A 127,456-nucleotide genomic window follows, 5' to 3' on the forward strand; every position below is an offset into this window, starting at 1 on the left:
TAAACGCACATACACAAGCTTCGCACTTCCTTATTACCTTTTGTTTTCCTTTGTTTTGTCTTAAGTGCCAGTTTCCAAAGGCTTCCATCAAAGCTCCCGCAGTAAAAGCGGGTTGCTGAAATGTTTGAATAACAGCCTTGAGTGAAGCATACTTGATCCCTCTTACATGTAATATTACCAAAATACATGACATGCGTTTCTCTTAAGATTTTATTTCCAAATTGACTTCCCTTTTTGTGTGCTTTTAATGAGGATGAGGAATGGATAGGTTTAGATAATGAGCAGGCGGTGACAGGGCCAACAGGTGTTGCTTTGGCTTCCTTGTCCGTTTCGCCTCCCCCACACCCGTCCCTTTATTCCGTAATGTTTTATTGGCTTATGTTTAAGTTTTTATAGCTGTTCATTTTTGTCTAGGCTGTTAATCATAAGATTGTATGTAGTCCTGGGTTCGGTTAGACTTTCATCCCTAGGTGTTTGTTTTCTTGGAGCGTAACGGCACCATTTACTTTAGTATGCAGAGCTTTGTTTGTCTAATGCAGGCTCGCTCACCGTGACCCAGTCAGGCTAGCCACTGAACTCCCTCTGCACCCGCCCAATGAAAGGAGTGCACCTGGCATCATAGAGTTCACTTCAATTAATCCCTCCGAATTACAGTCCCTGAGCCAATTAAGCACCTCTCATCTTACACAGTCCCTCCCCAGCACGAGGCTCTGTCCATTGCTGCCATCAACCGTTCAGCCCTATTGAGAGAGGGGTTGGGCGTAAAACACCTTTGCTCTCTTCTCCGCATAGCCCATGCAAATTTTGGCCCGATTTGGCAGATTTTATAGATTGCCTGATTCCTCAAACTCTCCCTAAAATGGCGGAAATGAAACACTGGGACCTTTTCGGCGTTTCCCAGCGGTGACCGCAACTCTAGATAATGAGTGTCAACAATGTTTCAGAGAACACCTGTTAGCTAACTTCTCAGAAATTATTGATCTGCATTTCAGCGCATTTGTAGCACATTTTAGTGTATCTGCGTAGCACTTCAAATACTAAGCCATGTGGAGCATTTCCCATGTTGCGTTGGCATGTATACATAGCCTCCCACTCGTGCCCAGAATCCTGGCACAGGCGATTCATTACAAACTTTTTGCTCCGCCGAGCGATTTCATTCACAGTATAGCACTATATCTGGCAGCTTTCCCTTACCTTGTACACACACACACACACACACACACACACACAGACGCAGCAGCTGTGTGTGACAAGTTCTCTAATGGTAAGGAAGATTGAGCAGAGCAGTACCGTGGCCTGAGGTTAAGATTCCAAGTGCCTTGCTGTTGATCTTTTAGTCCTGTTTCCTTTAGTAATCTAAAAACGCACGTCCTGACAGCCATCAAATGTTTATCTTGTTTTCTGGCATGCTTCCTCTTTGTCAAAACAGTGACATCATTAATTAAGCACAGTTTCAAGCTCTTCAAGGCCTGGCAGATTCCAGTTCCTTTGAGCAGCACACAGACTTCATTGTGTTGTATTTTAGTCGAAACTAGTGTGTTGATTTTAGAGTCAGTGATATATAGGAGTGAAACATAAAAACAAACAAACAATAAGTAAATAATCTTTTCAAAACCTAGTCCAAAACACACGTGCCAAGGTCCTTAATATTGGTTTCGTGTGGTTTTGAAAAGATGGTGCAAACATCATGTAAATAAAGTAATAAAACATTTTCCTTACACCTGGAATATGTGTGAGTATACACAATTCTAATCATTATTTAAAAAAAAAAAGGTTTATTATTTTTACTTTATGACAGTTTTAAAAAATAGACCAAATTGCTGAACTATGTTTTTCTTTTCAAGAATTCCAATATTTTAATTTTTTTTCTTCACTATATATTATCAAGACAATGTAATATATAGTAAATTTATTAAGACACCTTCAACAGTTCATTAGCAATTAAAGAAAAAACACTTAAGCAGTACATGGTCAGATCAAAGTGTCTAAATCATTTTTGGTCTCAAATTTGTATCGGTATAATGGCAGTCCACTGTATGAAGGTGTTTTTTGTATAATAGGTCACAGTTTACTTTATTTTGCTATCCTCGCTTACATAAACAAACTATAGTGTCCTGCACCCACTAGTAAAAAAATATAAAAAATTAAATCTGGTGTCTAAATAATTTTGGTGTTTATGAGATATATTGCTTTGTGTTAATTATAAGGCAATATTTAGCTTTCACATACACACATTCTCTGGGTATATGAAAACTTTATAACATACATAAAACCCTCATAGTAAAATTTCTATGTACAGGTGTTAATATCTATTTGATGATTTTTATGTAATATTATATGTAGCACCTATATATGTGAACAATATATATTTTATTTATACATGCAACTTTATTAAAACAACATATACATTAACAAAAATCAGTATGTTTATGTTTTTGTAATACATTATTTAAATACATGACTGTCTTTTATATTTAATTATATAATATCAACATTTTTTTTTTACTTTATATGACTATATTTTATAAATAAAAATGTAATATATTTGCATATAGTCTCTTATATTTTGCATTCAAGTAATCATATGCATTAATTGTTTTTACATAGGACAAAAATAAACCATGTCACTGACTCTTTATTATATAAAGATTTATTGGCTCTTCAGTATCGAAACATCTATCAGGTTCTTATCAGCTAGGTTCTAGTAGGTCACCACCGGAGTGTCGCAACAGCAACTGTGTGCACTGCTGGAAAACAGAGCCAAAAACCGTTTGCTTGCTGCACTCTGAACAATACATTGTGGACTCAAGCGTGTTCTCTTTTTTTGTTGCCATTTTGTACCCGTTTTTAAGCTCAACCTCCTAATGAACAAAGTCTCAGTTGCAGAGTGAGAACACAGACATGTGGCCTTTCTTTAAACATGCTTAATGCTCAGTGCTTTTCTGCCTCTTTTACCTCTCTTAATCCACCCGGCCTCCTCCCCTAGCGAGAGATGATGGACGGGAGTTTATCCCTTCCACTCGCAACAGTGAATGGGCCCTGTCGTAGCAGTTTGATGTGTTTGCACTGAAAAGGTCTCTGTGTTACTCCACCATGCCAAAGATAACTTTCTGGGTGTGATACTGATTTGTCTGTACTCGACACTTACTTGTTGGCATGTTCCTCAAGTCTGCATTACTCACGGCTCGTTTTCTGGCCCATACGCCGAGCCCTGGGAGACCTTTGGTTATTGCAGGAGGTGTGTGTGTGTGTGTGTGTTGGATGCGAGAGTTTGAGGGGGGGGGGGGTTTCCATGTATCTTTGAGTCTCTCATTCTGCAGGTAATTACACAGCAATGTAAATTACAGCGAGGCAGCAAAGAGCCATGGCCCCTGCCGGCACTAGGCTGGCCTTGCGTTTGTCCCTCCTGCCTGACCCTGCAGCTAACAGCTTAACACAACAAGCCACATCTTAGCGTGGGCCCCTGTCCATGGCTGCCCTCGGATAAATCATTAGCAGATGATGCTTTCTTTTGAATTTCTTTTTCTCTTTCACTTTCCGTCTCTACCTAACCCTGCCATACAGTATATGTAGTTCAAAAGGAATCATATCTGGTTAATATTTAGCTGCCAGGTCCCCGGGTAAAGGGGTGGAGACTGTAGCTTCGGAAAGCTGAAACTCGTAGGCATGCATACTGAAGATATGTTTCTGTCCACAGAGGAATGTGGCTTCTCTTCCAGGATCTGACCTTTGACCCTGTTCTGACACATGACTGAGATTCTTTAAGCTGTACTAACAGCTTTCTCTCCCTCCTTTTCTGCCTCTCTTTCAGGTCTGTCTGTTATTACGCACACATTGATCTGTCACCAGCAGTTAGAGCTCCATGCTCCGGTCTCTTCCTCGCCCTTTAGACGTAAATCCTAAAAACATGACCACAGAGTGACTGGAGATCAGCGTCTTTCCTACTCCTCTCTCTCTTTCACCTTTTCTTTCCTCCTTCCTCTTTCTGGCCCAGCTGGGCTCCAGATGTAATCTGCATTTCATGTGGCGCAGTGCAGGGAGGCAGGCCATGTGAGCGGAGCGGCGCTGGGCTGAGACTGGGCCGGGCTTTGGGTCTGCCGCTCAGCGGTTCAGCTAGATGTTGCGGTTAGCGTGATGTGAACTTTGACAGTCTGTGTCATGCTTAATGCCTCACTTCCCAAACACAGCTCAGTGAGGCTGATTTATATCTAACAGGTGCTGCATTCAGAGCAGCAGTGGGGCTGATGGGATGGGGGACAGCTTGTGGCCGCCTCATTAAAGAGAGGAGGAGATAGAAAGCTGTTTCTCGGTCTGACGTCCACACCCGCCGGCAACAAACCTAAATGCGAGAGTAGATGGAACTTGCAAACTATTCTTCTTCCTATCTCACGTGCTTTGGATTTCCTCTGGCCCTGCTTGGGCTTTTAGGCGCGGTGGGCTCTCTGACCTCTGCTGAGTGCACAGTGGCTTAAGCCCTGGCAGACACCACAATGCCAGGATTGTCTGGGAGTGTTGACATGCCAGCAAACTTTGACGGGCTTATGTTAGTGGCGCGGTGTCGGTTTTCCCCCTGCCGCCCCTGTGAAGGCAGTCCTTAGCCTCCTCTCTCTTCTTCCTTTCATCTTTCTGTCTGTTTCTCTCTTTCACCTTCTCTCTGATAGCAGTCCTTACCAGTTTGGACCTGGATCCATTTTAAATCCTGATAATTATCTCAGGGTTTGCAGGTATCCTTTAGGCCTTTCCTGTAAGTCTTTGTTTTTGTGAGTGATGAGAAATCTTCTGTTTTCTAATGGGTGTGGCAAGACTATGACTGAAATGGTCATAAAACAAAGACAATCATTTCAAACATGCTGTGACATCCTATTCACAAACCAATGATTCTTTGTAACCAGTCTGAAAGATTCACAAATTACGGTTAGCAGTTAGTAGTTTGAGTCAGACTCAATCAAAGAATCATTCAGGCACAAAAACAACCAGAATCACCATTGGTAACAGTATTAAATGAGTGCAGAATCACTTATGAATAAATTACTGATTTGTAAGTCATTTGGCTCTTTTCATTTTAGGATTTTAAGGTGTGGCCACCTTGTTGGCTGAGCACTTTTTTCCGCTCCAGGTAGGACATCCGTGGAATGCCCTTCATGTAATCAAATTAGTTCTCAGTTTGTAAACCCGACCTTCAAGCTGAGCTCAGCTTTTTGTCGCCCCTCCCCTGCTGAATGAAACATTCGTTGTGTGCCTCGACAAGTCAGAGGAAGACCATTAAATGTTTTCGATGTTCCTCTTCGCCCAGAGCGTCGGCATCTTTCAACACCGGCCTCGAGGCCACCTTGTTACACACTTAACTACTTGTATTCTCATAGTGTTTTTCTCTTTCTCTTCCTCTGTTGAGAGTTATTCATTTCATCACAGCTGAGGAAGAATGCACGTCACTTCGCTTGCTTTGCCTTGGCCCTTTTTCTCGTAAATACTGCGGGCTAGGTCTGTACAATGCGATAAACCGCAGGCGTCTGTAGTTATGGTTATGATTTATTGGCAGTGTCTACATACCACAAAGCGATACACTTAGATAATGAAAGTTGTTACTGATCGAACCATCTGCAGGTGGATTGGCACTGTGTAGTTTAGAAAATAATAGTGTGAACATTAACAATTTGGTTGTTGTGCGTAAAACGAAGCTTTCAACATCATTACAGCTGTCAGCTCCCCTTTTGTTTATGTTTCTGCTGAAAGTGAGCCTGCTAAGCTTCCGTAGCAGCCGTAAAAATAGATTGTCAGTAGGTAAGAGCATGGGTACCTAATTGGAGATGTATTTTGCTGTTGTTCGAGAATAGCTGGGCTTTAAAAGTCAGTGCCATCAGTAGGAATTGTTTTTAATTCGCCCTGGCAGTCCCTCAAACTCCCACCTGTAGGTTATGCTATGAGAGCAGCCTGGAAAAAAAAGTTTAACTGTAATTTGTTCGCTCTCCCTCATTCTCTTTTTTTTAAACGCCCGGATGTTCAACACCAACAACACTCCGGCTTTGCTTCCCTCTGTTTCTCCAAAGAACACATTATTCCTTGTACTTTATTAACACTCCATAATTCTTTAAAGGGGGTCGGGGCGGGTGGGGAGTGCAGTAGAAAGCCATCCTCCCTTGAGGTTTATTGCTTAAAGCAAGCACGGCTCTTTCCCAGGATAAGAGATTTAACTAAGCAGAGAGGAATTTGGGCCAGAACTCATAAAAGAAGTATTTGTGTACCAGAGAAGAAGTTCGTACTTTCTTTCCAAATCTTTGTCATTAATGACTTTAGCAAATGTGAAGTGGAGAGTGAATGGAGATGCAGTGTAGGGTCTTCAAAGAAAGCCTCTAATTATTTATCCAGGATATCCCGCTGAAGAATTAGAGCGAAGAAATCACTTCCACAGAATGGTTTCACTGGGACGCCCTTTAATCCCTCTTGTTTGTGCGAGCGTGCTTGCCTTTGCGCCGGTATTAGATCCTCGGTCGCTATTTGAATACCCACGGCCGGGGCAGGACGTGTAGTAGATTGCGTCTTCTCCTCCCCGTTACTGCTTTTCTGACTCCTGAACTCAGAACAGCTGTCGCCCTCTTTGCTCAAGTTTCCTCCGTAGTCTGCCCTCCCATGCCATCCAGAGGGATCGTATCGCACTCCTCGGGTTTAAACGTTTAACAAAACACCAGGCCTCGCCGTGACTCCTCTGCCTGGCAGCCTTGAAACCTCTCAGTGTTTCTGTGGCACCTTTGCTAGCCTGTAACCTTTAGTGCCCTGGCATGCAAGTTATTGGACCGTTTGTGAGTTTTACACTTGTTGACACAGAGCGTTAAGCCCAAGAGTGAGCCTGTCGCTTCTTGCGTTATGATTCTCGTCACTTTCAGGACACCCGATAGCTTGGATTTGTTTCAGCGGAGCACTAAAAGGGCGTCTGCGCCTTTAAGAATGCCCTACTTGGGTTATTTGGCTAATTCCAGGTGCTGTCTCTCCCGTCGCTCTGTTTTACCAGGTGCAGGACTGGGTCATTACTGAGGTATTTGTTTTCCAGATTAGTTAAAAAGGCCTTGGATTAGAGGCGGGTTATCCAAGATCTATTCAGCTTGCCTGATGCTGATTCCTGAGTTGAAGCTCAGGTGCTCAACATGTCGTTGAAGAGCATATTGTGGCATTACTCACCAATAATCCTTCATGACTTCCCCGCAGGGTGGAAAAATACAACTCAGAGGCCCTGGAAATCAAATCCAGTGTCCCAGTGCTAGGTGAAGCCGAAGTCCCTCTCTCAAGCATTTACATGAAGCTTCAGCGATTATGATAATGAACAGTTTTATCATCGGCCTTACAATCAATAATGCGGCTTTTTAAGGTTTAATATTTCAATGGTATTGATCATCTTAACAACCGTGTTTGCGGTCGACTTGCCTTAACTGCAGCCTCAGTTAGAGGAGAGATGAAACAGTAAGGGTATTCATGAGGGGAGGGGGGGAGATGTTTGGACATCAGGAAGTTGATTGAGGGAGGGGGGCTAGGGAGTGGGCCAAACTCCTTATAGCAGATGAACTGTAATATTTCTTATATGTATAATAAATCAGTGGTGTCATGAGGGAGTCACGGGGAAGCATAGGGGATGGTGGTCTCATTATTTAGATGTTGACAGAGCTCAATCTCTCTATCTGACCCAGTCAACCATCCGCTTTTGCACAAGATAGATAAGCGTGGTGCTTGAAAAAGAAAAAGAAAAACTCTGTAGTTTGCATATTTCTCTTCTAACCTTCCATGTTTGCTTTTATGTTTTCTCTATCTGTCTGTCTCTCTCGTTCTGTCTCACTCCCTCACGAGAGAGGAGAGAGCCGCTTCCTTGAGCTATTAATAGAGGAGATTTGATAATTAATGAAAATGAAAGCCTTTGGGCCTGGCTGCCTTTGACACACACACACACACACACACACACACACACACACACATGTTTACCTAGCTATCTAAATGGGGACTTATCCTTGACTTCTATGGTTTTTAAATTACTCATCTCTTACTAATCCTAGGGTTAAATATAGTATTAAACTACTATATACTAACCCTGTCCAATTACAAAGTAAGGATAAAAGTAAACCCTTATATTTAAATTGCTTTATTTATCCTAAAATTCTAATTATTATTTTTTAATATCTAAAAAATGTATATGCATTTAGTATATTGTTTTCTGTAAATTTATCTAAATGAATAATGCTTTTTTTAAACCTAAGTTTACAACTGGTTTGGGGTAGGATATAATAATTTAATACTATATTTTTAATTCTAAGATTAGTAAGAAGTGAGTAATTTCAAAACCATCAAGATATATGTGACCCTGGACTATAAAACCAGTCATAAGAGTACATTGTTTAAAATTGAGATTTATACATCAGCTGAAAGCTATAGTTATAGCCATGCATATTACTAATCAAAAATTACATTTTCATGTATTTACAGTAGGAAATTTACAAAATTTCTCCACGGGACACAATTTTTTTTACGTAATATCCTAATGATTTTTGGCATAAAAGAAAAATTGATAATTTTGACCTATACAATGTATTGCTGGCTATTGCTACAAATATACCCTTGCTACTCATGACTGGTTTTGTGGTCCAGGGTCACATATAGTCTACATTTAATTTATTTGAATCTGTATTTCTGTACAGATTTTGCATATGTGAGAATGTGTTTGTATGTGTTTTCATAGATTTAGCAATAACAAATATTTTTCAATAAATCTGTTAGTTACACATAGTCAGACATACCCACGTAACCTTTTATAGGAGATGAAAAATCATAAATATTCTTATGGTTTGTAAGTTTTTCTTGTCAGACCAACTATCGCTGTACTTTTAAACATGCAAGTTTCAAACCAGAATGCTGTGTTCTATTGTTTTTTTGGATATTGTTTTGTTTCAAATACTCATCTGTTGGGTTCGCAGTGAACACATCTTAAACACGTCTTCAGTATGCGTGTGGAGAAAATATCTTGTAATTAATTGTTTGTTCGAATTGATCTAGTTCGCAAATGCAAAGTGTACAGGCAGGCACATGAAGACACAACATTCTTCACGAGAGGTAAACAGGCAAATGCACTCTCTCTCTCTCTCTCTCTCTCTCTCTCTCTCTCTCTCTCTTTTTGAGAAGTAAGTAGGCTCTCTCCACTCCTCCCTCCTGTGTTGTGGAGCATGCTGTGCGCACTCAATGTGCCTGGGGGTGAATGGAGGGCTTTTTGCAGCACGAACATGATCACCCATCTCTGATTATACATCAATACCTTTATCCCTGGGATAATTTATGCACTTACAAAACACAAAGCTTTATCTGAACCAACCACTGGGGAAGGTGGAGGCAAATAATGTGCTATTACTTTACTGTAAGATTTGTTAAGAAAAGAGAGAAAAAAGACAGCATGCAGGGGCCAAAACAAGAACTGTTTTACTCTTCTAGAAACGACATCTTCCTCTTATTTCATCTTTTTATTGTTATTATTTTTGGTTTGTATTTTGTAGGTATATTTATAATTTGATGAATATTCCTACACTATAGTACACCTGTAATGTAATAAGGTCGTATTGGATTTTCTAGTAAAAAGTCTTTTAGTCTTTTCATGCGATGTTAAGAAGAAACGAGTGGCTGTTGGGCAAATGGAAGCGCTTACCAAAAACAACAGTGAGCGGAGAATCTCCAACAGTATGCATTTTTAATAGGGGAATGTGGATACGTTGAGTGTGGTATTAGCTCTGTGGCTGCGAGTGGGCTGGTGTGAAGCTCATTTGTACTCGCGGCCCTGTTCCTCCGCCAGCCCCCCATGCTGCCTGCTAATTGGCAGGAGACTGGGAGCTTCCTGCTGCGTGTTCGCCACTTTCCCCTCGCTCTACCACCCCACCAGCTCTTTTTTGCCAGCTTTCCCCTCCGAACTGAGTAATTAACCCACAGCTAATTAACCACTTCTAATTACACCGAGGAGCCTGTTTCTTTCGCACTCACCAAAAGTGATGAGACACTTTGCCAGCACGCGGAGTCCCCTTCAGCTGCCTTTGAACCCGCTCCAGATTTCGCCAGCTGAGTAAATGGCGCTAAAAGCGGCCTGACGTTGCATCACACGCTCTGTCAGGAAAACATTTTCATGCTCCCTTTGTTTTGCTACATTGATTGCGTTTACAGATCTTATGCTGTTACCCGAGAGCGAAAATTATCACCAAGATTCAGTTTCAGCCCCTAGAACAGAGAACGCTATTGATACCTCGGAATCAATTCGTTTGTGTTCAGGCCAGAGACCAATTAGTAACAGATGAGTTTGCAGATGTTTACTGTTACATAAAGTCACAGAGGAGTACCTCCCATTTCCACAACAAACATAATCTATTAACTAGTGTCAGCGTGCAGGTAGAGCGCTCGGGCCTCGCTCGCTAATGGCTGTGGCTCTGGGAGCGGTGCATGCTGGGAACCGGCGTTTAGTCCCGTTTTCAGCACAGTTCTGGCAGTGGAGCTGTGCGCAGGAGCAGCAGATAGCTGTGCTCTCTCATCCCTTACCCACAGCCACGCTGCACTGATCTCTCTCTTTCTCTCTCTATCGCTTTTCCTCCCTCTCTCCACAGCCTCAGTCTCATCACAGCCGCTGCTATTTCTGTTGCACAGACTGATAGCTTGAACTAAAGATCATTGATTTTACGGGAAGCAGTGTTTACAGCCAGAGTGCCATCGACCTGAGGTGACTTTTTGCCTTCTGACACAGCAACTCCTCTGAAGTGTCGCTGTGTCTACATTAAACGTTCAGGACGAGGAAAAAGGAGGTGGAGGAATTTTTCAGCCCTTTCTGTTTACCTTTGCTCGCTAATAAAGCTGAAATTGAATAAATGGTGCTGACTCAAAATACCCAGTGTGGAACTTCTGCAGAAGTGCTTTTGAATTATATAAGAGTCATGATGTTCTGTCACTGATGTCATTAATCATTTAGCAAATTAGACTTTTTTATATATAATAATTATTATTATAAAAAGAAGTTTATATATTATATTATATGTGACCCTGCACCACAAAACCAGTCTTAAGTAGCACGGGTATATTTGTAGCAATAGCCAAAAGTACATGTATGGGTCAAATGATCAATTTTTCTTTTATGCCAAAAATCTTTATGATATTAAGTAAAGATCATGTTTCATAAAGATATTTTGTGGCAAGATATTTCCTACCGTAAATATATCTAAAAGTTGTTTTTTGATTAGTAATATGCATTGCTAAGAACTTTATTTGGACAACTTTAAAAGTGATTTTTCTCAGTATTTTGATTTTTTTTGCACCCTCAGATTTACCAGATTTTCATATCTCGGCCAAATATTGCCCTATCCTAACAAACCATACATTAATGGAATGCTTATTTATTCAACTTTCAGATGATTTGAAAATGTCAATTTCAAAATAATATCCAGGGTCACATATGAGCAACAATTAACATGTTATTTGGAAAATATTTTTTTAGATTTTTATAATTATTTTTATGAAGTTTATAGGTATTATTTACAATTTATTGAATAACTATAATTGCTATTGGATTCTTATGAATAAAGAGCACTGCTGCAGAAATCTTTCTCATTGTCCTTTCATATGTACTATATGCATTTTGCACTATACTCAGCTCAACAAACTGACATAAATATTCTGTCAGCTGCAGCGTATTTAAGTTGTAGTTTGTTTCATTTTTAACTAAGGAAAACTCAGGCATTTTTAGCATTAAGATTGATAATGCAGTAGTGGGGTAAGATGTTTCTCTACATATGTTTGCGATTCAATTGGCCATGCTTCAATGATGAAACCTTCTCACCCAGCTTCAGTGAATACATCCCCTTGTGCAATATCAGGAGGCCCTCCCTGCTTTATCAATAGGAACCTTCCCTTCCCACATCTTCCTGTAACTTGCCTAGCATTTATGCCATTGATTTTTCAATAAGCGCCCTAACCCTGTAGTGGCCAGCCCGTGTGATGGCTAGATCTGGCGGGAGATGGGAAAAGAAAAGCAGGGCCTGCTGCAGACCACAGGGAGGTGATGATGAAGCTTTTTTCTTCCTTTGATAGTCTCTGGAAGGATACGTTCTTCACGTATTGAGGGGTGCTGAGGGTGTGGCGTGGGGGTCAGGCTGCACCCCGTGGCAGTTCTCAGCTGGGGCCGGGCAGGAGTTAATTCCCCAGGAGAGGGTCGGGAGCGCTGGGCCTCTGGAGGCCTGGCCCCTGGGCAGGTGATTGTGCGTGCTTATAATCAGATGGGTCCTTAGCCTTTAATTCCCTCCTTGCTCAGCCAGTAAATCCCACCAAATGAAAAGGCCCATAAATAAAAACTTATCTCATTTTCTATCCCCTCTAAATGACATCCAGACCCAGCTTCTGACAGTGTTCATTATGTACTGCGCTCTTTTTTTAATCGTTAAAAACCTTATCTACTTTGTTTGGCAGGTTAAGAGGGAATGTTTTCTATTCTGCTTAATTTGAGTTGAGACGAGTTTCTGTGTCCCTCTAAGAAACACTTAAATTCCTGCTTCACAGCTTCATGGTGTGGATTGTTTAATGAAGACGAGGCCTTGATGACAGATCAGTGAGGATATAAAGGAAACGATGTTTTAAAGGTTTGACTGGCTGAAGGCTCTTATACACAATGAGAGAAATGCCTAATATGCATTTCCTGTGAGCGTCTGCTTTCTCTGTCTGAGCTTCGTTAGTATAAGAGAGAGATTAAAGATTCCCTTCTTTAAACAGGTGTCGCTTCGGAAGCAGACCTTGAGCGGACAAACTACATTATATCTGCCCGCCCATCTGCGACTGGCAGACTCCAGACAATCCTATTGCACATCAGTAACCACTGCAGGTTATTGAATTAGACCATCTCCATTTTAAAGGGCAATCCTGTTTTCTGTAAGCAGCAGACGCGCCCAGACAGCTTGGGCCGCCACTCTCTAGCACTGTTTAATTCTTTAAAGGAAGCCATCTCATTTGCTTTAAATGAAAAGCGTATTGTGGCAGATTTTCAGGAATGACCATTTGTGATTGCCTGAGTCATAATCTTTAAGCTGTTTATGTTTAACAATTTAAGTAGTTCTCTGCTCCGTCTATTACATACAATCCCATAATGCTGCTGCAGCGCTGAGGGGGCCATTATAGAAACATGTTACCGGAATGTTATTTTTATACTTATTTCAGTTGTTGAATTTAAACATATTGTTGTGGATTGACTTTCTAATAGTGCAGCACTTAATTATTTTGTATTGGAATGATAGAGAAGCACTTTAACCATTTACAGCTTTCAGTGTACTTAATCTTCATGTTTTAATAGTCAATAATAACCTCATTATTTATGGTGTGTCTGTTTAATTAGACAAGGTACACATTATTAGTACTGTAATTCTGGAGTTAATTTTGTAGAAATGTAAGTAGAATTATACAAAACCAACACAATTAGCAAATTAGCGAAATGCACAATAGCAGCAAAAACAAACAAACAAAAAAGGTCATTGATTGACATGGGTGGGGGAGGGAGCGGGTGACTTTGTGGGTTGGACTTGAGGGGTGTCAAATTTTCATCAGACATTCATGAAGAGGGAGACAAACATTATCAATCTCCCCAGCCAAACACTCTCATGTTAATACATTTGGTGGGGGTGGGGCTGCAGACACAGTGTCTGATCACTGCCGAAATTTGCATCCCTAAGTAAATAAGTAAATAAATCAAGTAGAGGCAGTGAATGTGCTAATCAGGCAGGACGCGGTGGTTAGCGTGCTGCCGGGAAACTTTGCTCATGTAATATTCAGCAATGGAGGGTGAAAGGGCAGGCCAGAGTTATTGGTTTCAGTCCGGTTGCCCCCTTTAATCAATGCTGCCTGCATCCCTTTATTAAAATTATTAGCTCAGCAGTATCTCTCGCTATAATTTTATCTCCTTTATCGCCTGCTTGAAATTGTGGCCTGCTCATGGCTCTTTCGTTGCTCGGGGCAGCACTCCCCTTTAGAAAGTTCGGCTCTCATTTATTATTTCAGAGGCAGAGGAGTGTTTAAAACCAGGTTAGGCATTCTGGTTATTGGATGCTAGATCTATACACAGCATTTGGAGTACCAACATTGCTGTTGTATTTCAAGCTTAAAAAATAATATAAACAAATCCTTCTTTCTATGTTGTGTGTATTTGTATGCATAAATATAAATGCTTGCTGTAAAAAGCATACACGCATACACTTATGGGCATGATCTATTCGTGCAGTTTGTTCTGTGTGTGGGATCTCTCTATAATGGAGGTCCTAGAACAGCGTGGCTAATATATTTTTGTAACCTTCAGTTCTTTCTTTGGGTGTGAGATGGATCATGTGCTGATGGCGGGTTTCACTGTGTCTAATTAGCAGCACAATGGAGCTTTTTTTTATCCATTAAGTTATTCTGTTACTGTGTTTCTCAGACTCAACGTTAATTAAAAAAAAAATGTATGCAGGATTTGGAACATAGCAGACTCCGGGTGTTGTGTGGAAGGTCTAGATAAAAGATGGTAACTGGCTGATATGACAGGATGAGGCATCTGAGCTGCCTTATTAGTGCTTGTCTGAGGTATTGTGTTTAAGTACCTAATCTAACCTAATGAGCACTGAGTCATTTTCCACCATTATATCTCACACTTTTGTTTCTCATCTAATCTACTATACATTAAGCTGCTCCCCACTCATTATACATGTACATAGTGTCACCATTTATCAAGATTCTTTGTATGTCTGGTTCAGTGTTGAACATTGTAAAACTGAAAATTAGCTTGAATAGAAACAATGAAAAGAAAACGTTAAAGATGTCTATTATGTATTTTTTTCTGAGACATTACACATTTCAAGCAGTAGCTTATACCTGTCTCTTTCTCTCTTTTTTTCTCATCAGGCCTGGATGCGATGAACGCCTCATGTAGGCATCAGCATGGAAAGCTGTGAGTCTCCCGTGGTTTCTGGGACAGACGATGGGCTTGGCTCCTCCGCCACCTCCCAGCAGCAGCACCATCCACAACCCTGGAACGATCACCCTAACGCACAGGTCCCACCTTGCAACCAGCCCCCTTCCTTGGAGCCCCTGTCTCTCTCTGCACCCCACTCAGCCCAGCTCCAGAATCCCAGCACACCCTGCGAGGCTGTGAGAGAACAGCATCAGCAAACACTATCACAGACTCCCAGCGATAGTTCCACTACCAGACGGCTGCACCCCAAAAGAGAGGGGTTAGAGGAGGAGGAGCAGGAGGAAGTGAGCTGTGGAGAAGAGGACGAAGACTTGGAAGAATTGGACGATATGGAGATTGACAGCTGTTTCCCTAGTCTGCAGCCCTTCCCTGGTGTACCTATGGTGCCGAGTGGAGGGGGCATGCCCATGCTCATGCGGCAACAGCCCTCCCATCGGAGGGGAGCCACAGAGAGTGGGAGCGAAGATGGAGAGGAAGAGGAGGAAGAGGAGAGTAGTGATGTGGAAAACCTGGCTGGAGAGATAGTCTACCAGCCTGATGGCTCTGCCTACATTGTGGAGAGTCTCAGCCAGCTGATCCAAAGTGATGGGAGCGTGGAACCAGGCCTGCTCCCCTCAAACTCTCTCCCCAGCGGGGGAAAATCAGGGGAACCTGCGGGGACCTCTTCTTCGGTGTACCCTCAGATCATCAACACGTTTCATATAGCCTCATCTTTTGGAAAATGGTTCGGCTCCTCAGACCAAGGTTTCCCCAATACCTCAACCCTGGCAGGCCTCAGTCCTGTCCTGCACAGTTTCCGCGTCTTTGATGTGCGGCACAAAAGCAACAAGGATTACCTGAACAGCGACGGGTCTGCCAAGAAGTCCTGCGTATCCAAAGATGTTCCCAACAACGTGGATTTCTCCAAATTTGACGGCCTAGCCCTTTATGGCAAAGGCAAGCCCATCCTCATGTGTTTCCTCTGCAAGTTGTCTTTCGGCTACGCACGCTCCTTTGTCACTCATGCAGTCCATGACCATCGCATGACCCTGTGTGAGGACGAGCGCCGGCTCTTAGGCGACAAGCACGCGTCGGCGATTATACAGGGCATTGGGAAAGACAAAGAACCACTCATTAGCTTCCTAGAACCAAAAAATAAAAACTCTCCTCCACCGCCTACCCTGGTACCCATGAACTCAGGCCAGAGCTTCTATGGCACGTTCAGCGGGGTTCATTTAGAAGGGGGCAGTAATAGTGAGGGAGGTGAGAGCCTCCTCAACAAAGACTCTGACTCGGGTCTCCAGCAACAAGCCCTCCTCGCGTTGGGGGGTCTTGGCAGCCCCAAACCTTCCCTTACCTCAACCCCAGGCCCAGCCAAAGACTCCAACACTCTGTCTAAGCAGGGTAGGAGAACAGAGGGGTCTGTGGGGAAAGAGGGGACTCATAGAGGGGAGGATGGGGATGCAGAAACCTGTGAAAGAAAGGCTCTCCTTCATGCTGAGGAGATGGCCTCAGAGGAAGAGGATGAGCTTCTTTTAGAAGAAGAGGATGAAGAAGTGGAGGACGAAGGCACTGCGGTGGCCTGTAGTGGAAGTAGCAGCAGCGGTGGCGGATTTGTGGGGGAACCGGCTGTCTCAAACCAAAGCATCTCCAAATCTCCTTTATTAATGCCTAGTAGCGCTCTCCAGCCTTCTGCTTGTCTCTCTGCAGCCAGCCCCGCACTCAGCAGCAAAGCCTCTGCTTCCATGTCCTCCTCTTCTATCAGAGGGTCAGAGGACGGGATGGCTGCAGACGGTGGAGGGAGGGCTTCAGATCTCTCTATGAGCTTTAACTGCCAGGGGTCTACAGTCCCCGCGGCAATGGCGGCAGCCGCCGGTAGAGGGGGCGATGAGGATGGGGCCGCATGTTCCTCTGCGAGCACGTCCTCCCCTCTTGCGTCCAATGCTGCTGCTGAGGAAAGTGCCAATCGAGATAGTGCCACAGCTCCTGAACCAAATGAATGCCCAGCAGAGGGAGATGAGGACAACGTTGCCCTCCTCCACCACCACCACCACCTTCACCACCATCACCACCACCCACACCCTTCGCCTAATGCTCACACGCACCTCCATCACACAGCTGCTTGTGACATGTCAGGAATGAGTGAATGCACCCAGAACCATGGGGCTGGGGGCAGTGGAGGGAGTGGGGTGGAGTGCCCCAAGTGCGATACTGTCCTAGGCTCCTCTCGCTCATTGGGTGGCCATATGACCATGATGCACTCGCGGAATTCGTGCAAGACACTGAAGTGTCCCAAGTGCAACTGGCACTACAAATACCAGCAGACCTTGGAGGCCCACATGAAGGAGAAGCATCCTGACTCTGGAAGCTCCTGTGTGTACTGCAGCAGTGGACAGAGTCACCCTCGCCTTGCCCGTGGGGAGAGCTACACTTGTGGCTACAAGCCCTTCCGCTGTGAGGTCTGCAACTATTCCACTACCACCAAAGGCAACCTAAGCATTCATATGCAGTCTGACAAGCATCTTAACAACATGCAGACATTACAAAATGGAGGAACTATTCCAACCGCTGGTGAACCGGTGTTTGGGCATGCGCCTGGAGGGGTGGTGCCTGTTTCTTCTGCTACCCAGGCCAGCAGCCATCATCCTAGTCACCACCATCATCCAGCCCAGTCCTCCACCCACATGGCAGGGCCCTGTGGGGCCCCTTCACCTACCAAGCCAAAAAGCAAGCCCACCTGGCGGTGTGAGGTGTGCGACTATGAGACCAATGTAGCACGTAACCTGCGCATCCACATGACGAGCGAGAAACACATGCACAACATGATGCTGCTTCAGCAGAACATGACCCAAATGCAGCATGGCCGGCTTGGTCTAGGCGCCATGCCTTCACCTTCAGAAGCTGAGCTGTACCAATACTACTTGACCCAAAACATGAGCCTGCCACCGGGCCTTAAGATTGATCCATCAGGAGCTGATGCCCAGTTCTTGCTTGGAGGATTTCATCTGGACCCCAACATGGCGGCTCTGGCCCCAGCACTAGGTGAGTTTAGTGAGTTACAGTTAACCCATTTTTCAGTTAATGCAAGTTTTCTCAATTTTTAACAAATAATGTGTAATTTCTTAAAGACAGATAAGAGCCTTCCTTTATATGGGTGATATATTTTTGTTTCTGTTTTTCCCCCCACATGTAGGATTTGTAAACTCACACTTGCCCGCATTATAATCTACACCCATACTAACACATGGCTACAAACACTTTATTTCCCCACGCTTACAGCTCTGTCTGTGCCTGTAGCGTTCAGGCACACCTTCCTTATTTAACATTCACTGACTCTCTTAAACAAATTAGGTGTGTGAAGGAGAGAGAAATAAAGAATAGGCATATATAAGGCTGAAATGTATTTGAAGGGAAGCGAGTGTCAGTATGGAGAGAGATAAGAGCCACTAAGCCAAGTGTGTAGAAAACAAAATTTGTGGAGTGGGGGAGTCATCATGCTTTATGAAAGGTGCACCCTTCAGTCTTGAATTGACTTGAGTGACAGATATTTAATCTGATTTACAGTGTAATGAAAAAAATCTGTGGCAACATGTTCAGCATGTAACGTTCTTGAAATAAAGACATAATTCTTTAATGCAGACATCATGCTTGGTTTAATGCCTGAAACATGAAAAATAGTTTGTTTATGTGTGTTTGGGTAAAGTCTGACACATTAGAAAAAAATAAGCATAGCTGGTACATTAGATTTATGAGGATGTGGTTTTAGCGTATTCAAGTAGTGCTTACTAGTCTTGCAGATTTCAGCTTCCACAACTCAGACACAGGCGCACAGAGAAAAAGAGGGAGTGAGCGAGTGGGAAAGACAGGCACACACATCTTCTTAACACTCAGGCTTCGGTTTATTTTTCGCATCCTCTATGTGTCATTCTATCTGGGTCACTTTGGCTGGGAAATTCCCCTTTTTGCTGCCCCTGTGTTTCTCGTGAAAGATAGTGTGACGGAGTAGGCTGGGGCCAGGGGAGTGTTCCACATGACCCTGTTCTCTAGGCTCATACTAAACATCGCTGTTTTCATGTCAATACTATGCAACTACCACTGCATACCGGCTTGTCCTTTTTTCCTGCTTTTGTAATTGCAGCTATATACTTTACCATAGTCAAAAAAGGAAGGAAAAGGGGCCTAGTGAGGGTAATTCAACAGCATAGTAGAGAATTTGGCATGCCAGCTACAAGCCCACAATTTGCACAGACTTGTTTCTAACTGTTGCCAGTTCAAAGACACAAACAGGAATTGATTGCTGTGACTAATTTTTTTTCCTCCCTCTTATAGTCCATTTGGTTGGTTTTCCGGTGAAGGAATGTTTAATAAACATATTACAGGGAAGAAATGACAGGACATAACACTTATAAAGAACAGTGTTGTCATTATACAAACAATCTCTCTGGTCATCATAATATAAATTCTTATTTATTTATTTATGTTTTTATAAAGTATAACTTCTAAATCCTTTCAGAATAATGCTGTCAGTGTTTTTTTAATAATAAACATCTTTCCTGCTCTTCTTTAACACTGATATCAACTGACACAAGCAAAATATTCAAAATATTTTTTTTTTACAAGACATGCTTAAGAGGTTAAGATTACTAAACATAACTGACAGAATTACAAGTATTTACATGAAAGGTTTATGAAAAGAAAAGCAAATGTCTTGTTAATCGATGCCCATTGTAAGAGTACTAAAAAGGAGAGGTTTAACAAACCTCAAAAGACAAGGGCAATAAAAAAAACTTAAAACTGCTAAAAAAAAAAGAGAGCGAGAGAGAGAAAAGGAAATTTTAAAAGTAAGGAATTAACAAACTAAGAGAAAGCATTATAAATAGAAATAGCCTTCTTCAGAGAGGTGGATCTGACAATGATTTGAAGGAGATTGCCAGAGGTCTCTGCGTCCCTGCACTAAAAGCTGAAGGTAATGGTGAAATGAGCAGGCCGCATGCTGCCCCAATAAATAAAAGGAGCTGCTGGAATTAATTTAGTGTAAAGCCATACTGGTTCAGCGGGTGCTCTCAATCTGGGCAGTGACAGATTGAAGATCAGCGAACTGAGGCAACAGCCTCTATGCATCCCTTGTCTCCAAATCTCAGCCTCTAGCGTCTTCCCCAAGCTGTTCTTAGATGCCTTGTGCTTTTGTTGTTGAATATATAGTTTCTTTTGTCCCTACACCTTCTTTTCATTCCTTAAAAATACATAAATACAAGAAAACACAAACACTTCAAGCAAGAAGGTTTTTGCATTGATGTGTTCCCAATCAGAGGCGAAAGAACCAGACTTCAACAAGGAACATCTAATTGTTTTATATTATTGTTTTGTAAAAAGATGCCTGTAGTTGATTTACAGTAATGTGTGCTTGGTAGCTCTTTAGATCTCCAGTAATGATTGAATAACTTTATTTTTGCACCTCTGCTCACAGCCTCTGCAGTTGATTTAATGGCAGGGCATTGAAAGTCCAGGACTGTGTAAATCCACACCTCCACTCGCTCTCTCTCTCTTCTTACTCCTTTTCTGAGCTCAAAGGAAAGGATAATCTTGATTTAATAAAATTATGTAGATAAATACACACATGCACATTATCCTGGAGAGCAAATCCACTTTGACTGCACAGACAAACATGACTCTTTGTTAAAAGGCTGAACTATGCACTTTTTCCCTGTTTCCCAGGACATTCTTGTAACTTGAGGAAGTTTAAATGAGGGAGGGAAAATCAGCACAGATGAAATGCCCAGCCCTCACTGTTACATTGTATTGGACCATGTGTCCATATGTCCCTTATTGCCACAGATGAAAATTAATGAATAAGTGTTGCTAAATGCTGTATTTTAAAAGAAACAGTGTGCTTGTGAAAGGCCATTATTCTGTCTGACCAATCATTGATGACTTTTTGTGTCTTCTGCTCTCAGTTGGAGGGGACATTGCAATGGATGTACGCCTGGGTGGGGGACAGCTGGTCTCAGAGGAGCTGATGACCTTGGGTGAAAGCCTATCCCAGACCAGCGACCCCTCCCTCAAACTCTTCCAGTGCGCTGTGTGCAACCGCTTCACTACCGACAACCTGGACGTGCTGGGCCTGCACATGAGCGCCGAGCGCTCACTCCCAGAGGAGGAGTGGAGAGCGGTGGTAGGCGACTCACACCAGTGCAAGCTGTGCCACTACACCACGCAGCTCAAGGCCAACTTTCAGCTGCACTGTAAGACTGACAAACATGTGCAGAAGTATCAGCTGGTGGCACACATCAAGGAGGGCGGCAAGGGCAATGAGTGGCGCCTCAAGTGCGTGGCCATTGGCAACCCTGTGCACCTCAAATGCAATGCCTGCGACTACTATACCAACAGCCTGGAAAAACTGAGGATGCACACAGTCAACTCCCGCCATGAGGCCAGTCTCAAGCTGTACAAGGTGAGTGATTCTGATAGTCCTACTCTAACCAAGTGCCATACGACAAGTAATCCAGCCTCAAATAATTGTTCTGCCTATTTCAGAACAAAAACAAATGCGTCATAGCTTGTCAAGGGAGGGCAGGATAGAAACTTTGTTAAACTTGGAGGAAATGGCACACAGTGTTACACTTTCTACAGGGTTTAAACACACCTCCAGCCTACTGTACAACTGAATCGACCAGCACTTTCCGTCTCTACTGCCGACTATGAGTGATGGCCCGGTGCAGTATATTAAGGTCTAATGCGCATGCAATGGAGAGGGGAGAACAGGGGCACTTAGAGGGAGGGAGGAACATGGCAGGTCAGCAGGGTGGGGAGAAGGGCAGCTGATGAAATTGCTGGAAGAGAGGATGAAGAAGTGTGAAGAGACAGAGGTTTGGTGCTAATACCGTTCGGAGTGGGAAGGGCAGAATCGCTCTCGACAGCCGTATTGATTTTCGCCGGACTTGGAGCTTCACCTTCTACTCTAATCATTCCATAATAGCCAATGGATGAACACTCTCTGAACAAATGGCCATAAATCTAACAGGCCTGATTCCATTTAGGCACCTATCCTGTGTGTCTGCGAGCCTAGCTCGGGCTGTGTTTAACCTAGACTGGCACGACTGCACACAGGGACTTCTCTCCTTAATTCTCCCTTTCTTTCTCTCCATTGCTTGTTCTCTCATGCTCAATGAGAAACTGACTCACATACCACCCATTTGAGCTGTACATCACTGCCAATGCTTAGTTGACCTTTATTTAAACTCCTTTCTCAAGTGTTAAACCTTTGAGAGAGAACAAAAGTATACATTTTACTGCATCTTATTCAGAGAACATCTATAAAGACAACATGCATTTGCAACCTGCTTTAACATACTTCAGAGTGAATAAAAAATGCTAGGGTGAGACATCATTGGCTATTAACCTTACCAAACGTAGCCTAAGACAATGGCTTAATAGCTATTTGGCTTTTAGTTAACATTACTTGTCCTGTCTGCACCAACTAAGTGAGGGCAGCTGGAAAGGAAAGTGATTTCAGAGGCAGAGCTATGTTGTTAAAGTCCAGTACACCTTTGACTTCATTGCAGGTTTCCCATTTGTGAACCCTCTACATTCAAAGATATTCTAGTATTGTCAAGGTTTGTCATTACCTTGCCCTGAGCTGAGAGACTCTTGGTCAGCTGTTTCCCTGATGAACTAGTTTGTAATGGTAATTAGGGGAAGACCATAAACCAGCTTCCTCGGCATTTCATGATAAAAGCAGACAAGCCTGAGCCGAGATTGTATGCCATATTCAAGCTTGAACACGCAATGAGCGTATTTACAAATACCACAATGATTCAAATATGTAACACAAGACTCTTGGTGTGCTTGGCTGACCTGTGGAGGCATTGCTGTAGTCATGGGCCTTGTGTAGCTTCAGGCAGGGTTTGAGACCCGGGGAACCAGGAGTTTAGGCAAGAAATGGCAAAGATATATCTTATCTAGCCACCAACTGCAGTTTATTGTGTTGTATGGAGCTCCAAATTCCAGCATCCACCTCATACTTGCATTAATGAACCAAAATGTTTTAGAAACACTATGATATTTCTTCCGTTGCCAACATTCCCTTTAAAGAAAGAGAGCCAGCAGAAAAGAGACTAGTCCACCTAACTGCGAATGTTCAGTACTCTGTGGCAGATTAGAAATGTTCAACACATCCAAGCATGATAATTTGTACGCTTTAAGCTGCTTAAAATGGTTCCTCAGCCCTAAAAGCCCCACAGATCTGAACAGAGGAAGAGAGAGCAGAGTTGACTGACAACGGCATCAGCCTTGTAAGCAAGCAGCTTCCATCAGTGGCGACAGGCCTACCCACAAACTAAGACATTCACAGTTTGAGTTATAGCTGTATTTCATGACATACAAATGTGATTAGAGGACGATAAGCACATGCTGCTGCTGAGGTCTTGCTGTAGCATGGGTTTCTAACCCCACAATGACACAGGCTTCACTTTGCAGTGAATTTATAGCCCTGATAGACATACTGACTGGCTGACACCAACAGTATGATTTGCTAGCTCAGCTAAGCTGACTGTACAAGTGATAAAACAGGAAAGGAAAATGAAAAACACACTATTTATCCCCTCCGAATGAAATCTGATACAAAATGCAAAATTCTTCGACCTCCTGCTGGGAGAAAATAAATCATCAAGTCAGCATAAACAGGCCCTAAGATGTGGTAGATCCTTGGGACACTTCGCCCAAATCAAACTGGTTTGCATTAAACAGGCCCTTTGTGTGCACAGCTCCGTAAATTGGAGCCTGTAATTACTGGAATTAAAAAGGAAGGTTTAAACTGAAGGCTAAGCTGGATGGGATAATTTGAGAGTCTGTGGTATGCGGCACATATTAGGGCTTTCTAAAAATACACCTTCCCCCACCACCCCACGGATTGGAATGTTCCGAAAGCCTTTGGAGAGCTTGAGAGAATTGTCCTAACCGCACAGACCACTGCACAGCAGGGGTGATGCTTCCCGACTTTGGTATCTGGGGTACAGGACTGAGTTCCTCTCTGGTTTCAGACACACCCATCAGTCAGTCTTGCACTCATCTCAGATGAACTTTTACCTTCCACTGCACCCTCCGAGTTCCCGCTCTATGGCTGCTTTGTAGTGGCGAGAATGATGTCATGATGGTCACCCATAAGCACTTGCAGATGGGCCGCACAACAATACCCAGGTCATGACAAAGCTTAGGTTTCTCAAGTTCTATACTGTTGGTGGAACCTTCAATCTGCAGAGTCAGAGAAAGTTGCCACATAGTATGCGTGTGAAAGGGAACATGAAATCGAGAACAACCCTAATTGCTTTCGTAATACAAATTCTAGATTTCATTGTGCACATTATTCTAATTAAAAATGTCTTTGTAGTCTTTCATCAAAATGTAATAACTTGTTCACAGCTTTCCTTTTTGGACGACATTACCAATCCCTCTTATTTTTTAACCCCACTCCTCCAACCACCTGTCATAAAGAGACTTTTCACAATACTGTCAGATAATTTACTTACATAAAATGAGTTGCAAATGCATTTTGAGGATGATTTTAAGTATCCGTAAACTGCATGATTCCTTCAGTTGTCTCTTGCACCACTCTTATATACACCACCACATTTTCAAGGAGACATTCACTTGATCTTTGAGTTCTCGTTCTTGCTGAGTAAGCATGTCTCAGGTGCTGGGCTGCACTCATGCCAGCCTTGAGTCTGAGACTTGGTTCTCCGCTCCAGACAGGATGGAGAGAGGCAGGTCTTCCAGGCAGGCCTTTCAAGCTAAGAGGAGGAGCTTCGGGCTGGCTACCTTCCTTGTCTCAGGGGCCGGTACAATCTGGGGTAATTGAGATTGATTGGATGTTATTTTTCCTCTTGCAAATGTAGTCCATTAGCTTGGCACATGCATAATCAGTTTAGAGCACAGTTAACTGAATGTAATCATGTTCTTCGGTGTCTGCTCGCACAAAATCCACTCCAGATGCCGCTTGGCCGTGGAAAGAGAGAAAGAAAGTGCCGTCTCTATCACATGGGGAATCTTTACCCAAGAAAGACCTCATAACATTCACCCCCGCACCACCAGCACCAGTGTGCTGGTCTCGCTCCATTAAACACACAAACTATACAAACTGTGTGCTGCACACATTTACACACTCCCCGTACATGTACAAATACACACACACACACACACACATGCTCACACATTCTGTCATCTGTTCACTGCTGCCCGAAAACTCCTGCAAACAGAACCCCGTAGCACATGTTGATGTGTCTCATCTATGCTAACAGTGCTTTGACTGCACTCCAAGCGCGGCCTGGGATCCAGCGCAAAGCGTCTGGATTTTGGACTCTTTCTACTTATTTTTCCCTCCAGTGCAATCCAACCGGATCAGCTGGGGCGTGAGGAAGGAAAATGTCTACACTCTGGAGAAAACAAAGAAAAAACACAGTAAAACAAAACAGACAGTAATGCGTAGAAGGGGATTAGCCGTAGCGGCTGTACTGAAAGGTATTAATGTGCTTCTCAGATATCGTTCAGAATCCTGATCAATGATGCAGACCCCCTCCGTTAATAATGATGATTTTTATCATGACTTATCCTCATCATAATAACAGACTCCAATCATCAAAAACAAATAGACTGAGAATGCCCCGGCTCCAGCAAGATTGTGTTTGTTTTTTATTATCAAATAAAAGTGCAGAGTAATTTCGAGTTAAAGTCGCAAGGGAGTATTTTACCACTATTGGTACGGCTCGTGGTTATATCTTTCATCTGTGGACAGTGAAGCTCAACCTCTATGCCAGAGAGAGCACCACACCCAAACTCCATAAGTCCCTCCAGACATCAGTTAGAGAAGAGACGGAGAGAAAGATGATGGGAGGGAGGGGGGGAAGCAGGTCTGAGAGCGATAGAGAGAGAGAGGCGCTCGTTTAGATGGAGATACTCTGCTAATTATCATGGCTGGCCTGTGATTGTTCAGTAATAGTGCTCAGTGGGGAAAAAAGGTTTGCTGCTGTTCCAGGAAGGGCTGAGCTTTGATTTACCGGTAGTACCACGCTAATAAAGTGCCCATTCCATATCCACAGAGCTGCTACTGAGACATCCTGCCTCCCTTCAGACAAAGATAAAGGCCATATAACATATAGGAGCCCAGGTTTAGACTTATAAGGCTTTTTTGGATTTGTATGCATCAGATTTATATGATGTAGATCCATGTCAGCACAAGGTTATCCATATGGTGCTGAACTCTGGCTCACAGAAGCCAAACAGAGGCTCTGCTCCCTTTAAGACAAGGGGCGGAGGGCTTTTCCCCAGAAGAGGAGTCGAGTTTTGCTGAGAGAGCTGTCAGTTAGCGTGGGAGGGGCGTTGTGCAGCGCGACATTGGTTTGTAGAGTAGTGGGCGGGCTTAAAGCTGTGTCTGGAAGTCTGCAGGAATTTCACAACTCCTTCAGCCCCCACCTCAGTAAGGCCAGGCGCTGACCCGTTGCACAGCTGCAGCTGATGATTACGCATGCATATGCCCCTCTAAGTGTGTGTGAGAGTGTGCATTAAATGAGGGACCAGCAGCCAACCAGATACAAGTGGTAGGCCATGCACAGTTTTCATATGTTGTCCTGTATTACAAAAGTTGAAAGAGAGGGATGGGGATATGGAATCGAGCGTATCTCTTTGTGCAGAGGCTGAGGAGCAGATATTATTGTGTTGTAATAGCTGTTTGTTTTGATTTCTCCCCCTCTCTTTCTTTTTGGGCAGCCAGACAAGAGCAACTAAGCAATGCTCCTGCCACTGCTGAAGGAAGCTGTTGATCCTATTATCTGCTGCCTGATCAGCACAAACAGGGGATTGGAGACTGATGAGGGACTGGGGTGTACACAGGGATCAGAGAGTATGTTACGCCACCGTAGGAAGGTGCAAGAGTGCGGTAGTTTGTAAGGTATGTGTAGACATAGGCGGAAATATAAACAAACCCTAACTATTTGAAGCGTTGGAGCGTAACTGCTTCCGCAACGTTTTGACTACGGACATAACTGATACCACAAATTGTGTGGCTTGTTGAGAAGAGGTATATTAAGTCATATTTAAGGGACCAGAATATCAGATCAACAGATTCAGGAGTGGACTATTTTGACTTGAGCCTTCAAGATACCACCCAAAACACCTTGGAAACTAAAATCACTCACACCATCCTAGCATGTTTTTTGTCAGTCTTTGAAAGACTTTGTCATTTGTCATTTGTGTGGTAAAACCATATACCTTTGTCTTATATTTGTGGCTCACTCCATCACTGCATGTGTCTCACTCATTCCTCTTGCACGTCTTTCTCCACTCTCTGTCTCCTTTAAATTAATAAACAAAGCAAATACCCATCATGCACAAAACAAACCAGCATGGGTCACAAGCTGGTGGGTGGTCCCTCTCCGCTGCTCTCTTCTTAAGGTTAAATAGCTTTAATCCAACCAGCCTGGAAAACTAAACATTTCTCCAGCCAAATCTTCTTTCTTCCCCCTTGTTTTCTCTCGATGTTTGCAACCTTTCCTTCTGTAATTCTCTTTTTAGTACACTGAATATCTGTCTTATAAAACACCTTATAAAGAGTAAACAATGGAAGTTATAAAGATATAACAAACAGGCAAAAGTTCTTCAAACCTTCAAAAGCTAATCTATTTTAAATTGATGAGTTATCTGGAGTGCAATTACACTGCCTCGCATTAAAAGGTGCAGGACTGACCTGACTTCTTTTTATGTAGTTATTTGACATTTAGTAGATGCTTTGAAGCGATTTAAAAGTTCACTTACTACAGGCACAATCCCCCTGGAGTTAAGTGGCTTGCTCAAGGGCACAATGTTGATAGGTCTCAGCATTTCTAGCATTCATGGATTACACCCCAGGTTTGAACCTCTTGACTTTTACATTCCCAGCCCAGATTTTTAGCAACTTTGCCTTTTTATAACATGCCTTAATCAATGTTTTATCTTAGCAGTCCCAGCCTCAGTCTTGTAAAAGATATTATAGTTGTATAATTTATATTGCACTCTCAGCCCACACCCTTCCAATCAGAAGCTCCTCAACTCCTCCACCTCTGGCATAGTGAGAAGACTACGTTTGCTCGGTTTTCCAAAATACCCTTTAATAGCCTAATTTGATCAGCTTGATGTATGTTTTTTTTTGTACATTTACATGTGTTTGTTAGTAAAATGCGAGTCAAATTAGTTCAAACAAAGCCTTGAATCGTGTCGTAGCCCCTGGATGAGTAAGGCCGAGCCTTCCCACACACAGAACATGACCACAGTACCAAGGCAGGTACGTGGTACGTTTTCTTTGGGACAGACACTGGTTGAGCCTTAACAAGAATGAGAGAGGGTGTTTGGGAGAAAGACAGTGGGTGGTAAAGAGAGCAACAGGCAGGCTTACTGGTTCACCAGCGTCAATACATCAGTGACTTAGCAACCAGATTAATGGCCTGTGAGTGGCCCAGGCCACAAGGCTGCTCTCGGCGCTTAGTGGAAGGCAGAGCGCTGGAAAACACACTGTGTTTAGCTTTGGGCTGCTGAAGAGAGTCTTGGGACAAATAAATCCACACATGAAATGAGGCTTTGGACCTCACTGTTTTTCACTCACCCCTCATCACAGACAATGTCTCTCTTCTGAATATCCACAATGAAGTTCTGCTGAAATTAGGAAATCCACATCCTTCTTGTGGTGGACACCCAGGAGTGTGCGATCAAGGTCCACTCCACAGCAAGCTAGTTAAGTGCTGGACTAGAGCTTCCATTGTGGAATGGCTGAATGCTGAGCTAAGTATTTAGACCCTGCTGAAATTACAGGCTGGTCCAGACTGGTTTATGATCTGTAGATACTGGTCAAATTGATAGCCATGTTTTTTACCAGCAGCAATCAGCATGGTTTTGATCCAGAATTGGAATTAGTTGACCAAGATGATCTTGCTGATTGAGCTAGTTAAGAATCCTCAACAGCATCAACTTTCAGACCTTACTTGAGACCAAGCTTTGAGTATGGCTAAAACTGTAGCACAGGGTTTAAAAAAACAGTCAAGCCTGACTTCCCCCCACTGAGATGGACATTCATTGAGGCGTCTTATGCATGGCCTAATTGCCATGCACTGGAGTCCAAGGTTAGGACTGGGAGCTGTAAATCTATTAGTGTTATGGGGGCAATGTTCTCACCAGATGCAGACTACAGATTTTCATCCCTTTGTAATTAAGCAGTTCAGCCTGAGGTGTCATATGGTTTTTATTGAGGCCCCTCTGGAAAAAAATCATTTCACACCTTGTTTTCTCATCATGTGCTTTTATGCATGTAAAAAGGGGGAAAACCAAGAGAAACTAAATTAAAAAAAAGTGGGAAATGAGGGATAAAGGTTCTACAGTAATATATGGAGATGATGGCTTGTTGCATTGAAAAGCAGAGATGTGAAGTCATCAGGAAGTGACTCAATTAGTTTAGTACGTTATCCCTAAATGCTCTTTCTTTCTCTCTCTCTTTCTTTCTTACTTTCAAGCAGTGTTCTAATAAAAAGATGTTAGTTGGGAGACAGAGCAGAGAATGAGAGAGAACAGAAACAGCATGGTCAAGGAGTAGCACTAAATTTTTCAAGGTCAAACTTTCACTGCAAGTTTACAATCCTTGCATTCTCTGCTTTCAGACTCTAGTTGCCCATACAGGACACCTAGTGTTTAAGACACAAGCATTCACAGATATGTATCCCAGCATTCTCTTTGAGGCTTTCTCTTTATGAAACCCCTCCCACTGATGAGGTGAATTCAGAGGTCAGCCTCTCAGAGGTGCCTTATTTTACTAGCTGCAGCTGCTGAAAGTAGGGGAAACACTTTTGTTCTGTTGTTAAGTGGTTTCACACATTTGTGTATCATGAAGCATTTTTCAAACAGCACTGCTGATTTATGAAGTGGAGATCTTGGCATTGTGGGTTCAGAGATGGAACACAGAGACAGCGGAGGAAGTCTTCAACACAGCCGCCACATTCCTCCACCCACTCCCCACAGGATCAACCAAACTCTCTCTCTCTCTTTCTTCATCCCCACAGCATCACCACATTCAATCAACACCAGGCCTAAAATTAGGCTGCCGCAGACTTGATCGTTCATTTGAAAGGGTTATCTCTGTCACTGCGAAGGAATTTCCTTAATTTATACTCGTTAGGTTGGAATGGTCTTGTTCTGCTAATTTGAACCAGAAAGCTTGTCTTTGCTACTGAATAAACGAGGTCTCAGGGAGACGTTATATTTTCGCCACTAGAGAAGATTACAAGATCTTGGTATGCAAATGATTATTCAAATTATTGTTATATTAAATTAAGCACTGAGAGAAGAGAGGGAGTGCCATATTAATGAGTTATATGAAGCAGGCTTTATTAAATATTTGTTGATGTTGCAAAGGGAGCGGCATGTGTGTATTAATTCAGCACTGGCTGGTCCCAGTGGGTTCCTGTACACACACACATGCACATACATACACACTCTCTCAAAACTGCATTTTTGTTCTGTGTTTAGTCTGAGCAGATTTCTAGATTTTTAAAATCGCCCTCTATTAGAGCGTCACATTCAGAGTTATGAGATCCCTGGCTCTTGGTTGACCCCCAGCACTTTTTAATATGGATCTTGTTACCCACATCCTAGTGCATAGTTTAATAGCTGTCTCCTTAGAAATTCTATGAATGGGAAAAACACTTCTCCTCTACATTTACATCAGAAATATAGCCTTTTCTCTGGAATTCTAATCTGATTGGTTCCTTCGTTTTATGGCTTGAGGAATCTTTCAAAACTTGATGAACTGTAAAAACAGCTGAAGTTTATTGAAAGTCAGGTGAATAAGGTATGGTGTATGGGAGTGTTAGCCAACCTATTTCATATCTCACTAGATATTATTTGTCTCGCCCTCATATTCAGTTCATATTTTTTAAATCACAAAAGCACAAAAATGTCTTATCATTCCATTTCCATCCAACTGTTTTCACTAGCTGCTCTTTCAATAAAGAACAATGTGACAGACAAGGCCTTTGAATTACTGAGTGAGTAGATGATGTTCTGTACTTAGTATTGTTTTCACTCGTAGAATGAAACTTAAAGCAGGTTGTTTTAAATTGTGAAAATGTCAAATCAGTGCTCCTATTTACTGAGAAGTCTAATGGTTTGTACAAAAGCTAAAGCTTCACCTCAGTGCCTGGGTGGAGAGGAATTCCCAGTATTCAACTTAACTTTTAAATGATTTAACATGATGAAGCCATCTCCAAAAAGTCAGGGCTTTATATACAAAAATCAAACGCAATCTGCCATCTCTGATCAGAAGCAACAGCCATCAGAGCGAGGTTACGAAGGCAGAACAGGAAAAGCCATTAACTGCCAATCACAGCATCGATCGACAAGCCAGTCCACCACTACCATCACCACCGCCCCCCTTTTACTCACTTGCACTTTCAAACACTCCAGCACACATGCAGTGTTGCATATTTGTGTCCACATTGCATGTTGTCATCAAGCTTAACAAGGCAAAAGTCCAATAATTTCTTAAAAATGTTAGCTGTCTTTATCCATTCTTTAAAAGCATGATTTTCCATCCTGCTCCATCCAAACCAATACAAAGCCGCACATTTTTCAAGCAACTGGACGTGATGCAAACAGCTTTGCATCAAACCAAGATCGTGCAGACCGCAGCTGCACCCTCTCCTCATCAGCACCGGCCTTTGGGTTTTTGGATCCCGACATCAGATAAAATAGGAAAACTAATAGAGTTGGCGAAGGACAAAAGAAAAAAAGGGCGATTGATTTTTTTTCCCCCTCCATTTTCAGTAATGCCGTTAGTACGTAGGGTCTTTAGGAGAATATTTACCTACTTCCTAGCTTAATAGAGATGCTGTATATCAGAGGGTGATCAGGAGCAGAGGTCAGGACTGGGGGGAGCAATTAAAGCCTGTGCATCTGCCAGAGCGGGCAATCCCATTGTGTGCACTGCAGGCTGAAACAGATAGGTGTGCAGGGAGCGAGCAAAAAGGCAATAGTTATCGAGCACCATCTCGTGTTATTTATTGACCTTTACTGTAGGTGATTCAGACCTCACCTTGCCTAGACCAAACCCACACTGAGCTGTAGCGGATTGCAAAAAATCGGACCCACCTGTCAACTTTTTGTGTGAGCTTTTCAGATATGCTCTTCTTTATCTCCTGGATATCAAGATTTCCTCTGCCCTCCCCTGGAGTGCCTTTGACCCGCGCTCCATGACCAGCCAATAAAGCCGGACAACGTAGTCATGATAGATGTGGCCTGGGGCCTGTGCTCTCTCACCCCACCACTGTGGAGTCCTCGTCGACACATGAGCCGGGGGGAGGAGGAGTGGAGAGAGTGGGATGAGGCAGCAAGGAAGAATAGAAGGCCAGGGATATAAACCAGACCAGCCATTTTCTCCCATCCAGCTCATAAATATTTGCATGGCTGATTTATAAACAGGCCATACTAAGACAAGATCAAAGTTAACTGTATCGGTTATAGAAAAGTCTGGCTTCTCGCAACGCCGCCCCGCACACCACGCTTATACCTATTAGAGCTCAAGGCCATACATCAACAGACGTATTGGCAGGGTTTCAGATTGGCCAGCTCTCGCTGAAAGGCTAATGGTGCCCCTGCTGAGGCTGTTTGGGGCTCCGGCCACAGCGCGAGAGACACATGGATTAGTTTAATACCGTGTCTTTGTGCTAATGAAACTGCATAGCCCTGTCGAGCAGCACAGGTTGAGTGGCAGAATGCAGGTGGTGGTCAGGTTTCGAAGTATGCAGTGTGATGTTATGTATAGCCCCGTTCGGAAGCAGGAGCGTGGACGCCAGAAACAGTGTGTCCGAGAAGAGGACAGCAGACAGCTGCACGTGCTTCTCTAGCCAGCCAGCCAGGCGGCCTACACAAAGGCCAAGGTGGGGGTAGGCGATTAAGGGTCACTACTGGCGTGGGACTGCTAATGCCAGACCACATGGTAAAGCTGTGACACGTAAACATATGTTTGTACAGATGCACGCATGCGCACCGCGGCCTTGGCGGACGGGGGTGTCCAGGCCCGGGCCGCTCAACACATTAATAAGTGCACAGGCCGGCAGATGCGGTCGGCTTGGGGAGGAGGGCTGTTTGTTGACCCCTGTGGGAGGGTTAGCGAACTCCGTAATGGTAGAGAAAGAGAACCATTCTCCATGGAGATCTACTCCTTTTGTCCTAAAAATAGCTGAATAAACAGGGAATCCATCACCAGGACAGGGTGTGCCCCGGGTACGAGCGCAGGGAGAGCCACTGCTAAACAGGCTGTCTGAAGACATCTGTCTGACTCGAATATAAAACCAGAGTGACACACAGACAGCAAGCTGGATATATATCTACACGACCCCCCTTACGTAACATTCGAGGTATTTTAAGTAACGTTGCTTCTCTCCAGGGCTGTCTCGTGTACTGTAACAGTACTGCTCACTGTTTGCTTTTACCACAACATCATTTTGACAAATTAGCCTCAGTCTCGACAAACTGGTTTCTAAAAACCTGCTGTCTCAAAAAGCCTAATAGAAATTGCCGAACATCTGTCGGGCGTCGTGGTGCACACATTAGAGGATGTGCAGCTACGTTTTTGTCTGCATTCGGCTCCATTAGTACCAAGCTGCAATGTTTTTCTGGCCTGGCCAGTGGTTGTGCTCTAATCTACAGGTAGAGCCACGCGCAGAGCACTGAGAGTTTGTTATGCACCAACTTCAAAGATCTCCCACCGCATCAGAGAGCTGCCGCTGAGCAGGCAGACACGGCTTTGGTCTGGGAAGGGTTACTGAATTATTACTGATGCTTTGGGGGGTAACTGTCCGACCGCAGGTCTGGGGAATATTAATCATTTATTTGATTGTCCGTATGTGCTGATTAATCAATTTGAGGGAGATCTTCAGGATTAACTACCCTATTATTCCCTTGTAAGAACAGATAAGAGATAAGACTTTAAAATATCATGTACCATTTATCATGTATTTTTAGTCCTCTGCAGATGAAGGCGGGCGAAATAAAAACTGAGGTGAGATTAGGCAGAACAGCAACAGAGGGAAAGAGGAGGAGGGAGGAAAAGAGAGAGAGAATGATTCTTTAGATCCAACCAGGACAGAGCACAACAGATTTAACTGCTGTACTTCACAAGAGGTGCAGGATGAGGAGTGAGAACAGCTCATGTACTAGGCTTACATAACCAGACAGAGCCTTACTTTTCAAAAAGCAGCATGCGAGGAGAAATCAGCAAGTGGTGGAACAACAGGAAGTAGAGCACAATAGCACTCTGCACCTGTAACCACCTGACTGAGAGCAAGGCAGCGAAAGGTGGGGGTTGGCGCCAATGAACCAGTGAACTCGGAACCTGTCATAGGTGAGTGAGTTGTACTTGCTTGTGGCTGTGCATGATCAAACAATGGCATAGTTCCTGGGCGCACCACCCATGTTCGAATCCGCCCTATAAATTCTCTATCCGCTGGCTGCTTGATGTGTTATGTCATGTGGTAATGCCTTTGATTTCGACATACCTCCGTTTGTAAATACATGAGCCTCTTAAAGAGCTGTGGTTACTTTTACAAGCATGGCGCTCCCGGCGCTTTGGTGGAGAATGCAGGGGAGGGAGAAGGCGAGAGCTAGAGACACGGAGCCGGTTTAGAAACTGTATACACTTCTCTCATAGCGCCATTGCCAAGTGCACTTATGCCTCCAGCCGCTCATCGCACATGCAGTGCAAAGTGAAGTGACACAGAAACTTGAGTCGGAGGAGGAGTGAGGGCCTCTCTGTTAGCGGCATGCTCAGGCCCTGTTATGCGCTTTCCAGCAGTCTCTACCTGTTAACGCTTTGCGCACTGTGCTGCTGTCACCCTGCACCTGCATGCTCAGTGAGTTCAGAATCAGAACGGCCATCTTGCCATATTTGATCACATTTAAGAACCTCTGCTCTTCCTTTGACACTTCAGTGAGTCAGAGCTATTTATTTTTGCTAGCACCTAAACTGGCTGCAAATCTCATAAGGAGGGCACTCTTCCACAACATTTAATACATTAAAGGAGTCACGTTAGTGGCTTAGTGCGATCCTATAACTAACGTTCAATTTGCATTAAGAGCGATACAAAGCTTTGCTCTGCTGACACAGTAGCAGCGCCCAAAATTAAATGCCTCCAAATGGGCAGCCGTTGTCGCAACCTCTACAGTGACACAGGGACTGATGGTGTGAGCAGGTTATTTTGGGACTCGCATGTAGAGGTCCTTCAGAGGGCCCTGTACTGGATTTGTACAGCGACACTAAACCATTGCTTCCAATTAGACCTGCACCTTTTTTGATTTTAGTGATAACGACCATATCTCAGCTGTAATTATGCTGGACTTGGAATGATGAGGGCTTAGGTTATCGATCCACTATTGATCATTCTGATCAATGAGCACTTTGTTTCTTTTTTATGGAAAGTGAAGTTGTATTTCTTCTTTCCTTTGCGAGCTAATGAGTTAGCGCTGATGACGGGTCCCATAAAGCGCACTATGTTTACACCCTTCTTAAAGAAAGAAGAGCGAGATTATGGGATGGACAGGTGAGCTTCCCCTGAAGAGCTCCACTGCTTTTCAACACAAGTGCTCAGGCTCCTCTCGGCATGGGTAGGGGCTAGAGTTTAAAAAGTGCTTGTTTCAAATTCATGTCTTGCTGAAGGGCAAAACATACACCGCTTCAGGGGAGTAATATTTTAATGTATTTATTTTTTATTTTTTTTTATTTTTTTGAGATGCTACACATCCTGATAATATAGACAGTTTATACTTGTGTAAACCTGCATAGTATGTGGTATATTTAAAATTGGAGTAAAACTGAAACAACAGTAATATAACATATTAATGTAATGTGCACTCTGTACTTTATGAACAGCAGATTGCACACCATGTGTTTCTCACAATATAGAGACGCTGTATGTTTAGATTAATGACACTAATTAACAAGTTAATTTAAGTTAAGAGACAAGTACAATACAGCTCCCTGTCCTAGGCTGCTGGGACTCTAAAGCTCTTTATGTAGTTAGTAGAAGTCAAAGCAATTGAGTAAAGGCAAACTAAGTGTATCTTTAGAAACAGAGAGAGAGCCACTAGAAATGGATAGGTGCTCAAAGTTTGTGTTACCACTACATTGCCCTCAGACACTCAGAATGCGTATGTGCTATGCAAATAAGCTTCCCAAAGTAACCACCCCCAGCCCGCCCCCGCTTACTCATTTGCATGTTAAGAAGGTGAGAACTCTTAGGGCCTGTTGCGCCATTGTAGGCCCAACGCAGCTAATAAAAGCCAGGCCCTTTAAACTGAGCTTAAATATTTACTCTGGCACAGGGCCACGATCAGGCCCTCTCATTACGCCAGTCCTGTGGGTGAAGGTGAAGCCGGGCAGATGAGAGGGGGGCAGAGCCTGGCAACTCAAACATTTCCTCATCGGAGACCAGTTCAAACACACCACGCCGCCGACTCCAGACTGCCCTTTGTGAATTTTAGAAAGGAGAACAAGGAAAAAGGGAGCATTCTTACCGCCTCATAACCTAGCCTGAAGCATCAACCAATTATGTGGTAATGAAATATTCACGCAGACTAACAAGGAACGCTGGAGGTGAAAGCTAGATAATACAAACCTGAGGAGTTAATACTGTGGGGTAGAGCTGCACGATTCTGAATAAAATGAGAATCACGATTTTTTTTTTTGCTCAGAATAAAGATCACGATTCTCTTACGATTCTGGAGAACTTTTTTATTTTAAAGATTTACCCCTGAACATTAGATTATCAAACAACAGTAAAATAGCAGTGAAATAAGACAAAATAAACATTGCTTTAAATTTTAACATTAAAAAAATAAACATACAAAGGTATTATGTCAGAGTAAAGCAATTTAAAGATTCTTATCTAGAAACACTAGCCTATCAACATTTTATAGCTGTCACCGTCCACTCTGTGGGATGCCCAAGTTTACTTTACCATTTTACAAATAAATCCTAATCTAATCATGGCAAACTATATATCGTTGGAAAGGTCTAAGGCTCTTAAATAGATATTTGATTTTATTTTTTTTGTTACAAATTATGTAGGAAAATAATTTATGACAAGAGTCACACAAAATAATTAAAGATTATCTCTTGAACTTCCATTTACCTTTTTATAAAAATGTAAGTATTACATTAGGACCATGTGCTATTGTTTTATCTTGCCTAAATGTCAAAACTGTTGGCCTACAATAATAGCTACATCTTGAATATATCTTTAGTAAAATCCTAATACTGATTTTTTTTTTTTTTTTTTTTTTTTTTTTTTGCATTATCATGGGTCATGTTTTGTCCTTAGGAAAATTAACCATGCTTTAATTAGGCCTATGGTAAAAGTATAGTAGTAACCGTGTTTTTTGTTTTTTTGTTTTTTTTGGGGGCATTTTGATTACAATGTGTATAACCAAATACCATTTACTGCAAATACCAAGTGTAGCAAAACCTTTGTTAATTTGTGGTTACCAGAAACAATGTTTTTTGGTTTTTAGTGAAAACATGGTTAATTTTTGTAAGGGTTGTATTGTTGTTAGCCTTAGCTCCCTCTAAACGTGTTATAAAACAATGTGAATATTTGTCTGCTAAGTTCCTACTCTTTACAAGTTATGCCATTTTGTTATTTTTTCAGCAAACGGACTGCTATTGATAATATTTGCAAGCAGTTTAATGCTTAACTAAGTAAACAAAACTACAATAGTCTATTTACAGATGTATCTGACCTGTAAATGATGTCCTGAACAGGACAGTTTCGACTCTCTGCTCCACCTGGGCGCTCCATTCTCGAGTCTTGCATTCTTTTGGCGGACGCGCGGATGGGCGGAGAGTGCGCGTGGCGAATTGCGTTGTCAGTCAAGACGAACCGGATTACGATTTATTAGAGTATTATTATTGAATGGCGAATTTGGAAATAATCACTTTAGTACATTCGGCAATGTACTACAGAAACAATAACAACAATATATATGAAAATAAAATATAAATTAAAAAAAATGGCAGCGGGCCAAATTGGCTGCCAGGCCACCGGGAATTGTCCCGGTTCTCCCGATGGCCAGTCCGTCCCTGGGCTGAATCGTATAAATGCTGGATTAAGATCGTGAGGGGGGTCGAATCGAGATCGCGATCTTTTATTCGATTTATTTCTTTTATTCTTTTTATTTCGATTAATTGTGCAGCTCTACTGTGGGGTGTCCTTTTCATCCCGTCTATGGCTTTTTTAGTAAAAGGGATTGTTCACTTGGGTTGGGTAACTTGTGGGTTATTGGTAAGGGTTTGCCCTTATTATTGACCAAGATGTTGATGATCATCATTCAGAATCCTTCTATACTTTAGTTTTAGTGCCCTGGCTTCTGGGAAGCATTATCTGTTACGGAAGTAGGTGGACGAAGAGTTTGATGTTTGTTGTTTTAAACAAAAGTGCAGTAATTCAGTCCCTCATCCCTCATAATTCAGCCCCAGACTCATTTTTCACCCAGCCACTTCTAACAAACTCCAGAGAGTTTTTGTAATAGTAGCTATAATGTTAAGTTACACTTGCTGTACTCAGAACTACAAGATGACTCATTCTGTATCTCCAGCAGAGTTTTCTTTTTCGTATTTGTCTTTGTGAAAGAGACGCAGTAATTTCTTTTGCAGGTATGTTTTTTTTTCTTCTTACAAATCATTCTATTCTTGCTAGATCACCAGAACAAGTCATGTGTTTTCAGCTAATATAACAAATAAGACAGCATTGAACGGTCTAAGTACCTCTGAATGTCTCTCGATTGATCGTGTCTGTCTCCTGTCTGCATGCCCCGAGACATACACAGAATTCTTTCACTGTCCCGTCCTAATAATTAGCGATACCGTCTCTTACCAAAATGGAGGGTTAGTTATGGGAAGCGTGCTGGAGGTTGCGGGGGTAGGAGGATCCGTACAGGTCCTAAGCTGCCCTCCTAAATTTCCAGATGGCACCAGGCGGCCGCAGATGTCTAGGGACAGTTGGAACAGCTGTGTGTGTTGCCCCTAGAGCTCTACACAGCTGTCGCCTCCTGCAGGCAGAGTTATTGTACTACGGGGCTGGATGCGGCTTGGCGCTACAGGGCTTGCATTCATAAAAACAACGGGAGGCTAAGCTGTTAATTAGCTCTTCATGGTGGAAGGCGACGTCTAGCGATTAATATAGTTTTGCAACTCTTTTCTTTTACCCAACCCTGGATTAAACTTAATTTCCTGCTTGATCTCTGAGTCACTTACGGTAAAATGCGCTCGGGCTCATTGTACGGGTAAAATGTGTTTATTTTGACTTAAAATACTCCATTATGTGTGTATTCTTGCTCTTATTCAAAAAGGCTTTGGAGGGCAACGCCACTGCCGTATTATCACCTATCTGGGTATTGATATCTCCGCCACCACAATCCCTTCTATAGAGTTCCCTTGCTCTCTTCCTCCTTCACCTAGACCGATTCACCCAATGAATTATGTGGACACATTGATCAGCTGATTGAGAACCATTGTTTGGAAATGCAGGGGCATTACTGGAGGAAGGATTACCCTATGCTTGTTTTGCGCCGGTGTATGCGAGAGGGTATTATTTAACTGCTTGTCACTACACCCTCCCTCTAACCGCTATTGCTTTTTACTCAAAGACACAAAGAAACATACACAAACGAGCGTACGCATAATCAACACAAGCTAAATGACTGCAGGCATTGATTGCCTTCTTTCTACAATTATGTTCCTATTGTTTACTTTCTAGCTGCTTATTTATTCCAAAGGAATTCAATAATTATTGCTTTATTTACTGTTAAAGTGCACTGGGGTGGTATAAGCTGCTGGAGAGGATTGTTTTTTAAGGCCCCCATTTCTCTGTTTTTCACTCTTGTTCTTTCTCAATGCAAATGTACAGTATTCCATCCACAGCAGTCTAATCTATGACAGAGAACTGAATCACAGATTCAGCATAGCCGTTTGTACCGAACTTGTTTAAATCACTTTGTCACGTCTGGAACACGACTTGTAATAACTTGGTAAACTTTAGGAAAGATAAATCACAAACAAGATTGCTTTAATGTCTCAATTGTGTCTCCTAGACAGATTAAATGGAGATTGACTTTTCTCCTCAGTCAATGTGAGAACAATGTCACAAATTGTTCTCAGATTGGCCAAGATAGCAAAGTCTTTCATTTAAGAGCCAGAGATTTCAATGCGATCTCAATTAAAATCATCAAAGATCTCAATTTCTAATCAAATTCTTCCAAATTATCTGAAGTTTGCTATCTACATAATTCATTTTATTTCATTATAGACCTATACTCTCACGTTGCCAACAGTTCTCTCATTTGCGTCTGTTTCTCCTTTTTAGGAGAAACATCAGAAACAAAGTTGATTCTTGAATAAAACATTACACAGAACTCCATTAACTCCTGAGCTATGAAAGAGCAACATCTGAGCAATAAAATGTTCCTCTGGGAAGCGGTAGAATGGCTATTCCAGGAGAACAGAGCAAGGCGACCCTGAAAACATAGCAGAAAGTGAGAGAGGTACAGGAAGTGGTAGGTATGCAGTTAAGGGGTGGGTACGTGCCGTCTCTTCAGCCACAGCACAGCGTCTGGGCATGTCGCCGCTCGCAGTGGCTAATTTGAACCAGCCGCTGAACTTGGCATCCAGCGCAGCTTCTGTGGTCGCTTTTCTGCTACTCCTTCCACTACTGTTGCAAAGTCAGAAACGAGATAAAGCAAAAGAGAATTAGAGAAGTGAAGGAAGTAAATCAAAGGACAAACTCATGCACTCTGGTGCAGCACACTGTTAAAACACTACATGCTAAACATCTATATGATTTTTTTAATCATATATACGTACATATACTGTGTTTTTTTTTTCATTAATAAGGTTTTGTTCGATGTTGCTAAGTTTTTCGGGACAGTTTTATACAGCTAAGTAAACCTACTCAAATGTACACACACACACATACACAGAGAGTGAGATATGAGAAAGGGTGCAGCTTCCCGTCTCATCTCTGCTTGGGTTTTTCTGCCCATTAGGCAAATCCCTTTGTCTCTTCTCAGGATGCAGAGCAGTGATCTCATTGGCTATTATTTAACCAGTGACATCATTAGGCCAGTTACAAAGGTGTCAACGCAGTTGACTGTATCCATCAAGATGACATATGGCTGAATCCAGTTTAGTTTGCTGCCCTTAAGGCACTGATGTGACCCCATAGCATCATGATATCAGTGAATATATAGCCTGGCATTAAGTAGCCATTGGTTTAAGCATTTTGGCTTAGATTGTGCTTAAGTCCAGTTTCTGTAATTTCCCTGTCTCTGGTATCAGTATCAGACAAGTATGCGTGTGCGTGTCAGGTTTTACCTGCTATGTGGGGACTAAATGTTTCCACAAGGACAGTAAATCCTAAAATCATCTGTATTGTGGGGACCAACCGCACATTTCCCTATGAGGAAACATAATGAAAATGCAAAATGGTTTGTGTTGAGGGTTGAGGTAGGTCTAAAAAATAAATTAGCTCAGTACTAAAACAATAGAAGTGAATGGAAAGTCCCCACCATGATACACTATGAAAAGCAGACATATGTATGTGTGTGAGCGAGTATGAGTGGAAATCACCAGGCCTCGCCACTAAGTGCCGAGAATCATTGGGATAATTACAAAGCAATACACATTCAGACACTCTCTGGCTCACTCACAGTGGGAATTCGTCAGCTCTGGGAGAAATTGATAGCTATTTAGCCACTGGATAGTCATCTGTTTTAATGCATTAATTTTGTATTAAGAGCACTGCCAAATTTAATAGTAGAAATAGGGGTTGGATCAAAAGGGGGTCTTGTATGTGTGTGTGGCTGTGCACACACCACATGCACATTTGTGTATGGCTTTAGGCCAGAAAAAAATACTTTACTTTACGTGAATGCTTGGCCAATGAATGCGTGCTGTCCAGTTGTATATACAAAACGCATAACAAACCACTCCAGCAAACAATAAAGTTACCATCAAAAGTCATGGTGGCATCATGCTAGTTTAATGTCAAATAAATTGCATTCAAATTCACCATTCTGAACTGACTAATGAAGATGTTTCATCAGTGATAATATCATATTTATAAAACCTTTTTATAAAAAAAAAAAAGCAGTCATAAATGTGTGATGAGAGGGAGTAAGAAGAATATAATATAAGTCCAGTTAAATAATTAAATCAATAATGTCAGAAATAAGTAAATTGTTTAATTATGTAGTTTAACACTGAACTTTCTTTTCAGCAAATATTTAGTTGATGACTAAAATTAGACATTGTTTTAGTTTGACTGAAATAAATAAATATGACTAAATTATTTTATTTTTTTTCATCAGAAAACAAATCTGTGTGTAAAAAAGTGGCACGAATAGCTTGCATAGCTAGATTTGTGTCCATGTGCTTGTGTAAAGTATGTTGTGAAACTTAGAGCTGCCTTTACCACGATTCCGCTGTGGGCCTGGGCATTTGTGGAGGTATGCTGAGTGCCTGCCCTGTATTCAGCTCTCTGGCAGTTAAAGTGGCGATAGGTGTGAAAGGTGTGTGTTTTTTCAGCCCACATAAGTGGATGCTTTTTTAGATCCATGCACAGGAGCAGGTAGGTGTTGAAAGTGATAGCTCTGCGTGATGGGAGCAAAGCAGGCAGAGACGCAGTGTTGAGTTGCAGCAGGGTGGGTAAGGTGGGTTGCCCTTGCTTTTTCCTCACCTACACGAGTACAGGGGACTGATTCATCCTCCACTTGGGTCGTTATGTGCATGTGTGTGAAAGAGAGTAATCAAAACTCCTGTCCGGTAAAGATGGGCTGCACTTGCTGCGCACACGTGCACTCTCTGTCTCTCTCTCTCATACACACACACACAAGCACACACTTACTCCCTCCAGCCCACTCAGGTTTCGCTCCACTGCACTTCCCCACAGCTCATGTGCTCTCCTGTAAGTCTGCCATTAACTTCCAGCCAATTAAATGAATTTTGAGTAGTAATGTAAGCCATGCTGACTCTGTGGCCTTCTCTGGCTCCAGGGGCCTGTATGCGGCTGTTCTGGGGCCCCTGCGGAGGGGAGACTTCTCAACAGCACCCTGACCGGCCCCTCCCTGCTCAGTGAACATGACTTTTTCATTAAGCCGCTGAATTCCTGCACTTCAGTTGGAGGTGATTTATCAGCATGGAGCTTCATCTCAGGATCATAGGAAACAGACACGCCGCACACAAGCACTCTCTCATGCGTTATTGTGTTTCACGTTCAGACCCAGGGGTGTGCATGTGTGTGTGTGTGTTGGGTGGGAGATTAGGTGTAGAGAGCATCTCAGGGGTCCCTCGTGTGGATGTTTCAGATCTGGAAATATCTGTGGGTTTGTAAGAAAGAGACGTAGATCCTTGGATGAGTCTGTTTGGCCCTCTGGTGTCAGACCTTGAGAGTCAATATATGTATCTCTGCGACATGGAAATTATAAGTATAAATGAATATTATCTCTTATAGAGTGTTGGAGAGCCTTGAACCTTCTAATCTCCCTTACATAAAGTATCATTGCAATGCCATGTTGGTAAAACCATGGTAATTGCAATGGTGTAACGTATGGCTAACATATTTAGCATCAGTTGTGTGGTAGACTGGCTTTAGTTTGGGTAAAGAAGTGATATATTGCTCTGGGTTGAGCCAGAGAAAGTTCACCCGTGTAAATCCTGCCCTTTTTATGGGCTCTGTAAAACTCCCCACATTTTTTTTTAAAGATCTTTGAAGTTTAGTTCAGGTGTCCTCTTTTGCACTGCACTTACTTCCACAAAGACGGCTGAAGTAAAGACATACATTTCAGTTCATATATTCTCCTCCTCCTCGTTTGTGAAGAAAGAAGAAACTGTGCCATCTCGAAGCACGCAGTGGATTGATTTGGTGTTTTATGTGAGCAAATCTGTGACAGATCAATGTACCTGAGCTCTGATACACTGCATATGTTTTAGGGAGGGTGAGGTGGAGAAGCGCAACTCAAGCAAAGCCCAAAACATCCAGCAGCACCTACTCAATGACATCATACCCCCACTTCAAACAGGAAAGGGAGAGAAGGAGAGCGTGAGGAGAAAGACAGAGCCTTTTACGATCACCTAATAACTCCATTACATGGAGCTGAGGGGCACACACAAAAAGCAAAAACCCATTCCTGGAAGTCAGTGGCCCTAATGCACATCTTAGGTATACCAGGGTGACATATGATACCAGCACCACAATTGCCTTGAAAAAAAAATCCCTTATAGCAATGTTACCCGAAAATTAAATATTACCAGAGAAGGAGAACATTTCAGGGAACATAATATTTTTTTCCCTCTCTCACTGTTGTCAACACCTGATGTGGCCTTAATTGGGTTAAAAATCTAATGTTACTCTGGCTTTGTGCATCCGAAGCCGATGGAAACGCATCTCATCTCTGTGCTGCAGGGCAAAGCCAACTCAGCCGCGTCTTAATGAATCAATTTGTTTTCCCCGACCTTTGTCAGGGTTTGGGGGTGGTCTGTGCAGGAGATTAAGAGCTTCTCCAGAAGAGAGAAAATACATGTTTCGCCAGGCAAAAAAGCAGAGAGATATTTTTACAGATTTGCATCATCTCCTTCATGGTGCAGTTTAGTTGCTTTTTCGTGACTCACGTAACAAAAGGAAGGTAACAGTGAATATGGAGTAAAAAGACCTAGGGAAGATACAGCTATTTATTCACATTATCGAAATTGGCCTTTTTATTTATAGTCTAACAGTAGAAAGCGGACAGGAAATTATGAGCAGAAATGATTGGAAAAGATACAAGCCCCTTAAAGCACCAGAGCTCAATGCGATGAGGAACTTGCACTAGCTCCTGGTCGTGGCTCCAGTCATCTTACGTTTTTTGAATATTAAAGTTACCATGACCTTCATGCACCTTTGTCATATAATTTCAAAGATGTATTGTGCCGTTCTTAGTTCGAACCCAGAAAGGTTATGCTTCCTTTGTTTTACATAGAGTGTGGACAGTAAGTGTGTATTGTCTGACATATATAAATTGCTATAAATCTATCACTCTACATACACAAACATAATTCACCAAAGAGATGATGGCCCTGAAGAATGAATAAGGGGAAAATTGCCATTGATTAATACCGGCAGTATTCACAAAAGTTCATTGGTAGCTTTCGTGAAGCTTATAAAACAATCATGACTTGAAAGAAGACATGAATCAAGGTTAGTCAAGATGTATTAGTAAGTGCTCTCAGCAAACATGCACAGGTGATAACTAGGGATGAGCAGAGAGATCTATAGACCTGCAATGCCTGTATTGTGTTGGTCTTGTCTCATTGATTAGGTGTGGTGTGCTCAATGAACAGAGACTCAGCTTGGGATTGTTGTGTTACCGTTGGGTGTGCGGTGTGGTTGGCTTGTTTTGGGTTTGTGGATCGTAGCACATATCTCTGGTCCCCCCAAGGATCCCTAGACCCTCTTCTGGATATGGTCAGAGCGTCCCACCGCCGCCCCGTCTCTCTCGCTTTGCCTCACTCTCAAAGAAGCAGGATTTGACTCACTGGTGATCAATATTTAGCATCCCATGCATGAAACAGGCAGATGTTTGGAGTTTCCTTTTCAGAGACGAAAGACTTCTCTTGAGTGAAAGGGATCAATGCACTTTCCTCCGTGTGTCCCTGCTCAAGCTCTTCCTGTAGATGCTGACATGCTCCTCTCATCTACCTCACCAGCCCCGGGGACGCCAGCGTCCCTCCTCTGTCTTGTTAGCACACTGAGACTCACGCTCATGCTAAGGTCCAGAGACCAACGTAGTGTTGATGAATGACGTTGACTTTGTGTTAGACAACAGAGTCTTGATTGATAATTGATTTATTCATTTGTAAATGGCATTAGGTATCCCATTCATTAAAAACCCCAAGCTAACTCTCTCGTTTATTCTCTCGCTACAGCATTTGCAGCAGCACGAGAACGCTGTGGAGGGCGAGTCGTGCTACTACCACTGTGTCCTGTGTAACTACTCAACCAAGGCCAAGTTGAACCTCATCCAACACGTCCGTTCCATGAAGCACCAGCGCAGCGAAAGCCTGCGGAAGCTGCAGCGGCTGCAGAAGGGCCTGCCTGAGGAAGAAGAGGAGTTGAGCGCCATCTTCACCATTCGCAAATGTCCGTCTGCCGACACAGGTAAGAAATGTGTATGCTCATCTGATCTTTCTTTAGTAGTTGTGGCGTTCCCCTCTTCTGAAACTGAGAGTGGAAAATTCCCACTCCATTCATAATTCAGACTTGATAATTGATGGACATTGCATTGTAAATAGGCTACAATGTTCATTGTAATGCGGTTTCAGATCCGGTTACCAATAGAGCAGGTTCTTATAATGCCAACGCAGTCACCTGGTTCTTCAGACCTGGTCATGCGGCGTCAGGCGCACTGGAGTTAGTGAGATGTTTCTAAGTGAAAGAGCACAGCACATCTGCCTATGACATCACTGCCGTGGCTCCATGCTCCACTGATGACTGATAAGGCGAGAGGATATCTTAAGGACAATGGCGATCTGGCACAGCACGTTCATTAATACGAGTACAGTCCCCGTGCTGTTCTGCCATTAAACAAACAATCATAGATGCCATTAAACTCCGAAAGGCGAGGGGAGGGGGCGCCAAAAACAAAAGGCGGGGGCCGAGGCCTTAGTCAGGCCATACGTTAGTTAGCCATTAAGATGACAGAGCCGTAGTCAATTAACACACTGTTTCAGCATGGATTTGGTTTTCTAATCATTTTGACTCTTGTGCCCTGACAAAAGACTTTCATTGTGCATTGCTCCCCTCCCTCGCGTGAGCCAGGCGGCCCGAACGGCTCTTAGTGTTGTGTCGTTGGGGGGAGAGAGAGAGAAAACGAAAGACGGCGGGGGGAGTTGGCCTCTAAAGACGCTTTGTTCCGAGGAGGCAGGGATAATGAAGCCAGCGGCCGGGAAATTGCGCAAAAGGCAGTCACAGATCTGAGGAGAATCATTAGAGAACATATTTAGCCGAGCAATTAAGGACAATTAAGCTTTCTGCTCGCTGCACTCCAAATATGTTAATGACTATAGTACAGTGGACAAGTGAACATGCAAAGGCAATAGGAAGGCCCACTTAGGTTAAAAGGGTGGGGGTGCGGGAGATTTAGAGTGTGTTTCTGGGTAGGTGGAGGTAAAGAGTTCACAAACAAGTCTGGTTTTCTCTCTCTCCCTCGTGCTCTCTCTCTTTTTTGGTTGATGTAGCATTTATTTATATATTTTCTTGGCTAACCTTTGATGTGCGTTAATGGATTCCCTTGTTTGTGAGGCTGGTTGGAGGTTAGGTAATGACTCCTGCAGTAGGGATGTGTGGGCAGAGCAGCATGCAGTCGCTACACACACACATATGCAACCCTCTGCCATCTTTTTTTTTCTAGTTGCAGCAATCCAATCGTACCCCCTTGACGTCAAATGAGCCAACAACTCACAAACAACACATTATGTCTGCCGTGCGGCGCAACTTTTCCAAACTCTTCCAGGATTAGTCAGATGAGATGTTCTTTGTAGTGAGAAATTGCTGCATTCTTTGATGATGGCTGATTGCGTGGCCATGCAAGCTTTTTGATGTATTTAATTACTGGCTTTTTCTAGACTAGATATTATTGAATTTCTGTACCTTCAGGAGAGAATATGTAGGTGATTAAGGTTGAGGTCTAGCCCAGTGCTGACTGGGAAATGCTGGTGAAGGACAAGGTGAGTGTAAATCGACCAGCAGCTCAAAAGGGAACCAGCCTGCCTCTTATTATCAGCTATTGTTTCCTACGCGGACGGAATAAGCGAGAGAGAGAGAGAGAGGGGTCCCAGCATCCCTGTCCTTTGATAGCTGATACCTGCCAACTGACGTCAGGATCGGGACTGCGAGTGCTCTGTTAGGGAGACTGGGTCTTCAGAGAGGAACCGCTGTCCTAATAGCCTTTGACGCTCTGTTTACCAAACGGAGCGGGCTGCAGACGGAGCGTTGAACAGCTGATTGATTGCCCTACAGATGCAGGATCAAACTCAAGCTCCTGTCGGCCAAGCCGTGGCCCACTGCTCAGCTTGAAAACAAGTCCCGTCCATTTAAATAGCGGGGCCAAAGTTGACTGACTCTTTTCAACTCTTGTATGTATAAATAAGTATATATATTTAAAGGTCAGTTAAACGAAATGAGGTGTGTAATAAAGAATGTCGGACTTCTTCGCCTGTTCCAGCTCCCTGCTTCGGCATCTTGTTCGAATTACGCTGATAATGAACATACTTCTTCATCAGCGCATACGAAATATTGCTAATTCCTCACTGCCGTCCACCGCGCTTTTGAACCCGCCCTCTCCCAGACTACCTTTACACTTCTTAATGTCCTACCTCCCTTACCCAACTGAAACCATTCCCTGATGGTGTAATATTTAATTTCCTCCCCACTAGCTCTTCTGAGGCACTGGGCTCTTTCTTGTGGTTGAGGCACAGTTGCTAAAGTGGTAGAAGGCTCCCCTGCTTGTTAAAACAAAGCTGGCCCTGGATTTCTGGGTCAGCTAGGCAGCAATTCCCTTGGCTGCTGCCGTGCGGTGTGCAGCTCTGTTGGTGTTAGGTGCTGGGCTTCTTCCCCAAGCAGAGCTCGACTTTCCTACTCCCTACTTTTCTCACCCTGGCATTTCCGATGACCCTGGGCAACAACAATGTAGACTGAGAAGTTTTTAGAAACCCCTAACTCTAAGTATTAAACTAGTACTACATCCTACACCATTTTGTTCTATGGACATGAAATATACCTCAAATCATGTAACTTGTTGAGGAGAGTTGTGTATTCTAAGCAACTAAAACATCTAGCTTTTAATTGGTCTAGAATTCACTGAGTTCAGAACGTAGTACACAGACAGTCACATGAACTAGGATATGCGACGGCAACCTAAAAATCTCTATGCCGAATGATTAGTGTGGAGGCTTATGAATTAAGAGCCCCCAGTAACGTACTTTAACCAACAGATACAGCACTTTAATAGTTCCCAAATTAAGGCTGCACAGCCACCCCTGAGGGAGGTCTTCCGCGTCTCTCTGTAGAACTGTCACATTCCATTTTCTGGTCATTTGTTAACAATATCAATGAGGATCATTTTTAAAAAAAGATCCATACCACTAATTCAGAGAAAGTGTGCCATAGCAGATGCTGTTGATGAAAACAATTGATTGTGGAAATATTGATTAGCGTTGTTTTCAGTACTGATCCATACTGTATGGTGTTATGATATTGTTTTCTCTCAGAACTAACCAAGTTCAGGCTTGATTAAAGTAACCAATCACCTGTGAATACATGCCAGCTAAGCATTATTAGACCCATAACGAACACAATACAAGATATTCAGATATGGCATTACATGCACAAATATGTTAAATCTGCATGGTGATGGTGGTGGTGTCTGGGCACGAGTGCAGATGGTGTAGTCTGGGTTTCTGTGCCATATTATTTTTTGCCCTCTGATTTGCCCACTGAGTGCCAAGGCGGCAGAGTTTCCCATCCAATTAGAGCAGTGCATGGATAAAAGGCAGGCATTGTTTTAATTCCTGCCCCCGCATTGAAAATGTGCTGCTCAAGCATGCCATTCTCTTACTGGTTGTCCATTTGTCGTTCTTAACCCTTTCGCTCGCTACAACACAAAGGAGCTCTCTCTGCAAGAAGGGTTTCCCAAAATTATAAACCTCAGGCGCCCAAGACAACACACACTAACACATGCTTACACGGACACAGTCAGCTTCCCGAGTGTGTGCGTGCGTGAGTGTGTCTGAGTTTGATGTGTGGGAAGAGACACTACAGCAGCAGATGACAGGTTTTATGAGTGATGTTCACCAGGGCATATAGCTGGATGACACATTGGGGTCTCTCATTTCAGTAGACTTAATGGACTGAAGTTTTTTTGAACATTGCAGACTGACAGATACAGAGAGTAAGAAAAGAGGTAAGTCGAATTGAAAGATGGTTAGTTGGCTTTTTGATGGCGCTACAGGCCTTTGGGTGGCATTGCTTACAGCCCAGCCTGGAAGATTTGTGTATGTTTGTAGGAGAGAGGAGAGAAAGCTGTTTTGGAGTGCGCACACATTGCACTGGCACTGTGGATTAGCTGCTGATGTAAATCTTTTTCAGTCGCAGATGGCAGCGCAGTGATCGCTGAGCTATGACGTGCTGCAGGAAATCCCTGTCTGTAGACACGGGAACAGCGGCCTGCTTGGCTTCTTGTGCCAACTGCAGCCCTCCCCTCTCAGTGCCCAAGCGGGAGAGGGAAGTGCACTGAGACTATAAACTAGACTTTGACTGATCCAAGGGTCAATGACATGACTATTTTTATGTAGAGAATAAAATTCATACTTGCGAGAATTTCCCCCTTTTTTAGTTGTCGATGTTATGTATTACTGGCTCCTCAACCTGGTTTGCATTTTTAAAAATGCAATCGCAAGCATGCCGCTTTAGCTTGTTTTTGATCTCTCATCTTTCAGCTCTTTCATCGTGAGTCATGTTTTTCACGAGATTTGTACCCAAGGATTCCACATCCTAAGTCCAATTCCGTGTCAGCTGAGTTACCGATTTTTGTCATGAGATCAGATAAAACAGAGTCACAGTTTCTTCCTGTTCCAGCACGCATTGTTCTCTCCCTACAACCTGCCAGCAGCCTTGTGAATAGTATCAGCTACTATGCAAGACTACATTGCATGCACAGATTAATGCATTATTAAAGCAAACGCTGGATGTTTGCTGGGCTCTTTGCTTTACTTACTAAAGCCCTTGGACGACGGACAGGAAATGTCAAGTGAGAGGAGAGTTGAGCGGTGTTAAAAAGTCCTTACCTTTATTTTTACTGAACTGGAATGGCACCCTAAGCTCAGAGAGATGTGTATGTGTATGTGTGTGCACATTTGTTTGTATCTGTTTCTTATTGACTGGGGCCACATGTCTGCATGAATCACATAAAGCATGTGCATTCCGCAGGGGAAGAGGCGCTATGAAGGCTGGCTAGGGCTATCCAGGGCAAGGCTCGTGTCTGGACCCAGGGCCTCGTATAGCCCTGCAGACAGCAGCCGGGCCTGGAATGTCCTATCCTTTTTACATGCTTGTTAAAATGCAAAGAAAACCTTCCCAGAAACAGGATATTATAGCCGCTAACCACGACCCCCACGCCCCAACCATGCCATGGTACATCTGAATAAAGACAGGGCAACTCATGCAACAAACATCATTGAGGCTTCTTTTAATAAAGTCTGGTATTGCTGGGATGCTGCTGGAGATGAAGGGAAGCGATCCGATTGGCAAGGGCCCCACCGAGGGCCTGGAGGGCCTCGGGTCGGCTCCTCTCGGACGTCTGTCCCCTAATCCGCAGCTGAAGGGCACAGCCTAGCAGAGGAAATTGTTTTTAGTCCGCTGAGCGTGCCACGAATTTCATAAATGCATTACCTTTCATTTTGAAAAATATTAAAATGAAACTGGCCCTTTTATTAAAGAGCCTAAGTGATGGCTTTATGGATTTTCCACTCAGCGCAACGTTGGGCAGGGCTCATATGTCCGCGCCAAGCTCACACAAGGAAGTCTTTTCTTTGTCGGTTGGTTTATAGACAGCCGCTGTATAAATTCCTTCCCTGGCTCATCCTGCTACTGCAAATTGACCAAGAAGCGGTATTGCTATTCTGGGATTGTCTGTGAATCAAAGCGGATTGCGTGGCGATTTCTGCCGTTTTACTGTCCGAACCCGGACAGCTCTGACCACTGGCTCCCCTAACAGGGAGGTGAGAGGGGCATGGGTCAAACGGAGGGCCTCGAAGCAATACATGTGTGTTTATGTGTGTACGTCAAGTGTGCATGTTCAAAACAGAGCCTGTTTCTCCGCTCCATTTCGATCTGGAGATGATAAGAGGGTGTAAATTGTACAAGTGCAGCAGATTTGTATTGTATACAGGCTCACATGTTCACAGACACCCAATTAACACGCATGTGGGTGTTCACACACCCACAGTGGGATCCTGCGTGTGGGTGAGAGAGGCCTCCTCTGTCATCAAGCCCACTTCAGGGCCCTCCATTTCAGGCCGTTGTGAGGTGTGCTGCCCGGAGTGAGCGCAGAGAGCATTATAATATTAGTTTCGCTCCCCCTCTTTCATTCCCTTCACCCGTCATTACGAGACACTCTCCCTGAAAGCTGATCCAAAAGATAGACAGTCCATCAGGAGGCAGTCATCTCATTTGTACTTACCAAACGTGCTAATGAGTTCTATTCCGGGGCCTGGAGGCTGCGGTGGGGAGCGCGAGCGGGGCGCGAGGGTTTCGGGTGGCAGGCTGAAGGCTCGCGCTCGTCCTGTGTCAGTCAGGGCACTAAGACCGCAGAGGACAGGAACTGTCAGTCATGTGTCCAAGCCGACTGCAGCTAAGCAGAAATGTGCGGCTGGAGGAGAAACAGCAGATGACATGGAGAGAGTTGAAAAGGTCTTTAGTAGTGAAAGACCGATATATGATGTTCTTTTCTGTACGAATTGTTGACCACTTTGAGATTATTATTGTCACCCACTGACTGTAATTTAAGCATCCAAAATTGTGTATTTCTGTACTTTTTGTTATATATTACAATATAATATAATATAACATATCCTTTTGATATGCATGTATAAATGTAGTCTCTAAATGTGGAGCTCTTCTCCAAGTATTCTGAAGTGATCTTTGGAATGTCAGATGTTAAGAAATCACTGGCTGTACATTCATATAGATTTTTCTTTTAGTTATGGATGTCAGTTACACTTGAGACTGAAGCCAATGGGTTTCTGGCTGCTTTCAGATTTGGCATTTGATGCCACGCTGCTACTTCAGTGAGACGGCTGATTTTTCCCTCAGTTAGAGTTTCATCAGTTTGGTGTGACCACAGGCTATAAAAAACACAGAGGGATCGAGAAAGATGGAGTTTTCCCATCGTCGATCAGAGACAGTGAAAGTTTTAGATTTTTGTCTTTTTTTAATAAGCTGATTTGTCCCCTCTAGAGAGGAAGCGAAAGATCAAAAGCTATGATCTTTGGTTGTGGATGAGCTGCCTGTGTCTTCAACATACAGTTCTGACAGCAGAATGCCCTCTCTCTCCGACTGCGGCTTCTCAGGGCAACTAGCACATGAAACAATCGCTCGCTGATGGGAAGATGCACGTTTCATCGCAGACATGCTGTCTGTTGTTTTGCGGCTAGAGCGCAGAGGATCGGGCTCTTACACACACATAAATACTGAAGAGAGCCATCTTGTCCCTCTGACCTGTCAATTAGAGGCAGCCAAGCAGATGGCACTGATGAGAGAAGCAGGAATAATTCAATATTCCACCCTGCTAACCTTTACCTGTGGAGCCGCACGGCAGCCATTGATTCAGCCCTCGCTTGATTATTCACACACAGCCCAGAGGAGAGAAGGAGCGAGCGACAGAAGTGGGGACGGAGGGATGTTAGGAAAGGCAAGACGGCTGATCAATGTGACATTAGTGTATTCTGACAGGGGTCTTTGAGGGGAGCGAAGGCAGGATTCTTACACGAAGATGCCATCATGTTCGCTCCTTGTATGTGCCCGGCAAAACTTCACAGGCAAGAAACAGCGATTCTCACGCTGTAGGCTGGCGCAGGGCTTATCGATTAGCCACACTGTAACATGTGGTTAGCGTTGTTGATGAAGACTTCTGATTAGTCTGCATACTGCTGCAGAGGCCTTCTGGGGCAATACGATGCCCCTTCAAGGCCTTGTTTGTCCAAAATGGGCTCGTCCGGATTCCTGACAGAGCGCGAGGTCTGTTTGACCAGATGTGAGGGCTCCTTTGCCCAGCAATGGTCAGAGACAAGCTGCTATTTGTTTTTGACAAACTGGGACATTCCTGGAGTTTGACTGGGCCAGATTTATGACGTCTCAAGCTTTCACACTATCTCTTTGTCTGCTTGGACTCTGTCTCTGTCATTTCTGTTTTATTAGCTGCTCACAGACACTTTCTCACTGCAGCCCGTTCAGATGGGTCTGAGCCCACTGATTGATGATATTTAGACAAAGACGTTCAGTGCAAAGTGAATGTTGTGTATTTATTCTAGCACTTTGCGTCTTGTCGAACCACAACCGGATAAAGTACGAACAAAGTCACAATAGCTGCCACGGCATATCAAAGGCTGAGTTCTCGTGAAAAGAATCAAAGCCATTTTTGCAAGTCTTGGTGTCAATTTATGGCCATTTGGCAGTGATCGCACCTTTATTTTAGCCGTTTTTTTACCAGCCCTACGTAAAGACAGCGGAACAATAGCACTACTGAGCCTGAATTTCCCTCTTTCTTTGTTTTACGCGTTGCCTGTTAAACGCTTACTGCATATGCAATCATTGTCTGTTGATTTCCAATCCTTGCTGCAGTTTACAAGCTTTTTTGCCCTTTTTATTGCGCTGGGATTCTTGGCATGGTCATTCGCAGAGGTCTTGGAGTGCATTTTTTTTTTCGGCTAGAAATGAGTTTTAAAGACACAGAGAAGGGAAGGGAAGAAGGCAAATATGTCAGAAGGTTCCAGCTCAAGCCACCCTGACCAATTGAAAGCATTAAAGATGAATAATCCACAGTTCAGAAAGCAAGCAAAGGTCAATTTTCATGCTAACTGCTCAGTCACCGTACAGGAGTGCTCTGTGTATCGAGTCAATTCAGCTGTGCCGTACAGTCAAGAGGGAAAGACACGCAATTCCAGCCCCACTTTAGAGCCGTGTGGCACTGCATTAGAGCAAGTGCCGCTATTAAAAGCTGCCCTCTCTTTTCTCCGCTCATTCTCTATGGTCAATGACTCTACACACCTGTTTTGAAGACTTCCTTAGAGTTCCTCTCACTCTGAAGGCCTAACAATCAGCTCATACGCCCTTAAAACTTTGCAGCTCTTTAGAAATGGAGTTTTTATCACTAGATATTAAGTTTTATAATGTTCATATGTTTCGTAACTCTCAAGCAAGCGGTTAGCATGCCAGAAACACACTTGTGAGGGCCTTGTTTTCTCTCTCTCTCTCCATATTTGCCCTCCGTCTTTACTGTTGCCCATATGTAGGGGGTGCAGATGGAGCCCAATGTAGGACTTAAATCAGAATAAAGGGATTTAATTTGTGTGTCTCTGGTCCCTGCTTATCTGAATATTCAAACAGGCACTAATAGTGTCTCAGAAGGGTGGTTGAGCAGACAGGGACGGAAATTAGCATGAACTTACCAGAATCACTCCGCTCTGTGTCCTTAATGAGCCAATGCTGTGGAGCAGCCATAGAGATGACAAGCCAACCCGTGCCTATTAAAGAAAACATACTGTACACACACACACACACACACACACACACAATTGCTCGCTTCACATCTACTAGTCCTAAAAATTTCAAATCCATTCCCATGGTGTCAGTCATTTAAACCAGCGCAAACCAGACACATCAACAAACGATGAATAATACAGCGAACCTCTGTTTATCGCTGAGCACAGCCTAGAGACTCAAACGATTATTAGTAGAGTGTAATATATTAATAGTACATACCATTTCTCAGACCACAGTCAAAAAGAAGTGAGAGGAAATTTTTTTAAATGTGTCTTTTGCGTGGATTTGCCAAATATCACAAACAGTTGTAAAGGAGGTGGAGAAGCTTATAGAGTGGGAGGGGAGGGTTCATGGTCGGGATGGAGCCACGGTGTAGGTGTCCGAAATGACCATGCAGGTCGCTGTCAATCACGCCATGCCTGGCGCTAATCTGCTCCTGGTTTAGTATCCAAGTTGCCTGTGTCAGTGGCAGGGAGGAATTAGGCCAAAATGGACCCTTTTTTTGTAATGTAAAACGGGTAAGAAAATCTAATTGGGAAGGGAGGAAAGAGCGATGTCTCCTTTGTTTAAGGGTCTTCCGCAGTCACTTTGCCGGCCCTATTGTGCGCAAACTCACAATAGCATTAATTTGTGCTCCTGGTCTGGGTTCTTCCTTTCTCAGCTTGGCTGTGCAGTCAGCTCCTGTCCGTTCCACTCTGTCTCCATGCTTCACCTCCACGCCCCAACAGAGCCCAAAAAAAGAGTGGCTGAGAAACAGAAGTCCCCATGTCAAAATCCTATATACGCACCCTTTTTTCTTATTCGGACCCATTAAATGAAGGCAAATTCTTTCGGGCTTTGTCTGCTCAACAATTCCCACCTCCAGGAAAGTTTTTTTTTTTCCCAGAGAAATCCATTTCTCGGACGAAGCCCGAGTCTCTCCCCAAATGTTATCTGATTTCAGGCGTTCAGGATTTTAATGAGAAATGATTGAGTTTTGATTGCTCAAAGAGTTAAGTGCCGCTCTCACCATCAATACCGAGCGAGTTCCCGGCCACAAGAGATTTCGCTTCCGAAGTCTAAAACCGCTCGACTCCCATCCAGAGAACGTGAGGGGGAAGGACTATGACTAGTAATAACTGATGAGCAGATAATTAAAAGCACTTCACTGCTGATTTTATTATTCTTTAAGATAAAAAAAGTTCAACCCAAACACTTTCAAGTGTATCCGTCTGACAGAGGAAACCCTCAGAAGGCGTAGGACGCCTTGTTTGTCCTAATGGCCGAGCTCCAAGTCATTTTGAGTCCTAACTGTATCTGACCGATCAGCCGAATGATAGTGCGACATTGTACTTGATCATAAACAGACTCTGCTCTGAGAGTGATTCCTCTCAAGTGCGACAGCTGCTCCAGTCGTCTTTTATCTGAAGATAGGAGCCATCTTTAAATTAGCTCTTGAACATTGCTACAAAAGAAGTGCTCTTAAAGCATATGAGATCCTCTTACAAATGCTACATGTAAATGTGGTGTGACTTAGCACCCTGCCTTTTACTCTGAGTAAGCAGGAATTGAAGAAATGTGACACTTGAGATATGAAGCTATTGAAATATTATGAAAATCATTGCAATGAATGGCTGCAAAATAAGATTCCTGGTTAGTCCACTCATTCTGGTCCACATTGAATGACAGATGGATGTTCAAAGAATGACATCCCCCATCTCTCTCGCAGATTTGCCCCTTGCCCTCTTCTTTTGTGCTAATTGAATAATGACTAACCTTGTCATATTTAGTGCACTATTAACGGCCCCGTGCCTTGTGCAGGTGTAATCATGCGTGATAAAAAATGGGCCAAAGTTACTCAGCTACATGTAGTCTTGTGCACATTAAAGTGTCCTTTTTTTGTCGGAAAGGTCATTCATAACTTGGTTGCGCCGTTGATGTACAGTGAGAGATATTGATTGATTAATGCATAAGTGCTCGGAATCCATTTGGCTCAGTGAAAGGGAATGGAGGGAGGACCTCTCTCTCTCACTCTCTCTCTCTCCCTGTCTCTCACTCTTTATATTTTCACCTCTCCCCCCATTGTTCGAAGGGCATCATTTTTCGCTGGCTGGGTTTAAGGGACAAAAGGCCTGTTTCTGCCAAGTAATGCATTCAAAGGAGCATTGATTCTCATCAGTGTCAGTTGAATTACTCTCAAAGCCTTGACAAGGATTGCTCTTATTTTAACCTCCTGTTTTTTTTTCTGCCTGAAGAGAATTTCCTGCCCCAAACTCCCCCTCTGTGTCCAAAGGAAGGGGCCTTTTTCAACCATAGGTGTCCACCTTACATGAATAAATATAGATTGCGATGGATGAGAGTATAAAATGCAGGTCCTATGATTGAATTGTGTATGGACCCACACGCATTCAGCGCTTTCTGGACCTGTGTGTTCATTTATGATGCAATCGGCTGTTACTATAGACTGTCGTGGGGCGTTAAACCATGCCACCGCTGTGCGTTCATTGTCTGTCTGCAGATTAATTCTGCAAAGACATGGATGTGCTCCCCAACAAACGCTGGGAGTCCCCCCCAGTCTGGCCAGGAGGGTTTTTTTGGGTAGGGTCAAGGGGTCAGTACCTTTGCGCAACATGACAAGGCAGGAAAGAGCTTCATCAGCCTGCTCCTCAGCGGGAAGCTCTGTGAACCGAGCTCCTGAAAAGCTGCTCGCCTGCCTGAGAAGCTGAGAGAGACCCCAGGCCTGTGAACCCACTCAGCCCTGCGGCTTTCATCTCCTCTGGGGAAACCTCCATTACATGCCCTCTCCCTCCGGACTGATTACGGCTACTGATAATGCCCGTATACACACACACACATACTCTGTGATATCCTGCTGGAGTTTGCCCAAAGTGAGTAGCAAAAACTAATGATTTGAAGGCAATAGCTGCGGAATATGTATGCAATTAAAAGGAAGAAAATGCAAGTTGTGTTTGATAATGTCGTTTCAGATTAGTTTTCATCAAATGCGATCTTTTAGGAAAAGATAGCTGCATTACGGCACGGCTTGAATGCGGTGCAGCGAATACCGTAATCACCCTACTGTTGAAAGGTAATTCTGTGGAATATATGGAGAGTCGCCGCGTGGCCATTTGTGCGTCCGGTTTAGCGCAATGAGAAACAACATATTAATGACAACGGCCATTCAACAGCGGAGGCAGTGGGCAATATCTGAATTAGCCCTCTTACGCTCGTGGTGAAATTGCATTAATGCCGCTCGCAGCTGTCATTCTCAGAAAAGCCCATCTTTAAGAACTTTGCTTTGGGGGAATGAAAAACAATCATATAATGGTATAGTAATTTATGCGGGCCAATGTTTTTCAAATGTTGTAGTAATTATGAGAAATTCTCTTACTTTCTCCTGCACAGGCGTGGAGAGTGAAATCTCATTTCCGAGGGAAAAGCGGGGAAAAGGAACACCCTGAATAATCATTGTGTTTAATGCTCTAGTCATAATCCCAGGTTTTATGATGGTTTTCTAATGATTTTCTAATGATGTTAAATATTAGTAGAGAGTGCAGCTATAATTTGAACGCAGCGGTCGTTTTTGCAACGCTCTATCAGCGCACCCGATTGCAACAGCAATGAATATTGCGGCGGGGAATAAGATTTAGGGTCCATTCCTTTTGGTGTTTTATTTTTCCATCTCCCTGTCCTCCATAAATCCTCATCAGGTCCCTTTCCCTATTCCTCCTGCCTAAGCCGCCGCCACCTTAACCCGCGCTTCCCAGGTGGGAACGCAATTAGGTGCCGGGGCCATTTCATTCAGTGCCACTGTCTGTCTGCTCGCTCTCTGCAGTCATTTGTACTGAAAAAAATGCCCCTCTCAAATGAGTTGCACCAGCCCTGGTGGAGCAAGCACCTCAGTGGTCCCCTGGGAAATAACAGCATAAAAAAAGAGGGGAAGGGAGGAGGTGGGAGAGGTAAAGGGGATTGGAGGGGGGAAATGGAATGGACCGAGAAGGGGGAAAAAAATGCTCTGAATGGCTATCAAACGAATGCCGGCAAGAGCGTGGTCCCTGATGACTGGCAACGCACAGCAAAATATGTATTGGAGACAAAGCCTTTGTCTTCTTCCTGGGCCCCTACAATGAATTACACCCCCCCCCCCACACACCCCAACACACCACCACCACCACCCAGCTTTTTAATTAAATGGCTGCTGTTCCATCTCTCTATCCGTAGCTCCCCATTACAGAGGCTAGATAAGGGATTGCTATCTGTAGCATGTTAAGAAAGGCTGCTGGGCAGCCAAGCCTCATGAAATTTGTCACAAGATCTCATTTTCCTCATTGCCAGACGTGATGCTTATAATTGATGTGGAGGCAGTAGTAATTTATTGGCCGTCTGCAATTATCATCCCCTACGAGCTGGGGGTTGTGACTGCAATTTAGATGGTGTGGTGGGGTGGAATGGGGGGGGGGGCAGCGAGAAACAAGACGGGAGGGGGTGCGTTGCATGCATCAATGCAGGATCCTTTTGTAATTCTTTTCTTTCAAAGCCATGATCACCTGAGGATGCAAAGTAACATCCCGATGCTTTGAATGAACGAGGCATGAAGTCTAGATTTAAATGGCACCATATTCTCACAGGAAGCAGCCATTTGACAGGTAAAGTGACCAAACGTGATCTCTTTTAATGTGCCCTAGCTCCCTGAGATAGTGTAAAGTCAGCAAATCAGAAGGGAGCTTGTCGTTTTCTAAAAGCTCTTGCAACTTTTTTGTGCAATATGCATCAGACAGGCTTCCATCACTACCTTTTCCTTGCGGTCCGTCCTAACACGATTCTTTCCCCAATTCCCTCATCACTCCTGGGAGCATTTCTAATGCAGTCATTTGAATACTGAAGAGGATCAGGGACTTGCACTCTATCATTGCGAAATGCAATCAAGCATTTATTATTATATTTTAATCAATTCTTGAATTTATTTTCCTTATTACCTTTTACTGGCAGATCTAATTGGGAAGAGAAGAGAAAAGAAACAACAACCAAGGGCAAGTAGACACTGTATACCATGAAGGAAATGTATCCATTCAGTGTGAAATAGCCAGAAATCAATCTCTTTTTTTTTTCTTGTTTAATGTTCACTCGCACTGTTTTGATTTTCATCTGTGTCTCAAGTTCATTAATTTCCCTTTTCTGGTCATAACATTAAACAATCGATAAATAAATCCTCCAATTGCCAGTATGAGCCGAGCAGCTGCTGCTTTAAAAACAGGCAGTCATTAACACAGAAATATCATTAGTGATTTTAGACTGAAATGAGTGTTTGGGGCATGTGAACTGTCTGGGAAAGGGTTTGTGTGTTCATTAGCAGTGCCCGCTGTGCGTGGGTTGGTATGTAGTGTTTATCTTTTGCCACGTCCTTATTTACACCCGTCACTCTGAGCGGCTCACAACATTAAAGGGCGACTCTTTGAAAATCACCTTTATATTGATGCTAATTTTTACGACTCAATCCAGACACGCACGTGCGTATTTAGCAGTTTTTGAAACCCCCAAGATGCGTTTTTGATGCCTCTGTTTTATTGTCACTTTGCAGCCAGACGATACCACAAGAGTGCAGTTAGCTTCGAGCCTCTAGTCTCGGCTACACTTTGATGTGCATCTCGTACGTGGGATATTGCGGAGAGGTTGATCAGAATCAGCGGTTAGCACAGTTTCTGCCGTCGCAAGCTGTCACGCAGACGGCCTCCAGTGGCAGAGGATGATGGGTCTGTCACCACCCCTCCGCACAGAGCATGCTCAGTGCATCACAGGAACTGAGGCGGTTTGTTTTGTACAACCTGTACGCCTGTTGTGTTGCGGCCAAATTAGACTTTCAAATCACCCGAAGCCAGTGGGAGACTGAGAATCTCATCTTTTTTTCCCCGTTTTTTCACATCCTTTAATAATCATACCTGTTTACTCTTCAGGGAGTCCTTTCTATATTTTTCTTAAATGTGCTGTCTGAGTGTAGAGCATCTGTAATGAAGCCAGCAGGCAGCACGCTCAGGACTCAATGAATGGGGAAAGTGCATCACACGGGACTGCAGGATTGGAGGCGGTCGGGAATTATGGGTAGGGATTGGAAGGGGTGGGTTGGTGGGGGGGTCTAGACTGTGAGGGGGGAACATGGCGCACTTCATGCTATTATCTTTATGGTATAGAAAAGCATGCTTCAGGCAATCGGCATGAAATTGTTAATTGCTCAGCCCACTTACGTGTCGCCCAGGGGACGGAGTCTGGGGGAGCTGCCTGAAGGACATGGATTGTGCGAGTGACTGGGTGCCCCGCCGAAGCGCCTGTGCGCATATGCTTTCATAGGCAAACTAGTCTGAATCCAGCCTTTTCCTTTGCATCACTCGTTCCTCTGACCTTGATCTTCCTTTCGCAGTCGCTTCCTCTGCTAATGTGCACATCTGAGCCGCCTCGGCTTCTTCGACAGTGCCCTTGTCTAATGTCAAAATGTCTCTGGAAGCTTGGCTGCGTGTGAGTGCAACTAACCTTTATTCAAGATTAAAATATGCTTTTCAGGAATGTTGTTTGCAGTCTCTGATATGTGTAGTCTGAGTTAAAGGGAAGGAAGCATATTGGGAAGATGCCTCTGGGACGGTGTGCTCTGGGTCGGGCTGTCATGGCTGCGCAAAGAAATGTGCCAGTTGAGTCATTTAGAAGTGAATGAGCTGCTCGGGCAGATGAACTCCAGCAACACGAGTCTCGCTTTTAATAGGACTCTAGGGGAGTTTGGATTCCCCATCTTCTCAGGACAACCTCATTTGATGCACAACATTTGACCAGTGTTCCACATATACTTCAAATGGCTTTGAAAAAGAAATGGAAGGAAATTGCAAAACAATTACCCCTCAAAAATGCAATATATAATATAATATGTCCTGGCCTTAAATATCCTGGCTTTTTCTGTTAACAATTTTCAAATCGTCTCCAAGGTGTCATGTGCCAGCCGAGCAGCTGCCATTGCAGTACCAGCAAGGTTTTGTCCTGAGAAAGGTCCTTTGCAGGTGAAATAACGCTCTGCGTTCTGCCACCCAAATGATTTGTTATTAGGCAAATGAAGTGCTGCACACCTGCCATTAAATCCCTCCATTTTGTCGTGAAGCATGTCTGTCTATCATTGGCTGTTTTTCCTTTGTCCTCTACTCTTGTTTTTCTCCAAGAACATTGTGTTTTAGCTCAACATGCTGCTGTAATATTTAACATCTGCATTCCCTGTAGAACCCTCGGTGATAGAGAGAGGATTTTAAGTGCTAATCAATGTGTCTTAAAAAGCAGCATTGATCTCAATTAGAAAAAGAAAGAGGGAAGTTTGGAAAGGAGCAGCTCTAGGACTGAATGTAGCACATGTTTAACAGCAGTAAGGATGATCTTGCTCAGATGTGCCTCTTGACATTGTAAAGGTTATAGGTAATCCTACTGAACATTCCAACAAGTCTTGAAATAGTGGTTTGAATTTCCCATTGCTATTTCCGTTTTTAGTGCCGTCTGTCTGCCCAGATGTCGCCGTGTCTGTGTGTCTTTTCTAGAAGCACTGCAGTGGTGGCAGAAAATTAATCATCAGACTTTGAAAATATTCATTAATTTAAAAAAAAAAAAGTCAGCAGGGAAAATAATAAATTAAAAAAGGACTAAATTTTCACCCCTATTGTGCAAGTCTTCTTGACTGTCTGTTTTTGGCACTAAAATTAAATTAGACTGACTTGTGGAATAATACTAGTCTGAAGTGGCTAACTTGCTTTTTTTTATTTACCTATTTATATCCACCTGCGCGTGTCCTATATCTCTCAGCTTCTGCTTCCTGTCTAGGCCAAGCAGCCAGCACTTCCTCTTAAGCAGAAATGAAGGAATCTATCGGTTAATTCCTGCATGACATCAGGCTGTTGTCTGGCCTGTCCGAAGGAATGATGGGGATGAGAGGGAGCGAGTGCCGGGCCCAGGGAGGGAGGAATGGCAGCTGCTCGGCAGGAATTGATTGCATTAATTGATATGCCAATATGTAAGCTTGTTACATCCACCATTGCTTAGGATGATGGCTAACAAGTCCTGCTGATCAATGGAACCAATAAAGGCTTCATCCATTAATGAGCAATGTGGTAATTAATGTTAGCCCTAAACCAATTAGAGCAGCTACTGCATTTGCTGGTAAGAACAGAAAGAGGTCCTGTCCATTTTATCTCTTTTCCTGTTGCCCTCTGCCCTGTTCTCAGCCGACTCACAGATCACCCTTATAAAAAGTTTTGTGGCGGTATCATTATGGAAGCAATGGTGTCAGATGGCTTACGTTCTTACTGTAATATAAACCATTGTACTGTATAACTACCACATTAACAATAGTATTTTATTTGTTACATGCATGCATCATTAAAGGCAAACCTTTAGGGGTAAGTCCCTAAAAGTTATATATTATTACTTAGAGTTTTAATGTACTAATATGAACCTTTTAGGGGTAAATAAGGTACAAAGATGTCCCCTTAAGGGTCCTGCCAGAGTAACAAGCTGTTCTGCTCCAAAGGTACAATTTTTAGACTTTTTTTCTTTCCCTAATGTTAAATCAGCTAATTCAGCTGGCTCATAAGAGTCATTTGTTTGTGAAACTGTTTCACTTTTTTGGCATGCAGCCAGTAAAGACAAAGCAATATTGTCTATTTATTGTCTTTGTATTGTTTTGCAGTACACAAACCAATTTATCACGTCACATTCTGTTCAGACATATTTTTTTGCCGTGGTACTGTAGATTCAGGAGCAGTGCAGGAAACACTTTTAGATCCATGGTGCCTAAAAAATAACCACGACATTACTAATCTAAAGATATGACCACATACATATGATACATCAAAATTGTGAAGTTGTATACTCACTTCTGCACAATTAGCAAGTTTAAAACAAGTCCTACAACTACACGCATGATCAATGTCATGTGATGACACATTGCTGAAGTCTGATATCAGCCCTAGTAAATGTTCACATTGCAGCGCTCTGCTTTTAAAAGAGACGTGCGTTTCTTGTGCACAGATATCGGGTTACAGAGCTAAACGCGAATCTCGTTCCACTCCTATGACATCATAGCTCACCTGCCTATTGTGGAGGTATTTTGCCAGCAACCTCTCTTTCCACCTCTCTTTTTTTTCACCGCAGCTGTGTAGACAGAGTGACAATCCCAAGCACTCAATCAAAGGGCCTCTGATAGACACCCGGTCTGTACAGGAAACACAACACGCTTATAAATCAATACTATTGTTTTCACATTGAAGAGCAGGACCAGTCCTGCCTGGAATCCATTACCTCACTTATCAGGCTACACCATTTTAACAAAGGACATTTTTACCTACCCTCCCCCCTGCCCTTCTTGACTGATGTAGCAAAAGTAAGTTTTTTTTTTCTTCTTCTTTTTCTTCTTTTAATCCAAGAAAAGGTTATTACCACAGGAATAGATATTGTAGATAAGGTGGGACATTGTAAATCTCACCAAGAAAAAGGGACAGGAAAGGAGACTGAATTTGGAAGGAAAGGACAGCTCACAGAAATGATGGTAATCTTGGTTTATTTGCCATTATGGTTCTGCCTCCCAAGGGCTTGTAATGAATTTATGCACTTTAAGTGAATGTGAGAGCTGGCACGGTGACGGCTTGTGTGTATGTCTCATTGTGTTTCATAAATTATGGAGGTCATCCTTAATTATGTATTTGTTTTTGCGTGAGAGATTATGCGAGGGGTGTAAAACGTGTTATGCTTTGCATGTTTTCTGTAGTGTCAGGGGACAGGAAGTGGGGACTCTTGCCAGGCTGCGGCAGATCACAAAGATACAGTATGAAATGGTACATTTACTAATACATCTCAAAGCATACGCAGGGAATTAGGATGTGTAAACATCCCAGAGGACAGTTTTATTGCTCAGAGGTTGCTCTTTCATGGCTCAAGAGACCTAATGGATTTCTTAGTGCTCTTCAACTCCCAAAAATCCTTACAGGAAACAATATTGTTGCTATTATGAGACGTATTTGAGGAAACTCAGTTGTGTTTTCATCCAGAGGTCCTCCGCAAAATTCCAAGTGGGCTACAAGATGAGTTTTAAAATCAACATATTATTATTAATGTAATAAAATAAAAACAAATATGTCAAAAAGAAACAAAAAAGATTCTGTGGTTTTCAACCAGGGGGCCGAGGCCCACTAGGGGGCCTCAGCAAAATTCCAAGGGAGCTGCAAAATGACTTAAAATAGTATTTATTTTAATTAATGAATTATTACAAGTATAATGAAACTTAAAATGCCCAAAAAATATAAAAACACCCAAAACTATTGTTTTTATTGAATAAAAACTCTGAAATCACAAAATGAATGATGAATAATTTAATATATTATATTATAATTAACCATATTGTTTAATTCAACATATCAAAACAGTTTGAAAACAAGCAGCTTGTGTTGGACAACACGGTCCTTCCGGTCAAAAAGTTTGAAAACCACTGATGTGCAGTGAACTCGAGCAAACATCTCCATTTGCTCTCTATTTATTCTCATTATTGTCCAAGACAAACTATTCAGATCTTAAAGAGATTTGATTTTCCTATGGGATTGACTGAAAAAAGTAAAAAAAGCAGCATTCGAAAGGAAGCAGGAGAGATAGGAACAAGAGAGGCGGGCGCTCCATCCATCTCTTAGACTGAAACCTATACTCCTAATTGGTGCTTACAGCGGGGCAGACCAAATAAACAGTAAGTAAGGTGTCTCGGTGGTGGAGGAATGTCAATTCTTGCAACTTGCTCAAGCCTGCACTCTGAATGGTTGTGTATTGACCCTAGCAGACCCCCGGAGGATACTCTAATTGAAAATTAATATTGAATCAATGCCGCAGGCCATTTGCATATTGATTATAAACATCCAGGAAGGCACCAAGTATGCGCAGGATCAATAGGGCCCTTCTGCAGCTGGGTGAGCACACTACATCACATGGCAGCTGCCTGCTCCGGAGGTTAATGACTGGCGCTTGTAGAGCCGCTCTTGTCAGGTGGAATCCAACCAAGGATTTGGCTTCCAAACCTAGAACAGGCCGCTACAGACAGATGGCGAGAAAAAAGGAGGTATGAGAGACGTGTCAGCCATTCTTGAGGCCAAACTTTTGAGGCCATTGCCAGAATTTTTTAAGATTTCAGTATGATTTAGTATCAGTCTTTGTTAGTTGCTAATTCTATGGAAAAGTGAAAGAAATGTTTAAAAATTGCAAATGGTGTTTCAAATTGACTTTCGAAGGAACGGACTGTCTTTGTTGCTTTATTTAAGGTGTTAACAGTTGTTATGGCCCCAAAACCCAGCTGAACAGCACTGAGTGTTGTTTTAGGAGGACACATTGACCTTGTTTTCTGCCCTGCAGTTGAACCGTGAACCTACAGAAAGCAAATTATGAGTGCATGTGCGATAGCTTGGTAACCTTGACTTCCTCTCCCTTTTGAGAACTCGAGCATGATATGAGACGGATCAAACGGGCCTCGTTTTAATTTTGGTAGAACATTCACAGCATTACGAGACAAAGGAAAACAGAATCCAGCACTTTAAGGTCCAGATTATGATTCAACACATGCATTCCTCTCCCCGACTCCCTGTAATGCTTTCCACATGTTGGACGGGGACAGAGCAGTAGAGGTTGAGAGGGGAGAGGGCAAATAAATGAGAAAGGGAGAGGGTGAGAGTTAGCTGTGAAAAGAAGAAAGAGAAAGTTTGGCTGGATATAGTTTCTTCTCTAAACCTTTCTAACACAACACACTGCCACAGGTGATGGCCCTGCTATCAATCCAAGGTGCAGTTTAGCCGCGAAGACACTTATCACCATTACTGTTGCTCGTACGCAGAGCGCGTAACTCATGCCATTACTTTTGTAAATGATAATGATTTTTGCCTAGTGGAGTTTCAAATGGATATAAGTTTTTATATTAAATGAGGGACCTGAGCCACAGCTAGAATCCACAAGGCTCTTTACACCTGAACAACACTTGCAATCTTTACTACCTCGGAGAGGCCGGATCTTGCTCTCGTGGTCGTTATAAAGCTGTAGACGGTCAGTGCGAGCATCAACTCCCCCCGCTGGACGGCCTGGCTTGCTCGGGAAGCCTGGAGCCGAGGCCGGGGCCCTGGGAGCCAGGCTGCATCTGATTGCTTCATTACAAGCCCTTTCATTGACTTGGCTGCACTGAACTGATGAACTGAAGCAGTGGACAAGAGCACATAATTGGGAGAAATGAATTCTTATCACAGCTTTCTCATGAGGCCGCCAGTCCTGGCTGGAGCCATGCGAGGCTGTTTTTACTGGAGCTCAGACAGAGAGGGAAAAGAAAAAAGCACACAAAAAAGAGGATCTGGGATGAGGCTTCCGCTTGTATCTGGTCCTGGATAAAGGGAAGCAGAATGAATGTGCAATTTGGGCTTAATTTGAAAGCAGAGGCAGGCTAAGCCTAAGTCGACCCGCCGCGAAACTCGCGCTTAGGCAACTGTCCCGTTCTAATACCTCATTGCTCCTGGTGGTATTAGAAGCGGCGTTGTTTTGTTTCAACTAAAAAAGTGCAAAGGATTCTTCAGCGTCTAATGCACTCTGTTTATTTTCCTCCCAGCAGCCCCCGGGGGAGAGGCCTGTATTAGTTAGTGGCTTCACCCAGCTCATCTTTTCAGTCCACTCATCAGGCATGGCCGCCCCAATGTTTACCTGTGGGATGAATAATTAATGTGAGCTACCTGCTCCCTCATTTCAATGAGACAGACCTCTGGCTAATTAGAGAGAGAAGTCTTCCGCTCCAAGCCTCCACAGCAGGGACGACATCAACAGCAACAATAAAAACAGCAATAACAGGAGCTCTGTAAATAAAAGCAGGAAGTTGCAGCGCTGGCCAGCGATTGCAGAATTTGGTGGAGGGATTGGTGGAAAACCTTGGAACCAATTTAGGTGCAACTGTGGTCTCAAAGGAGCAGAATAATAGTTAATCCCATGCTTGCCCAAGAGAGACCAGTGACAAGCGGGCTCTCTCTCTCTCTCTCTCTCTCTCTCTCTCTCTCTCTCTCTCTCTCTCTCTCTCTCTCTCTCTTTCTCTCTTGCTCTGCAAAGTCAGCACAAAGAAGACACAGACACACACACACACACACACACACACACACACAGGCTAACCTTTCATTCTACAAAATGCTGCTGAGTTGATCCTGAGACCATTAGCCTTACAGTTTCCACTGAAAGTTGGAAAGTAATACTAATTGCATGGCCAAGCATTCCTCTCACACTGCATAAATTAATAAGAATATTTAGCTCGCCTGGCTGATGAGCCCATCAGCCACTGTTTTTTCATTGGTTCTCTTTAGCCACGTAAACCACACATACTTGAAATTTACATCAGCAGCTTATTTTTGGCCCACATTTGGCCAATCTTAAATCTAAAATGTGTTTTTACATTTAGCAGGCATTTTTTTTACTGTCCATTTTTGTCAGATGTGGGCAAAAAGTTTACAAATAATGCTTTTTAAAGAACAAAAATTAACAACCTGTTACTTGCATGGCATTTGAAGAAAATTAGTAATTACAAATAATAAATATGTGAATGTTCATATTTATAGAATTTGACTATGCCAAAAAGCAGACTTTTCATCTTTAGACACGTCATTTTCAAGAATTATGCTTTTAGTTCAATATTTGAATACGTTCATATTCTTAATTCTGAATCTAAAGCATATTTTCATGATAATAAGTTTAATGATATGAAAATGTACCTATTATTATATAAAATATAAGTTATTAATAAATGTTATTATATTTGTAGAAATTAATTCGGTTTAAACGACATGTAAACAGCAGGTAGCTGTTGATTTTATATATAATAAGTAAATAAAACACGGTTAAGAGGGTGTTTTTACTCCTCGTTATTTTAAGGCAGCTGATGCATGTTCGAGCAAGGTTAGTGCGATCATTCACAGAAAACTCTAGTCTTTTCCTTCTCTTTTCCTGAGCCAAAGATAACTCGCTGAGTCCGTTCAAACTGACTCGTGACGTGTCAGATGAAGCTGAAATCTCATGGCTAGCTAAAATCATGTTCTGAATGAAGCCAAGTAATATGTACGTTCAGGGGTGAAGGGCTGCACTTTTCAGCTATGGGAGGAAGTGGCCTTGGAGGGCCGGAAGGCAAAACAGAGACACTCCGGGAGAAAATTACAACTGTGAATATCTGTAAAAGCACGGACAGTCCCAGGGCTCGACTTAAAGTGAAGTCCCGGGTGCCGTGCGGCTGTTGTTAAAAGCGTAAACGGTGTGCGAGAGAAAATCGAAAAGAAATGAAGTGTGCTCACTTGATATATGTGACCCACACTAGTGGAGCTGAATACAACCAAACTGGCCGTGGAACTGTTGCCTCTGCCCGTCATTAGGGCTGAAGTAAAGATAGATAGAGTGAGGGAAGAGTGCAAAGGAAAGGAAATGGTGGAAAAGTCACAAATGGCACCAAATCTTTTTCAAAGAATGTTTTGGAGTCCTTTCTTTCCAGTGAGCCAGTCGCCATACAGCAAATTGGTAAACTGATTAGACTGAGATTAGAGGCTGCTGATAAGAGATTGGATGGATATACTCTCGAGATTAAATGGATAACTAGATCGACTGATAGCTGAGTCGGTGCGTCGCCTCTCTTCCTCGACCTCCCCAGTTTCTATTGTAATTAAGGCTTTAAGGTGTGCGCGTAATCAAATAAATAAATAATGCCTGAATTATGCGATAATGAATTAATACATTACAGGAGGAGAATAAATAAGCCCTGGCTAATTGCATAAGATGAGTCTTTTTTCATTAGCTTTTTGAGGGGAAATCTCATTATATGCATCACAAACTATAATCCTCCTTTAGAAATATGTAAATTTGCAATCACAGAAATAATAAATAAATAAACTGACAAGAGGAAGGAGAGATACTTTTGAACAGCGTTATGTCATGTTCGCATTCCGCTTCCTTGGGCACCTCATTTGTCTCAACGTGACAAAAATTATCTTCGCCCACCAGTACAATTGATGAATTTTGACTGCCGTGTGTATTGAAATCAAAACAATCGCCTGGCTAATGATACTGCAGTATTTCTACTGTTTTATTTCATATTTGATTGGTTTTGTTTATTTATTTAGTATTTTCAAAATGTGGTCCCTTTAAGGACCCTGGGCTGGCCTAACGTTTGCCTGGCGCAGCTCGCTATTTTTAACATACACATTGTTTCTGTTATGGAAAGAGTCCTAGTTTCTCTTAAGCACTGTAAATTTTCATTTTGCTATTTACACTTTTCACCACATCATTTCCTAGATGAAAATGTGCTCTGCAACCCTGTAATGAAAATGTAGTGCGACTTTAATTATGAAAAAATTCATTTGGCAAGAGCTCTGAAGTAGAGCGTTTTAGTTGGGCTGTCAGAATGCATACGTATACTAGGGCATATACTCATGCAAAAAACACACACGCAAATATTAATTGTCAGCCGGATAAACATATCTATAGTAATTACATCAGAAAATGGAGATGGGGCCGATCATGTTGTGCATAATTACTGCAGAAAAACAATGCATGTCTATTAAGCGTCATTATGGAGCTTTCACGGATAGCAATCCAATTACCACTAGTTTGTTTCTCACTGTAAATAGGCACATTCGAGACAGTGCAGCCCCGCAGTGTCTGGGCGTCTCGTGGCACGAAAAGAGCCGCAGCTCATCGCTGATCCGAGATCTGCTGGCTTCATTAAAGGTCCCCTATTAGATATGTGACCATCAGCTGATCTGAGATCAGAGGCCAGGCTGGTGGTTGCGTCTGAGGGTTGCTGAATTATTTATCCCGGCTGCAGGACGCTAGGCGCAGAGATCCAGACCCCAGTATGGCGACAATGGTCCTCGCTAGTGGCCATTAGATACCGTCTTGTAGCTACTACAGAGGCAGGCTGCGTGTGCGGAGGAGGGCGAAGAACGCGGGTTTGGGATGATCCCCCTGCTCAATTACTTCACGCTGGGTCGACCCGAACGCCTCTTTGTCACTAAAGACAGTGAGCAAGGCGAGATTCTCCAGATCAAAGTGCAGAACTTTTTAATTAAGAAAGAGAAAAGGCTTTATTTGTAACGAAAAAAGAAAGATAGAAACAACCAGACATTTTCCTATTAAGGAGAAATGTCAAGCGCAGTGGTGAAGCGATAGTCTGCGCGCTTTCCTTTGTTGTCCCTCCTGACATTGCGGGCTAATTTTTCATGGTTATTTGAACTGGAAAATGAAAGAGAGGTTTGCGATTATTTCCTATAAATGACAACACAATCGCATTACGCTTCAGTACAAACACAGAGAGGATATTGCCTTTTCATATTTCATGTGAACGTAATGGATGGGTTATGCAAAGAGGCCCAGAAAGAAAGACAAATGGAGGAAGGGAGCAGCAAGTGTTTGATTTGTATTAGAAAATGGCCCGAAAGTGGGACGGATGAACCGTATTTCCTTTTTTTTTTTTCAATAACTGGTGGCGGTACTGAGCTTGTTTTAAGTGCCTGCACGAAGTAGCGATTGGATTTCTGTAGCGGATTGCTATTAGCTGCCACCGGGGGTGGAACTGCAGCGATCCGGTGTGTGTGTGCAGGGGGAAGCTTTTCTGTGTGTCCACACCGCTGCCTCTGCCTGGCTGTGCTCCGAATGAAATACTGGTGTACTGTTTACCGCATGCTGCACAGTATTCCGCCTACTGTTTTTCAAAAATAGTATGTGGGAAAAGTGGAATGTGGCAGTGTTATCACATGACATTTCATTTATTTTTTAATTCATTTTATTTCTGTGTAAAAATAAGTATACAAAAGACAACTTGTATATCTGATACAATAGTCAAGAAGGAGTAAAAGAAGTTATGGTGGATATTGCTTCCAGTTCATTTGTCTGGAAGTGAATGGTTAGATAAGAGGATACAGTATTTTGCTCTGTATGAACTGTTGCTTATTTTGGCAGACAATGCCCATGGTTTTCAATAGTCAAAATTACTATATTTGTAGTATAGATGTAGCATACTACATCTGTGTGTATACTGCTGTACACTTTACGATGCCATAGAAGAACCTTTTTTGTTTAAATGGTTCCATAAAGTACCTTTAACATCTAAAGAACCTTTCTGTTTCACAAAGTGAAGGTTCTTCAGATTATAAAAAGATAAGAAAGATATGTTTTTTAAAGAACCTTTGACTGAATGGTTCTTTGTGGAACCAGAAATGGTTCTTCTATGGCATTGCTGTGAAAAACCTTTTAAAGCACCTTTATTTTTTAGTACTGCTTACTATTTTTTTCAAATAGTATTTAAAACAGTGATGCTACCATATTGTCACTGGACTAATAATAAAAAAAAATGTGTACAAAAACCAACTTGACCGTCTGGTTGAGTAACTAGTCAAGAAGGAGTGAAAAAAATCATGGTGGATATTCCTTCTAGTTCATATAAACTATTGCATTTTTTATCAATTAACAACCATGGTATTAACATAGCATACCATCTGCCGAACACATAATGCATACTGCAGAACAGGTAAAAGTAACATGCTAGTATGCTATTCCAAACACAACCCTACCTAACTTATGAACGCTACACACGGGAAGTTCCTCTCCTTATAATAATACCCGGCAACTCGCTTCACTTCAGAACGTGCGTATGCATGCGTACTAAGTGATTCACCATCGTGGTTTGCAAAGGCAAAAACAGCATTGAAATCACACCTCTCACAGCTGCAAGGGTGCAGTGGATTCCCAGGGCTCAAACACATCAATATGAACCCCGCTCTTATATTTCTTAAATAAAATTGATTAAGTCATCTGGTATTCATAAGCCTTAAAAATTCTGTTTTATCTTCTGGTTCGCTGACATAAACAAGCGGGTGGTGCTACACAGGGTCTTCAATTGCAGGACACACGTTTCCTACCGAATGCCTACGGAGCCCACCTATGGCGGGATGCTGCCCCGTTTGAGTTTGTGTTTTCTTAATGTCTGTTTTTTTGAAACACACAGGCTCGTGTTGCATTATCCACACAGGAGCCGTGAGCGGCAACATGCGTACGCCGTAACGACCGTGCACCAAGGTGGGCGCTACATACATACGTGCGTACGTACGTTCAGACCGCATTGATTTTCTGAGCTAATACCTCTACAGAGTGATCCACAGGCAGATGGATGCACTACAAAGATATGCAAATGCCACGCTCGATATATCGACAGGCGGAGATCTTTCTCAGACGTCCCACTGTACCAGGCAGAGCAGTCTAAAGAGAGACGTAAACAGATAAGTAGCTGTTAATGGACAGGCTCTGGCTTACACAAACATTGGACAAACCTTCCTGGACCTCCGCAAGTCCACGGCCAAACTTTTCCTGGTAGGAAGCCGAGCGTGGTGGTTGATGCGTAGCTTTCCCCTTAATAGGGAACATTTGCATGGAATATGAAAAGCAGCGAGTGTATTGTGTTCTCACAATGGGGAAATGTGATATAATGACATCTGAATTGTGTTTGAGAGAAATTGCTGTTTGTAGATTACCACTGTGTTCACATTCAAACATGCATTTCCATATTAAATATGATTGATCAAGTCGAATATCACATTTAATGCCATTATAAATGTGGTGCATCTGTGTGTGTTTCTCCACCTGGTAATTAAATGGCGTTTGTGGCCAGGGCCGTACATGAGGAGAGATGAGCTATGAACAGAAGAGCTGTGACAGTTTCAGGTTATATGATTTTTATGTCCCTTTTTACCAAATGAAAAATCAATACCTTTTTTTCCGGGTTATACATATTCAGAGCGCCGTCAAGCCCCTGCCCTTAATGGGAGGGGGGTATCCGCTCGCCTGTCACAACTGTACCATCACATTTTCCGAGCCGCTGGTGAATATATCAGACTGTATGCGATTGCCCTTTTGTGACTTTGCTCCTCCTTTTTCTCCTGTCTCAAAATAACAGAAACCAGTGTAGTTTGAGATAAAGATGAAGAGGGAAAAGGTAGCTGATGTTAGAATGAGAGCAGTAGGCCAGTAGTGTGCGCTGTGGCCATTGAGGGACGCTCTGACAGCCTTTGTGCAGGAAAATGTCTCCAGGCGCAAGAGAGCAACGTCCATGCGGCCCTTTCAACCTCACAGAGTGCAGGGCAGAAAAAAGCACAGCGCACTGCTCTGCTATTAATGTGTTTTGTGTTTGAGAGACCGCTGTCAAACACTGCCTAATGGCTCCTGTGTGTGTTTGTGTGCACAAATGTCCCCACAAGGATAGTAAAACCTGAAATCACATACATTGTGGAGACCAACGATTCCCGTGGTGGTATTATTTGATGCCATGACTGTACCATGGCATTGCCACAATAGTTTTTGTAAATATATAACAGCTCAGAGCTTGAACAATTATAAATGTTTTGATTGTATAGTATCATTCTACATATTTATAACTGGTTATTTTATTTTTTTTATCTTTAAAATCAGATTTCAAATAGTCATGAAAAAACTGTTAATAAAATGTTAATAAAATGTTCATTAGTTAACATTAGTAAACTACATTAGTTAACATGAACTAAGATTGAACAATACTTCTACAGCATTTATTAATCTTAGTTAATGTTAATTAATTAATTAAGTCATTCATAAACTAATGGTACCATTAGTTAATGAACTGTAAACTAACATGAGCAACGAATGACTGTATTTTTCATGACTAACATGATTGTTAGTTCATGTTAGCTCATGTCCTTTAAATAATATTAACAGATACAACTTTTGATTTTAATAATGTATTAGTAAATGTTGAAATTAGCATTAAATAAGATTAATACATGCTGTAGAAGTTTTTTTTTGTCATTTGTTAGTTAACTAATGAAGTTAACTAATGTTAATGAATTATATTATATTATATTATATTATATTATATTATATTATATTATATTATATTATATTATATTATATTATATTATATTATATTATATTATATTATATTATATTATATTATATTATATTATATTATATTATTAAGCAATAGGCAAGTTTGATTGTGAGTGATTAGTTCTTTTAAGTTAGTTCTTTTAAATGAATTGGTCAAACCTGCACATAAAATGGTCTGAATGATTAAATATTCAATCTGCATCCAAATGATTTTTAAAAGTTATTTTCCAGTTATAAACATAACCGGACAGGTCATGGAAATGTATTGGATAACAAAATATGAATCCTGATAGGTGTTCCACTGACACATGTACATAGACAAGCAATTAAAAAAATGCCTTGGACATAATGCAGACACGTGTCCTGTGTGTGAACAGTTTCTAACACGACAAACCTGCCTTCTGTTTATTTATGTATTTCACTGAAATTTGTGCGAGCAGTGTGATGTGTGTCACTTTCAAGTCACTTCCTCGTGATGACAGGCGCAGATCAGAAGCTATTGGAAATGTCATGCTTGTGATGCGATGTCACATCAGGTATTGAAACGAAATGATGTCTGTTTAGAAGAGGAGGATTTGACAGTGCCGGTGTAAATTCGATTTCCCCTGATTAGCCATCTCCTTCCGCCGCGGACCGCGTCAGTAGGTGAGCCGTCCACTGAAATGGCCAGTGATTTTGAAAGGCTTGGGGGATCAAATTAAGTGTTGCGCAGAGGGCGTGTGGGGTCGACTTGGAGGGTGTATGGAGAGCCGGGTGCAAGACGGAGCGAGACGGGGGAGGGGTGACGTGAAGCTCTTGTTCTAAGGCAGTGTGAGCTTTCCCTTCTGTTTGTGATCAACTTGCTGTTTAAAGTTTGCTAGCTGTTAGCTAGCCCACCCTCCTCCTCTTCCTCCTCCTCCTCCTGCGCCTCCCCCCTTTGGCGCACAGCCCCATGGAGACACAAAGTATTCATTCACATTTAGATTTGGGGGTCACGACAGGGCCAGTGCTGAGCGAACGCCATGGCTTCTGGAAGGCAGGTCAGGAATCTAGCACATAACTCAACCCCGCTCCGATACAGAGCCACGGCCCTTTAAACCAAAGAGGTACTTAGCTTTTCTTTTTTCATGCTGGAGGTGAGTGAGTGAGTGTGTTTGTTTGAGAGTGATAAAGATGAGGTTGTCCTGTTTTCGTCCTGGTGTTTTGGGGTGTGTGAGAGAGGGGAGGGTGTTGCTGTTGTTTGGGAGTGTGGTCACCATGCGCACTATGTCGGTCTCGCTGACGTTTGCCTGACTCACGCTCTGTGTTTATGGTGACGGAGGGGTTTACCCAGCGTGCATTGTTTTGAGTGGGTGAACTGTTTTGATTCAAAAGCAGTTTGGGAGAATAGCTTAAATATTTTGTTAGGAAATTGTTTTGTGATTATATGGTTGTTTTCCCACAGCATTTATTTTCTAAAAAATAATGCAGAGCAATGTAGTGGCTGAGACTGGAAGGTATTTTTGAGTGTTTACTTAGCTTATTCCTGATTCTAATTGGTTTACAGACATTCCAAGGTGTTGATCAGTTTTCTGTAACTTAATACACTAAATAGTTTTTATTCTTGACCGCATTCGTTTCACATTCACTCAGCAACTTTCTTTCTGAACTACATTGCTAAAAATAAAAATCTTTATTGGAATTTATGCTTTCATTAAGAACTTTTAACCATGAATCAACCATGAAGAACTTTTCAATTAGTTATTATTTAATAGTGGAAAAAGTTTTTTCAATAAAAAGGTTCTTTGCTTATCATTATTTCTCAGATTGTAGTAAAGGTGTCTTGGCATGTTTAAAACATGATTCTTCAGAAATTATTCAAATCAAGACTATTTAAGCATATATCGGCACCTCATTTAGACATAAGATGTGGTAACTGTGGTTTAAGCCGATTTGATTCTGGACCACCACGTTGAAGTGCTTTTAATTTTTTTAAAATTCAGTGGATCAATTATTCCTTACACATTATAGTGCATTTGGTGGACAGTGGCAGGAAGGTTTTGCCTATCCAGTGATGGTGTCTACAGATTGCGGCTGGTCTGGGATGAAGGCAGTGTTTTTTTGTGTGTTGTGGTTTAGAGGGGGGTCCTGTTTGGGGTGGGAGGGGCACGGACGGGGCCGGAGAAGTGCTGATATGAGGAACGGACAAAGCGTGAAAGCCCCCAGCATGGAGCCTATGTCCCATTGTCCCGTCGAACCCTTCTGTCACTTTCATTTTACACCGCGCGCTCCGAAGTCAGGATAGCTTTGATATAGGGAAGGGGTGCGGGAGCGGATGGCGGGGGGCCAGAGGGGGATCTCGTAAAAAAAAAAAAAAAAACAGGACAAGCAAGGGAGAGAGAGATAGAGTCCGTGAGGTGTGAAATAAGATTGCTTTTTTATCCAACAGTGCAGCGTTAAAGACAAGGAAGCTGTCTGTTGTGGGGCAAAAATAGGGGGAGAAAGAGGTAGACAGGGGGGAAAAAGAAGAGGGGGAAATGTGGCCCCACAGATTTACAGTGATGTGCGCTGTGACACCTGGTTAAAATGATAACCAGTGCTTCGGTAATCCTAATGAGAGTAATGAGAAAGAGCAGCCGCTCACAGAGAGACCGACTCACACCGCTCCACTGCGCTCTGGCTGGAGGAAGGGTGAGGCGAGGCAGGCCAGAGACTCGCCTCACGAGCCAATGCTAAACCTACAGAGGATCCCAAGAGCTTCTCAGGTACGGTTCCTCAGCCTGAATGTGTTTTCGAGAGCGCCCGATATCCGTTGAGTTAGATCCTGGGTTTGTGTTGTTGACGCGTACGCCGGCCCTTCGGTCTGGGTAGGAGAGGCTGGATGGAGCAGTGGTTACCATGTATTATTTATTTGGCGGTTTGTGCCTGTCAGTATGATTAGTATGTGTGTAATCACCGTTCTTCTGGGGAAACGGGGGAAGGCAGCTCGGCCTCATCTGAAGGTAATCGCGCTGTCTTCTGAGTCTCATCGCTTGGCGCGGACTTCCTGTCTAGCATCTGCTTTTGTCATCTCCACATATTTCTCTGTCCGCGTTCTGTATATATTTGTCTGTGCCTTTCTAACCTCTCTGCCTTCATCTGCTCTGTGTGTGTGTCTTGCCAATTTCTCTTCCTTGCTTGTATAGGGTGACACCTATAGGTCAGTGTGAGATACTGCACGCTGAGAGGGACTGTGTGTTTGCCGGGCATGCGGTTTGAACGTTTCATCTGCAGTTCTCTCACACATTATTGTGCATTTCCCAGCTCGGCGAGACGGCCTGCGTACAAAATTGAAAGTCCATTTTCTGTATCCCTCCATGTCTGGCTTTGTTGAAATGTTGTGGGATTGTGTTTCCTCAGAGAACAGACGTGCTTTGTAATTTCAGGCACTGCGGTGGGCTTATTCGCTTGACGTGATTAGATTAAGGCAAAAGTTTAATATCACTGTACGAGGACGGGTTAATGAGGACGATTAATTAGAAAGCCTAACCTTCAGGGTATTGTCCTTTACATTTTTAGGATTTGGGTTAGCAAATGGCCTCTCGCCATAGCTGCGAGTGCTTCCTCTTAATCTATTTCCAGGCCAGATCTATGACTACATTTGGGTGGGTCCTTTCATTTGCAGCCTACTCTAAGGCCACTTGTGACCTTTCATTAATTATGGCTGGCCCGGGTTTAATCATTGTGTACTGCGGTGGTGGCGGAGATGAGGAATAGGCACATTCATTTGCCTCTTAGACACACGGCCATGGGTGGAATTAAATGTCTACCTATCTGCGTGCTACCGGGGGGGAGGGTGGCCGGCGTACAGTGGAGGAGCGAGATGTTGATGAGAAAAGGGTGAGAGATGATTTTAGGGTGGCAGCTGTTGTGTGAAGCGACTCTCCATTAAGAGAAGGAAGTGTGCAAGAGCAGGAATTAGACACAGTGGCGGCTCTTCTAGAGGTGTAAAATCTACTTGGGGATTATTTTGTAATCTGGCTGCTTCTGACTCCATATCATATAGTAATTCCCAGCCTGGTGAAGGTGGATTTATCTAGACGGCAGTGCATGTTGCTTTCATTTTTTGTGTGTGTGTGTGCCTTCCCAGCCTTATTTCTCAGCCCAACGCTGCTGGTTAATGTTGGGTTATGGAGAACGGAAATTGCTCGTTGCCTGGGGAACATAACAGAAACAGGCACATTTGTGAAAGAATGAAATTTTGTATATGTATATATAGCCGGTTATTCCATTTATGCACCGTCATTTAAACACTGAATCAGTGTGGGCTCTGGGTAATGTGGCCTAACTGCATAATCCATACTGCGATCAAGGTGCTTCATCCACACAGGTGCAAATGCAAAAAGCACTGAGCAAATCACAGTTTTTTCTTGCTTTGCAAAGCTTTCGTGATTGTTTTTAGAAAAAAAACAAGGCTGGGATGAAATTAACAACAGTTTTGTTTGTCTACCTCCTCCTTCAAATCTGCACTCCTGTTATTATTTAATAATTTGCCTGTTTTTGCATTTGTTCCTCTGACGTGTTATTGCCGTTATGCTGAAAAACAACTCTTGCGAATTAGCACACGTAGTTTTATAACCTTGCAGTGTACGGAAGACTCTGTATACTAGTGTTTTCTTGTGTAATTACTTTCTCCCAGAATGCCACAGCGGAAACCACAGCGATTGTAGGCTTTGGCAAACGGTCTGCCCCAGTCGTGTTTCCTCTCGGTGCATCAATAATTAAAACAGTGCAACAAAATGCAGAATTACACATAGCAATCCACACAAGACCATCAGATGTAAATGGCTTTAACTGCTCTAGATACACACACACACTCACACACAAATGGTTTCTTGTAGCACATTAAGTCAAGGAGATGGAAATGTTTAGAGATGTTGATGTATTACTCGCAGCGAGAGAGTTATGGCGGAGGCGTTTATTAAATACGCCGCTCCGTGTTCATGCAGAGACCAAAAAAGCGTTTTTGAAGAATGATGGATTGAGGTTGTACTTTAACAGTTCTAGAAACCGAACACTGATGAGAATAAACTTTAATGGATTGCGGGGCGGCTTTTGGAAGCGGCTGGTCCGGATTCAACTCGCGTCCCAGGCGGGCTTCTAAAGTGGCTGGAACGTTATTGGACAATAAAAGCTGTTTTAAGTTAAGGGTTCGAATATTGTCGTGGAATAGCGATCTTTGAGCGTGGAGATGAATATTTGAACAGGATATTTCAGCGGCCGTTGTTGTCCTGTCGATACGTCAATAACCCACCTGATAGAGTGTAGAGTGCAGGGGGAGGCATTTTCAAAAGAACATTTAAGTACATTTGCTGAGAATTAGCTGACTTGTGTAATAACTGATAAGGCTTATTGACTGCCACGGACTTTACTGTTGCAAAATCAATGTTTGTGTGTGCTAGCCACGGTACTTTTAAACAAGCTCGGCCCGGGAAAGGGGTTGCTCGGGGGGCACGAGGTGGGAATAAAAAGGATTGATGCCCATTTTATTATCTGTTTTTCAGCATCTTCTCTCTGTTACTTACACATGGCATTATTGGAGATCCATTGTTGGGGGTTCGCTGCCTTTAAATGGCCTAATATATTGAGCAGGGGGCTTTTAAGATGGTTACAGGGGACTTCTGCATTTGACTTGGCAAAATAAAATGAATTGCAGGCTGAGTTTTAAATATTTATGATTTTTTTTCCCCTTTCTTTTTGTGCTTTGCATTACATTAGGTTTTAAAAATGAACTTGGCCCGATATTGGTGAGCGGCCCAGCAGCTAACTGCAGCAAGGGACTGTAATTATGAACGTTGGGAGAGGTACTAGAGAGAGCGACGCGCAGAAACTCTCCTCTCTCTTGAAACTCGCGCAATTATTTTTCCTGTCTGCATGCTCGGAGCCGCTGTGGAAAATGTGTGTATGTCTCTACCACATGTGCGGTTTGCTGCAGTTTTATGTTCATATTAAACAGAGGAAGCCATAAAGATATTTGTGTCATGGTCCTGCATAAATGAAGAATTATAACTGTGGAGTCGAGGCTCGTTTTAAAAGAAATCTCTATAAAATGATGCCATCAAAAATATAAGACATTATTAAAATAATCATGTGCTTAAAAGGATAAAATGTGTAATTCTGCAAATGCATTTTGGAGGTACAAATCTATAATTACAGAAAAATGCAACACACATACTAGATGGTTGTACAGAAAATATAATAGCAATTTTATTTATTTATTTTTTTTTTATTTTTTTTTTTTTGCTGTTGTATTTTCTGTAATTGTATGGTCCAAGCATGTGGTGGGAGAGAGAAGCGGCTGCTTTGTCTCATAACCTTGTAAATGCTTGTCAGAGAATGTAATTGTTGTGCGCTCCTATAGAAAAAAACGCTACCGTCCCTTTAAGTGCTTCCACCAATTCTGATGGAGTGCTGATTTACATATCCCATCCTCTCCTCCCCCTTCAGGAGAGCTGAGTGAGGATGTGGAGGCTGCCAGTGAGACCACCACAGATCAGGAGGACCAAACCAAAGACAGAGAGAGTGGGGGGGAGAGGGAGCTCACCAAAGGGACAGGTAAGCCCTATCTTTCCAATTCACTATACAGGGGGTCCAATATAACAGGGGCTCTTAGGTTTTAAGGGGGGTTTTCACACATAGACACTGAGCAACCTTTATATTCCACAGCACTAGTGTTGTGGCTGATTAAACAAGGTGATGTTTTGCCACAAATATTTCAGTGCACTTTTGAGAAGCTCACATTTTTTCCAAGAATCGAGCTTAATTTAATATGTTTCATTTCTCACTCCTGAGGATTTAGTTGGAATTCCCATGAAAAATTATCCCTGATTACGGCGAATCTGGTCAAGTGACAAAAACACAAGTCAGGGCCTGCTTACAGAGTTACAGCGCGGCCATGTGTCTAAACACATGTGACCGTGTTCTCTGCCTCACACACACACACCTCTGAAGAATGCTATCAGATAGGAGTATTTTGCAGGCGGGGATGGGGGGCGGTTGTGGCAGGTGCAGGTGTCAGGTTTCATAGAGAGGTGTGGTTTAAGAGGAGGGGGGCTGCTCGGGGTGTTGGAGTGGAGTGCAGAGGAGAGAGAGGCCTGTGGAGGTGTAAGTGGAGATCAGTGGTGCGTTGCTGTGCCGCTGATGTGTTCGGAAAGCTGTGAGGGCCTGCAGCACGTGCTACGTTACGAGTTGGTGTGTGCATGCGTGTGCAAGAGAGTCAACTGGCCTATGGTTTGTCACCATAGTCATATGTACTGTGCATGATGTCTTCTTATTAGGTCTCATTAGTTACTATATACTATAATTAACTAACAATAAGAAGTGCATTTATTGGAGTGTTTATTAATCTTTGTTTGTGTTAGTTATGAAACTACAGCTGTTCATTGTTAGTTTACATCAGCTCAAGTCCCTTAAACAATTAAATAATTAACTTTAACTATAATTAGTGCGTGTTTTAGAATTATTTTTCGTTATTCACTAATACTAATGTAGTGAACTAATGTTAACAAATGGAAAAGTGTAACAAGGTATACAAATAATGAAATATCAATACGAAAAAAACTGGATCACAGAATCAGTCATAAGGGTTAATGTTTTTAAATTGACTTTTTACATAATCTGAAAGGTGAATAAATAAGCTTTCCATTTTTGTGTGGTTTGTTAGGACAGGACAATATTGGCCGAGATATTCGAAAATCTGGGGTGCAAAACAATCAAAATATTGACTGTTTATAGTATATAGACACAAAAAAAATTACAAAATATCTAAATGGAACATGATCTTAATATCCTAATTATTTTTGGTATAAAAGAAAAATTGATCATTTTGACCCATACAGTGTATTTTTGGCTATTGCTGCAAATATACCCGTGCTACTTACAACTGGTTTTGTGCTCCAGGGTCACATATATAATCAAAAATACCTATAAGTAAATAAGTGTCTTGCTGAAATTAAAGATTTCTTACAAAATAGTTACAAACCCATATATGAAATAAAGTGCAGAGGGTGATGATTTGGAAAACAAAATGTTTTTACATTTTTAAAGCAATAAAAAAAAAAAAATTTAAGTTAATTAATGAAATAGTCATGCTGATTCTCATGCCTTTTCAGTTGTTTTTAAGGAAACAAAAACAAGATGTATTTAAATCTGTTTGAATGCTTTTCAGAAGAATATATGTACTACCTGGTATTTTAGGTGACTAATTATAATAATAATAACTTATAAATGATATCTAGTACAATATGGTTTAATAGGAAAGCAAAAAAAGTTTGGTCACAATGAAGATATGCTTATTGGTGGTGCAGTATAAAACCAAAAAAACGGTTGGGTAACACATCAGTACATATGCATGTGTGTGCGGTTTGAACGTTGCGCATTAGTCATGTCCTTCGACAGGTGTGCGCTGGTCTGAAAGTAAGGTGTCCATTCTTGCTCACCATCTCGCGTTTGAAGTTCAATTCGTGCCAGTGTGGAAGCCGTTTGATAGCGAGTTGGAAGCAGTCAGGGCATGCACCTGTCTGGAACAAGTGTTTTCACTGCAGCTGTACCTCACAGGCGACAGGATATAACTTTATTTCTTCACGATAGCAATTTGAGTCTTTTACATGTTCCTCGTTTTATTATTATTATCATTATTTTTTAAATTCCGAAACTACAGTGAAAAAGTTCATTGGCGCATTTGAAGGCAAATCTTTTAAAACGTCTTTTGATTTTTTTCAACTTTCATTTTAAATGAGGCTGAGTTGTTTGTGCACTTTGAGCGAGTGCCACTCGGCTTTGATGGGGAGAAATAATGATATGCATCGCTTGCCTGAAAATGGCTAAAAGTATATTTTAACACATCAAAATAAAGCACTTTAAAAAGCATTAAAATGAGCTGCTTGATTAATAATTCAGCCGTTACCTGTGGTGCCGAAGAAGACGACTCTGCGCATTAGGAGCCCCGCGTCTTTTTCTGAAAGGCATGCGATTCCATACAAGAATATTCAATTCCTTTCCTCCCCCTGTCAGTTGCTAATCACCAAATAAGTGTGTTTCTGTGTTTTCACAAAGGAAAGATGTGCTTGCATATGAAAAATTTACAGGCTTCCCAGCAGCTTATTAGGAACGCTTAGTTAAAAATAGCGTGCATTAGGAAGCCAGGTCTAGGGTGCCGTTTGATGTCTGAGGAGAGGTGGAGAGGGGAGGAAGGAGTGACGGGGGTGGAAGAGTGAAACCTGGCGGTGTTGTGATCTAAGATACTGGTGCTGCTTTAATGGAAGCTCTTTTATATTCTTTTTCTAATCGTGTTTAGAACTCACTTTCATGATTGACGGACAGAGCGGCGTGAGACGGCGCTACGAGAGGCTTTCTGAACTCTGCCTGGGAAGCGCTGGAATGCTTTTAGTAAACAGAAGCGCTCTTGTTTTGGCTGGAGATTGTCTGAGAATGTGTGTGGAGAATGCGTCAACGGTGAGCCGCTGGACTCCGTCGCGATGGGGACGTGGCTAACCTGTTATTTAAAGGCACGCATCCGAGTGGATTTGAGTCACCCTGTCTGTGCGGGCTGTTATTAGGGCCTGTCATTAGTGTTGTTGAAGTTTTTCCTCTCATCCTAGTCATGCGAACACCGAGTGTTGAAACGTGGTTCACAGATGACTCTCAGCTTGAGCGTGTTAGTACCATCCGATCTGATGGGGCTCTTTTGAACACGTCATTTAGTGTATTTAGAGAGTGTTTGTGCTGGATGGGAATGATTTAGGCATGTCAACACATTCAAAGAAAAAGATACACATACCTTTTTCAAGGTTACCTTGATTAGGTTCGTATAAGCATTCCAGAGGTATTTAGCCACCATCCATTATGTGAGCATTGGGTTAGATATGTGACAGAAAATAAGGATAGAGGGTATAACGACTGGACAGAGAAATGGAAGTGGAAGATACGTGCCAATGTGGAGGATTGTTAATTCACTTAAGGACTGGAGGAGCAACCACAATATGATTTAATATGTTTAACATAAATATAGGTGGGGAGGGGGTGGTTTACAGGCAGGAGGGTCTGCATCCCTCGGCAGGTTTATGAATAATTCCTTTCAACCCCCAACTTTCAAATTACTGGGGTTATAGCGAGGGAGAGAGAATAATCTGATGCAGGTCAGACGCTATCTGACACAGCAGCAGCAGCCCTCCAAATTGGTTCCATCTCTTTTGCCTTATATATTTACTTAAATATATGAATGTCAGTGATTGGATGCACAGGGGACAATGTGTGTGTGCATGACACTGACAGGAGAGACAGAGACAGCATTGAGAAGGACAGCTAAATAATTGTCCTCGGACTGCAAGGTGAACATTAGCACCCCCTGGATGCAGAGGAAGTGTATTACAAGCAGATCTGTTTCCATCTCCAGCATTATTTCATGGCCTTGATGTCCATCAATAGATTTTGCAGGAGTTGATGTGAATAGGCAGGAGCTCGAGCCGCGGTGTGTTATAATCGTAGTAAATGCAACCGTAGCTGTCAAGCTTGTCAGCTGACTGTGTGAATATCGCAGAAGAAATGGTACATATACGGATAAAAACTGTCATGATTTTTATGATGCCATATTTATTGCATCATCTTGAGGGTGTTTTAAGATGAATTTACCGGGTAGTGAAACAATCTGAAAAGCATGTCACTGAAGTTCCTCCTAACACCCTCTCTCTGAAACGAAGCATCAATCAGAGCCGTTTTAAAAGCACAGACGCGTTTGCATATTCATATCGTGTCCTTTAAAAGCTTGTCATCCCTTAAATTAAAATTATTTTTGTCTTGCGGACTAATAGGCTATAAATTGTCCTTGTTTGTGAGCCAGCACTCACAGAGACCTGTGTTTATGAGTTTTACTCCCTGTATTCTAATTGGCATGCCATCCTGAGAGAGAAAGAGAGAGAGAGAGTTGCATGTATGTGTGTCAGTGCGTGTATGTCCTCTAAAGGTGATTGCAGCGTTAGCTCCCGCCTAGCCATCGGAAGATTAATAACACGTCCACTAATTGATATCTCCTTTTAATTTCTTCATTTTAAATTTGTCTTTGTAGCAGTCACGCCTGTGGGGTTACATGGGCACTTCCTTTGCAGAGCCATGGAGGTGGTCCTTTCATTTAATAGTGGGTTATACACCAAGGGAACTGTTATATGATAAGCCGCAATATGGAGTGGCGTTGGCGTTAGGCTTTGGTTGTAATTTTCTTTATTTGAAATTAATTGATGCAGAGTAATTACCTGAGAAATATGAGGTGAAATGGAATATAGCCCTTTGTTGCTCAGGGCACCGACGCGGCCTGCAGATTAAAAAGAGGAGGGATAAAAGGGGGGAGGGAATGAGCAGAAAAAGATAATATTCAGTTATTGTTAGCCGTGGTAAAAGTGAATGACTTATAACACTGGGGAGTTGGACCGCTCCTTCGTATTATTGGTTAAATAGCAGAGGGAGGACAAAAGCGGGACAGATGAGAGAACGATGGAAGAGGTTTGACCTCCTGGAAAGAGAAGGAATGCTGTTGTCCTGGTTTTGGCTTCTTAACTGGCCTAACCAGCTAGTTACATGGTCAACCAGCAAATGTGGTCCAAATGCGATTTTTGTTTTTGTTCACATGTGACTCAGATCTGTTTTTGTCATGACAGTGTGAACAGCACAAACCACATGGAATCTGATCTTTTCAATTCCAGTTTGTGCCATTTCTGTATGTGGTATTAAATCCAATACAGGTCAGATGTTTTGAAAAGCAATTGAGTGGATTTTGTTGCGAAAACCTGGAAACCCTGTTTACATCTGTTCACACTGGAAATCTGATATTAGCCACATCTAAAACAAATCAAGTCACCTTTATTTATATTGCGCTGTGAACAACAATGTGAACAGCTATACAAAATCGGATCTAAGAAGAAATTAATCAGAATTAGGCACTAAGGCTTGCAGTGTGAACTAGTGATGCGCGGGTCGAGTTTTTTTTCAACCCGCGGGTCCCGCTTTTATGTAATTATTTGGCCCGCCCCGCACCACTGTATCTATTTTTTACAACCCGCCCCGCCCCGCACCCGCGACCATTAAATAGACATACTAGGAATTGTAATCTGTAATCCAAATGAAAACAGCCTTTATTTCAGGCCGAAAGTGCTTGGAAACATCGCCCTGTAAACTGGCGACAACATACGATTATGAATATGAACCATAAATCATGTCATATTAATAACAAGATAATCAGTGGTGTAACATTAGTGGTGCTGGAAGAAAAGTACGCTTCCTACGCTTCATTTCTGAATTTCGTTTTGAACTTTCTATTTGAACGCATTCGTTTACTGGATCCTTGGTCTGAAAAGTTTACAGGGGTTCGCTGGTTTAAGGAATTTCTGATCGTAAAAATTTGCTTCTTTTTATTTGTAAGGTATTGTTTTCGTTATTATGTACTGTTTCGGGCGCAGGCGCATCAGGCTTAATCATCAAATACATTTCAAAGCAAGCCGGCTCCAGCTCCAGGCCAGCAGAGCTGAATGTGCGCTCGCTTGAAGCGCTCATGGCTGGCAGCGGGAGCTGCTTGCGTGTCGTGACGTGTTGATAACCTTATTAAAGAACTTAAAGAACTTATAACCCGGGGTCCGCGGGTTATGAGACGACCCGCGCATCGCTAGTGTGAACGTAGCCTAACAAGGATCATGCTGGTTGATGACCTTTGGTGTATCAATCTAATCAGGCTTTTTGTAGGACTCATGATGTCCAAGTGGAGACTTGCCTTATTTATGCTGGGCTGGATCGCTTGATGTTTCCAGTGCCTTCTTGGGAGCACATCTCCAGAACTCCAGAATATGCACAAGCTGCATGTGCCAGGAGAAATATTTTTTCTGCTCTTTCCCTGTCCGCCCACTTTCAGTGCCCAGTTAGTTTCGTAGGAGATGACTTTCCAGGGACACCTGGGTAATGATATGCTGGCAGCTGTGCTTACATTTGTGGACATTTTCAGTGGCGCGGGACTTGTTGTGCTACTGCTGCCATGCTCGTGTCAGTCAAACGCTTCTACAGTGCATCCCTTCCATGAAAGCGCTGCACGTCTCTGATTTAGAGGCTTAGCACTCAGCACTGACAGCCTTCTCTGGCTGGCTGAGAAATGCTTCTCAGCTCCAGGGGTTGAGAGAAGGTGCCAAAGTCCAATTCACTTACGGGACACTCCAGAACAAAGACCTCCTGCTTACGGAAAAGGCCCATGAATTAATAATCACCTAATTGACTTTTAAGACTTTTTTCACTGCATCTCCTTTGGCTTTTGTGATGTCAGATGAAAGTTGGGGCGTTGTCGCTGTCTCTGTGGGTTTTGCTGCAAGCGCGGTCTACTGCTGAATGGTAGAATTGAGGTCAGATGTACAGATACTACATTAGGATGGTTTTTAAAAAAGGCACTGGGGGCAAGAACTATGTAGTTCCCACTACTGCCTGTTAAAACTGTGTGGCTTTAAAAACAAGAAAATACCAGAAAAAAAATGTTAGTAGTTTTTGTGTAATGCTGTGTTTCTGAGAGGGAAAATCAATTTATCTATCTTTAATTTTATTAAATATGTAATTGAAATACTTGAAATACTCAAAAATGTGGCCTTTGAAAACTCATATTGGTTGACCACTAGTACACAGTAAACATACCATACACACATAGCCAGGTTCGTGAGCAAAAACCAGAAAAAGGGAGGGGAGAAAAAGAGCGACCCCCGCCATCAGGTTCTGGTCATGGTCTCTAATAATGGATCTGACCTGCTCAGATGTTGAGGCATGTTCCTGCGGCCACCCAACCGTGCCGAACACACACGCATTGCACATGCCAACAGTCCCCTTTCTTTGCCTGTTTATTGGTCTCCATTTTGTTCCAGCGTGCTCTGTGATGATGTTTTTTCCCCGCTTTCTCCCTCCGTCTCTTGACAACAGAAAACAGGATACGGTAGCTGGGCTTTAGTCACGGGGGTTTGGTGGCAGAAGTGGGTTTTTGGGGCTTTTTAAAAGCAAACAATTGATCAGATTTATGGAGTCCTAACAGGGCGTGACGAGGTGCGGCTGTGCCCAGAGGCAGCGGGGCCGCCCTCCCCTCCACACGTGCTGCAGGCCTACGTCAGGCAGCTGCTCCCCTGACCTCACGTTATTCACTTGCAATTGTCTATTAGACAGAAATTACAATGAAAAAATGGACGAGTAATACTCAAATAGTGTACTTAACCCCTTTTCAATCATACTTAGAGTCAGAGGGAATTGTTTTGTGGATTTATTTACATGCATTTAGCATAAAAGCATTAGCTAAAGCGTTCTGTGTTTTAAGGTAGCTTTAGCCACTTTGCGTACTGGACTTTGCGCTCTATCCCTGCACTCCCTAAAAAAAGTACTATGGTAACCACCAAAATACCACAGCTATTACAGCTTTTATATTAAATAGCATTAGCAGCTTGTTTTTGATGACAGTGGTGGCTAATAGCAAGTTTCCACAGTTTTATTGTTGGAAAATTTTGGTTACCAAGGATGTTGATCCAGAAACCATTAAAGCACCTGAAAAGGGTATTCTTGAAAGAAATCAGGCAGGTAGATGGGCTAGGAAGAGTCACAGCGATGGCCACTGTCAGTAGAAGCAGTGCAGTAAGAAGGAAGTAGCTGGGACAGTGTCAACACCGAAAGTAGAGGTTAATGGCAATGTATGGGAGGTTCCTTTGTTTAACATTTCCTTTGTTTATTGGTGGATGCGTCTAATGGGATTGGCCATGACTGGACCTAATAGGGCAGCACTTGCTGATTGGGGGAGTCTCTGGGAGCGGCAGCAGGCAGCGTTCCCCAAAGTAGGGCCCCCAACTGAATCCAGCGCTCAGCTGCCCTGTCCTGATTGGACCTGACACTTTAATGTCTGCCCAAGGAACATGGTCAGCCCGGCTTAAACTGACCCCCACACCCCTCCCCACAATCCCCTGCTCTCAATTTGCCCTTTCAGGACTGGACAAATCATGCCAAATTTAACTCTTTATAGCCTCGTTATGGGGCGGTGAGAGAGAGCGTCTTAAGTTTCACTGTGAATTCTTTCCCTTAGCAGCGCGAACAGTGTGTTCTCTCAGCCCCTCTCTGGCTTAGAGTGGATTTAGTTTCTATACGAGCTGATTATTTTTACTCTGAGCTCTGATTGCTCGGTATTGCCACCTCTAGTTTGTTTTCTTCAATTTTATTGTTTTTTTCCATTGGTTCCAGATGCATTCTGGTTAGCTAATGTTAGTCTTTTTCAATTATGTGAACTCATACCATTTTTATCCAAGCTCATTTCAAGTCTTTTTTTGTTTTTTAGAAATGGATGAGCCTCGCCAATAGCAATAGTTTCAGCATTAACACCCGACTTGTATATGTGGCTAGTTTGCGAAGAGCCTTTTCTTAAAAACTATAGCAAAATGTAAGAAGAAACTCTGAGATTTGCTGAAAACTGAAATAACTAGGGAATGTAATTTTGTATTCCAATGAGAAGTGCAAATAAGCAAGGAAAGAGAATCGAAATAGGAACCGGAACAGAACTCTTTCTTCTTGATACATTTTGAAGCTGTCTGTGGTATATTTGACTCTTTTCAAGTTGGGTGAATCCCTTCGCTGAAGCCACACTTCAAATGGCTTCATCTGAGAGAGCATGCATCCTAAAGCTGCTCACCGTGGCAAACTAATGTTTTGATTAGATGTCTGTGCCGGTGTCTGATGTCCTAAACATCCAACATAGGGAAAGACAAGCCGTCAAAGCATCGCACACTGCCTCTTCAAAGTGCCATGGGAGGAGCGGTTAAAAGACTACATTGGTTTGGAGGGGGAGCAGCCTGCCTTAGCAATCCACCGGCCTGGCTGTTACCTGTTCAATGCCTATATATCACAGTTTAGAAAGGCATGCTACGCAGTTTCCTATAATACTGCATCCATCCAGCGCATGGCATGGTGAACCACAAGAATGCTAATGCTATCCAAAACATAAAAATATGTATGAACTCAAACATTATTTTTTAGACTTTCACGTTCCTTGGGTATCATCAAACTTTGCTTTGTTTCAACATTCAGTGAACATTTACTGTCGGCTAAGCTGACATTAGCAAGTCAATTTATTACCACTTCTTCATTTTAGTCTGCTTTTACTAGTAAGCTCAGCATAGTAGGCTTCATAAAAGCCATTTTAACTGTGGTACTTTTTTTTTTCATTGTGTAGTACAGCATCATTATACGACACAAAACTGCAGTTTTACTGCGTTTCATTTTTATAAAGGCTGGCTTATTGATTGATTGCATGCCCTGACTGCCAATTCGGTGCTGTGTTTTGACAAGTATGCTTCTTTTTGTGTCTATGACAGCATCCAACCAATCGGAGAGGGATCAGACGGAATCCCCGGTCCCCTCCAAGCGGCCTTCTTCGAGGTCCGAGGCAACAGAAAGCCCCCTCTCGTCAAAACGACCCAGGACCGCTGAGAAGAGCAGTGGAGAGCAGGTATGTAGGAAAATCTACAGCCTCTGTGAAACATTTAGAATTCTCTCTGTCTGTTTTTGTGAAGTAGATTCAGACCTTATCTAATCCCCAGGCATGTAGGTCTCATTAACTGTACCCATTAATTAACAAAATATCTAAGGATGTTGTTTTCAGCCCTTTTTAATATAGAGTAGTACTGTAGACTGTAGCTGGCCTTTTTAAATTATGCATGCATTTTTCTTCTAAAAATATTATATTTCTCCATCTTTTCTGCTGCTCTTGCAGTGCTAATTGTGCAAAAGGTGAAAAATCAATATGATATTTGACAGATGAGAGCTCTTTGAAGTGTCTACCTCTCAGAGTAGCCCACTGCTCACTGCATGGGAGATAGACGAGCCTGGCTTTGCCCTTGATTTTACCACTCTTCTCAAGAAAATAATATTCTTTTTTTTCCCCTTCTTGTCATGTAGATGTACCAGTGCCCCTACTGCAAGTTCAGCAACACAGATCTGAACCGGCTCAGAATGCACGTGATGACGCAGCACTCAGTGCAGCCCATGTTCCGCTGCCCGCTGTGCCAGGACATGCTCAACAACAAAGTCCACCTGCAGTTCCATCTCACTCACCTCCACAGCGTGGCACCAGACTGCGTCGATAAGCTAATTGCCACAGTAAGTTACCGCAGAAGAGTATTTATGGGGCACAGATCACAGCAGACTTTGCCTTCCATTTCATATGCATACATTTGTTACCTCCAATGAATGTCCAAGACATTTAACCACGCTTATTTTACTTCAACAGTCAAAAGAACCTTACTAAATATTTCCCATTCAGTCTCTCTAGTGGATGGATGTTCATTAAGCCCAGTTAATTTCTCTCTGCGATCTTTTGTTTTTCATGCGAGGCCTCACTGCCCTTCTGTTGTATGGTGCGAAGGCCATATGCTATTTATACAAAAGCAACATGGCCTTACTGCCGTGTTCAGTTGTAATCATGTCAAACATCAACCTCACAAATGACTCACAGATTCTTACTCACTCTTCCTTTGTGGACCGAAGGTTGTTTCCTTCTGTCTAATTGATGACATTTTAAGGCTTAATTAAAACGCCGAAGGAAATATGGCCTTTGGAAATCATGTATATTTAAAATGAGTTATATGAAGATGGCTGGGTGTAACACTGGTTAGGTATTATTGTGGTCAATATCATTTTTATTATGCTGTCAGCGATTAGCAGGAAGGTTACATTCCCAAAAGTTTTTTGCTCATTTTTACCTCAAGGGACTTAATGGAGATCTCAGTTATGTTTCAAATGTTTGAGTTTCTATTAAAAAAAATCTTACTTTTGATCGCAGACATCATCTTGGCAGATCAGAGCATGTTTTGTGACACTGCCGAGATCTCTGAAACTCAAAGACACATATAAAATTACTAGGGTCTTCTCAGGCGAAAAATCTGCGAACCAGGAGACTTACGCAAGCCTTGCTTTGCTCTCTATTTAATTTCAGCACTGATTAGAAGAAACAGTTGGTTTGTAGAAAGTTGATGAATATTGTAATTCTTAACGTTAGAAGAAATGTCCTCGGTTTAGTGGAAAAATTATAAAAGCCTCTTGTGATTACCAAGGTCATTTGTATTCCAGGCACTCACTAGAAGCAGTAATACTTACATCATCCCTTTACGTTATTTCCACCTCTCTAGTCCCAGAGCGCTCAGGCCTCCAGCAGCCTAGTCTGCCCGGTCCCTCAGAGAATACTCACCTTATTCCATTTTAGCTTCTACTGAGACTACCCTGCTTTCATGGTTTTTTTTTTTTTTTTACTGAATTTTAGCAGTGAAATAATTACGTGTAAGTTTGCCTGTGGTGTTTGACTTGCTTGCTTGGCCAATCACTCTGAATTCTGTGAAGGCATCTCCACTCCCCCAGCCCGAAAGCAAATGGTGAACACATTAGTAGAGGCCAGACAGCAATATTTTTTCTTTTATAGAGGTAATAACGCACCGAGCGCTGTACAAGTGCGGTGCATGATAGAAACTGAGCTAATACAATGCACATTAAAACCAGCACCTTTTTTACAAGTAACGAGAGATGGAGAGGTACTCTATCCTGTTCCTCATGTCAGGCAGACAAGCTTAATGAATTCTGAATCAGGTGACTTTTATTTCTTGCAAACATTGCATAAAGATGCACTCTCTTCCACTCACCCTACCTCCTCCTTTTTCCTCCTCTCTTGCTCTCTCTCCCTCCCTCGCTCCCTCACTCTATGTCTAATGTTCTGTCTGTCTAAGATAGGGGTAATGAAAATAATTGTGCTTCATTAATTCTGAGTCTGGCTAGATGATAGCCATTTGGAACTATGTTTGCCAATTAGACGGTCCAAATTAAAAGTGACCTTGGGATACTCTCAGCACTCAGCGCTCTTTGCCTAATGATGCAGTTGTCTAGAAACAGTCCACTTTGTAATGTTAATCACAGGCATGTTTTGTTTCTGGAATTCTCCATACTGGTCACAATCATTTAACACTTTTAGTTAGGAGGAGAGTGGGTGAGGGAGAAAACTAAAAAGCAGAAAAAAGGGCTACATTTTGCTCAGTGTGATTTTGATTGCAGTCACCAGATGTTTATGAACGGCTCTGGTTCACTGACTATTTCTCAAAGACGTGGCACTCTGTATTTGGTGGCACTGAGTTAAAGCTGCTGGTTGTGATTAGGTTTTAAATCCACTATAAAACAGCTCCATTTCTCAGATCTCAGAAGACCAGTCAAACAGCCACATAGTGATGCTATGTTTGCCTAGGTGTCTCACAGGTAATTAGTCGTTTTTGGTTAACATAACCTTATTAACTTGACTAATATCATAAGCTGTGCTTAGTTTGAAGATGTTATAGATGTGAAGCTAATGTCTGATGTGAAAAGAATAGAATTTGTTGTATCTTGGGGAGGAAAAAGAGCCACTGAGTTTGCAAGGGCACAAACAAGGGATGAAAAATTATACATGCAGAGAGAGAGAGAGAGAGAGAGAGAGAGAGAGAGAGAGAGAGAGAGAGAGAGAGAGAGAGAGAGAGAGAGAGAGAGAGAGAGAGAGAGAGAGAGAGAGAGAGAGAGAGAGAGAGAGAGAGAGAGAGAGAGAGAGAGAGAAGGGGGATGTATTTGTTGGATTGGGGTATTGAAATGCATGATGAGTGAGGCTGATTGTTCAGTTTGGGGAGTTAATTGAAGGAAGGTGAAGCACACAGTGGCTCATCTCCCAACCTTTTCCAATCTCAATCACTGATTATTGTTAAATAGGATCCTGTTAATGAATCTGTTTTTTATTATTATTCTGAGAAAGAGAGAGATAGTGAGAGAGTGAGAGCCATGCATGGAGAATCATGTGCACTTAAAAGATAGAGGGGAGGTTGCTGTCATTCACACTTGATTAACTTCAACCTTTGAAGTGCCAAGCAAACCTTGGTGCACCTTTATCACAAAAATATTCATTGCTACTTTTAATTTTCTAATTAAATTGACTGAAAAACATGCTGGTTGCCATCTACGTACATTTAAATTTATCTTAATTTTTTATTAATGACTTTGTTTCAAGTAATAATTTGCATAATTGTTTAGATTAAAATATTCTGGTTTGCGGGAAAACATTAATGAGCAGTGTATGTTAAATTAAGAGTGCTGATCATTATCCAGAAATTGACAGTTGTTGCATTACCCAGAATTCCAAGCCAAATGACGGCATTTCACCATTGCACCATGCTTTTCTATTGGAATGAAAAGCACATTTTATGAGGTGGAAGACTTATTTAATTAGGCTCTCTAATAAGCTTTTCAACTGGCCAAGGTAGACCACTCAGCCCATCACACTAATTGGCTGCAGCAGCAGAACTATCGAAGAGCATGACAACACACCATCAGTGATCAAAGTGAAAATTCCATGGATGGCAAATTAAGTCGCCTGTGTGAAAGAGGGGACAGTAAATGTGTTTGTGTCCAGTTCAAATAATATGATTATCTTATCAAATTATTTTTAGGTTTATAGCATATCTCTCACCTTTACCACTTTAAATCTTTTTTTTTTTTTTTTTACAAACCTTTGTTTACAGTGAAGGATTACTGTATATGATGAAGAAAATGTGTCTGTAATGAGTGTGTATTTTGCTTGTTCATTTGAATGTTCTACATTTCTTTTTGAGAGACTATTGTTAAAAGCCTATAATTAACATAACAAATACTATGTTTTTATTTTTCCAGGTGGCAGCATCAGAAGTACTGCCAGCGAGCATGTTCATACCAGTCCCTGGACCAGAGAAAGACACTCAAACTGCACCTCAGTCCATGGTCAACTCAAACTCTGATGACATTAAGAAACAAACAGGTTAGGATGTTGTGCAATTTGAGGAAGCACATTTTAAAAACACAAATATGTCTATGTCATCAGAATTTTAATGTGTGTTATTTTTCTGATTGCAGATGTGGCTGATGTTGAGCCTGAAAAAGGAGTTTGCCTGGCCTCAGACACTGCTGAAGCTCGCAAGTCTCCTCTTGAGGAACAACAGCCTCCAAGAGATGATTCCACTGGTTTCCTTTGCTGGAAAAAGGGCTGTAACAAAGTATTTAAATCCTCCAATGCCCTTCAAATGCACTTCAATGAGGTCCACAATAAAAGGCCCCAACTGCCTGTCTCTGATCGTCATGTCTACAAATATCGCTGCAACCAGTGTAGTTTGGCATTCAAGACAATAGAGAAACTTCAGCTGCATTCCCAATACCATGTAATCAGAGCAGCCACAATGTGTTGTCTATGCCAGCGCAGCTTCAGGACCCTGCAGGCACTTAAGAAGCATCTGGAGACAAGTCACCTGGAGTTAAGTGAAGCTGACATCCAGCAGCTCTATGGAGGTTTACTGATGAATGGAGACCTAATGATTATGGGTGACCCCTCACTTGGAGAGGATCAGGGAGGTCTTCTTGATGACGAGAAAGAGGGAGACGAAAGTGACCCTGAGGAAAAGCAAAGCCCAACTGGCAGTGACTCTGGATCTTTGCAAGAAGATTCTGGATCTGAACCCAAACGAGCCCTGCCATTTAGGAAAGGCCCCAACTTTACTATGGAGAAGTTTCTAGATCCATCCCGTCCTTTCAAGTGTACAGTCTGCAAAGAGTCATTTACTCAAAAGAATATTCTTCTTGTACACTACAACTCTGTGTCTCACTTACACAAAGTCAAAAGGGCCCTACAGGAATCCACCACCGGTCAGCCAGAGCCTACCAGCAGCCCTGATAATAAACCCTTCAAGTGCAGCACTTGCAATGTAGCATACAGCCAGAGCTCTACACTGGAGATTCACATGCGCTCTGTCCTTCATCAAACCAAGGCGAGGGCGGCAAAGCTTGAAGCAGCCGGTGGCAGTTCTAGTGCTGTGAGCAGTAGTGGCCCAAGCGGAAGCACTTCCAATAGCACTTCAACCCCAAGCCCTATTCCAGCCACTAACTCAACTACCAGCTCCAGCAATAGCAGCAGCTCTCCTGCTGGAGCTCAGACAGTGCAGAGCATCATGGGAGGTAATCATCTGTCAAGTCATTCTCACAGTGTTGAGAATTTGGGTAACTCAGCTTGTCATCCCTCTCCTTCTGAGAATCATGAAGTGAAAAAGAAGAAATTTGCAGATATGCTATCCTCAAGGGGTCATCAGCAACAGCTCCAGCAACAGCAGCAGCAGTTAGCCCAGGCTCAAGCACAGGCACAAGCTCAGCTCCAACAAGAGCTCCAGCAAGCCGCTCTCCTTCAGTCCCAGCTTTTCAACCCTCTTCTCCAGCACTTCCCTATGACAACAGACGCTCTTCTCCCTCTTCAGCAACAGCAGCTGCTCTTTCCGTTTTACATTCCTGGGGCAGAATTTCAACTGAATCCAGAAATGAACCCAGCTAGCTCTGCACTGAACTTGAGTACTGCTTCGCTTTTGGAAGAACAGAAAAACTCTGTCCAGCAGGCCCAGCAGAGCTGCTTACAACAGCAACTTATGCACCACCACCTTCAGCAACAGCACCAATCTCATTCCCACTCCCAAGGATCGAGCCAAATGGCTTTACTTCAGCAGAGTGCCCTTTCTCACCCTGTAGACAAAAAGCCAAAGCCATCTCCTCACAGTGAGAAAGAAAGAGAGCTGCCAAAGGACAAGGAAATTAGTGATAAAGCTGAGGATCATGTTCCAAAAGATATGTCAGACAAGTCCAAAGAAAAGAAAGATGCTTCTCAAACAGTTGTAAATGTGAACCATGACTCTGGATTTCCTCCTCCAAGGATTGCCTCAGATGCCCGAGGGAATGCCACCAAAGCCCTACTGGAGAATTTTGGCTTTGAGTTAGTAATTCAGTACAATGAGAACAAGCAAAAAGCACAAAGAAAGCCAACAGGATCTCTGTCAGGTGGGCCAGCTGGTATCACTAGAGTGGTTGACCCCATTGAAGGATTAGAGAAACTGGAGTGTGAGTCTTGCGGTAAGCTCTTTTCCAACATATTGATTCTCAAGAGTCATCAGGAGCATATCCACCAGGCTTTCTTTCCATTCAGATTCCTAGAGAGATTTGCCAAAGAGTACAGAGAACAATATGACAAGCTGTACCCATTGAGACCTCAGACACCCGAAGCTGCACCACCTCCCCCACCGCCTCCACCCCCACCCCCACCTCCACCTCCCCAGAGGGTACCAACACCAAATATACCCGTTTCTGCTCCTACCCTGACACCACCAACTGCTCAAACTCCCCAGCCTCAAGTTCCACTGGCCCAAATTCCAATGCCAATGGATATCCCTCTCTTCTCTCCACTTATGATGCAGCCCATGTCACTCCAGTCCTTACCTTCTCAGATTCCTGCCCAAATGCCAGCTGTGGAGCCCAGTCTGGCCACTGATCTGGCCCAGCTCTACCAACAGCAGCTTACCCCTGCCATGTTGCAACAACAGAATAAAAGACCCCGCACCCGTATCACAGATGACCAGCTAAGGGTGCTCCGCCAGTATTTCGATATCAACAACTCTCCCAACGAGGACCAAATTAAGGAAATGGCAGATAAGTCAGGGCTCCCCCAGAAAGTCATCAAGCACTGGTTCCGCAATACACTATTTAAAGAGCGACAACGCAACAAAGACTCACCTTATAATTTTAACAACCCTCCAATCACAACTCTTGAAGACACCAAAGTTGATTCAAAGCCACCCTCTCCTGAGCCTTTAAAGCAGGAATCATATGGGAATAAGAGGTCATCAAGGACAAGGTTCACAGACTACCAGCTGAGGGTATTGCAAGATTTCTTTGATGCAAATGCTTATCCTAAAGATGATGAATTTGAGCAGTTATCCAATCTTCTGAGCCTTCCAACTCGAGTCATTGTTGTGTGGTTCCAAAATGCCAGACAGAAAGCCCGTAAAAATTATGAGAACCAGGGAGATGGAGGAAAAGAAGGTGACCGACGAGAGTTATCCAATGACCGATACATTCGTACTACCAACTTAAACTATCAGTGCAAGAAGTGCAGCCTGGTTTTCCAACGCATATTTGACCTTATTAAACACCAAAAGAAGCTCTGTTACAAAGACGAGGAGGAAGATGGGCAGTATGACAGTCTGAACGAGGACTCTATGGATCTCTCTCATGAATACTATACTCCATCTGGGTCATCAGGTCAAACACCAATGCCCTCATCCTCAAGCCTCTGCCCTCTTCCTCCTTCATCCTCTGCATTCTCTCACATCACGTCATCTGAAAAGGAGGAGCCTACACCAGCTAGCACATCAAACTCTTTTGATGAAAAAACAAAACACTCTTCAGAAGCATCTTTGGGCCAAAGAGAGCAGACATGTTTGAAACAGGAAACCATTCATCCTTCTGAGACCCCACAGCAGAGACCGCAAAGAGAGGAAAAAACGCATTCAGTCCCAAAGAATTCAAAGCTTTCTTCACCTTCCCTCTCCCAACAGCAACAGCACAGTGGTCCCTCTATTTCACATGCCAGTCAGACCTCGCAGAGTTCCCACATGGCCCTTAATGCTCATTTAGCCTCTGCCTCACAGCAGCAGTTGGCCCAGCAAATGATCCCGTACCAGTGTGAGCAGTGCAAACTTGCCTTTCCTTCATTTGAACACTGGCAGGAACACCAGCAACTGCATTTCTTGAGCGTCCAAAATCAGTTCATTCATCCTCAATTTTTGGATCGTCCAATGGACATGTCCTTCATGTTGTTTGATCCTAGCAATCCTCTACTTGCTAGCCAGCTCCTGGCAGGAGCAATACCACAAATGTCCAGCAACTCTGCCACCTCCCCATCAACGCCTACATCCACTATGAACTCCCTGAAGAGGAAGTTGGAGGAGAAAGCAGGAACTAGTCCAGGAGAAAGTGACAGCATGAATAGTGGAGAGGAGCCACAACGAGACAAGCGCCTCCGAACCACTATTACACCAGAGCAACTAGAGATACTGTACCAGAAATATTTGCTCGACTCCAATCCTACTCGTAAAATGCTTGACCACATTGCTCATGAAGTGGGGCTGAAAAAACGAGTGGTGCAGGTATGGTTCCAAAACACAAGAGCCAGAGAAAGAAAAGGTCAGTTTCGGGCTGTCGGGCCAGCTCAAGCCCACCGCCGCTGCCCATTTTGCCGAGCCCTGTTCAAAGCTAAAACTGCCCTCGAGGCCCATATTCGTTCACGGCACTGGCACGAGGCTAAGCGTGCTGGTTACAACCTAGCGCTTTCCGGTTTGCTACCTGAACAGGAGGCCATGCAGTTGAAGATGGATCCTCTGGATATCTCCAGCTATGCTCATCTTGCCCAGTCTCACAATGATGCGCAAAGTTCATCTCTATCACCTGTGAGCAAAAGCATGGACTTGTCCCCCAGGGCTCTCCTGAGCCCGACATCTATCAAGGTTGAGGGAGCAGAAGAGTTTGAAAGCCCAACCATTTCCTCAGTAAACACCAACTTTGATCAAAATAAACTTGATAATGATGATTGTTCTTCTGTGAATACAGCCATCACTGACACTACCACAGGTGATGAGGCAAACATTGACAATGACAGTGCTGATGCAAAGCACAGCCATAACAGTGGAGATTTTCTTTCTAAGTCTGGGGGCGCAGTCCCCTCACTTGAGAATGATGAACAGATGTCCTCAGGACTGGTGAGCCCTGCCACAAGCTTCTACACAAAAGACTTTGAAAATGAAAATATGATCGACTACAGTGAAACATCTAGTCTGGCTGACCCTTGTTCACCAAGTCCAGGGGCCTCTGGAAGCAGAAGCATTGATAGTGGAGACAGGCCTGGTCAAAAGCGCTTCCGAACACAGATGACTAATCTTCAGCTTAAGGTGCTCAAGTCCTGCTTTAATGATTATAGGACTCCAACCATGCTGGAGTGTGAGGTACTTGGCAATGACATTGGACTTCCAAAGAGAGTTGTTCAGGTCTGGTTTCAAAATGCTCGTGCTAAAGAAAAGAAGGCTAAGCTCAGCATGGCTAAGCACTTTGGTATCAACCAGACTTCTTACGAGGGACCTAAGACAGAATGCTCTTTGTGTGGTGTTAAATACAGTGCTCGTCTCTCAGTGCGAGACCACATCTTTTCCCAGCAACACATTTCCAAAGTAAAGGATACCATTGGAAGCCAGCTTGATAAAGAGAAAGAGTACTTCGATCCAGCGACGGTTCGTCAGCTGATGGCTCAACAGGAGATGGATCGTATCAAGAAAGCAAATGAGGTCCTGGGACTAGCACAACAACAAGCCATGCAGCAACAAGGGATGTTTGACACACCTGCCTTGCAAGCCTTGAACCTTCAGTCAGGTTACCCAAATCTACAGGGGATCCCCCCTGTTCTCCTGCCAGGTGTTGGTGGTCCATCCATACCAGGCTTTAACTCATCCAACTCAGGTATGTCATCACAATAATTTCCTAGTATGAGTAAGACTTTTGAAATGCAAACTGTAAAACTAGATGTATATTGCAAAAATCTTAATCATGTTCTGTTTCTCTGTGTCAATTTCCGCAGCTTTAACTCCTCCGAAACCTCCAAACCTCCTGAACATGCCTGGTGCCAGTGTACCCTCACCTAGTCTCCCCACGTCTGGTTTACCCAACAAGACCCCTTCCTCCTCTTCACTGGCCTCGCCCAGCCCAGCTCAGGCCAGCACATCTGTCGCCCACTCGAGCCCCACCCCTACATCTACATCGAACTCTTTGATGACCCAGTCAGGCTCTCGCCATGAAGCTCCTAAAGATCGTGATTCTGAGAGGTCCAGGGAGAAAGAGAAACCCAAGGAGAAGGCTGAGAAGCCCCCCACACCATCCTCAGCTGGGGGTACTCCCGCTCCCTCCACTTCTGCTGCCAGTGCCAAGAAAGAAAAGCCAGACACTGCTGTTCCGGCCACATCGATGCCAACACCTGGCATGGAGTATGTGGTTGATACTGCCCAACTTCAAGCTCTACAAGCAGCTTTAGCTTCAGATCCAACAGCTCTGCTAACAAGTCAGTTCCTGCCCTACTTTATGCCTGGCTTCTCTCCGTATTATGCCCCTCAGATACCAGGTGCTCTTCAAGGTGGATATCTTCAGCCCATGTATGGCATGGAAAGTCTTTTCCCCTACAACCCAGCTTTATCACAGGCCCTGATGGGGCTGTCACCGGGATCTTTGCTTCAACATTACCAGCAATATCAGCAGAGCCTGCAGGAGGCACTTCAGCAGCAGCAGCGGCAGCTTCAGCAGATCCAGCAACCCAAAGCGAGCCAAACTTCACAAAACTTGGTGGACCGTAAGGACTCTGCCAAAGATTCAGTAAAAACAGAGGAGCAAAAGAGCACTCCCTCAGTCGAAACCTCTTCCACTCACAACAACCTAGCCACTGAGCAGCATGAAGTGGATGGCAAAGGTGCAGACCCCCATCTTGACCAATATATCGTCCCCAAAGTTCAGTATCGGCTGGCGTGCCGCAAGTGTCAAGCTGTCTTCAGCAAGGAGGAAGCGGCTATCAGCCACCTCAAGTCAATTTGTTTTTTTGGTCAGTCTGTGGCAAACCTGCAAGAGATGTTGCTTCGGGTCCCCAACAGTGGGAATGCAGCAGAGGGCAGTCTCTACGACTGCCTCATCTGTGACACCACACTAGAAGGGGACAAAGCGCTCAGTCAACACCTGGATTCAGCCTTGCACAAACACAGAACAATCAAGAGATCCAGAAATGCCAAAGAGCACGCTACTAATTTATTACCTCACTCTTCAGCCTGCTTCCCCAGTCCTAACACCGCATCTACCTCGCAGTCTGCCACTCACTCAAACAACACCCCATCCCCTCCGCCAACAACGTCAGCCACCACACCGTCCTCATCAGCGTCTGCATCTTCATGCACCTCCTCCTCCTTCACAGCCACTCCACTCAACACAACAACTACAGGCAAATCATGGTCCCAGAACCCTTTCTCCAGAGCTTTAGCTGGGAAGCCCAATCCCCCTTCGTCTGCATTGTCTTCTTTTCCTCCAGTTTCCTCTCCTTCAACGGTTACCTCAAGTTCATTGAGCACCTCAGGGGTCCAGACCTCGATACCAACAGACGTCTTTACCGACGAGTCTGATTCTGACAGCAGTCAGAAGTCAGCAGACAGGCTGGGCAGGGCAGCAGAGGAGCCACAACAGCCTGGCTGTCTCAAAGACAGCAGTAGTTGTAGTAGTAATCTCGCTAGTGTAGGATCGGACTCCATCAGATTGTAAAAGCTTTCAGTGATGAACAATATTTAAAAAAAGAAAAAGAAAAAAACAGACAACAAAAAGAAAACAAAAGGAAAAAAAAAGCAGCAATGTTTAAAATATGTTTAAAGTATACAAACCAATTTCAAAAAAAGATGTGTAAAGACTAACTGCAATTCCAAAGCTTGTAACCAAAAATTTAAATGTTAGTGGATTGTTTTCCCATATCAACATGCTGGTTTTAGTTTATTACAACTCGTAATATATATATAGATATATATATGCACATCTGCAGTATATATATATATAAACGAATAGAGATCACGGCAGTTAACAGTCGGTTATTGCTAGTGGAATGCTGTATTGCAGTGGACTGCCTCAAAGTTATTTGAACGGCCCCACAACCCTTTCTACAAAGAACGAGTCAACAAGTTGTCCCTTGTTTGCATAAGTATTTCCGCTTAATAGCACAGTCACATAAAGCCAGTATGTACTGTATGGGAGAATAGTCTTACAGTTTTCTTGCTATCTAAGCATTCAGATACCAATGGCTTGCTAAAGAAAAGAAAAATAATGTAATGTCTATTTTATTCTCAGGTCAACAGCTCACAACCTTTTCTTGTGTTACAAAAAGTCATTATTTTATTCATTTTGTTCCAAACAAATGATAGACGTTTCTGTTTTTGTATGACTTTTATTGGCAGAAAGTATTCAGAAATGATACTAACTCAACTAAAGTTTCTGGGCATTCAATGAGTAGCTGAATTGCTGGTTTTAAACCTTCTTAATTATTATCATTTTATTTTATTTTATTTTTATTTTTTTTCGGGAGAGTTACTAATCCCATTTTACCCAGACACGAAGAGCATTGCAGACTTGGTGGGGGAAAAAGATTTTTTTTAGGAAAAAAACTTTCTGTATTTATGATAGATATATACATTTTTGGTGTTCAGTAGATTGTTGCATTGGAAATGAATTTAAACAGTATGGTAGATTGAAAAATCTTTGTGTACATTTAGCTTTTGTATCGTCCAACTTTAAGGCGCTTCATTTGATGTTGTCTTGGTCATTCCAATAGACTAGATTAAGGAGCAGGAAACGATCTCTACTCTATTTCTGTCCAATTCTCAGCTTCTTGTTTTTGTTCTCCCAGCTGAATCTCTTTGTCACAAGGGGTTTCTCACCTTTGGTTGGTGCAGTATTGACCAAAACCGAAGAGAAATCTGGGGTGTGTTTGAAAATTGTTTAGTTATATTTGTGTTACCTTAGTGCACTTACCACTGTCTGACTTTCTCTCTTTTCCTCCTTTCTTTCTTCTTTCTGTACCCCCTGCCTTTGTAGATTTGGAGATAACTGCCTCTCCTTTAGCACTACAAAGCAGATACTTGTTTCCATGTAGTGTGGCTGCAGTCTGCTGTAGACTTTATGTTCATTTCAACTTTTTTGTTGTCATATATGAAAATGAAAAAAAAAGAATAATAATAATAATAATTCTCACGCTTTAAAACGAAAAGAAAATCCAAAGACTTAACACTTTCACCATTGGTGCATAAAGATGAGAAAAGAGGCTTCTTTATACTTGAGAATTTGTTGCTGTTTTTAAGGAAAGAAAACAAAGTTTTAAAATAAAAGAAGTACGCATCAGAGTTGCCGTTTTTGCTTCCTTGCAAGCAGACAGGTGGCTTTTTTACGTCAAATACTAAGAAAACCAAAAATCAAAAAGGGCCCTTGTCCTTGTATTGTGGAGTAGCACCGTTACAGAGCCATTGCAGTTTGTAAAATCGAGGTTTAGTTGAAGTTTCTGTCACACATGAAATCCATTTTTTTTTCTTTTGTTTTCTTTCTGTAAAAAAAAAGATATATATAAGGTCTGGTCTTTAAGGACATATGTTTTGCTGCTAATGTAGATTTGGAAAGGAAGAATTCCTAGATGCATGCTCCTTTTGCTTTTTGGCTAAGCTTTAAGAAAAAAAAGAAAAAAAGAAACAATAAACCATTTCCCTGCCCCTGCAACATCTTTTTTCCCTTCTTGTTGCAAAAACGGAACTTTGAAGACTGTGAATATATGTTCCAAAGGACATTTTAGCTTTTTTTTTTTTCATTTTTGAACAGACCAATGTTAAAAGCCAATGATCTATAATGTTTGTAAAAACAACAGTGCATTCCAAATACTACACCTGAGTTTTAATTTCTTAAGCAAGGACTGCTTCTTTTTATTCGAATCGAGTATTCTATTTTATCCCATTTCTAAGGTGACTGTAAGCTGTTGTGTAACTCTGCCATCATGGGTTGCTGAATATCACCTCGCTCTCGAGAGTGAATCCCTGCAGCCATTAAACAACTTTACTCACTTGAACTAGATCACCAAGTCATAGTGGTTACCAAAAATGTACATACTGCGACCCTTTCTGGTACTTACACATCTCCCTGATCTGGCGTCATCACGCTTCTTGATTTCGAACTAGTCTCAGAACGAAAGGCTGTTTGGCAAAATCACAGGCCTCCCCTCCTGGAAACGCAAGTAGGGAATTCGTTGTCTGCAGGGTGTAAAGCCATTTCTGTTGCGGGTCTGTAAGGGGCATTTTCATTCCAAAGCATTAGAAGACTGGGGAGAGCAGGATTGGTTTTTAGGCGTCCCTTGTTTTCCGTGGTGGCGAGGTAGAAGTGTCCAAAGAGGTCCCTCACTCCAAGTCATTGCAATGGAAACGGTTGCGTTTTTACCCAAATGGCCCCCATCCAATCGTAAATGGAATTGCTCTTTATTTTCTTTTCCAAATCAAGTCATTTTTTAAATGTGTAAAAGATGCTTTAGGGGGGCACAAAGGTATTTGGCTTTAGGAACATATTTCCACACTCGTCCTGGTGTGTAAACAAGCATTACGTCTTGCAGAACAATTTGATTTGGTGTTATTTGGTGTGCATGCTATTGAAATTGGGTTCCTTTGATCTGCAAGCTGATCCACTCCTCTCAATCCATGTTATCTATGATATTGTTAATAATTATTTTTGAGAAGTCTGATATTGTATAGTTTATTTTTGAATGCTTTGCATTGTTTTGGTCTCAGATAATATCTTTATGGTTATTTTCATATAACTGTATATTTTATTTTTCTTTTGTTTTTGTTGTTGTCCATTTATAAATTAATGTTACAATGCCAGCTTTAAATTGAAATCTCATCAATTTGTTTTCTATCATTCTCTGGCCACTTTATGGTGTTACAATGTTCCTATATTTTGTTTGTCTTGACACAGTTGTATCTCTTGCTTCCAAAGTGTTCTCGTTTTTTATAGGCTCTCGTGTGGGGCGGAATCCCTCACAACTGTTTCAGCCAGCATGGACTTTGTATGTGCGAGCGTGAGCGTGCAAGTGCGTGTATGTGTGTGTTTCATAAGAGCCAGCATCAGTCTGAGTTTTTATACTTTGTATTCTATTTTCTACTTTCATTTCGCACCAAAACATACTGAACTGCAAAGCTGAATCTTCAGTAAAGGGTCTGAAAAGTCTGATGTTCAACACAATAATTGCGTAATGTGGTGAAAGAGGATACCGAAGCACTGAGCAGTTATTATTTTCATTAATGATATGAATGTGGCCAAAGCTTCATGCAGTCGAAAACACGAAAAGCTTTTAGCTGGTGCCCCTGATGAGTGTATATTTATTGTGGTTAATCCAACACGTGGCTGAGATACATCAACTCTCATTGGGATACTTGATTTATTTTTTTTATTTTTTTTTTATTTTTTATTTTCTTTTTATGTGGACATTTTGCAAAGAGAGAACGAAAACGACAGGTTTTGCTGTAGAGGTCATCCTTTTGCCCACTGTGAAAAATAAACATGTATACAGATATAGATATATTTAAAGAAGACATCAACACTTTCCTTTGAAATGACAAAGAAGGAAATAAAGAGAAACGAACTCTGGGAAACTTGAGAGATGTCATTGAGATGTCTGAGAAGGCTGTTGTTGACACACCAAAACTGGGCATGGGAGCCAAAGGCAGGGCCGACGCGCCCCAATATCAAGTCATTATTAAACTAACACTATATGCCGACGGGAGTGGACTCTGCGACCAGTGGACATATGTGACACGGAGAGGAATTTATCTCCTTTTTCTCTCTCTCTGGTTCTGCATCTACTTGGACATTTCCTGCACTTCTGAACGGGACGGACTCAAACACTCGCATACGTTGTCTCCCAGTTCACGGTGTTGCTACCTGTTTCATTTTCTCCTGCCCGCTTCAGTGACTGACACGTGGTTCCACTCTGGCGTGGACTCGACCGGTTCCATCCAACCATAAAGAATGACTTTTACTGTTCAAGGGGAGGGGATTTTCCTGGGTGTCATGCCTAAGGAAGCAGATAAACACAAAAAAGCGAATCAACCAAAATTAATAACCAAACTAACAAGCAACCAAACAAAAAAAAACATTTGCTCCAGTTTCAACGATGAACTGCTGCTGGAGCTTCCTGTTCCTTTAGTGGCTCCTGGTGCCACAGCATTTTTGATGCTTTTTGTGTTTCCTTTTTTTTTTCTTTTTTCTCTTGCGTTCTCCTCAAATTATTCCTCCTCCTCCGAGCCTCACAAGCACGGCTCTGTGGCTCCAGGTAGCCCATCCGAGGGTAGAACTTACAGCCTTGCAATGTACAAAAAGAGCAAGTTAAACCAAAAATGTTGTTCTTGATGTCTTTTCTATACTGTAGTCTTGTTAGCTTTTTGTTACTGTAATTATATGATGAAGATTTCCAAACTGTACCAAATTACATGGAGACTAACATACATAAACCACATGGAACTTCAGACTTTTAAAGAGAACTTTTGTCACAAAAACCTTGTTGTCCTAGTTAAGTTGATTGTAGATGGTAATTGAATATACTCCTTTGAAAATATTTCATCAAGTATGTTTCTTGCTCATTGTGATACATTAAAAAGTATGAGCATAAACGTTTATCGTGTGTCGCGTTTTTAGCATGATTGAGGTGCGAGAGAGAACGACACAATGCAACAAAGATCACTTTTAATTCAAATGCACACTTTTGGCACTAAAACACAAAAAGATCAAATAATAAGCAACTACGTCTCGTAGTTCATCTGATCATTGGCGTGAGCTTGATTTGGGAAACGTTATTAACCCTAATTGCAATTAATCTAATGCAACATGCACATGATTTGACAACCCCCAAACACACATTCCCAGTAGTTCATTGTCTTGTTGGTATGGTATTCTCTGCAAGAGCAGTCACATTGAAATTCCTCTTAGGGAGCGTTCATGAACAAGATTAATTAAAATATATTAAGCAAGATATGTAGACACGTAGCTAATTAGAAGTGGCTGTTTATGACAAATTGAACTTGATTAAGACTTACAATCAAACATAATTCCAAGTGAAGTTTGCTGTTAAAAGCACAGCTCGGAGATTCGTTTTGACTCATGCAGAGGATCAAATGCAACGTTCCAGGCTAATTCAAAGCCTTGTACAGAACAGGATCAGATGAGAGCTCCCTTGCGTACGCCCTTTGTGCGTGTTATCATATATGAATTTGCTGGCGATTACAATATGCCTGTTTTTTGTGTGCATGTGTCTCACTTTGTTTCTCTTGATTATTTGATTTACAGTATTTGGAAGAGAAAGAGAAAAGAACTGATTACTAGCAGCAGGGATGTTTCACAATTCTGCTGTTCAGGTCCATTAATGAACTCCTGCTCTCTGTACAGCTTTCAACTAAGGTTTTTTGACAGGATGTTGGAAGAAACACTTGCATATCGTGTTGCAATCAGACACAAACAATCTACATTTATATTTCTTCAATTGGCAGGTGCTTCTATTCAAAGCAAGTTGCAGTCAGATGTAGTACTTTGGTCACTGACTCAGAAAAACTTTTAATTTTGTCTTTATTACCCATGGCAATTAAATGTATTACAATCAGTTTAGATGTTAGATGTTCACACAGACAGATGTTAGGTTCCTGACACCTAGACTGTAAAGCAAATGAAAACAATTTATAATATTATTTATATATGTGACCCTGGACCACAAAATGAATGCAAGCTGAATAAATAAGCTTTCCGCTGATGTATTGTTTAAGATATGGCTGAGATACAACTATTTGAAAATCTGGAATCTAAAAATTACCTTTAAAGTTGTCCAATTGAAGTTCTTATGAATATTACTAACCAAAAATTAAGTTTTGATGGATTTACAGTGTATTTTTTGGCTATTGCTACAAATATAACCATGCTACTTAAGGTTTTGTGGTCCAGGGTCACATATACTGAGTACATAATCTAAAGAAGTGATCAGTATCTTATTAAGACTATGAAGCTCAGCAAAAGTATACAAAATATAATAAAAGCAAAAAAGTTAATATGGTAAAATACATATTTTATTAAACTTTTCTCTGAAATGACTTTTCATCACTTAATACAATTTTTATACAAGATCTGTGTGGAACATTAATGAAAATGTCTGATATTTTGGAATGAGGTTACAAAATATCAAAAATACACCAAATGAGTGCATTGTATAGTAAGTTAATACCAATGTTATATACCTGCTCTCTAGAAATCAAACCTGTGACTTGCTAGTACCATCTTACAGTAAAGCTACTACTACCTTAATGCCATTGTTCAGAACAAACTTTCAAAAATTCAGTTTCTTCTCATCTGGTAAACACATGACAATAACTTGCACTGGACCGATTTGCTACAATCTGTTTTTGATGAATGTTTAATTTAAAAATTATATTAGCACTGAACCGAGTGGTGTGGCATAGATGCTAAAGATCAGGATGCTGTCAAACATCAAAAGAATAAAAAGCACCATAAAACCAGCATAAAAATATTGGAAGTATGAGACTTTTTCCAGTCACTTTTAAGTCATTAGTCACTGATAATTTTTACATCTGCCAAAGCTTACATCTATAGCCCTCATCTGTGTCCAGATTTAAAAATGGACTTGATTTCTGATGTCTTTTTGCTCACAATTGTTATAAGGCAAGAGCCGGGTAACATTTCTTCAAAATTATAAGGGTAAATATTAACCGAATTTTCATTTTTGGATGACCTATTCCTTTACTTAATGAAGTACTTTTATTCAAAGTGTCCACACAGAGTGTGCATCAGTGCAGAACACTTTGCAGAAGCTCATCTCTTGTCCTGTGTTGAAACCAATTTTCCCTCATTATGAAGAGCAGCCAGTGGGTCTCTGCTCAGGAATGTGACACACTCACACCATATTGGTTTAATTCTAATGCAGGAAAACTCCCTATGAAATGAGATGCTCTTTTGAAAAAAAAAAAAAACTGCTTTAATATGGCAGAAGGGGTTGATGGTGGGCCTCACTTGCAGCTAACCGAAGGCATTGGCTCCACTTTTGAAGTCTTCCTTGATAAAGGACTGTGCTGTTGTATCTGCCTGTAGGCCGCAGTTGTGCATTATTATTGCGCCGTTTGAAGCACTTTTGGTTTGTTAGAAGGGTTGTAGCAAGAGGAGATAGAATGACCTTGAGTGCTGCAAATTGTCTGAATTTTTAAAGAATCGTTTAAAGAGGATTTGAACAGAGTCCAAGCCTAATGACATGGTTTCAAAGGAGTTATGGTTTTAAATTCATATTTCAAACAACCACACTTTCAAGCTACAGTTAACCCCCACTATCCACTGCCTTACTTAACTGATTGAAGAGTTGCAATTTGTCCTTAGCTTAAGAATTTGATACTCGACAAAGTGTTGAATGACAAGGCGCACAGTGAGATCAGTGGGCATGGATTTAGACGAGTGTCTGAAAACATGTTTTCCACCATCTAACGTCTCACATTTCCACAGCAGCGGATCAGACCTCCTGTTTCCAATATTTCTCGCCTGTGGGACCGGCTCTCTATTGTTTTAGAGCTTGTGTAGCAGAGGAACCCTATACTATGCATCTCTGCCCCTAAGTGTAGAGTTCTAAGAGACAGGAAGTTTAAGAGGTACCTCTGCAGTTCCTCTTTGCTCTTCCATACCCCCTACTGTCTGAACCCGAGGAGTTTAAGGAGTGAAAGATATGAGCTATCCTGGTCAGCAAGTGGCTTTAGATCCGCTGGCCATGCTGAGCTAGTTAACACACAACAGAACATCCTTAATGAATTAAAAAACGCCCTAATTGGATCAGTGTGAAAACCCAAGCCGCTTCCTCTCAAACTTTAGACCAGATGGTATGCATACTTAGATGCAATGTTGGCCAAACACAGGGCCTGAGTTTAGGAGTGTGAAATTGAGTTAGCGCCTGGGTGTAGTGCTGATATTAAGCAAAGGTGCTTCCTCTTTAAGGTTTGTGACCTGTTGGTGTAGAGTTCACCTCACTGATTCAGGGCCCCAGATTTAATTTGCTTCCCAAGGCTAACTTTGAAGCACAATGTTCTTGAACATTTGTACATTGAGTTTCAGAGATTTAGCTAATTTTAGACCTACACAAGAATGGTCTGGCACATCAAAAAAAAAAAAATGTGATAACTTTTACTCTAAAAATTATCTTAGCCAATTTTGGTAAATGGTACAAAAGCAGTCACTGGAGTCGTACCCTTTTAAAAATTACTGATATGAACACTTTCGATACTAATATGTAACTTTAAGGCACTCTTTAGTGGTACATAAGGTACCTACTGAAAAGATACTGCCCCAATGAAAGCTTTTATACCTTTTTTCTTAGAGAGCATGGTGTGATTGTGCTCCAAATAACCCAAAGAATCTAAAGAGGTTTCAAGAGTCATGAAATTAATAGAGCTTTAAGTATGCAGTCAGCACAAAAATATGAATGAAAATTGAGAAAAAGCCATGAGAGTAATGCACTTGATTAGTATTTACATGAAAAGTATTTTGGAGTGGTACAGTGGCTCAGTGGTTGCACTGAAATAAACTCGCAATTCTCAGAATTGTGAGATATAAACTAGAAATTGAGAGTTATAAAGTCCAGTTCCGAGGAGTTTACAGAATTGCGAGTTTATATCATGCAATTTTGACTTTATTTCTTAGAATTGCGAGTTTGTACCACACAATTCTGACTATATTTTTCAGTATTGCGAGTTTATAACGCAATTGTACGTTTTTATCCCACAATTGTTATTAAGTGGCGGAAACGGGCTTCCATAGGTAAGGTATGTTTTGAAGCATGAAAGCTGTTTGAGCTGGTTTAAGCTGGTCCTTAGTTGGTCATGAGCTGGTTTAAGCTGACCATGTGCTGGTCCTAAGCTGGTTTTAAGCAACTAGCTCCTGCTCAGGAACAGCTCATAGCCAGCTTACAAACCAGCTCAGCACCAACTAAGGACCATCTTAAATCAGCTCAAGTCAGCTGCCATGCTTTAACCCTGTTAAAAAAAAAACAAGAATATGCTGGTTAGGTATGTTTTTGTGCTGCAATGCTGGTTTTAGCTGGTTTATGCTGGTCCTTTGCTGGTTTATGCTGGCCCTTTGCTGGTTTATGCTGGTCCTTGATGAAAACATATCTAACCAGCATATGCTGTTTTCTCAACAGGAAACTCTGTTGAAAAAACAGCATATGTTGGCTAGGTATGTTTTTTCTATGGCATCGCTGTGAAGAACCTTTTAAAGCACCTTTATTTTTAAAAGTGTAGCTCCAACCAGCTCTAACAGTTATCTGGAACTTTCCAGTCAGGCTAAAGACCTTGATTAGCTGGCTCACATGTTTAATAAGGGCTGGTAAGCATGATTAGGTAATCCTCCATTTCAATATCCAATAAAATCTTGAACAAGGACTTTCAAGTCTATTCAGTCTCAAAGCTCAGGTTCATGTGACAGATGAAGGGGTAAGCACTGCAAGGGATCTCCAAACATTGAGGAGCTCACATGGTATGGTGCACTGTGGCAGTGGTGCTATGTGATGTCTCATGCATTGCATGTTCTCTCCTAATCATTCTGAGGGTTTAGCAAAACCCTCCAAGCTCTGCTTCCATCATTTGCGGAACATCAAGGGTACAAATGTTCAACAAGTTAAGCCGAAGTGACTACAAAAGGCGCAAGTGTACAGAAGGCTGTGTGATCACAGTCATTGTCTTAAATGGAAAACATGAATGGTTTACTGGCTGCTGGCACTGAGACGTATGACCACATAGGCAGCAAATGAGGAGCAGAGAGCTGGGAGGGAAGCCATGGCAGCACAGATCTCAGAGTGCCTTTGAAGCCTGCATGACACTGCTCTTCCCTATTTCTGCTTAGCACACATTCTGGGTCTGCTCAGTGCTTGTTAAGTTGTTTGTTCGTTCTTGAACAAACACACAACCATAAGTTGTTGTTGTTGTGTTTAGTTCTATTTTATAGGATAGAGAAGGTGAGATAAAGGGTAAAGAGAAACAGATCTAGGTAAACCTGAACTAGGTCATACTCAAACCAGTGTCGACAGTCCATGTGGGTTCTGAACATGTGCACAGTTCACTGTACCACATCTTGCACTGTAAGACTTGAGTTAAAATGATTTTCAAAATGAGTTTTCACTTGGAAGATGATAAAATGAGCAATAATCCAATAGACTTGCTTGGAAATGCTCACAGCTTACAGAATTGTCCACTTTTAACACAAAATATGAAATTTATATAGAGACAAACCAGACCCTGGACCACAAAACTAGTTGTAAGTAGCATAGGGTTTGTTGCAATAGCCAACAATAAATACATTGTATGGGTCAAATTTATTGATTTTTCTTTTATGCCAAAAATCATTAGGATGCTAAGTAAAGATGAAGATATTTGTAAGTGACATGAAGATATTTTGTAAATTTCCTACCGTAAATATATCTAACTATATCGAAAATATATCGAACTTCATTTGGACAACTTTAAAGGTGACTTTTCTCAATATTTTGAATTATTTGCACCCTCAGATTCCAGATTTTCAAATAGTTGCATCTTACCCAAATATTGTTATATCTTAACAAGCTTATTTATTCAGCTTTCAGATGATGTATAAGGTACCATCTAGTACCAAATTCCAAAAATTGGTTTTGTGGTCCAGAGTCACATATATGTGTTGACTTGCATACTAGATGTACTCTAGTATGCAACTCAGCACATCAAAATAAGTGCACTTCCTTAAAAGTATTACAAAGTGAACTTAAAGGGCTAATCCACCCAAAAATTAAAATTCTGTCATCACCCTTATGTTTTTATAAAACTGTAAGAGTTTCTTTTATTCTGTTGAACACAAAAGATGATATTTTAAAGAATATGGATTACCAAACAGTTTCTGCTCACCACTGACTTCCAGAGTATTTTTTTTTACTTCACACTATGGAAGTCAATGGGGACCAGTACTGTTCATTTTTGTGTGAACTGTCCCTTTAAGAGTGTTAAATAGAGTCATGAAAGATTTGAAGTACACTATAAGAGTACATTTAATACAAATTAAGCACACTGCTTTTTCATAAGGGTATACATACACTCTTAAAAATAAAGGTGCTTTAAAAGGTTCTTCACAGCGATGCCATAGAAGAACCATTTTTGGTTCCACAAAGAATCTCTCGGTCAAAGGTTCTTTAAAGAACCATCTCTTTCTTACCTTTTTTATAATCTGTAGAACCTTCTTTCACCACAAAGAACCTTTTGTGAAACAGAAAGGTTTTTCCGATGTTGAAGGTTCTTAATGGAACCGTTTAGACAAAAAAGGTTCTTTTATGGCATCGTGAAGCACCTTTATTTTTAAGAGTGTATAATTGGATAAATGGATATGAGTCATAATATACGCATATGGGCCAATTTGACCCCTTTTATGCATTCAACACATACAAATAGATCTTTCTATGTAATATCTTAATATCTAAAAGCATTTTGTTTACTACTGGTGTAATTTTCCTTAGAACAGCAGAGGTTTTCTCTCTGCAGGGTCTTTGCACATGAAGCGCTTGCTTGATTGGCCAAGATTGATCCCTAACAGACTGATCCCTAACTGTCCTATGAGATAATGAGATCAAATATCAAGCAAGGCATTTTATTTGGTCGAGGCCCTAAAATCAGGCAGGGTTCCTCCTTCATTGCTATGCATCCTGTGATGACTTCCTTCCTCTGTCTTCCCTCTCTCTTCCATCTATTCATGTCAGGCATCTTTCCTGCTATCAATGTCAAAGCCAAATTACGCTCGAACTGTGAGGACAGGTCAGACTAATTCAATCTCATCCGTCAGAAGAAATGATGGGTGAAGAGGATCCGAGGAAGAGACGTCCAGAACTGGGGGGAAGACTTAAATGGGAATGACGAGTCACTCCTTTGAATTGAGGGAAGCGGCAAGAGCTTTATTTAAACAGGCAGGAATATGAGGGTGTGAGCGGGCGAACTGATCGATTGATCGCATACACCTCGACTGGAACATCGCCAAAAATTTCTTTCTAATTTAATACACAGAGTGTTTTAAATGAATAGCTCACCCATAAATGAATACCACATGCATACTACAAAATAAAAGTGCAATATGTCTATTGCTTAATGGAATAATACATTTCAGATTTTTAAATTATTATTATTATTATTATTATTATTATTGTGCATTGGTGTGGATGCTAATATAGTTATTTTAATATACAGCTGAAGTCAAAAGTTTACATACACCTTGCAGAATCTGCAAAATGTTAATTATTTTACCCAAATAAGAGGGATCATACAAAATGCATGTTTTTATTTAGTACTGACCTGAATAAGATATTTCACATAAAAGAAATTTACATAAAGTCCACAAGGGAAAATTGTAGTTGAATTTATAAAAATGACCCTGTTTCAAAGTGTACATACACTCGATTCTTAATACTGTGTTGTTACCTGAATGATCCACAGATGGGGTTTTTGTTTTTGTCGTTGTTGTTTTTTGTTTAATTTAAAAACAAAAAAATCACCCCCTGTTCTTAATGCATCGTGTTTGCTTCTGAAGCATTGGTGAGCATTTGAACCTTCTGCAGTAGTTGTATATGAGTCCCTCAGTGTGAAAAGGTGGATCACAAAATCATACAGTCATTGTTGGGAAGAGTTCGAATGCACAACAATGCTGAAAAACCAAAGAATTTGTGGGACCTGAAGGATTTTTCTGAAGAACAGCTGGCAATGTAACTGTTCAGAACAAATAAGGGTATTAGGTATTAAGAATGACAAGGGTAATTTTGATGAATTCAACTATTATTTTTTATCGTGGACTATATGTAAACATATTTGATATGAAATATCTTATTCAGGTCAGTACTAAATAAAAAATAACATGCATTTTGTTTGATCCCTCTTATTTTGGTAAAATAATTAACATTGCCTTCAACTGTAGTATATTGCTAATATATACTTATTATTGATGTGAACAGGCATTTAATCTCATCAATGAAATTACTGATGAAAATGGTCTTATAGTCAATGTTTTTTTGTTTTGTTATTGGCAGTAATAATACAGCAGATTTTTTTTTTTTTTTGGTTAGTTGTTTAAATCAGTTACTTTTTTGGGTTTGTATGTGGTTTAATCAAAGTTAACTAGAATTTCATTTTTGTCAACTAAAATTTTGCTAAAATTAAATAGACTAAAAACAGTAAATATGATTAAATAGTACATTTAATGCATATTTTATCAAAAGACAGAAACAAATTATTGAAAAAAACAAACAAACATAAATGAGGCATTATCAAATTAAAATTAACAATTGAGAAGCTGAAATCTAAGCAATATATTAAGCAAGGTTCAGAATTCTTGTTTCATTTTGTTCATTTATTATTATTTTTATCACTCTATAAATCAAAAAGTACTGTCAGCACAACACTGTCACCATGTTTTTAGGAATAAAATGTAATATGAATAGGGCAAATTACATATTTACAAACCACTCTGTAAAAACCTTCTAAATAAAAATAGCAAACTTCAAAACTCTACTCTACACTAAAGTTTGGTGTATGTAAGTGCTACCAAAGTGGAGAAAAAAAACACTTTGGTGAAATAGCCTTTAAAATAAATATTACAACTGAAATCTCTACAGATGCAAATGGATAAAGTCCAAGAAAATAAGCTCTTAAATGTGTTTTCTTCCAGCTAGTTTCCCAAAATCTCAAAATTGACAAGTACCTGAAAAAATGTTTTTGTGTGTGCGTGTGTGTGTGTGTGTGTGTGTGTGTGTGTGTGTGTGTGTGTGTGTGTGTGTGTGTGTGTGTGTGTGTGTGTGTGTGTGTGTGTGTGTACCTGGTATTCATCACGTTGTGGGGACCAAATGTCCCCACAAGGATAGGAATACCAGTAGATTTTGACCTTGTGGGGACATTTCTCAGGTCCCCATGAGGAAACAGGCTTATAAATCATGCACAATGAGTTTTTTTGAGGAAGTAAAAGTGTGCACAATCTCCTGTGAGGGCTAGGTTTAGGTGTAGGGTAGGTGTAGGGCGATAGAAAGTACGGTTTGTACAGTATAAAAACCATTACGCCTATGGAATGTCCCCATAAAACATGTAAACCCAACATGTGTGTGTGTGTGTGTGTGTGTGTGTGTGTGTGTGTGTGTGTGTGTGTGTGTGTGTGTGTGTGTGTGTGTGTGTGTGTGTGTGTGTGTGTGTGTGTGTGTGTCTTGCTTTTAAAAGTTAGGTGCATTTTATAAATCCTGGGTAATGTACATTAAAGAAATTTGAATCCAAACAGACAGAAGACATTTTACTGTCCAATGGCACGTTTCTAACACTCAGACATTCTGGTGTTCCATACTCATATCAATCAAATCCCTGCACCCTTTCATAATTGTCTTTGACTAACACCCCTGACCCGTCCCGCCGCCCATTTGGAGTCCTAGGGAGGGCGTCTGTGGAGAGGGTGCATTGGCAGGCACCGGGCCTCGCAGTGCACTTCCCGTCTCTTGGACACAGGATCAGGTGTCGCAGTTTTCACAGCACCTTCTGTTTCTGGTTAACACGAAATGAGCTCCATCAGAAGGAGTCTGAGCAAAACTGAGCAAAAATCAGGGCTGACAGGCAGGAATATTAGCCTGTGACGGCAGCCAATAATTGAGCGATCGGCTCCCTCTCTCTGGTAATGAGGAGAATATGTGCAGGGAATGTGGTTGTACTTTTCTCCCTCTCTCTCTCACTTTCCCTTGCTCTTTCCTCTTGGTTGCCCTCTCCTTCCCTCACTCCTCCAGCCTCCTCTTTTCTTCAATACCCGATATATCATTTCAACAGAAACGGAGGGATAGTCTTACTTCACTTCAAAGTTGTGCTCCAGGTGTCATCTCGGTAACCTCAAAGTAACGTTATGCAGAGAGCTCTCTCGGGCCTCTGTGAGAGAGTAAAACTTTTTTTTTTTAACTCCTGAAATGTTTGCTAAGATTTATGGGAGTGAAAGTATATGGTGCCGTGAGAGAGTGGACCATTACACTTCATTACTGTTTGTTTTTTCTTTCTCTCCCATGCAAAAATGATAATGGGAGGACCATGTACGCTCTTTTTCCTTCTTCTCCTGGGGTGTCCTAGTCAATGTGCTTCTCAGATTTGTCTCAGATGGGTCTGTCAAACTGCTTTAATGGTTAACCCTTTCACATGTAAAAATGAAATGGCTTTCAGACATGCACTTATACTGCTGTGAATGGGTAACAAATTATCAAAGTAAAATCTGTGTGGGTTTGAATAGCATGGGTCAAAGGTCATTTTGAGGTTGTTCCCCAAACTGACCACAACACAAAATGGGAAAAAAAAACTGCGTAAAAGCACACTTTATTGATTATTACACCATATATTGTTTAACTTTTGTCAAAAGCAATATATTTCTGATTCAAGTGGTACTTTTTATTTAGCCATTTAGCTTTGTTTCACATTTTGAGATTATTTTAATGAAAAAAAAAGAAACATTAAAGATTTATTTTAATTTATTTTAAAGGGTTGTAATAAAAAAGGATAATACTTTTATAAAATATACAATGCAAATGTTCTAAATGTAAACTAAAAATTGTTAAAAGTAAGACATTAAAATGTGCTTTTTATTTAATTTTGATATACTTCTAGTCTAAGTTTCACCCACACCTGGTTCTGTCTGAATACAAAGATACAGAAAATTGTTATTGCAACACATATGTGTACATATACAAGTAACATTCATCAAATAACCACACAATTTCTATTTAATTATATATTTTTCTGTATGCATCTATTCTAAAGTGAGTATAATCAGCAGAACATACTACTTTTTTCAACAGTGTCAGCGAGACTTCGCAGGTTTCTAGCAACTGCTAAGCATGCCTTCATCATCTTTCCTAATGTTAATGCGCAGAATTATATAGTGAAGTGCAGAAATTTTACAATGATCTGCCAAAAATCATTGTCATAAATCAAAAATCAGGAGTGAGGTTTGATTGACGCCCCCTTATTTGTACACTGGGCTAAGGGGAAAAAAAAAAAAATTATATATATATATATATATATATATATATATATATATATATATATATATATTATACTGTTTTTGTGTCACGGAATGTAGTTTTAAGAGGTCTTCAGGTGAGAATGTACTTGTGTATAGTTCAAATATGCAGTTTGTTAATAAAGATGGCATCTATTTGAAAATTTGTGCCAATGTTTTCGGACACAAGCGCTCCAGGGCGTCAGTGACTGTTCAGCCTTCATGAATCCGCCGAGAGCAGCCTCACCTCAGCCAGATCTTCTGGAATTTACTGCTGGCTCTGATGTCTCTATAGTGGTTAAACATGAGATATAATTTGTTTTGGGTAAATCTAACGGGTAGTCTTTGGTCTCATTTAACTATTATTTGTTCCAGAGCAAATAGTTCTGGCAAAATCTAATCATGTTCGTGTAAATTGTATGCTGTATATCAGAGTGCTGTCTTTATACATTTGACTCAATTGCCTAGCAACTTTTATGATGACTGTTGTTGTTGTTTATTAAATAATCATTTATTTTATATAAAATAATAGTAGTATATAAAAGTGTTTAGTATTGAGAAACAGTGTTTTTGTTTGTGATGGTGATTTGAGTTACATAGTTCCGCCATTAGGTGGGTTTTTATGAGTCAGCAGTAAAGGCTATTATACTGAAAAGTTAACGCTATAATTTAAACAGAAGTTATTTTTAATTTCAACAACAGCTTGACGCAGCAAACAAATGCACTGTGCAGCAAAATCACCCTTAACAGATGAAAAGATATTAACGTTACGACAAAGATATCGCTTTCCTTAGCAGATATTGAAACTAATGTTTATTTTGAATACGAGACCGATCTAAAGGATGAGTTCTATATCAGATGCAGGTAATCACACTCACGCAGTCTATCTCTATCTCATAATACATAATACAGTGAGCTTTTAATACAGTAATACAATAGGCTTTCAATGAAGCAACTCAACGTTAGTAACAGAGGCTTGACCTCAGCTGTTAAACTGTCAACTTTAAATTTGAATTTGTGGCGGAAGGATGTAGTTCTGCTCAAAATAGGGTTTTTAAAGACACTCCTTTATTATTTTACGTATTTACCCACTTGTGCCGTCAAACTGTTGTATAAACGCAATATCACACTCACACTCTCATGTCTCTCTATATATAATTAAGTTTTATTTCCCCAAAACGTTTATTTATTTATTTGTTTGTTTGTTTCCTCATACATTTAATTATTTAAATATTTATGCAGGAATTTATTTATTTATGTTTTAGGATTTTTGCATGTTTTGACCTCTGTATACTATTTACTGTGCAAAACTACCACATTTTACCTGGTTTATTTAGCTAAGCATCTAAATCCCACAAAATCACAGAATCAATTTCACTATTAATTCATTCATTCATTCATTGTTTTTCTGTTTTTCTTTCCCCATCTGCATTGCAGTTACTACATACATTTTACATATATAGTATGCATTCTATTTACTCTGCAAAACCAACACATTTTACCTTACTGATTCATCTTTTAGCATAAATTCTCACTCTGCAATATTTCCTTTAATAAAATAAACAGGAATGTGTGGAAAAAAAATGTAACTGGTAAAAAGTATTTCAGATGCCTCATTTGCTACTTCCCCCGCTAAAGTACATTAAGAATATTAATGAAACGGGACGTTTCATATTTTAAACTGTAATGCAAAATGAGAGTTAGTTTCTCCTTGAAAGAGTTAATAATGTGGAGAAGCGTCAAGGAAAGGGAGGTGAATGAGAGAGAGGCCTTGCAGATCTATATGTCTCCAGCCGTCACACTTAGGAGTATATTTAGGAGGGAAAGCCTGAAAAATAACCAGAATAAATCTAGCACTCAGCATATGTATGTGCATGTGTAAATGACCATAATGTACGCCTGCTTCATATGTGTTTTAAACAGTTAAAAGTATGCAAAGGCTATACGAAGAGCACACAGCTGTATCAGAGCATCACTTACAAACTGAGTCTGTTTGAGACAGACAGAGACGGGTTTCTCTTCAAGACCCTTTGAGGTACGGCTTCAGGTTTCACATAGTTTTTGGGACAAGGTCCAACCCCAAGCAGAATTCTTAATACAATAATTGGTAGAAGACTTGCTCTTATTAATACTTCTCAGACTGCGGCCTGTTTCGGATTTCTTTCTTTTTTTTCCTCCTCCACCTTCCTTTTTTTTTTCTCTAACCAAAATCAGTTTTGTGTGTTGCCGCTCAGAGGGCTGTGGGACAGGGCCCTGACCCCGGGCGTGCTGCTCTAATGATGAGAGGATGAAAGCGCTGAAGTTGGTTCCCAGGCTGGCCCGTGAGGGGGTGCAGGGCTGTGAAATGGGCAGATAATGGAGACCAGGTGTGTTTAGGGGATCCAAAGAGGAGAGAGATTCTCCTCTCCTCGCCTTTTCCTGAATAGGAGGTGCATTCCTACTAGTCCATATTCCCTGCATGGCAAATTCCAGATTTGCCATTTACAAACCGGTGTTATTTTAGTATCCCTGATATACTATTATAGTTTCTGTTAATATTTTGAATTTGAATAGAAATAGTAATAACCCTGGTGCACACTGCAAGGTTGTGGGAAGATTTTAATATTCTTTTGCAGGCAAATTGATTTATTAACTTATTATTATTGCCTAACAGAGTGATATTTAAAATTAAATTAACTGTAGACGCTGTTGTCTCTTATTTTTCTTGAAACGTTCTGAAATTTAATTTATTTCCTATGAAATCTTATTTAGAAGTCTTGAATGTATGAGCAAATGATCATAAAGCACCAAAATGATCAGTGTTAATTAAACTCCTTTGTGATGACACATCAGAAAATTGATGTCCTGGTTAACTGGGGTTAATATGTTAAAGCTGCCATCTGTATATAATAACAAGGTGGAAAACCAAACCTGGGACATTTACATGGACTCATTCAGGTTTTAATGAAATATGGCTTTCTTTAGAAATAAGGGAGTGAGTTCAGAAAGCTTTAATAACATTCTCACAACATTAGCACAAAAGCAATGTTCCCAAATTCCCCTAATGTTTCTATTATTAATAAAAGTTATATGAAACATAACAAAACTGGACATTGTGCATGTTCAGAGACATTCAGAAGTATCTTTCTGAGAATGTTAGCAAAATGTTCTTAGAACTTATTTTTGCTTCCTGGGGTTTCTAGCAGGTTAATTAACTAACCGAAATAATCTGCACAAATGACACAAATGCCAGAATTAACTTGAAAATGTTAGTCAGAATGTGTAACTCATGTTGTGGATGTGCTCTTCCTATAACAATGTGCTAAAACACACAAAGTCACACAATTATTGATTTCATGAACTATTATTGCTGTCATTTTTGAGTACTCAAGTACTCGGGTGCACCCCAGGTAAAACATGTTGGTTTTAAAAATGTTGTGGGAACATTGCTTTGAAATGTTTCTAAAATGTTGAAATGTCCAGTTTTCTTCTTGTGATTATAACGTTACTTGAAGGTTACAAAAACCTTTCTTATAACATTCTACTTACTTTATTTTTAACCAAGTATAATGTTATTTAAACATTTATTTTTTGTATTAAAACAATGTTAAAATGTCCAGGGTTCTTGTTGTGATTAGAATATTATTTAAAGGTTACAAAAACGTTTCTTATAACATTCGACTAATTTTATTTTTTACCCGTTTATTTTTAATATGTGACCCTGGTCCACAAAGCCAGTTTTAAGTAGCACGGGTATATTTGTAGCAACAGTCAAAAATACATTGTACGGGTTAAAATGATAGATTTTTCATGCAAAAAATCATTAAGATATTTTGTAAATTTCCTACCATAAATATCAAATTTTACATTTTTGATTAGTAATATGCATTGCTGAGAACTTCATTTGGACAACTTTAAAGGCAATTTTCTCAATATTTAGATTTTTTTGCAAACTCAGATTCCAGATTTTCAAATAGTTGTATCTCAGCCAAATATTGTCCTATCCTAACAAACCACACTTCAATGAAAAGCTTATTTATTATTTATAAATTGACCCTTATGACTGGTTTTGTGATCCAGGGTCACATATTTTAAGAATGTCAGAATGTCCAGTTTGCTTGTTGTGTTTAGAATGTTTTTTAAAGATTACAAAAACATTTAGAATGTTCATCAAGTACAAATAGCGACCAAATTTCAACCGATTAGGTCTTCATCAGGCTACATTACATCATTTAAATTATAATTTTTAGTATTCTAATAATGTAAAAATTTTCAGTTTTCTTGTCGTGACTTGAATATTATTTAAAGGTTACAAAATTCTTACATTATACTAACTTTATTTTTACCCAAATATAATGTTATTTGGGGGTTTATTTTTAATATATTAAGAATGTCAAAATGTCCAGTTTGCTTGTTGTGACTGAAATGTTATTTAAAGGTTACAAAAAAATCTCATAACTTTTATCAAGTACAAATAGCAACACAAGGAAATTTTGAGAATGTTATTCTAAGATTTTTTTCTCACATAATGAGATCATTCATCAAATAATAAAGGCAAAAAGTAATGTCCACACACTGACGATACCAGTGAACTTTCATTAAGTACAAATAGCATCATAAGGACATTTTGAGAGTATTGTTCTAAAAATGTTTTTTTTTTCTCAGCATTATGAGATCCTTCATCAAGTAATAAAAGCAAAAAAGTAATGTCTGCACATTGACAATACCACTCCAATATATATTTATTTATAAACAATGCAACATTTCGGCCAATTAGGTCTTCATCAGGCTACATTACATCATTAAAACGATAATTTTTAATATTCTAATAATGGTCAAATGTCCTGCTGTGACTTAAACAGTATTGAAAAGGTTTCAAAACAGTTTTTGTTTTACAAACAAATTTTTACCCAAAATATAATGTTATTTGGGGGTTTATTTTTAATATTTTAAGAATGTCAAAATGTCCAGTTTGGTTGCATTGATTAGAATGTTATTTAAAGGTTACAAAAAAATTCTTAGAACTTTTATCAAGCACAAATAGCAACATAAGGAAATTTTTTTTTAACGTTATAAGATCATTCAACAAATAATAAAGGCAAAAAGTAATGTCCGCATACTAACAATACCACTCCAATATATATATATATATATATATATTTATTTATTTATTTATAAACAACACAACATTTTGACCAATTACTGTAGGTCTTCATCAGGCTACATTACATCATTAAAATGATCAGTTTTAATATTCTAATAATGGTCAAATGTCCTGCTGTGACTTGAACAGTGTTTAAAGGTTACAAAATAGGTTTTTTTTTTTCAACATTCTACTAACTTTATTTTTACCCAAAATATAATGTTAATTAATGAAATGTCCTGAACTGTGCCCTAATCCTGGCTTAGTCTGAGCCCTGTCTGTGAAACCGGGCCTCAGTTTTCTTTTCATTATTAGAACATTATTTAAAGTTTACAAAATACTTTCTTGCAACATTCTGTTAACTTAATTTTTTACAAAATTTAAACATTATTCAAATGTAAAAAAAAAAAAAATCTGTTTACTTGCTTTGATTAGAACACTATAAACAAGGTTACAAAAAAGGATCAAGTACAACTAGCATTGTTCAAGAAATGTTTTCTGTCAACATTATGAAAATGTTTATCAAGAATAAGAAGCATCACATGGATGTTTTAAGTATTGATCTTAGAACACAAAGTGGACCACAAAACCACAAAAAGGGTCAATTTTTTTAAACTGAGATTAATGCATCATCTGAAATCTGAATAAACTTTCCATTGATGTATGGTTTGTTAGGAGAGGACAATATTTAGCTGAGATACAGCTACTGAAAATCTGGAATCTGAGGGTGCAAAAAAATCTAAATATTGAGAAAATTGCCTTTAAAGTTGTGCAAATGAAGTTCTTAGGAATGCATATTACTAATCAAAAATTACGTTTTGATATATTTATGGTATGGTATCTTCATAGAACATGATCTTCACTTAATATCCTAATGCGTTTTGGCATAAAAGAAAAAATCAATAATTTCGACCCATATAATGTATTTTTGGCTATTGCTGCTAATATACCTATGCTCCCCAAGACTGGTTTTGTGGTCCAGGGTCACATTTCGTCTTAACAAATTGTAAGTAGACAGTAGACAGTAGACAGTCTTGACGTGGTCGAGTATTGCAGGTATGAATATTACAGCATGGAACCTTAAGATTATTGGTTCTTCTGTGGATTCCTGCACAAACACCCTTTTATCTGCAAACTTCTCGGCGATTAAACCAGACCAGAGCAGTGATCCTGTGATATAATGACTCGCTTTGATGCTGATAAGTGTTTTGCTGCATAGATGAGCCTTTGTGTTATCTTTCATCCAGAACACCTTCATTTGTTGAGCGTTTACCCCTGATGCTTGCTGTTAATCTCGAGTAGCTGAAGTTTTAAAGGAAAGGTCAGGAGGATCAGGCCGCAAAAGTGTTTCTAATCAGAGCAGACAGTCTCACAAAGCTCCCCCGTAATTACAATCTAATTAGCAGGCACCAGATGAAATCCAGCATGCCATTTCACATCAATAATTTAACTCCTTCCTAGACGGCCTTTAAAGAACATGTCTGAGAAACGGATATTGCGGCTGGCGTTGAAATACAGAACGTCTCACTCTTTCTCCTCACTGCAGGTCATAGAGTGTGTCAAACGCAGGCGGTTAGGGCTGCTTATGAGGGCCTTTACACTAGGGGCCCAATCTAGACCCTCAACATCACAGCGCTTCTCAAAACCGCTCGTGCTTCAAAGGGAATGTGATATCATTATAAAGCTGGATATTGTTTCACTCAGATTTTCCCATTATGATCTCGGTCGTGTTAAGCTGAAATTCAGACGTTTCTGGGGGCAGGGCGCATGTCTGAAGGCATGTGATGAGGAGGGACAGGAAGTTGACGGATGCTAAGGCAATCATTTTGGAGGAATATTGAAAAGAGTAAGATTTATATTTGATTTACTCGCTCTGGCTATTGAAACGTCTGTCACTTTCAACTGTTTATCTTGTGAGGGAGAAAAAAAACGCAATTCCATTTTTGGCACGTTGGCTTTTCTGGCATATTAATCAAATATTGACACTGTGTTTACTATAGAAGTCCAGGAAAAGAGGAAATAAAAAAAACAAGCATGGAAGCGTCGAATTCCGCAGATATTAAAACAGAGTCGTGTGGGGAGAAGGTGGCTTCCTGCACTATATGTCCAAGCTCTTTATAATTACAGACTTTGTCTAGTGTGGAGAATCGCTTTGACATACAATCGTGTGCAGCTATCTGAAGTTATTCTTGTAAAAAGCTCTTTTGGCAGAAGCAGGCGTGCTGAGTGTCTGAACAGAAGGAAATAGGATTTCAAAGACAGATTCCTATTACTTTGTGAATTAGGCTGTTTGCAGCAGAAATGCGCGCTGTACTGTTAGTCAATTGCGATGCGTTGATCACATTTTTGTGTCCTTTCCTCTCAGACTGTGAAGTCACCTGACAGGCCCTGATAGAATCAGTATTGACTGCACAGGAGGGATCAGTGTACTCAAGTTTGTAACTGACATTGTGTGTGCTCATCTTT

The 127,456-nt window shown here is 41.7% G+C and overlaps 1 protein-coding gene across 1 annotated transcript; it reads left to right on the forward strand.

The window, feature by feature from the left end:
* Positions 1 to 14,946: 14,946 nt before the first annotated feature.
* zfhx3b (zinc finger homeobox 3b) lies at positions 14,947 to 108,441 on the forward strand. Its single transcript, XM_073835643.1, has 9 exons — positions 14,947 to 18,001; positions 20,914 to 21,410; positions 45,975 to 46,206; positions 81,748 to 81,855; positions 91,653 to 91,786; positions 92,236 to 92,436; positions 96,007 to 96,130; positions 96,226 to 101,685; positions 101,804 to 108,441. Exons 1-9 carry the CDS (start codon positions 14,947 to 14,949, stop codon positions 103,513 to 103,515), a joined length of 11,523 nt encoding a protein of 3,840 aa, XP_073691744.1. The 3' UTR covers positions 103,516 to 108,441.
* Positions 108,442 to 127,456: the final 19,015 nt, after the last annotated feature.

The sequence above is a fragment of the Garra rufa genome, chromosome 3 (genome assembly GCF_049309525.1).
Source record: "Garra rufa chromosome 3, GarRuf1.0, whole genome shotgun sequence".
NCBI lineage: Eukaryota > Metazoa > Chordata > Actinopteri > Cypriniformes > Cyprinidae > Garra > Garra rufa.

Excerpts from the sequence above, each read along its gene's own strand:
- zfhx3b (XM_073835643.1), top strand. The coding sequence starts at position 14,947 with ATGGAAAGCTGTGAGTCTCCCGTGGTTTCTGGGACAGACGATGGGCTT. Across the intron at positions 81,856-91,652 it reads GGAGCTCACCAAAGGGACAG|CATCCAACCAATCGGAGAGG; the intron begins GTAAGCCCTATC and ends TGTCTATGACAG. Across the intron at positions 92,437-96,006 it reads TCGATAAGCTAATTGCCACA|GTGGCAGCATCAGAAGTACT; the intron begins GTAAGTTACCGC and ends TTATTTTTCCAG.